Below are 119,224 nucleotides of genomic sequence, written 5' to 3'. Positions count from 1 at the left end.
TCAATTGATAAGATCACGTGGTTCTTTATTTTATTTATATGATGGATTACATTGATTGTATTTCTAATGTTAAACCACCCCTGCATAAAAAAAAACCTGGTATGAATCCCACTTGGTTATGGTGAATTATTTTTTTGATATGTTGTTGAATTCTATTGGCTAGAATTTTGCAGAGGATTTTTGTGTCTAAGTTCATGAGGGATATTGGTCTGTAATTTTTTTTTTTTTTGTGGTATCTTTACTTGGTTTTGGCATCAGGGTTACACTGGCTTCATAGAATGAGTTTGGACGTATTCCTCCCTTTTCTGTGCTCAGAAATACCTTTAGTAGTAGTAGTGTTAACTCTTCTCTGAATGTTTGGTAGAATTCTCCTGTGAAGCCATCAGGGCCGGGGCTTTTTTTGTTGGCAGTTTTTTAATTACCTTTTCAACCTCTTCTTTCGTTATAGGTTTATTTATTTGCTCTACTTTGTTTGTGTTAGTTTAGGTAGGTAGTGGGTTTCTAGAAATTTGTCCATTTCCTCAATGGTCTCAAATTTGTTAGAGTACAATTTTTCATAATATTCTCTTATTTCAGTTGGGTCTGTTGTGATATTGCCCATCTCATTTCTTATATGGGTTATTTGCTTCCTCTCCTGTTTTTCTTTTGTCAGTTTGGTCAATGATTTATCAATTTATTGATCTTTTCAAGGAGCCAGCTTTTGATCTTGTTAACTCTTTCAACTGTTTTTTTGTTCTCTATTTCATTTACTTCTGCTCTAATTTTTATTATTTGCTTTCTTCTGGTGCCTGAGGTCTTCTTTTGCTGCTTTCATTCTACTTGTTCTAGTTGTAGGGATAACTCTTTGATTTTGGCCCTTTCATCTTTTTGGAAGTGTGCATTTATTGCTGTAAATTGACCTCTGAGCACTGCTTTTGCTTTGTCCCAAAGGTTCTGGTAGGAAGTATTCTCATTCTCATTGGATTCTATGAATTTCTTTATTCCGTCCTTAATTTCTTCTATAACCCAATAGTTTTTGAGCAAGGTGTTGTTCAGTTTCCATGTGTTGGATTTTTTTTTTCCTTGCTTTTTCAGTTATTGATTTCTACTTTTATGGCTTTACAGTCAGAAAAGATGCTTTGTAATATTTCAAAGTTTTGGATTCTGTTAAGTCTTGCTTTATGGCCTAATATGTGGTCTATTCTGGAGAATGTTCCATGTGCACTGGAAAAGAAAGTGTACTTGGGGGCTGTTGAGTGGAGTGTTCTGTATATGTCTGTGAAGTCAAATTGGTTGACTGTGGCATTTAGATCTTCCGTGTCTTTACTGAGCTTCTTTTTCTGGATGTTCTTTCCTTCACCGAAAGTGGTGTGTTGAAGTCTAATTGTGGAGCTGTCTATGTCACTTTTAAATGCTGTTAGAATTTGTTTTATATATATTGGAGCCCTGTCGTTGGGTGGGTAAATATTTATTATGGTTATATCCTCCTGGTATATTGATCCTTTAATCATTATATAGTGTCCTTCCTTATCCTTTGTGGTGGATTTTACTTTAAAATCTATTTTGTCTGAAATTAATATTGCCACTCCTGCTCTTTTTTGATTGTTGTCTGCTTGATATAGATTTTTTTCCATCCTTTGAGTTTTAGTTTGTTTGTGTCTTTAAGTCTAAGGTGTGTCTCTTATAGGCAGCATATAGTTGGATGGTGTTTTTTTTATCCATTCTGCCACTCTGTCTCTTTATTGGTGCATTTAGTCTGTTTACATTCAGCATAATTATTGATAGGTATGAGTTTAACGCTGTCATTTTGATGTCTTTTTGTGTGTGTGTTGTTGACAGTTTCTTTTTTCCACTCAATTTTCTGTGCTGAGTAGTTTATATATTATCTTTTCCTTTTTTTCATTGTTGTTGCTTTTGTGTTTGCTGAGTCTTTATGCTTTTCTTGTTTTTTATTTTGATGGGTAGGATTGTTATTTTCCTTTGTGGTTACCTTAATTTTTACCCCTATTTTTCTAAGTTTAAACCAAATTATGGTACATACACACAATGGAATGGTATGCTATGATAAAGAGCAATGATGAATCCATGAAAAATCTCACACCATGTGTGAATCTGGAGGGTATTATGCTGAGTGATATAAGTCAGTCACAAAAGGACAAATACTGTATAAGATCACTATTATAAGAACTCAAGAAAAGGTTTAAACACAGAAAAAAAAATTCTTTGATGGATATGAGGGTGGGAGGAAGGGGAATGGGAAATTACTAACTAGATAGTAGACAAGTGTCAACTTTGGTAAAGGGAAGGCCAACACACAATATAGGGAAGGTCAGCACAAGTGAACCAAAGAAAAGCAAAGAAGTTTCCAAATGCTTTAAGGGACTGAGTAGCTGGGGCTGGGCCCTGTGGCCCATAATTTCAGGGAACATCTAGGTCAATTGGCATAACAGTTTATACAGAAAATGTTCTACATCCCACTTTGGTAAGTAGCCTCTGGGGTCTTAAAAGCCTGCAAGCAGCCGTCTAAGATACATCTATCTATTGGTCACATCCCACCTAGAGCAAAGAAGAATGAAGAAAACCAAGGACACAAGGAAAATACTAGCCCACAGGACTAAAGGACCAAATGAACTTGAGACTCCACCAGCCTGAGACCAGAAGAACTAGATAGTGCCTGGCTACCACCAGTGGCTAGCCCTGACAGGGAACACAACAGAGAGTCCCAGACAAAGAAAAATGTAGAACTGAACTCAAATTCACGTAAAAAGACCAGACTTAATGGTCTGACAGACTTAAGGAACTGCCGAAACTATGGACCCCTGACACTTGGCCAACCCAGATCTGAATCCATTCTCAAAGCCCACTTTTCATAAAAAGGATTAGACAGGCCTATAAAACCAAAAATAACACACGTGAGGAATGTGCTTCTTAGTTCAATCAAATATGTGAGACCAAATGGGCAGCTTCTGTCCAAAAGCAGGAAGAGAGGCAGGAAGGGACAGGAACTGGACAAATAAACACAGAGAACCTGGGGTAGAAAGGGGGAGCATGGTGTCACATTGTGGAGATTGCAACCAGTGTCTCAAAACAATATGTGTATACATTTTTGATTGAGGAAAAGGTTTTTATTTATTTTTACAAAAACAAGAAAGCCTACCATTCTTTAAAGCAAAAATAAATAAATAAAACCCACCCTATACTGATAATAGGGCCTATTAACAAAACAAAGAAAACCCTATGCCCAAATGGGATTGCTTTCATAGGTACAGGTGTTAGGATTTATAACATACATTAGGAGGGACACAGTTCAACGCATAACACCCCATGAAGGGGTCCTTTGAGCGCTGACCTTTCTCTGATCTTCAAAACTAGACTTACATATGATTCTAGAAATAACACCATCAGGCTTTGGGCTTTGGTCATTTTACCACACAATGTAGCCTACCTGTGTCTCTTGGATCTTAACTGTTTCTTTGAGTGTTTTGAAGCCTGGACCTCTATCAGTAGCTGCATTTCTGTGCCATAGGGCTTTTCCTGGAACCAAGGAAGACTACAGCCCAGAGCTCAGCAGGCTGGAAGTGCTGGGGAATTAACACCTTCCCAGGCTGAGTTAACAGACCTCAACCAATGACTCTTGGGAGTTGGTGTATAAGTGCCCCAGCTCCCTCATCATTCAAGTGGGATAATTCTGAGGGATGCACTCATACCACTTCCCAGAGTTTCCCCATGATATTAAGTTGCAGTTGTCCACTGGGGTACCTCACTTAATAACAGCCTGAATCACTTCCTTGCTCTCCTATTGATGTTCTCTGCACCTCTGCAAGCCTAATCCTTAATCCTGGTCCCAAGAACTTAACTCCTTGTCTCAAGATCTTTTTCTGGGGAAACTCACACAAAGACAGACACCAACATCCTTAGCTAAATTTACGCGCTTTGACAAACACATTTTACATCCTAATTTTAAGAAAGAAGCTTTAAAAAGGTGGTTTGGGAATGTTTTGGGTAAATAGAAAAGCTCTAAGTCTAGAAAATAGGTGAAATACCTAATAGCAAACTCTTGAGTCCCAAACAAACGAAAAAAGGCTGGACTAAGCATGCCACTCATCAGTAATTCCTTTCTTTATTCGTTCTGTCTTTGTCTCCCCCCTTCCAATATATTGATTGCGGTGTGGTGGATCACTTTTATATGGTCTTTCTTGCCATGGTCTTGTAACTCCCAAATGATTGGGCTGTTATCATTGTTTTTGTTAGGGGCCGTCGAGTCGATTTCAACTCATAGTGACCCTATGTATGATAGAATGAAACACTGCCCAGTCCTGCACCATCCTCACAATTGCTGCTGTTTGAGCCCATTGTTGCAGTCACTGTGTCAATCCATCTTCTTGAGGGTCTTCCTCTCTCGCTGATCCTCTAGTTTACCGAGCATGATGTCCTTTTCCAGGGACTGATCTCTCCTGATAATATGTCCAAAGTATGTGAGACGAAGTCTCATCATCCTTGCTTCTGAGGAGCATTCTGGCTGTATTTCTTCCAAGACAGATTTCTTCGTTCTTCTGACAGTCCATAGTATACTCAATATTCTTCGACAATGCTGTATTTCAAAGGCAAGAATTCTTCTGTCTTCCTTATTTGTTGTCCAGCTTTCGCTTGCATATGAAGTGATTGAAAACCCCACGGCTTGGGTCAGGTGTACCTTAGTCCTTAAACAGGCATCTTTGCTCTTGCCCAATGCAATGCATTGTTTGATTTCCTGACTTCTGCTTCCTTGGGCATTGATTGTAAATCCAAGCAAAAAGAAATCCTTGTCAAAGGAAGCCCAAACGTCTTCTCTGGCTTAGAAAGCTCTTCTTTTATTACCTGCCTCTGAAATGGCATCTCCTGTACACCATGCTCAGCCCCCTCTGGGCTTCCTTCTGTTTCTCGAGTACACTCAGTTCATTCCTAGGTTGTTGGCAGCACCTCCAGTTTTCCCTGTGGCCAAGAAGACTCTTTCCCTGATCGTTGCATGATAGCTCCTTCTGTTCATTCAGATCCCAACCTGAAAGTCATTACATCTGAGAAGTCTTCTATGAACACCTAATCTAAAATATGCATCCAGTTACTGTCTTTCACAGCAACCTAGTTCAGTTCTCTGCAGGGCAATTATGACTATCTGATATTTTTATTTTTAAAAAAAAAAAAATTTTTTTTTTTTTTTTTTTTAGACCTTCCTTTATTCTTTGTCTCCCCATAAGAACGTAAGCTCCACAAGAACAGGGAACTTGTCTGTCTGGTTCACTGCTAGATCCAGTGCTTAAAACAGTGCCTGGCACACATGGTTGTTAGGAGTTGATTTTCAACTCAGCAACCCAGTGTGACAGAGTAGAACTGCCCCATAGGGTTTCCTAGGCTGTAATCTTTAGGGGAGCAGATCACCAGGTCTTTTCTCCTGCAGAGCTGCTGGGTGGGTTCAAACCACCAACCTTTTAGTTAGCAGCCGAGCACTTAACTATTGTGCCACCAGGGGACCTTGCCTGGCGCATTAAAAAAACTAATCCCATTGCCGTTGATTCTATTCCAACCCCTGGAAACCCTTCAGGACAGAATAGAACTGTCTCACAGGGTTTTCAGGGCTGTAGCCTGGCACGAAGGAGGTACTTATATTGCCAGAATGAATGTATGACTTCACAGTGACAGTGATGGCACAAATGTAACTTCCTTCAATAGTTCTCAGAAAACTTATATGTAGAACTGGAGAAAGCAGATGGTTAGAAAAGTTCAAGTTATGGGTCTACCTGGTGGATGCAGACTTAGCTCAAGAACTGCGGACACTGGCGACATTGGCAAGAGAATGCCTGAAGTGACGCACTGTGCAATCAGGCTGGCTAGGGAAGAAAGGAAGGAAACTATGGGGGGAGAGTGTATGTTTGGTGACGGGGAGCTGAAGGTCTTGATATAGTAGAACAACGTTTAAAATGAAACTAAAAGTAGTGAGAATTCTGCCTTTCCAGAATATTATGTTGACAACTTGGAAAGTGAGGTGAAAATGGCTGAAGCAATATTTGAACTTTATAATTCCCCTGCCAAGGGCTCAAGAGCATGAGTTAGTCTTCCTGTATAAACTTATTTGATATGGCTCTGTGCTTGGCACTACTCAATGAATATTTGTTGAACGAATGATTGAATAAATTAGTTGAAGGATGAATAAAATACTAAAGAGGTAGGAATAATGAAATAAATGAGAGGATCCGAAATTTGTGTTCTACTGTGTTGTTTCTGAAACTTAAAGAAACGCTAACTTGATGTCAATTTTTAATCTATTTTCAGCAGGCCTCTGATGATGTGATCGTTAGTTTTATGTATCAACTTATCTAGGCTGTGGTTCCCAGTGGTTTATCCAAGTACTAATTGCTATTCCATAATGGAATGTAGTATAATGTAATGCAATATAATGTGACGACCATCAAAATGCAATCTAATGTAATGTAACCAATTAATCCAATGAAAAGAGAGTTTCCTGAGGATGTTTTCTGCTTCCAGACTATAAATAGCTATTTTGGCAGAACTCATTCTCCATTTTTTACTCTTTCCATCTCCTGACCTACAAATCTTGGGATGCAAGCCTATAGAAGTCTCTAGCCTGTTACCTGACCCACAGATTTTGGACTTGCCAGCCTCCACAACTGTGTGAGCCAATTCCTTGAAGTAAATCCACCCTCCCTCTATCCATATATACAGATAGATCCATACATAGATAGACATATATATATATATCATATATAGATAGACATATATATATATCATATATAGATAGACATATATATATATATACCTCACTGGTTCTGTTTATCTAGAGAACCCTGACTAAGACAGATAATATGAATACTTCATCTCAATCTGAGAAATAAGCCCAACTGTTTCTTAAAGTCTCACAATTAAGACTCTATCCATTTGTATATTCTTCAACTTCCTATTGTACCAAATTGAATAACACTTTGTATAAGCACAGTAAGTTTGCTACAAAAGAAAAACCATTATCACTCAATTCTTCTTTGCTGGCTCCATGAACTAATGCTATTTCCTAAGTCCAAGATACACAAAAACCTTTACTATGTACAAATATCACATTTATGATTAAATAGGTCATTTCCAAAAATTTATTTTAGCTCAGACCAGGGGTGAATATTACCAGGATTTATTTTCTCTCACAAGCATGCAGTATTATTTCTGGACAGTCAACGCTACCATTTTGAAATTGCCATATAAAAATAGACTTAAATGACTGCAATGTGAAATATTGCCAGTAGAAGACAGGTTGCATGTTGTGGCTTAAATCTCCAGAAGAATCCACCAGAGCCTTGATGATGTCTTCTCCCAGTACTCAAACAGGAAGCCAACATGTGGCAGCCTTGTCGGCAGCCTAGAGTAAGGCGCCACACCCGGGGCTTCATTGCCTGAGAAAGAGGGAGGAGTGTGGAGCTCTGTGAACCCACAGAATGATCAGGAGTAAGGGAAGGCTTAATGAAGGAAGCAAACAAGCAAGTGAGCCAAGGAATTTCCAGCACACGATGGAGCCAGATCGTGACAGAACTCTGGGAAAAAGCAAAGAGACTCCATTCATCTCTAATTTACAGTAGGCCTATCTTAGTCATCTAGTGCTGCTATAACAGAAATACCACAAGTGGGTGGCTTTAACAAAGAGAAATTTGTTTTCTCACAGTCAAGTAGGCTAGAAGTCCAAATTCAGGGCATCAGCAACAGAGAAATGCCTTCTCTTCTCTGTCGGGTCAGATGGAAGGTTCTTGTCATCAGTCTTCCCCTGGACTAGGAGCTTCTCCACACAGGAACCCTATGTCCAAAGAATGCACTATGCTCCTGGCACTGCTTTCTTGGTGGTATGAGGTCCCCCACTCTCTGCTTGCTTCCCTTCCCTTTTATCTCTTGTAAGATAAAAGGTGGTGCAGGCCACACCTCAAGGAGGACAATATTCCCATTCTACAGGTAAGGAAAACAAAACTTGGGAAATTTAAATAACTTGCCCAAGGTCACAAAGGTGTCACTGAACCCTAGAAGGTGGATCCTTGTCCTGAGTGCTCAGACTTGCCAATTATCTGGACGCCGGCCTTTGAGAAAGACAAAGGAAATTTATTGCAATGCACAGAGTTGGGAGGAAGTTCTTCAGACCCCGCTCATGAACTATGGGGAATCAGGGCTTATATATGGTTTGAGCAACACGACAGTGGCTGTAAGTGCGTACTGGGGAGGGAGAATTCTAGAAGTTGACCAGGAAACAGGAGGTGAGCTGGCTCTTGTCGGACCTCTCACTTTGGAATAGAGTCTGGGTGATGATTTCCCTTCTGATTCGTTCCTCCTTTTGCTGCGTCCTCTGTTAAGGTCAATTAGAGGTCACAGGTGGCCCTTCTGCACCTGCAAGTGGGCCAGATCTGGCCTGGGCTAGTTTAAGGGCTAAGAAAAATTTACTGGCATTCATAGGTTCAGGTCATAAAGGTAACACATTAGTTTCTTAGGACTCCAGTAACAAAGTACCGCAAACTGAGTGGCTTCAAAGAAGACAAGCCTCCTAGTTCTGGAGGCGAGCAGTCTGAAATCAAGTGTCAGCAAGGCCATGCTCCCTCTGCAGGCTCTGGGGAAGAATCCTTTCTTGCCTCTTCCAGCTTCTGGTGGCTGCCAGCTATCCTTGACAAACTCTGATCTCTGCCTCCATGGTCACACGGCCTTCTTCTCCTTCTGCGTCTGTGGATCTTCATAGGACCTTCTTATGAGGACACTAGTCATTGGATTTAGGGCCCACCCTAATCCAATGTAACTGCATCTTAACTAATCACATCTGCAAAGACCCTATTTCCAAGTAAGGTCCCATTCTGAAGTTCTGGGTGGACATGAATCTTGCGGGGACACTATTCAACCCAGGTAAGAAATGGCTAAATTAGGATCTGAATTCACATTTGACGCTAAAGCCCAAGTTGTCTTAAAACAGTTAAATTAGATGGAATAAAGCAATCAAAGATTGGAGGAAGACTCATTAACAACCTGCGTTACGCAGAGGACACAACCTCACTTGCTGGAATTAAAGAGGACTTGAAGCACTTACTCATGAAGATCAAAGACCACAGCCTTCAGTATGGATTACACCTCAACATAAAGAAAACAAAAATCCTCACAACTGGACCAATGAGCAACATTATGATAAATGGAGAAAAGATTGAAGTTGTCAAGGATTTCATTTTACTTGGATCCACAATCAACAGCCATGGAAGCAGCAGTCAAGAAATCAAAAGACATGGGACCTCAAAGAAATCAAAGGACCTCTTCAAAGTGTTGAAGAGCAAAGATGTCACCCTGAAGACTAAGGTGCTCCTGACCCAAGCCATGGTATTTTCAATTGCACCATATGCATGTGAAAAAAAAAAAATGAAAGCTGGACAATAAATAAGGAAGACCGAAGAAGAGTTGACGCCTTTGAATTGTGGTGTTGGCGCAGAATATTGAATATACCATGGGCTGCCAAAAGAATGAACAAATCTGTTTTAGAAGAAGTACAACCAGAATGCTCCTTAGAAGCAAGGATGGAGAGACTGCGTCTTACATACTTTGGATATGTTGTCAGGAGGGATCAGTTCCTGGAGAAGGACATCATGCTTGACAGAGTACAGGGTCAGAGGAAAAGAGGGAGACCCTCAATGAGGTGGACTGACACAGTGGCAGCAACAATGAGCTCAAGCATAACAACGATTGTAAGGATGGCACAGGACTGGGCAGTGTTTTTATTGTTGTGCATAGGGTCGCTATGGGTCGGAACCGACTCGACGGCACCTAACAACAACAACAAAGCAATCAGAATAGCAAATTTGTTGGGAGTGGGGATTAGATTAGGGAAAGAATACGCCAAATTTCAGAGCAAACTTGGAATCATCCAAGCCACTGCTGAAACCATCCATTGGTACAGAGAATCCACTGTTGTCAGGGAGGCAGGGTAAGTGACAGGCATCTTGGGTTTCAGGCCAGGCTCTTCCTCCTACCACTCCTGACTACAGCCAAGAGCCTTAATCTTCTGAATACAGCCAGGAGCATTAACCTGCAAAATGAGATGGTCTGTTAGGGCCCTTTCAGCTCCCAATAACTCCTTTAGGTTTCCCAGCTATCACTTATTTCTCTGTGGACTGAAGCATGTCACAGGCAGGTACAGATAAACCAGTAAGCACAGTTTGTACCTGCTTGCATTGAGCCAGGTATGCATGGGTTTAGTTGTACTTACTTGCTAATCTGTGATGAGCAATTTCACGTGGGTTTCACCACATCTTTGATATGGTGGGGGCAGGTAAAATTGTGTGCAGTGTGGTGGGAAGGTGTAATTGGGCCCTTGCATATTTTGCCAAGAGTCTTCACAACAGGTACCAGTGGTACACAACTGACGTCATGAGATGTTGCTCAGGATGAATTGCACAGCCACACATGAGAGGGCGGCTTCTCCACAGCCACGTTTGAAAATGTTTCCGTGTACATCACGTACTTGTCTGGGGTCTGAGTCCAACGGAAGCTACCAGGACATGGCCAGCTTTTGGGCCTCCATCCTATAGAAAGCAAAAACCTAGGGTAACACTTTGCAACCTTGACTACACATTAAAACCCTTGGAATTTTTTTTTTTTTTTAATAAATACTAATGCCTGTGCCTACCTTCAGATATTATAATTTAAGTGAAATGGGGAGGGGCCCAGGCAACAGCATTTTTTTTAAAAGCTCCAAGTAATATTCCAACGTACAACCAGGTTTTGAGAACAACTGATCTTGGGAAATGCATAGTTAGTGAGCAATTAACTAGTGACAGGCTTCACTACATGCAGTTTAATGGTAGCACTCACACAGGTTTCTTCCTCCCCACCACCACCCCCCCACCAAAGGCACTTAGTAAAGAGATTAAAAAGCAAGTGAAGAAAAGATGGGAATGTAAAAACAAGACCAAGTGATATAATAACGGAGAAAACAGGATGGAATTTAGTCTGACCAAAGAGGGTATGAAGGGACAAACAAAGGATCATCAGAGCTTGGAGTACTTTATAGAAAAAAGAAACAATTCTGTGGGTTGGCTGATTAGATAAGAGGCCCTGAAGCCAAGAGTTCAAGAGTTTATGACACACAGGCTTCTGATCCTTTAGAAGTCCTTCAGCAGTGTTCATTCATACTGAGATCCTGGACCAAAACTTGACACCCCAGTTCTACTGCTGCTTTGGAGTCAGTAACCGGCAACTGTGTGTTCTCCTGGGGGTTGGAACACCTATTCCTGAAGCTGAGGACCAGCATCTAGCATGGAACAGGAACGGTAAATTCGCTTGGCAGGGTGGTGGTTGCCGTCATGGACCAAGGCCTGTTGGTTAAGTCCCACTACAGTACAGACACATCTACTCAGAGTAGCTGGTGGTGGTTGCAGATGGCTCTCTCAGCAGCACTGTGGTGGTCAACAAGAACGAGCACTCAATGCAGGCAAAAGAAGGAACCAAGAAGAAAGTGGCTGATCAATTTTCTAAGAAAAATTGGTATGACCTGAAAGCACCAGCTATGTTCAATATAAAAAATATTGGGAAAACACTAGTCACAAGGACTCAAGCAACCAAAATTGTATCAAAATTCTCTCGCTAGGCCATGAGTCTTGCTGCAGAAAATTGACGTGGCATTTAGAATATTCAAGCTTAATTGCTGAGAATGTCCATGGAAAAAACTGCTTGACTAACTTCTTTGAATGGATCTTATCTATGACAAAATGTGCTCCATAATCAAAAGTTGGCTGACCATCATCGAAGCTTTTGTTGGCTTCAAGACTATCGATGATTATTTGTTTCATCTGTTCTGTGTAGGTGTATGGAAACCCTGGTGGCATAGTGGTTAAGTGCTACAGCTGCTAACCAAAAGGTCAGTAGTTTGAATCTGCCAGGTGCTCCTTGGAAACTCTACAGGGCAGTTCTACTCTGTCCTATAGGGTCGCTATGAGTTGGAATCGACTCGATGGCAGTAGGTTTGGTTTGTTTTTTGGTGTAGGTGTATATTTCCTATTGTTGCTGTAACAAATTACCACAAGCTTAGTGGTTTAAAACAACACAAATATATACTCTTACAGTTCTGGAGGCCAGAAGGCTGAGATGGGTCTTAACTGGCTAAAATCTAGGTGTCAGCAGGGCTGCAGTCCTTCTGGAGACTCTAGGGGAAAATCCGTTTCTTTGCTTTTTCCAGCTTCTAGAGGTTTCCTACATTCTTTGGCTCATGGCCCCTTCCTGCCATCACTTAGATCTCTGCTTCCATTGTTACATCTCCTTCTCTAAATCTGACTTGCCTGCTTCCCCCTACCCCATTTTTGTTTGTTTTGTTTTAATTTTGATTGTGCTTTAAGTGAAAGTTTACAAATCAAGTCAGTCTCTCATACAAAAATTTATACACACCTTGCTATATACTCCTAATTGCTCTCCCCCTAGTGAGACAGCACACTCCTTCCCTCCACTCTCTTTTCATGTCCATTCCACCAGCTTCTGACCCCCTCTGCCCTCTCATCTCTCTTCCAGATAGGAGTTGCAACATAGTCTCCTGTGTCTACTTGATCCAAGCAGCTCATTCTTCACCAGTTATCATTTTCTATCCCATTGTCCAGTCCAATCCCTATCTGAAGAGTTGGCTTTGGGAATGGTTCCTGTCCTGGGCTAACAGAAGGTCTGGGGACCATGACCACTGGGGTCCTTCTAATCTCAGTCAGACCATTAAGTCTGGTCTTTTTTATGAGAATTTGGGGTCTGCATCCCACTGCTCTCCTGCTCCCTCAGGGGTTCTGTTGTATTCCCTGTCAGGGCAGTCATCGGTTGTAGTCAGGCACCATCTAGTTCTGGTCTCAGGCTGATTTAGTGTCTGGTTTATGTGGCCCTTTCTGTCTCTTGAGTTCCTAATTACCTTGTGTCTTTGGTGTTCCCCATTTTTTTAACTGTGCTTTTGGTGAAGGTTTACAGAGCAAATTCGTTTCCCATTCAATAGTTTATACACAGATCCCTCTGTGACATTGGTTGCAATCCCCACAATGTGTCAGTACTCTCCCCATTACCACCCTGAATCCCCATTTCCATTTGTCTGGTTTTCCTGCCCCTTATTGCCTTCTCACCTTTGCTTTGGGGCAGCTGTGCCCTTTTGGGCTCATACAGATGATTGTTCTAATGGGCACTTTCCTTACAGGTGTTATTATTTTATAGGCTTCTTTATAATTTGCCTGCCTCCCTCTTAATAAGCACCCTTGTGATTACATTGGGTCAACCGGGATAATCCAGGATAATTTCCCCATCTCAAAACCCTTAATTACATTTACAAAATCCACTTTGTTGTGTAAAGTAACATATTCACAGGTCTGGTAATTACGACATGGACATCTTTGTGGGGGGAGGCATAATTCTACCTATAACAGTGGGTTTCACAGAAAAAAAAAAAAGGCACCGTCATTCAGAAGACTTCTCATGATCAGCATCTGCAGGTCTCCCAAAGCTGGAAGAAGATGGTAGAAACCATAACCAGAGAGAAGCAGGTAAGCGATTTGAAAGAAGTAGTCAATAGGTGATTCTAGGCAACATTGGGAAAAGCATTGAAGAAGCTCACCAGTCTATTTGAGACAGGCAGACTGAGCTCAGCCCTTCTAGGAGACACCTGCTCTGGTTTATCCTCCTCCACTGTGCAAAACAGGCCGCATATTCTTCCGAAATTGTCCTTGACAAGACAACCACAGAACAGGCCTCAACTGGTTTTAGCAGGTTTTCAACACCATCTTAGCACTTTGACCTATTAGCTCATAAAGTACAAAACACATATAAAAACCCTATACTGTGCAAAACAGGCCGCACATTCTTCCGAAATTGTCCTTGACAAGACAGCCACAGAACAGGCCTCAACTGGCTTTAGCGGGCTTTCAACACCATCTTAGCACTTTGAGCTATTAGCTCATAAAGTACAAAACACATATAAGCACCCTATACTGTGCAAAACAGGCCGCACATTCTTCCGAAATTGTCCTTGACAAGACAACCACAGAACAGGCCTCAACTGGCTTTAGCGGGCTTTCAACACCATCTTAGCACTTTAACCTATTAGCTCATAAAGTACAAAACACATATAAGCACCCTGCCTCTGGGTGGAGACTTAACATACTAATGAAGGAAAGTCAGCCTTTTCCTCCATTCCAGGGCATCAAATCCTTGTCTAAAGAAAATGCATAGTCATCCCCAAGCTCTGGATGCGTGCACAAAGGTCAGTCCTAAATATTCATGATAAATTTACATTTCCTTCTCTGTTCTCTGTAAAAGCCCACCTCCCCAAGTTGCCTGCGAGCAGTCTTGGAGGCAGCGGCCCCGACCGTTCGACCGTTCATTCCGTTGCATGATAAAATAAAGGTGCCTTTCTGATCTCCCACCTTGGCCTCTTGTTTATTGGCTGTGAAGAGTCGTGCCAAGCAAAACCTGGGGTTCCTACTCGGCAACATTTCTATCCTCTCCATGATGTGTTTGTTAGAAAAGTCAAAATGCTGAAGAAGCACAAGTTTGAACTAAGAAAACTAATGGAGCTTCTTGGTGAAAATCGTAGCTCTGGAAAACAGGAGCTAAAGTTGAAAGAGCTGATAGATATGACTCCCTCTCCACCTGGCCAGTCCAAGAGTTTATTTAAAGATCAGAATTTTAAGTGGTAACAAATAGTCTTATTGGGAAAAAAAAAATAGTTAAAATAAAAAGGATATCTGTCATCTGTTTAATCTTAAAATAGTCAAGACTCACTAATCTTGAAAGAAGGACTCTCTGAACCTTAATAATTTTGCTTCCTTGCTCATTAACACTTAGGCTGTTTTTGCAGTGAATCCAGGCAGCAGTGGGACATAAGGAGTCATCTTAGTTTGGGGAACTCAGAAGTAGACCCTAGGACAAGGATTCAAGTGTGAATAGATTACTTGGTAAGTAAAGAACAACTGGAGTCCCTGGTTGGCACAAAAGGTTAACATGCTTGGTTGCAAACCAAAAGGTTGGCTGCTTGAGTCTCCCCAGAGGTGCCTCGGAAGAAAGGCCTGGCAATGTACTTCAAAAAAAAAACAGCCATTGAAAACCTCCTGGAGCACAGTTTTACTCTGACACACATGGGGTTACCATGAGTCAGAACTGACACAAGGGCAACTGGTATTGGTTAAAGAGCCACTGGTAACTGTAGTGGGGGAAGTGATAGAGACAAAAGGGAGGCAATCAATAGAGTAAGTTATCAAGGCGGATATTACGGTGATGACTAAAGCTAATCCTACTGGTGAAACTCTGGGAATCAGTATAAAACACACACTTCAGATTTATTCCACTGGAGATGTGAGGTTACTGGGGTATTTATTACATATCTACTCCCCATCATCATTGGTTGAGGATTGCTTCCAGAGGGGCATTATTCCTTGATATTTCCAGTCTGCTGACAAGAGGCAAAGGACTCCAGGGGCAAGAGAAAGCCCTCAGGCCACAGAATGCAGACATGGAAGTTCAAAGTCATGCTCTTGTGAAGTGATAAAGATAAAGGATTTGGGGCAGGGGCACCATCAGCATCTGTTAGAAAAGAATACATAACTAGCTGGTCTATTTTGGGTTTCACATGGGGCTACTGTTTTCATGCATAATGGTTATTCTACCACAGTTGAAATGGCCAGGAAGAGCAGGTTCAAGAAGGGTACAACTTCAATGCTTCTGCAGCTGTATTTTAGAACAGGACAAGGTGATTAATAGATAGCAAGTTTCATGGCTGTTGTGTTTCAAAACATTAAACTGAAGACTACATGTTATTTTGTAAAGTGGCATTTACACGATGTAGAGTGAAATGAATTTTTAAAGTACAATTGACTAGTAATACAAGGAAGAGAGGCTAATAAGCATAAATTTTCACTTTGTGGACTTCCTTGTCTTCACATTCCCTCTGTTTGTTGTAGTAATAGAACGTATTGTCCCTTCTCTGTAGTTTCTTCACATATCCTGTCTCTGGCCAACGATCTACCTGTGCATCAAAAACCAGAAGACAAATATTGTAATGTCAGTCTTATTTTTATATAATATTTTACTAACAGTAAAAAACACAACTCACAACAAAAAAAAATTAAAGTGTAAAATTAAATTGTAGTAACATTTGAATTTTTAGAGAACGTATTACACACATACATAAAATACATTCTAAACTTGCAAACTTATACTGTAAAAGGACTAATTCAATGCTTTGCTCTAGATCCCTATTTCTAGATTTAAATTTCTGCTCAGTGGCCAAGATAGAGAAAACATTAAAAATAACCTAATGCTTTCAAATGTTTTAACCGCCTAACTTCTAAAACTAAGACCCCATTCTAAAACTAAGACCCACCTACTGCTGGCTGTTGATGCTTGGGCAGTGACTAAAAACCGAAGACATCACTATAGGTACAGATGTTTTTCCTCACGTCTAAATTTCAAGTTCACCTTGAAACCCAGTTTTAATAGAAATTTGAGATCATGAATATAGCCCTCAACAATCTTTTCTCATCTTCTCCCCACTGTTCTTTCTTGTATATCATATTGGTTTCCTTCCTTCCTTGTCTGGAGTGATCTAATTCGGACATTTTCCTCTCCTTCCCCTCAAAATTCAAGTTCCGCCTTCTTGACTAGGTCAATGCCTTTCTGCTGTTGAACATGTGTCTTCTGGATTTTGTGAGATCCATTCTATCACTGTCAAAAGCCTATCATTCAGGTAGCAGGCATGGTCTAGAAAATCAAATCCTATTCTTCAACACCATCTGTCTATACAGCTGTTACTTTTATATTCCCCACTTATAAATCACATCTTTCAGTTGGGAGAAAAGATGAATATACTATCTGTGTCCCTGTGTCTTTTATTACTTAATAACTCATTTTAATTTTCTTCTGTCGACTTGTTTATTTATGAATCAGCAAAAATAGGTAGCAGCATGCTTGATAAACTTTGGCAGACTCTCTGACAAATAAATTTTAAGAAAAAAGAAAAAACAACTGTTTCTGTCACTTAAATCAAGCCTACTTTTTGTTGCTTCCACTACCCCTGGTAGGGAAGGGAGGTGTCCTCAAGTCTCCATCATAGCTCTCTTCCTCCAAGTGACAGTAGCAGGTTCTTTTTCATTTACTAGGGTCCCGAAAACCATCTCCTTCAGTGAAGCAAGTACAACTGCTGCTTCTTCGGAACATTCAGCACCACGTTACAAGAAATGAGCCTCAACACAGCTAGGCTGGTCATCCACTTCTAGGCATTTTCCTTTTTTTTTTTTTTAAATTGTACTTTAGATGCAGGTTTACAGAACTAGTTTTCATTAAACAGTTAGTACACATTGGTTAACAACCCCAAAACATCTCAACACTCTCCCTTCTTGACCTTGGGTTCCCTATTACCAGCTTTCCTGTCCCCTCCTGCCTTCTAGTCCTTGCCCCTGGGCTGGTGTGCCCCTTTAGTCTCAATTTGTTTTATGGGCCTGTCTAATCTTTGGCTGAAGGGTAAACCTCAGGAGTGACTTCATAGGCATTTTCTTTTTATACCCCTTTGCCATCTCTGAATCTTTTTCTTGTTGGCTTTTTACTTGATCACTCCCATTCAATCTAGGATGCCTACATTCTTTAGAGAATCATGGAGTGGAATGTTATGTTCAAGTCCAATGATCTTCTCCTCAGACACTAATAGCATTCTTAACAGGCGTGTGCTTCAGTAAGGGAATAAAGCGTTGCTCAATCCCTTCAGACCACCGTGCAGCTGGTAAAGGCATCCCAATCAAGGCAAACCTTCACTTACCATGTTTTTCATACCCAGCCTTTAAGGCCCACTGTAAATGTCAAAAGTATTGGGTCATGAAGCTTTCCTGATGGTTGTCCCAAAAGAAAGTGATTTTTCTTCATTTAAGTATTCTTCTTTTAAGGTATATATACTTTGAGTTGCAGAAGGTTTTGTTCTCTTGTTATTTGACTTTTTAATACTAATATAAGCTGCCATTTCTTAAATACTTAATGTTCATCCATTTAACAAATTATTATTTTTTTTTACTACAATGCTAGGCATTTCAAACGCATGATTTCATTTAATTCCTGTGACAATCTTCTAAAACGGGCACTGCCATCATCATTTTGTGGTTGAGAAAATGGAGGTTCAGTGAAGTTAAGAACCTTGTTCAATATTACTCAGCGAACAAGAGATAGAGCCAGGATGCAGACCCTGGAGAGTCTGATTCCAAAGCCCGCATTCTTCCTATTGGTCCACTAAATTTCTTGAGGTCAGGAACTCTCATATTTTCATCTCCTAAAGCACTGAGCACAGAAATTTGCACACAGTAAATACTCAATACGTATACGCTGAATTGAAAAGCAAAACCTCTCCATATTTACCAAGGGATATAATGAATAGGACTGTTCTACCCTTCATAACACACACAGGCATATCTCATTCACCTCTTGGGATTTTCCCTTTAAAGAACGTGCTTTGCATTCTCTTAAATCTGATTTTACCTGAATAACAACATTACTGGATATGGGGGTGAGAAAAACACCAAGAACGTTTTGTTCCACATGGCCTATATGATCCTGTGTCTTGTACATCTTTTAGAGGCATCCCAATCTCAAGGTAGGAAGCCTATTTTTGAACACACCATTAAAATAATACTTGGGTTTTACCTACTTAAAAGCCATAGGCCTTACAGTAATTAAAACTACTTTAGGTAATGGGGACAGAGTAAACTGTTAGTATATATGAGAACAAGGATACATGAAAATCACAGTAGTCAAATCTCCATTTTGATCAATGTTATGGATTGAATTGTGTCCCCAGAAAATGTGTGTCAATTTGGCTAGGCCATAATTCCCAGGGTTCTGTGACTGTCTACCATTTTGTCATCTGATGTGATTATTCTCTGTGTTGAAAATCATACCTCTATGATTTTAGTGAGGCAGGATTAGAGGCAGTTATGTTAATGAGGCAGGACTCAATCTACAAGATTAGGTTGTATTTTAAGCCAATCTCTTTTGAGATATAAAAGACAGAAGTGAATGGAGAGACATGGGGACCTCCTACTACCAAGGAAGCAGAGCTGGGAGCAAAGCGTGTCCTTTGGACCACTCCTAGACAAGGGAAAGACTGAGACAAGGACCTTCCCCTGGAGCCAACAGAGAAAGAAAGTCTTCCCCTGGAGCTGACACCCTGAATTCTAATTCCAGCCTCCCAAATTGTGAGAGAAGAAAATTCTCTTTGTTAAGGCCATCCACATGTGGTATTTCTGTTATAGCAGTGCTAGATAACTACGACAATCAATAGTTTTAACTTCATTCCCACCAATTCTAACATACCTATCAAATCAATGCCTATTAAATTAAAGTCTATTAAAGTTTAGCTCTGTATTGCTTCTATTCCTTTTCTTATCTACTTTTGTAGGAAGTAGAGACCAAAGGCAGAAAGGAATGAAAGAAGAAAGAATATAAAAATCTGAAAAATCCATAAATGAATTAGTCTCCAAAAAACTGTTCATAATAAAACATAAAATTGTTAAAAATTTTTAAAAAGCTGTGAGTTAATTATAAATTCTTGGTTGCAACACCAAATCTAAAAATTAAAACACATTCATGAATAGTGGCATTTTCTATAATATTCTTAAAAATTCAATCTTAGTGTCCAGTAGAATACATAAATTAAAAAAAAATCACACTATAAACCAGTGCCATGTCTAGATTTAGAGCTAGTCTTTGTAAACCAAAACCATGTCTCTAACCTCTCAGGAAAGCCTGGGATGCATATCCCAAATCAGGGCTTGTTCTCCAATAATTTCCATGAAAAACACAGAATTTATCCTCTTTCTAATTCATGGTTAAAATAGAAAAGAACATTCACAGGATAGAAATAACAGTTACCCAAGAAACAAAGAAAACAGAGATTAAACATCACATAATAGAACCACCCAAGTGAGGGAAAAAGCACAGATGCATAATTAATAAAAGCTAGAAAATTTTTCATGATTTGAAATTGAGGGACCACCCCTACCCCCAAACTACCTGGCAAGTCACTCTTCTGGGCATCAGTCAACTCATCAATAAAACGAGACAGTTAGACTAAGACCCCCCTTCCAGTTAGTCTCTGGTTCTTTGTGTTTTAATATTTTTCATCATCTTACAAACTCATTTTGAATTCAAGTTTGTAGAGACATAAACCTTACCATAGAAACTTGTTTCACTTGTTTATATTCAATTTCATCCCGATATCCTGCTTGTTGAAATCGGTACAGATTTTCTATCTCTTCTGACCACTTTTTGGCACGACTTATTGATTTTGGTTTCACATCAGAACTAGCCATGGCTACAGAGTTCTTATTACCAGCTATTTCTGAAAGATGTTAAAACAATGTTAATATACGTGGTTTTGAAAGTCCCCTTAAGAATGAACAAAATCATAGAGTTCAAAATCCCACCAAATATATTAATTTTTAACATTAAATTCTAAGATTGAGAAGGATTCATGTTCTATTTGGGAGGGGGAACCCCTGAAAGATACCACAGAGAACTCTTTATTTCTCAGATAAAATAGCATTCAGATTTATGGAGTGATATTCTAAATGCTGTGTACCAATTCTGGTGTTCTAGGTAACAGTGTGCACATTACTGAAAAACTCTTATTTTTAACTGCTCAATAAATTATTGAAATATCCCACCACCATTCCATTTGATTATATTCAAAACTGCATCTCCTTTTTCTTAGGAAATGTAAGATCAGTCTTCTCACTCTCTTCCCTTTCCTGTTGCTGGGACACAATGATTTCTTCTTTTTCCATTTCTTAATTGCTTGGAGACATACAAATCACTGCAATCCATTTACTCAGGTCACTGTAGCACCCGATCCTAGGACAGACCAGTAAGAGAAGACAGACTAACACAATTCCATGAAAGCTATATGGCTGTTACGATGCTGACATCATTGATTTGAAAACACTGTGTTGTTGTTGTTAGGTGCCCTGGAGTCGGTTCCAGCTCACAGCGACTCTATAGGACAGAGTAGAACTGTTCCATAGGGTTTCCAAGGAGCAGCTGTGGATTTGAACTGCCGACCTTTTGGTTAGCAGCTGAGCTCTTAACCACTACGCCACCAGGGTCCAGAAAACACTGCTGGGGTCACTAATGGTCTTTAAAATTTAAATACTCAACGCCAGTTCATGTAATTGTCTATTCACCAAACTTCTATAGCCAGTTTTTCTAAGAATAACCTTGCATATGTTTTCTCAGCTACTTCTTATTTTATTACCAAAAATATCTCAGTCGTTTCACTAAAATAAAGTATCCAGAATTTTCATCACAATTCTCTGAATTCATTTTTCCATTAAAATATATTTGTATTGGCTGAAATAAAGTCAAACCTCATAGAGAAAAGAAAGCAAAATAACCATCACATCAATTAGAAATATCCATCCCTAACATCAGGCGAACACCCCACATACGAGTTAGAAGGATAGACTTAAAAGGTGTTTTACAATAAATGCCTTAAAAGTATAATAAATTTAGCTCTACCTGGATTTGACAGGGGAAAAACCAAAGAAAATGGAAGTGAAACTGATAGAATTGAACTTCAGACAAATGTTTCTCCAGTATGATAGGTGTAGCCTAAAAGTTCCCTCACTGATAATAAGAAAAAGATAATGAAGAACTTTAGGAGGCTGAGAGTGTTTCAAACACGAAAGGAACTGACAGACCTTTTTCTATGAAAAATAAGGAAGCTGGACTTATGCTCCCTTCCCACCTCCTCTAGAATTTTGTCACATTGTTTAACATTCTAAAGACTATGACATGTACATTCTATCCTGAAACCATAATTTCCACAGTTGTTTGGATTTAGTCCCAGATGTAAATGAAGTCGTTTGAGTCACACGGTTCTTATCCTGATGAAAGTGTAACTACTTAAGTGAATACATCATTAAAAAAAAAATATTGTTGTTTTCATTTTTCCAATGTGGATACCAACATTTATATTGTCCAGAACTAATATAATTAAGGACATTGTTAATATTTAACTTTCAAAAAACTTTTGATTCTTATTTATTAAATATTGCAAGTTTAAGGCAATTAATTGGTATTATATGACTTTATGTAAAATTTGGAATGCCTGACAAAATAATAAATAAGCTATGTTTCAGCAAAACACTTGTCTTTTATTTTCATTCATTTTAATGGGAGGTTAGCTGCTTCACTGCTACAGTATACTAGCTATGATCAAATAAATGATTCGGACATATGAGCTTGTGGTTGTTACTGTATGCCACACAGTCGATTCTGACTCATAGTGACCCTATAGGACAAAGTAAAACTGCCACCACAGGTTTTCCTAAACCTTTAATGGAGCAGATCACCAGGTCTTTTCTCTCTCAGAGTTGCTGGTGGGTTTGAACTGCCAACCTTTTGGTTGTCAGCTGAGCACTTAACCATTGTGCCACCAGGGCTCCTTTGTGGTACATTCTGATAATCCCTTAATATATGTATGTAGAAGAAATTTTTGTGTAGGAAAAAAAATGACTCTAAGTAACATAAAAGAAAAAAGACGTGCTAATTCAGTATTAAAAATACTTTCAAAATCAATCCTTTTTACATGAATTAAGTGGCTTATTAAATTGCTTTTACGGATAAAGTACCTTTTCTAAAAGCAGTGGTACAATCTTAATTTTTGTTTCACCCAAGCCCTTTTTGCTTTAGGCTTGGCTTTCTGAAACATAATTGTGGTAGGATGGACTGTTTTTGTGTGGCCTTTCTCGCCAAGGTCTTACAACTCCCACCCAAGTGATTGGGTGGGACTGTGCAAATAAGGTAATTGTGGCCCACCAAGGGGGATGGTCAGTTTTGCCATCCCTCTGGGCTTGAAATGAGCCATCCCAGAGGTGGGAGAGAAGAGGATCCCACCACCACCAAAGAAGACCAGCCAACAGCAGAACATGTCCTTTGATGTGGGAGCCCTGCGCTGAGAAGCTCCTAGAGCCGGGAGAGAGCGAGCTGTAAAAGAAGCAGTGGCAGAGAAACAGTGGCAGGAGAAACCAGCAGGAGATGATGTGTTGGGCTTCCTGCCTATGGAGTGAGAAAGCTGAGTGTCTTTGGGCAGGAAGCTTGCTGGTGGAGTGGGGTGCCTCCAGGCACTTATCGGCAGAGCTAAAAGAGCTTTGTAACACTTACCTGAGTGGGACAGAGGCCTAGGGCCAGAGAGACGGGCCACTGGGAACAGCTGGGAAGAGGCTGTCCTGATAGAACAACTGTATTGAGTGTTCCTGAACCTGAAATATAACCCGTTACTTCCCTAGTAAACCCCGCAAATGTGATTATTGTCTGTGAGTTCTGTGTGGCCATTGTAATGAATTACCGAACCCAGGAAAGAAGTAGAGAGTGCCATGGGAGGGATGGTTGGTGTCAAAATTGGTAAAGATGGCGGAGAGGGGAGGCATGTCTGATCCCCGCCTCATAGGAATCAGCCTGGTGTTGTTCTTGATTCTCCTTTCCCCTTGTGAAGTTAGAGGACGTCAAATGCTGCTCCCATGCCATTTTCACAATTATAAAATACTTTTATTTACTTGTATTCATTCAAAAAGTATTTTACTGAATGTCATTTATGCAACCTTTTGTCACTTTCATGTCAATTATATCAACTCTACATATTAAAATGCCGCATTTTACTAGAAAATATGCTGCATTTAGTGAAACTACTGGGAAATCGCCATCTTTCTTGGTAGAATAAAAATCTTCTTGATATATCTGACATTTCAAAACTATTTTTTCTTGAGAAAAGTTTTCTCAAAAAGCTAAAAAAAATATGAACACAATTTTCACCATAGTAGGAACCCTAGTGGCTATTATAGGAGTCCTGGTGGCACAGTGGTTAAAGCACTCGACTGCTAACCGAAAGGTCAGCAGGTTCGAAACCACCAGCAGCTCTGCTGGAGAAAGACTGGGTAGTTTGCTTCTGCAGAGATACACAGCCTTGGAAACTCCATGGGGTCGCTATGAGTCAGGGTCAACTAGGCAGCAGTGGATTTGGTTTGGTTTTAACGGCTATTATAACTATACTACCTAGTGGTGGTGCAAATTCCATATATATAGTCTCTCATATCTTTCAATTTATTAAAAACAAAATGAAACTAAAGTTAGGAAAGATCAATTTACAATTTCTTAATTATTTCAGCAGTTCTGGGAAATCAGTGGAAATACTAATTTGGCTAGGAACATTCAACACGTTGAAACTTAGTGCTGTTTTATTTATTGACTGTGTTGGCAAAAATAATTGCCACCACAGTCAATAAATACTTTTTATCTGCAGAAACAGGAAATGGCAGTGCCATTTTCTTCTGAAAGACCTGTGCTTCTAGCTTGTGAAAACTGAATTTTATTAAACAGCATTAGGGTTTGAACATAAAAACCCACCAATCCCAAATCTCTGACAATTTTAATAAAACACAAAAACGTTCTAAAGTAATCAGACATCTCTGAGGCAGCTAGCTACCCCAAACACCCTTCTACATAAAACCGCATTCTCTAGCAAAAGCCCTTTTCACCTCCTCTACCATGTGAAAGTGTTTACTGGTACAAAAACTCCAAAAGCATTAGTATCTCTAATCATTCGCGTCTTTCCCCATTTTATTATTTTCCCCAAAGGCAGCAAGACAGAGCAGCACGTAACCTTGGCCAAGTCAACTAAGAACTCTGGGCCTCAGTCTCCCGACCTGTAAAAGGGTGAAGCATTACCCAGTCTGTATAGTCTTCACATTCCCCTTCCCGACTTTCGGGGGTGTTCAGTTGAAAGTAAAAGCAAACCCCAAACATGCTTCTTGATCCACGGTTCGAATGTGCTAATTTACATTCGTGCGGCATAAATTCACTCTCCGAACCCCACAGCTGACTGCCATGCCTTTCCCGGTCCCACAAACTTTTTTTCTGCCACAAATTGCCAACTCTATCTGGGATAAAATCTGTCTAGACAGGGCGGGGATGAAAAAATTATTCTAAAAAGTGAATCACTGGCTCATAAGATGAATTCCAAAAAGAGGCCTGAGTCACAGGCCCTAAAGTCAAAGGAGGCGGAAGGCCACCCTGAAACTACGGCAAAAGAGATTCTGAAACTCAGAACTGGCCAGATAAAGGCACTCCTTGAAAAGAGGGTAAGGAGCCCCGGCTGCCCAATGGTTAAACTCTCCACTGCTAACCAGAAGGCTGGCGGTTCCAATCCACCAGCCGCTCAGCAGGACAAAGATGTGGTTAGTCTGGTTCCGTAAGGTTTAATCTTGGAAACCCTGTGGGGCAGTTCCCCTCTGTCCTATAGGGTTGCCGTCAGTCAGAATAGACTCCACCGCAAAGGGTTTTCTTTGAAAAAAAGAGAGACGAAACGTGAAAACAAAACACCAAGCAGGGCATAAGTCCGGAACCTAGAAGCGCCGGGCGGAAGAGGCGGGGCTTAAGTTTCCGGGGCGGGGCCCGGGTCAGGTGTAGGGGACGGGTGGGCGGTCTGGCCCTAAAGCGGTACATTTGCCCAAACCTGAGGTCCAGGTCTCGGTGGTTATCGTCGCTTGGCGGACCTGGAAAGACCGGGGGCGTCCCTCCTGGGAGCTCTCAGGTGCAGGCCGCGGTCCTCGTGTTCTCCACTCAAGATCCTTGACTGGGCCAGCGAAAAGTCAACTGTCACGGCCTTTTTGATCCTCGCGTCTCCGAGCAACGCGGTGGCGCCGCCGTGTCCCGCCCCAAGCGAATGGGGCTCTGTGCGCGTGCGCGAGGGCTGACAGGGTCGGGGATAGGTAGTCTGCCGAGTCAGCGTTCATCCCGGATGGGGGCTTGCAAAGGCTTAACACTGACCAGGGGTGGAGAGTGAAATGCATTATTAGCTGCTTGTTGAATCCCAGAAAGCATTCCCTAAGAAAGCGGATGACCATGGGCGTTTCTCGCCCCTGATAGTACATATCTCCTGTGTCCTCGTTTTTCATTCTGTGGGGATTAAATGAACCAATCTAAAGGGTCAAGCATAGTGCCCGGCAATTGCTAAAAGATAAATGATATCTAGGGCTTTTACGATTTTTTAAACATTATCTTCATTATTACCCTTAAAATACCATTTACTGGCAAGTCCCAAATTTATTTCCTCATTCCAGATCCCTCTCTAAACTGTACACTTCGGTACCCAACGTGTGTATTTCAACATTCATTTGGTTGTGCAAATGGAACCCCTGACCCCCACCCCAAAATCAATTAATCAATAAAACCTCCTTCCACAGTCTTCCCCATTTCAGCTGATGGCACCGAGGATCCTCTCTTTCACTTAACCTCTATATCCAAGCCATCAGCAAAACCCGTTGCTTTTCTTGCTCCTACACGAGTCCACACCACTATCATTTCATCCTCCGGTTACTACAGTAGCCTCCAACAGGTCTTCCTCCGCTCAAAATCCTGCAATCATCCCCCATGTCATGGAGCCCTGGTGTCACAGTGGTTAAGAACTTGGCTGCTAACCAAAAGGTCTGAAGTTTGACCTTTTGGTTCGCTCTTTGGAAACCCTACAGGGCAATTCTACTCTGTCCCATAGGGTTGCTATGAGTTGGTATTAAATCGCAGAGTAAAAACCAAAGTCTTTATAAGGCCAGCCAAGCCCTACGAAATTTGCACACAAGCCCCTCCTCCCTTACTCTGGATTGCGCTGCATCAGCCACAGTGGACTTCCTGCTAGTCCTGCACTTGTTCCCACCTTAGGGCTTTTGATGCAGCTGTTCCCTTTGTTTGGAATGGCCTTTTTCCAGGTTATCTGCTAACTTCCTCATCTCCTAGTTATTGTTAAAATCTCAGCCTGCCCCCCTCCCCTACCCCTGGTCACGCTCTCTATCCTGCTTACTATGTTCTAATATTTCCTTTTTGCCACAGGACTTGTTGAATTGTGTCCCCTAAAAAGATATGTTGAAATCCTAACTCCATGACCTTGTTTGGAAATAGGGTTTTTCTTTTGCTATCAGTTAAGTAAAATGAGCTATACTCTTGAGTAGGATGGGTCCTAATACTAATCCCTTCTGAGTGGTATTTTATAAAAGGAACAGAGACAAACAGGGGGAAGACACCATATGATGATGAAGGCAATGCATCCATAATCAAAAAGAACGCCAAAGATTGCAAGTAGCTCCCAGAAACTAGGAGAGAGCCATGGACCAGCTTCTCTCTCAAAGCCCTCAGAAAGAATCAACACAGCTAATGCCTTGAATTTGGATGTCTAGCTTCCAAAACTGTGAGAAAATAAGTTTCTGTTCTTGAAAACCATCCACTTTGAGATGTTTTGTTATGGCAGCTATAGGGAACTAACACAGCACTTATTCACCACACAGGGTCGCCATGAGTCAGAATGGACTTGACCACAACTAATGACAACAATATAGTATTTAAATAGTTTATTTATCAGTTTTATTGTCTCTCTCTTGCTAGAATGTAATTTCCACAAGCAGAGATCTGGTTGTACCATAAAGTCCTAGAACAGTGCCTAGCACGCAGTAGGTGTTAAAGTAATATATTTGAATAAATACATTTCAGCAGCAGCACCACCACCCCACCACTGCTGTGGGAGCAGTGAAGCACAGTGGTTAAGAGTATGGCCTCTAGGAGATGGTGCCCTTGGGTTTGCATCTGGGCTCTACTGCTTACCAGTAACAAGATCTGCAAGTTGCTTGTCTTAGTCATCTAGTGCTGCCGTCACAGAAATACCACAAATGGATGACTCTAATAAAGAGAAGTTTATTTTCTCACAGTAAAGTAAGTGAAAAGTCCAAATTCAGGGTGTCAGCTCCAGGGGAAGACTTTTTCTCTCTGTTGGCCTTCTCATCCATCTTCCCCCAGACTAGGAGTTTCTCTGCACAGGGATTCCAGGTCCAAAGCACACGCTCTGCTCCCAGCGCTGCTTTCTTGGTGGTATGAGGTCCCCAGCTCTCTGCTTGCTTCCCCTTCCTTTTTATCTCTTGAGAGATAAAAGGTGGTACAGGCCACACCCCAAGGAAACTCCCTTTACATTGGATCAGAGATGTGACCTGGGTAAGGGTGGTGTTAGAATCCCACCCTAATCCTTTTAAACATAAAATTACAATCACAGAATGGAGGACAACCACAGAATACTGGGAAGCGTGGCCTAACCAAAGTGATACACACATTTTGGGGGGGACATAATTCAATCCATGACATTGCTTAACCTCAGTTGCCTCTACTGTACAATAAGAACAAAACATGTACCTATCTGATGGGGTTGTTGTGAAGATGAAATAATAAATATAAAGCACTTAGGATAGCATTTGGACCTACATAAATGCTAGATATTATTTCCACTAGAATGTGCATTCCATTAGGGTAGGGATTTTTGTCTGGTTTGCTCACTGCTTTCTCTGCCTAGAACAGTGCCTGGCACATAGCAGATGGTCAGTGACTATTTGTTGAATGAATGAGTGAATGCTTGCCATCACCTTCCCTAGACTATTGTAGCAGCTTCCTACTCAGACTACCTGCGCCACATTGCCCTAGTGCCCTTTCTAAACTCTAAGTCAGCGATTCTCAAACTTTAGTATCTATCACAATGAAAAGTGCATTAAAACATAGATTGCTGGATCTAGCCCCAGAGTTTCTGATTCGAAAGGTCTGGGATGGGGCAGAGAATATTGTTGGTGATGTTATACCAGGGTCTACTCTTTGAGAAATACTGTTCTAATCTGACCTGTCACTCCCTTGCTTGAAAACCACGAGGCTTCCCACTACCATTCAAGTTAAACTTTTTAACTCCTTGGCTTAATGTATAAGGTCCCTCATGGTTTGATCTCACCTGGTTCAGTCTCTGCACCCCTGCTAAGTCCCCATCATTTCCTCCTTTTGAGCCCAGTAGTCTGGTTAAAAGGGAGTACTAGCAGTTCCCACAACTAGATAAAAACTCATTCCAGGGACTTCAACTGTTCTTGGGCCTGGAAGCTGAGCTCAAATTCACCTCTGCTACTAAGTTTCTCTTATAGCCCCTTTCTCCTTGCAGAATTGAGCTCTCTCCCAGGAGCTCATCCTGAGCACACATTAAAGTACCTGTAAAACTTCTTGCATTTATTTACCTGGATTTTTCCTTCTGCCATACTGTTTTTTTTTATACTGTAAGCTCTTAGCAGACGATTCCTTTAAGTGCTTCTAGGTTCAAGCACTGCCCCTAGCACTTAGCAAACGAAAACCAAACTTGTTGTCATCAAGTCATTTCTGACTCATGGCGACTCCATGGGTTACAGAGTAGAACTGCTCCACAGGGGTTTCTTGCTTACAGTCGTTAGGGAAGCAGAGTGCCAGGCCTTTCTTCTGTGGCACTGTTGAGTGGGTTTGAACCACCAACCTCTGAGTTAGTAGGTGACCCCAAACCATTTGTGCCACCCAGTGATCTTTGTCAATTAGTAAATGTCCAGTAAATAATTATAGGTAATATTTATTGAGCACTTGCCATTGTCCAGGGCTTTGGGTAGCCTTTATTATAATCTCCATTTTACAGTTGAGAAAACCTAGCTACAGATAGGTCCAGTGATGTAACCAAGATCACACAAATAGTAAGGGCTTAGGTGAGACTTTAACCAGGGCCTCCAAAATCTAACGATGAGAATCTCAGCCCCTGAACTTTATTTTGCGATGTTAACTTGCATGAATCCACACATTTCTCTCCTGATTTCTAAGCCAAACTTCCTCTCACCCTCTTCCAACAATGAAATTAGAATTTAAAAAATTACAAAAACTGAAGATAAGCTATCTGCGGCTAAATCTTGTGAATTAGGACATCTTGAAATTTAAAATTGTTAACCCTTAGTGGTAAGCACAGCACCTTGCTTTTATAAAAAAAATTTAATAAATTTTGTGTATGTTATTTTACATTGCTAACTAACATATCTAATTGTGTAATTCCTAATATAACATTCCTTCTAAAAGAATAGCATAAAACACGGTAAACCTATAACTCAAGTTATGCAATTAAGAAAAGTATATCCTGTAGTGATTTTCCAACAAAGATTCGTATCTACCTCAATAACTAATTTTCAGCTGTTCAATATAAACTTGCTAGCAGTTTTCAGTCCTGCTGAGACGGACTGAATCAAGGACTCAGAAGTTCAAAGAACTCTGGGATTGCTGAAAGGTGGAAATTCCCAGCCGGAATATGGGGAAACAGTAGAAGCTGGCATTGTCGACCACATATCACAGTTTTCTTTATAAGCACCCACAGGAGAAATTTTTCTTGGGACTTGGTATCCAGGAAATTGGGCTGCTTCTGAAAAGCTGTTTTATTTTCGTCTTAAGGGTGCCACAGAGCTTGTAAGTGATTGTGTCTCCCTCTTTACTTTGGCCTCCAGGAAAGCCAATGTATGGCCCACCTCTCACCAGAGTACATGTGTGCATGTCTGTGAGCTATTCTTACCCGTCTTCACTATTTTCTATCCTACCTTTCTGCTTTGTCCCGACTTTCTCAATATTTTCCTATATTCTTTTGTACTGTATTCATTGTGGAAAGAAGTGGGGATATGTGGGCAAGTAAATAAGAATATGAGTATTATCTTGACCTGTAGCCTTTAATGAGCTCCAAATTCTATCAGAGGTAGATACATTGGACTCCCCAGATGCCAGGCTCACTGCAGAATTTACCCTCAGGTACAGTCAACCTAGACAGCACTAAAAAAACAAAGAAACAAACAAACAAACAAAAAAAAAACTCCATTGTCCTTGAGTCAATTCCCATCCCATGTGTATCAGAGTAGAACTGTACTCCATAGAATTTTCAACGGATATAATCTTACAGAAGTAGATAGCCAGGCCTTTCATCCGTGGATTTGAACTGCCTACGTTTCGGTTTGTAGCCTAGGGTAACCCATTTGTGCCACCTAGGGACCTAGACACAATGATACAACCTAACCAAACTTATTGCCGTCGAGTTGATTCTGACTCATAACGAACTTGTGGGACAGAGCAGAATGGCTCCCACAGGGTTTCCAAGGCTGTAAATCTTTACTGAAAGAGATTGCCACATCTTTCTTCTGCAGATCGGCTGATGGGTTTGAACCATCAACTTTTCGGATAGCCACTGAGGGCTTAACTACTGTGCCACCAGGGCTCCTTCTAGACACAATGATAGCCATCTATACCTCTCCCACTCCTTCCACCTTTTTTTTTTTTTTTTTTTAAGATTTTATGAGTATCTGTATTTAAATAGGGACTCTGAGTAACTTGGCTGCAGAAACATACTGATATATAAACAGAAAAATAAATTCTCTGAGGGTGGCATTCTGATTCCCCTGGTCAGAACTCATTGTTCTTGGATTTATTTCTGTTTTCCTTTATATCTCTGTGGAAACATACACTTACCATGTTGTACAAATGTGTCCCCTCCCCACAGATTGAAAACAACTTGAAGGCACATTTTAGTCATCTATGTAAGCACCGCAAGGCTTGTCGCAGTTCTGTGCACAAAGCAGGACCTCAAAAGCGTTTGAGTTGTTTGTGGTTAATAATACAGAGGTACCTAAGAAAAATAGCTACGTTGGATACAATAAGTGTCATTGTGACTATTTGGTGAAACTTAATACCTCAACAAACGTTTTTATAAAGTGGTTTTGGTGGTTAAAAAATTCTAGACCTTTTCTCTCCCCCATCATCCTGCCATCTTTTACACATCTTTCTGACATGTTAAAAACATATCTCCAAAGGTGGAGGAGGAAGGCTAGCAGCTAAGATATCCTTGGGATTTTTACTAATTTACTCTAAGAACATGTATTTAAATTAAGATCATCAGGTCTTATTCACTCAATCTGTAGGTTACAAGTGGGAGAGGGAACTAATAATTATTGAACCTACCATGAGTCCCCTTGCTATCGAGCCAATTCCAACTCAGAGGAACCCTGGTGGCACAGTGGTTAAGAGCCTGGCTGCTAACCAAAAGGTTGGCAGTTTGAATCCACCATCCGCTCCTTGGAAACGCTATGGGGCAGTTCTGTTCTGTCCTATAGGATCACTGAGTGGGAACTGACTCCATGGCAATGTTTTTTGTTTACAATTTTCTCATATTGTCCCTGTAGAAGGTATCATGCTTGGAACGTAGAGCGCCAGCGAAAAAGAGGAAGACCCTCCACGAAATGGACTGACACGGTGGCTGCAACAATGGGCTCAAACACAGCAAGGATCGTGAGGATGGCGCAGGACCGGGCAGTGTTTCCTTCTGTTGCACATAGGGTTGCTATGAATTCTCGCTCACTCCACGGCACCTAACAGCAACAACAATCTTCATAATTTTGCCACGAGGCAGAAATTACGATTCCTATTTTAAAAACGAGAAAGTTGAACTCGGCTTTCTGGCTAATGGGTAGAAAAGCAGGAAGTGGAACTCAGTCTGATTCTGAACCGAAACGCTGCACCCCACCTCGCATCCTTGGGTGGAACCAGCTCGTTCAGCTGGGTGTTTCCGCTTCTGCTACAGACACGGACTGCTCTTCACCCGGCAACATCCGTACTGTTCGGTCGAGGCTTTCAGCAAGAATCAGACTCCCCGCTCTAAACCCTCCATTCCACCCAGCTTCTCCAGGTCCAGCCAAAGGAGCCACCTCACCTGTCTGTGTATGCAGCCCGGGTTTTTTAAATTCGAAGTTTGCTGGAGAAAGCAAAGTGAATATACCGTCCCTAGCACCGCCCCTCCCACCAAAGGGCTTCTGTGATTGGGTGAGGCTGCACCTTGGCTGGCCAATGGCGAGGCGGCGGGCTGGCTCCCGGAAGTGGTGGCGCGGTCAGGGATTACTTGGGCTTCAGCGGCGGCCGGCGCGGCGTCCTGCTCGCAGAGATTGGCTGACGCCATGAGTTCCTTCGGGGGACAGATGGTCGAGTATCCAACCATCTCCATAGACCGCTTCGACAGGGAGAACCTGCGGGCACGTGCTTACTTCCTGTCCCACTGCCACAAGGGTGAGTGAGCTCTACACGTAGCCCACTCCCTTGGGAAGCAAGGGGCTGGCTGCTAAGGCTTGGCCCTGGGGGGCAGTCGCCCAAGGGACTGGAGAGAGGAGGAGAGGCGGGCATCGGGGCGCTGGAGCAAGGAAGGTGCAGGCTTTGGGAGGCAGAGGGGGGATTATCAACTACACCTTGTCCCAGCTTGGCTCCTCAACCTCTCTAAGGCTTTATTTCCCTCTTCTGTAAAATGGGACGTTACACCACCATCTGCCTGTTTTGTACTGTCAGGCCTGTTGGTCAGGTGCAACTGTTAGATTCTTTGGTAGTCATCACAGTGGCCTATACTCAGAAGTTGGCTAGGATTAGTTCTTCCCCCATATCCTCACTACCATGTTATAAAGGAAAAAGTTTCAGATCAAATTCTGCCACACACCGAGACGTTTGTTAGCAAGCAGACACACTCTCACACAAACATGCAGACACTCATCAAACAACCTGTCTATGGGCTCCACGAAGTACAAGTTCCTCCTCATTGTAGATATTCTGAACACATCCAATATGAAAGGTTCATTCTAGTTTAGAGGCAAGATGGCAGCAGGCAGCCAGAATACTATGATCTCACACATGGAAACATGGCCGTTTAGGGATTAAGTCTAGAGTGTCATCCCTAATGGAATCCCTGCGTGTTGCAAGATGCTTGGCTGCTAACTGAAAGGTTGGAAGTTCGAGTCTACCCAGAAGTGTGTGGAAGAAAGGCCTGTTGATCTATTTCTGAAAAATCAGCCATTGAAAACCCTATAGAGCTCAGTTCTGCTTTGACACACATGGGATCACTATGACTTGGAATCCACTCATTGACAGCTGGTTTGTCGTTGCTAATGATATGGGCTCAAAAGCTTACTAGATCCTCCATGTGAGAATAGAGTGTCTCTAAAATACGTTGAGAGAAAAGATTGAAGTTGCCAAGGGTTTCATTTTACTTGGGTCCACAATCAATGCTGATGGAAGCAGCAGTCGAGAAGTCAAAAGATGCATTGCATTGGGCAAATCTGCTGCAAAAGATCTCTTTAAAGTGTCAAAAAGCAAAGATGTTACCTTGAAGACTAAGGTGTGCCTGACCCAAGCCATGGTGTTTTTGATAGCCTCGTGTGCATGTGAAAGCTGGACAGTGAATAAGGAAGACTAAAGAAGAATTGATGCCTTTGAATTGTGATTTTGGTGAAAAATGTTGAATGTACCATGGACCCAAAGAACGAACAAATCTGTCTTGGAAGAAGTACAACTGGAATGCTTCTTAGAAACAAGGATGTCTCATATACTTTGGACATGTTATCCAGAGGGATCACTGGAGAAGGACATCATGCTTGGTAAAGTAGAGAGTCCATGAAAAAGGAAGACCCTCAATGAGATGGATTGACACAGTGGCTACAACAGTGGGCTCAAGCATAACAACTGTGAGGATGGCACAGGACCAGGCAGTGTTTTGTTCTGTTGTACATAGGGCTGCTATGAGTTGGAACCGACTCATCAGCACCTAAAAACAACCTAAAATACTTTAGCCAATTCCCAGAGTTTGAATACCAGTAATCTCACAACCATTGCCTGTTTTTAACACCTATTATGCTGATGAATGAGTTACTAATTCTACCAATGAAAAACGTTTTAATATTCATTATGCTAATTAGCACAGCCTTTGGCATTGATTAGGAGCCCTCATGGCACGGTGGTTAAAGCAGTTGCCTGCTAACCGAAAGGTCTGCCTTCAAAACCAGAAGGTCCACAGGAGAAAGATGTGGCAGTCTGCTTCCGTGAAGATTGCAGCCTTGGAAACTCTGTGGGGCAGTTCTACTCTGTCTTGTAGGGTCGCTATGCGTCGGAATCAACTTAATCAGCGGTGGGTTTGGTTTGGGTTTGGTTTTGGCATTGACTGGAGATAAAAATAAACTGAAGCGCTTCACTGGCTGCCTCTTTAAGTGTGGACTTCCAGGGTAGCTTGAGAAGTAGTAACTACCCCTTTGGGATGTGAGTTCTTGATAGGGATTACCGATGGCACCTAGTATAACAAACTCATACGTACATACGTATTACAGGTGTTTTAAAACAAACTACAGTTATCAAAACATTTCCCTTCATCACAGGGTCGGTGTGAAGATCAGATGTCTTGTTGATGGAATCACTCGCTTTAACTCTACCACCAGTTGCCACAGAGTTGACTGTGACTCACGGTGACTCCATGTGTGTCAGAGTTGAGCTGCGCTCCATGGAGTTTTCAAAGGCTGGTTTTTTGGAAGTATATCCCCAGGACTTTCTTTAAAGGCACCTCTGGGTGAGCTAGAACTTCCATCCTTTTGATCAGTAGCCGATTGTGTTAACTGCATCACCCAGGAACAAATTGTTGAAGTTACTGCTTTTGGGAAGTTTCTCTGCTTCCTTGTTCAAAGTCACCAGTTACCTCTCTTTAATGAGGAAGATCTGGACCACCACTCTCTAGTTACCAAGCAGCACTGTGAGATCTTTCTGCTTGTTCTTGAGGAATACATTTTTCATTTTGTTTTTCACTGAGAATCTGTTTCTGAATGTTTAAAAGTACTAGAGATAAGGATGCTCCCATTTTTACCTTTCACATTGAGTCTCACTGGAATCTCTGAACTCAAAATTTGATAGACATTATTAAAGTACGGCTTTGGGGATTGTCCTTGATGTTTAGGAGTAGTGGGTTTGGAGAAATAGCTTGTCTAAAGGAATTTGTGAAGCTTATTAATTTGTACGTTAAGCAGGAAATTGAGTTCCTTCTATCCAGCAGTTCATAATAATTTTTCCTGTTTTCTAGTCTGTGCTCAACCAAGATGTAAACTCATCAAGGGCGAGAATTCAACTGCTGCTTTTGAAGATACCTCACGTTGCATTCTAGTGATTTTTAACCATTTTGGACACAGATTTCTTTGAATGTCTGACAAAATCTATGGACTCTTGCTAGAAAAAAATTCAAATATGCATCACATTTTGATATAATTTGGGGTGGGCTCTGAAGCACATTTATTGACCCTGTGGAGCCCAGTGCTGCACTCAGAACCTGTTGCCATTGAGTTGATTCCAACTCTTAGTGACACTGTAGGATAGAGTAGAATGGCCCCATAGGGCTTCCAAGGCTGTTAATCTTTACAGAAGCAGACTGCCACATCTTTCTCCCACGGAGCCGCTGGGTGGGTTCGAACCACCAGCCTTTTGATTAGCAGCTGAGCAGTTAACCACTTCACCCCCAGGGCTCCTTAGAGGTCACTCAGGGTAGGCTTTTTAAGTATCATTGAGGCCTGGAAGATGAGAGGGAGCCCATGGTCTGAAATAGTGACCCCGGGTTGGGGAAGATCCAGGAGAGGGCAACTTGGTGATTTGCTTTGGCCAAGGAAAAGAAAAAAAGGCCCTGGAAAATAGACTCTGGGTGCAGTCCTACCAGCACTGAGTAAACTTACACAGATTCCCTTGACCACCAGTCAGGAAGGGGGTGACTTGATAAAACGGCTCTAGGGTGCTGTCTACTGAGTCAGTTTGGGAGCGTGTAGCAGAGTCCTGATTCCAGCCTTCTTTTTGCCATGGCACAAACTCTTCAGAAACTCTGATCACTGAGAGCCCTGCTCTAGAACCTACCCATAGGACCTAAAAGACTGGACTAGGAGTGACCTGAGGAGAGTCACCCATTGAGCAGGAAGGTGGACTGTGCTGTGGAGGCATGTGTCCAGTCAGGGCCTGCCAAGTGAGGTGCGGTAACTGCTTGTGTTTACTGGATTTAAGAGTCTTCACATATAAATTGAGGGTGTATACTTTTTTTTTTTTTTTTAATACATGTCTGTGTTGAGGGGGATAGTTAGAATAATTAGAATTGGTTTGTTTGGACTAAAGTATTTAGAAATGTTTGGTCATTATCTAGGCCGTTATATGCTAAAGACTCAGGACATGTTAAAATGTACTATCTATATAAATGTTATCTTTCTTTGAATGTCCTCTTCCTGTGTATGTTTTTTTGGAAAGCTGCAGAACAAGCAGGTGGGAATGGTAATATCCCACTTGCAGCCAAGCAGTCAAAGTACGGTAGCGAGATAATGAAACTCCTCATTCTTGTTTGAGTCCGAACGATTTCCTACAAGCTTCCATGGAAGCAGGCTTGACCTTCTAGATGGAATAACAAGTGATGGGAATGAATGGGCCACATAGAGTGTGGCCTGAGGAGTGGTTTGATTGAAATGAGAGAAGAGATAACAGAAAGGGCTGGAAGTTGTTCTGAATGAGATCCTGGTCACTCATTCTTCTGTGGCTGCTCAGAGTGATGTAGATTCGGCCCTAAGATGCAGGGAGTCATGCTCTTTTGAACTTGCTTTTGATGGCTCAGAGATGGTCAGCTTCTTCTGGTTCCTGGCCTGTTCTCAGGCAGATTCCTCACCCACAGAAGAAAGAGCTACTAGCCAGTAGGAATCAGTCTCTTATAAAAGTGAACCTTTCATATATTTTTGCTCAAAAGGAAGCTTAACACACAGACAACTCAGTTTTCTTGTGCTAAGAAATCTTCTGAAAAAAAATAATGTGTGATTGTTGATTCTTTTGTTTTTAGATCACATGAAAGGATTAAGAGCCCCTACCTTGAAAAGAAGATTGGACTGCAGGTAATTTATTTTGCTATTTAGAGGCAGTCCCCAGTTTAAAAACTTCCAACTTAAACCCATAGTTACCAACCAACCTCTGTAAAGCCTATTTTATTAAAAATTAAAGGTATGTACGATGGTTCACAATAACAAATGGGTACCACTTTGTGCCATGCATGAAAACATTATTATTATTGTTATTACAGTTATCCTTTGGTATCCACAGGAGATTGGCTCCAGGACCTCTGCGGATACCAAAATCTGGGGATGCTCAAGTGACTTATATAAAATGGTGTAGTATTTCCATATAACCTACTCACCTCCTCCTGTACACTTTAAATAATCAAACAATTTGTGTCCTTTTCTGACTAGATATCATATCTCAGTTTGTATGTAAGTCAGAACACTTGGGTATAGCTTGTATCTAACGTCAGCCAAGTGTTTGTTTTAGTATACAGTATTTAACTTTCTATGCATAAAAATCATTAAAGAAACACTTCCAGGTACACTAAAACATCTTTAACATAATAATACAGTAACATAGTCCACCTTCCATATCTGAATATTTTCAGAAAAATAGAGTTCCAAAAAGCGAAACTTGAGTTTGCTGTGCACTGAGCCCTATGCTGAATCCATGTGGTGAAATGCTGTGTAGGCATACCCTGCTGTAGCCTCCTGCCATTTCACAGATCCCCAGTCTCTCTCCAACACTGGTTGTTTGACCTTGCAAAGACTGAGGAAGCATTAAGTGTTAAGTGTAAGCATTAACAACTATTTACATGGCATTTACATGGTATATATGACATCTAGTCAGAAAAGGACACAAATTGTTCGAGTATGGTTTGATGAATTTTTACAAAGTGAACACATCTGTGTGGCTTCCACCCAGATTAAGAAATAGAACAGATCCAATACCACCAAACTCCTTAGGCCTCCTCCCAGTCCTTGCCCTCTCTCCCAAAAGTAAGCTCTATTCTGATATTTATCATCATAGTTTACCTTTGGATGTTTTTTAAGTTTATATCAGTGGAATTGTACAGAAAGGCCTCTTTTGTATTTACCTTCTTTCACTTGACATTGCGTTTTTGTGATTTATCCATGCTGTTGGGTGCAGCAGTAGTTTGTTCATTGTTCATTTTGTTAATGCGGGTTGTGTATGTGTATGTGGCAATGGTCGTTCCATACTAAAGAATCACCCAATGTTGTTGGATCTTTTTTTAAGCTGAACTATTGCACTCTTTTCCTGAAGCCGTTGCCTAAATTTAAATTCTAAATTCTCAAGATATGTATTTGGAAAGGGCCTTAGTGACTTTTAAACTTTTGAACCAGTGGATGACAACTTCTCTAAGTCATATCATTTTCCTATGTTCTTGATAATAATAAAAAACCAAATAATAATAATAATATTTATTGAGTACTTACTATGTTCTGGCCACTGTGCTAAATGCTTTATATATATTTATTAGTTCAACAAGTTTTTGAGTACCTAAGATGAGTCAGGCACCAACTGAATGTTAAGGATACAATAGTGAGCAACACAGGCAAAAATCCCTGTCCTCTTGTAGCTGACATTTTCATTAGAGCCTCTTAATCATCTTTTGAATAGATATTATTATTATTTCTGTTTTACAGATGAGAAAACTGAGGAACGAGAGAGGTTAAATTAGTTGTCCAAGGTCATGCAGCCAGTAAAGGGCAGAACCAGGATTTCAACCAGGTCTGTCTGATTTTTGAGCCTGTGTATCAATTGCTGCATAACAGATGACCCCCAGACGTAGTCTCTTAAAATATTAAGAATGACTTATCTCTCTCAGTTTCTGTGGGTTAGGAATGCAGACAGGACATAGTGGGGATGGTTTGTTTCTGCTTGACTGGGTGTTACCTGGGGGCTGAAATGATCTCAAGGCTCACTCACATGTCTGACACCTGAGCTGGGAAGACTGAAGCAGATGGAGGATGCAACAGCTGGGACTCCTTGGGCATCTCTCTGTCTCTAAAAAGGCTCTTCAGCATGGTGGTTTAAGGATAGCTGGACTTCTTACATGGAGGCTCAGGGCTTTAAAAGTATATGTCCCAAGAGACAGCCAGAAGGAAGCCATATTGCCTGAAGGTCTAATCTCTGAAGTCATCCAATGTCACTTCCACCATATTTTGTTCCTTAAGACATTTACAGTAGTCTGCTGAGGCTCAAGGGAAAAGAACACAGTCCCCTCCTCTCAACGGAAGAATTTCGATGTCCTCTTAAGAAGAGTGTATGGCACAGGGTATATATTAGTGTACCCATGTTTGGAAAATACACATCTGCCACCGACTGTGTTCCTGTCCTCTGAACTAGGCCATTGATTTTTTTTTAAAGTTTATGATGAAATTAATATATGTTAATTTAAAAAATAGGCAGAATACATGTCAGTGAAGTATAAAGCAGAAACCTCCTGTTCCTCACACCTCCTTTCCATTTTCCAGAGAGGTCACTTGACATTTGGCTGCTATCTTTTCAGATAAACTTATCATGTACAAACACATCTTTATCATCAGAATGGTGAGGAACAACTTTTTGAGGCGGTCAGAGGACATAGTATTTTCTCTGACTTGCTTTTTCCCCGCCTCTGTTTAAGCCCTTGATGGGACTGAAAGAGGCAGCGGGGTGTAGGTATGCGGGAAACTACTCTGACGCTTCTTGTGGCAGCACAGTCCCTGAATTGGTAGAGATAACTGACATACGATGAAATGTGCTTCCTGGTCACCAAGTGAGATGCTTTGTCTTGGATTGTACTGAAACAGCTTTTTTTTTTCTTTCAGCTTGAAGGTGTTCTTATACTGTTCTCCTGTTACTAAGGAGTTATTGTTAACTAGCCCGAAATACAGATTTTGGGAGAAAAGAATTGTAAGTTGTATTTATTTATTTAGTTTTCTTTTTTTGATTAACACCAATTCTGTTTTTTAACTGGGAAGTGTTTTTTAGAGACGCATTGAAAGTAGTCAAAACCCAATTCCTCACACACGGTATTTTTTCACATTAATAAGAATATTGATATTTAGTCTTTCATAATTCAGCAGTTTGGAAAAGATCGATTTTTATTATTGTTGATTTGTCTGTTTTGTCCCTCAACAGTTTGATCCAAGTCCTGAGTCTTATTTTTCTAGTCTCACTGACTCTCTAGCTAAGATATATTTTAATATTTTATAATATAAAATGTTTGTTAATATAACTGATACCCATAGAAAAAACTCATTGTTGTCAAGTCAGTTCTGACTCACAGCAATCCTAGAGGACAGAGTAGAACTGCCCCATAGGGTTTCCAAGGAGCAGCTGGTAGATTCATACTGCCGACCTTTTGGTTGCCTGCGATAGCTCTTAACTAGTGCACCACCAGGGCTCCAGATAATGACTGTACATGGGAAAAAAGGCCAGTTCGTAATTGAACACATGCGAAAGTCCTGATTAAGGTAGTAGCTAACTGAATCTCACCCTATCTAAAAAATAAGGTGTGCCAGTTCCAGAAAATGCAAGGATATTTTAAGACCTGAACTTCAAATACTGTGTTTTATGTCAGTAGACAAAGAAGATGAAAAATTATATTCAGTCATTCATTCATCAAGCACTTAACCGAGTGCCTGTTACGTGCTTGTCATTGTTCTAGTGAAATATGCAAGCTCATTATGGAGCACTCTGTAGCAGCTGGAATCAGTGAACCAGCTGTTTCTATATATTATGGGTTGACCCAGACTGTGTTCCGTAGCCTAAAACCTAAACACGTTTCACTACGTGTTTTACAGAGACTCAAATTTAAGGGGAGAAGGGAATGAGAGTGATAGGGATAGGAAGATGAGGGAAGAAAATTGAATTTATGGAAATAGAATTGGTGGGTCAAAGGCTATGTAAATTTATAAGGCTTTCAATACATATTGCCACATCAGCTTCTAGAAAGGTCTTATATTAGCTTTATAATTTTTCTAAGCTGTAAAAATGTATATTATAGTGAAATCAGGAATTGTTATGCTGAGAGAGTCTGTAACTTTTCTCCTAGTCCCTTTCTGTGTTTGCGATGTAAAGGCTAATTAGCCATGAAAAATTGAACATATGCGATATGGTATATATGTGATCTCTTATTTTATTTTAATAGATAGCTATTGAAGTTGAAACTCCTACCCAAATATCTTTAATTGATGAAGCATCAGGAGAGGTAACTAAATTTTTTTAAATATTATGTGATTTCTTAAAAATTATTTAATATTAAAATGATTATCTGCCTCCTTGATTTTGAATGCTCATTTAACCATAAGTAAAAATTATAGCAATTAAGTTTTTAGAACAAAAAATGTTTGTGTTGTATTTATTTCCTGTATCCAAAGGATCAGACATGGCTTCCATTAACAGTGTTGCTTCTTAGTATTGCATGCTAATGACTAGAACTCCATGTCATTGCCATTTTTATTAAGTTTATCGGAGTGTTTAGGATATACAAAGGTGGTTAATATTTTTGTAGCACCTTAAGTATATTGTGATTTTTGTCTTCATCATTTTCTTATCAAAAAAAAAGTGTCTGCCAGAGTAGATATTTATTTTTCACCTTTAGACTTAGAAGCAGGTACTTTTGTGAATGTATTCTTTTAAAAGCGAGACTGTGGAATTACCTCTTCTACCTCAAACTATACCTAGGGCTCGTGGATATTTTCTTGTTTTTATGGCAAAACTAGTTACAGTAGTGCCTGTTCCATAGCCTGATGATGGCATGCTGCGTTGACGTGTTTAACCCTGAACGGAATCCCTTACGGTGTGAATGTGATCAGAGCAGGGTCCCGAGTTTTCAGATATTTCTTCTTTGGAGAAGACAAACATTTGAAGTATTCCTCTCATCACATTATTGTCCTAAGGAGGACAATACGAACAAGAAAAAAAAAAACCTCAGGATGGCCTAAACCTTTTTAAATGCCATCCTGGACCCAAGCTAGCTAGCCACGTTTTAGGGGAATAGCCTCATTGGAGGCTGTCTTGTCATATACCCCATATTGGCAAAAGGCTTTCTCAGAACAGAGTGGCAGGCAGGCTCTTGCTGCTCAGAGTCATGCTGTCCCACTGTGATTCTTTGTGTCTTGTCCTGTGTCCTGTGGCTTTTATGCATTGTTTATCCAGCTCCAGCCAATGGCAGGTCACTTTTTAAAGGGGCCTTTAGGATGAATGATATCAGAATTAAGTAAGGAGTAACCATTATCTAGTAGGGAGCTGCTCTGTGGAGAGCTCCGTCCCCACGTGCTGAGGGCTGGGGTGTAAGTGCACCCCTCAGGCTCTGCCCTGACAGTGCAGTACAACGTGCGGTAAGATGAACTGGGATAGTGAGGATTTTAGGAAGAGGCTACATCTGGTCTTTTTTTTTTAAGTTTTAGAGAGCTAATTTACATCCCATACAATCCACCCATTTAAACTGTACAATTCACTGGCTTTTAGTGTATTCACAGAGTTGTGTGTCCATGACTTAATTGGTCTTCGAACGTTTTCATGATCCCAAAAAGAAAACCTACACCCGTAGCTGTCACCCCCACGCCAATTCCCCTACTTCCCCCAGCCCTAGGCAACCACTCATCTACTTTCTTTCTCTGTGGATTTGCCTGTTCTAGGCATTTCATAGAATTGGAATCATATACCATATGGTCCTTGGTGACTGGCTTCTTTTACGGAGCATAATGTTTTCATCTGTGTTGTAGCATCTATCAGTACTTTATTCCCTTTTAGGACCAAATAATATTCCATTGTACAGACATACCACCTTTTATTTATCCATTCATTAACTTATGGACATTTGGGCAGCATTTACTTTTTGATTATTATGAATAACACTACCATGAACATTTGTGTACAAGTTTTTATGTGGACATGGTAACTAGTTCTGTGTTTAGCTGCTTGTTTCCAGAATTTGGAGAATGAGGAAATGGGGGAGAAAAGGCATACATCACATTCTTGAGAGGTACTTCAAGGTGTTCTATTAAGCAGGGCTTTATTTATTTAGGTCCTAATGACAACTTCCAGAGTCCCCAGGCAGTATAGACAGTTAATGTGCTTGGCTATTATCCAAAAGGTTAGAAATTCAAGTCTACCCAGAGGTGCCTGGGGAGAAAGACCTGGTGATCTACTTCCAAAAAATCAGCCACTGAAAACCCTGTGGAGCACAGTTCTACCCTGACACACACGGGGCCGCCATGAGGCAGAATCAACTTGATGGCAACTGATTTTAATGATAACTTTTCTTCTATTTTTTCTTTCCTTTATTTTCTTTTCAGAAGGAAGAGATTGTTGTGACTCTATTACCAGCTGGTCATTGCCCAGGATCAGTTATGTAAGGGGCTCATCTATTTTACCATTCTATTGTCTGTGGATATATTCATAGAAATTAATATTTCAAGTTGAGAAAATAATAAGCATGTATAGGGAAATACGGTTTGTTTGTTTGTTTTTTCTGGCAGTTTCCTTAATGTTTGTTTCCAAATTGAACTTGGAGGACTGAGGTGAAGATCAGATTTGAAACATGGCTTCCTTGTGATGGAAGCCATTTCTCCAGTAACTTTGCATTTTCCCGTTCCATGGAATTTTCTTTTCATGAACAGGAATGATCTCAATATATAGTTGAGAGTGCTAACATATTTCAGGGGATCTCTGTTACAAACTTGATATTATATCCGTTTTGTTATTCCTTCCTACCTCAGGGAACAAGAAGTAGCGGTTGAGTGCCTGGTGTGAGTTTAGAGTTATTGAAATCTCGTTAACACTGTGATCTGGTAGATATATTTGGCAGAAATGCATTTCCTGTGGATTTAGTGTGTATTTGATTTACTAGTGACTCAAACATCACTGAACTGTGTTTCCTTTTCAGGTTTTTATTTCAGGGCAATAATGGAACTGTCTTGTACACAGGAGATTTCAGACTGGCTAAAGGAGAAGCTGCTAGAATGGAGCTTCTACACTCTGGGGGCAGGTATTGGGCCTTACATAATTCTTGAATGTAAGACTGCATAGTTTTCAAAGTTTTACTTTTCTTTTCTCCCCAGACACAAACCTTTTTTTCTATTTGAAATCAAACTTGATTATAGGTAGTCCCCAACTTACAACGTATTTGAGTTAAAATGAACCACACTTACGACTATCAGCTATCTGGTACACTGCATTTTCCTGGAAGTTACAGGAAAATGCTTGTAGGGGATATGGAAAAAATTGCTGTGTTAATACGCTCCAAATATTTGACCAAGATAATGTGATGGAAGAGATCAGTGGGAAGATTGTCCATATGGCAAGAACGCTGAGTTTAGAATTTGATATGGCCGATGTGAACAGCTCATAGATGACAAAGAAGGGGAATTGACAGATCAGGATTGTTTGTGTCTCCCAAAAATGTGTGTTGCCTTGGCTAGGGCATGATTCCCAGTATTGTGTGTTGGTTCACCATTTTGTGATCTGTTGTGATTTTCCTGTGTGTTGTAAATCTTACTTCTATGATGTTAATGGGATTAGCGGCAGTTATGTTAATGAGGCAGGGTTCAATCTACAAGATTAGGTTGTGTCTTAAGTCTGTTTCTTTTGAGATATAAAAGGAGAGACTAGCAGAGAGACATGAGGACCTCATACCACCAAGAAACAAGAGCCAGGAGAATAGCGCCTCCTTGGGACCCAGAGTCTCTGCATTGAGAAGCTCCTCAACCAGGGGAAGATTGATGACAAAGACTTTCCCCAGAGCCGAAAGAGAGAGAAAGCCTTCCCCTGGAACTGGCACCTTGAATTCGCTCCTAGCCTCCTAGAGTGTGAAAGGATAAATTCCTCTTTGTTAAAGCCTTCTACTTGTGGTATTTCCCTTATAAGCAGCACAAGATGACTAAGACAAGGACTTAATGAATTTTGAAGAAGAAAGAAATAATGAGGAAGAGGAAGGAGAGAAGTTGTCAGAAATTTTATGTGAAAGGATTAGCTGGAGTTTTTTCTCAACTAAATCAGGGGCTTCAGTGGCTTGAAAACAGGGACCCAAACACTGGTCACTTTGCTAAAGTTGATTGGCAGATTCGGGAAGCAGTGAGATGTCACTGCAAAATATGTGAAGAAAAAAAGAAAAGGGCTATACTGACAGCTCTCAGTAATTTTCTGACAAGAAGTGCTATCACCATTCCCAGGGATAATCCATATGATCCAGAACCTTCCACAAGTGGAGGTCATACTTAACTGATAAAACGCCAATATTGTCCAACTCTTTGTAGTAAATTTTTATGATTTTTGTATTTTTCATGTATATATTAAAATATATCTGTAAGTTTATATGTAATGTTTCCAACCACCAAAGACAAAGGTCAGATTTATAAAGATACTGATAATAAAAGGCAATAATAATGAAAACTTAAAAAAAAAAAAAGTGAAGTATTTGATTTATGTCAGAACTGGCTTACAACAGAGTTGTTAGAATGAAACCTCATCGTAAGTCCAGAACTACCTGTAAAATTGTAATAGTAGAGCAAATTTTTCTCCTAGAGACGGGGTAATGAAAATGTTCTGTGTGTAAAATTTATATGTATATATTTAAATTATAAAAATATAGACAACAGAACATTTGCCAATTCAGCATTTTTAACGTGTACAATTCAGTGACAGCAATTACATCAAGTATGTTGTATAACCGTCACCACTATCTTGCCAAATTTTTCATCACCCTAAACAGAAACTCAGTGTTTCCTAAATGGTGATTCCCAATTTCTCCCTCCCTCCTGCCCCTGTAACCACTACTAAACTCTGATAGCTGTACATTTAAATTTATGTTTTATCATATGTAAACCATTTCAGCAAAGTTGATTTAACAAAAAACAAAACCCAAATGGAACACCCTGTAAAATAACTGGGAGTTTAAATTTTACACCCATTTTATGCTACTTTAGATGATTAAAACCAATTCAGTTTTTTTCTTTTTCTTTGTTTTCAGGGTAAAAGATATTCAAAGTGTATATTTAGATACTACTTTCTGTGATCCAAGGTTTTATCAAATTCCAAGTCGGGTAAGTCTCCCTGAAGAAATGAGGTAATAACCTGGGCATGACCCTATTCCTAACAGGACCTATTGTAGGCTAACAAATCAAATCATAAATGTCCCCGTTTGCACTGTTATCTGTGAATACTGGGAATGGAAAGGGTAGGTGATGCTCTTAAAAGTGTTAAATGCCTTTTAAAAACTCCTATCCAGGAGGAGTGTTTAAGTGGAATCTTAGAGCTGGTTGGAGGCTGGATCAATCGGAGTCCCTACCATGTTGTGTGGCTGAACTGCAAAGCAGCTTATGGATATGAATATTTATTCACCAACCTTAGTGAACAATTTGGAGTCCAGGTATGGTGACTCTTCTTTCTTTTCTGTTGCTCCCCTCTGCCCTCCCACTTCTGCCTCTCTGCTGCCCACCCCCATGAATAACTGGAAACGGGAACAGAGGGAAGCAACCTACCCAAAAGTGTCAGCAGCAGGGGTCGGCAGCCCCTCTGAAGTAACACATCATCTTGTTTATTCACTTCCTCATGGGCGGAAGTTGACTGAAACCCCAATGGCTTAGATAAGCCCTTCAGTGAAATGTCCTTTAGAGGAAATATTTTCAAACTGGGTCATGAAATACGTTTACTGATCGTGAACAGCATTGGAAAAAAAAAAAAAATTGAACTAGAAAACATCTGAGAGTATTGCTTGCTATAAGGGTTAACCAGTAAGCAAGGTATGCACAGGCTTACTTGTGTTTATTTACTAATCTGTAGTGAACGATTTTATATGGGTTTCACCACATCTTTGATGGTGAAAAACAGGTGAAATTGTGCACTACATGTTAGTAAGTAAGCACAAGTAAGCCCGTGCATATCTTGCTTATTGGGTAATCTGCCCTGAGGGTAACGGTCATTTTCTGAAAACCTTTTGGAATGAGACACATATATATACACACACATGTATGTGTGTATTGAGTTGCATTGGAAAACATCTCTTACTATGGGTCACGATCAAAAACTTGTGAAAAACATTGTGCTGGAGAACTGGTTCCTGAGCTAGTCGATGGATCAGTATCAGACTCTGAGGGAGTTTTTGCCTGTTCCTTCCAGATCGTTCTGGGCTTCTGGACCTTGAGCAGCAGAGCCCAGAGTGAGTGCAGTGACTGCAAGCAGAGGCCTTTGTCCCTACCATGCTCCTGTTTAGAGTGTAGCTTCCATTTTTGTCCCCTAAGAGAAGCAAAGTTTTTGATAACAATTGAACCAAATGAACTACTGGAACTAGTTTGACATTCAAGTTCTGCTTCATATTGTATCTTTTAATATAGCTCTCCCAGACGACAAACTTGTGTGCCAAGAATTTAACAATTATGTACGATATAATTTGGTAAAATAAAAAATCTGTTTTTCTGTGTTCAAAATTTCAAAAATTCCTTCCTTCATGCCTACCTACTTACTTACCTACCCATTTTCCTTCATAAGTCCTTAACTCCTCCTTTTCTTAATTTCTTCCTTAAGCCCTTCCTTGCAAATATATTGGTATAGAGTTCCAACTGTCCATTTCGGAAGGAATTTGCTTTTATTCTGGGATCACCAGTCCTTGTTTTTGGTGTTAAATGGCCTTTTAAATGAAAATCACGGTGGTAGTAAAAAGCCTGTGTGGGCACACACACAGATGCACTTGTATGCACTATCTGTTGGATTTTTTTTTTTTTCCTTCCTCATACCCTCCTTTGGCAAACTATAAAACTGATAACCATTTATCAGTCCCAAATTTGTGTTGTAAATATGACTGGTGTGTGAAATTTAAAACATTGGAAACTTTTGCTCTAGAGGCCTTCAGGAAGAAGCCAGGGGCTGAGGATGCGGTTGGGGGCTAGGGGAAAGCAGGCCTTCACTGATGTCCTCAGAGCTGTCTCTGCAGTTGCCACTGGAGTGAGCCCTACCTTAAGGCTGTTAAACCCTTTGCAGGGGATAAAAATCATTTTAGGTAAGGAATTTAAAAAGTGAGAACACTGAGGGTTTTTTTTTTTTTTAAATCATTTTATTTTGGTGCTGAGAGTATATAGGAGCCCTGGTGGCACAGCAGATAAAGCACTTGGCTGCTAATCAAAAGGTCAGCGGTTCTAACCCACTAGCTACTCCGTGGGAGAAAGATGTGGCCGTCTGCTTCTGTAAAGATTTACAGCCTTGGAAACTCTACGGGGCAGTTCTCCTCTGCCCTGTAGGGGCACTATGAGGTGGAATGGACTCGATGGCAATGGGGTTGGGTTAGTTTTGGTTTTGGTGGTGCAGTGGTTAAAGTGTTTGGCTGACAACTGAAAGGTTGGTAGTTCAAACCTACCAGCAGCTCCATGGGAGAAAGATGTGGCAGTCTGCTTCTGTAAAGATTTATAGCCTTCGAAATCCTATGGGGCAATTCTACTGTGTCCTATAGGGTCACTAGGAGTTAGAATAGACTTGAAGGCAGTGGGTTTTTTTGTTTTTGTTTTTTATTGAGATTATACACAGTGGATCATTCACCAATTCATCAATTTCTGCAGGTACAGTTCAGTAACTTTGATTACATGCTTTGAGGTGTACAACCATTCTTACCTCCTTTTCCGAGTTGTTCTTCCTCAATTAACATAAACTCACTGCCCCCAACTTCCCTATCTAATTTTTCGAGTGCTGTTGCCAATTTGATCCCACGTAGATAGTTCTTAAAAGAGCACCATGCCCAAGATAGGCATTCTTTACTAGTTAAGCTAAACTCTTTGGTTTTAACAAGACTTCAAGGGATACTTTCATTTACAGTTTTAAGATTATCTCAGGGCAGTAGTTTCAGGGATTCCTTCAACCTCCATGGCTCCCAAAAGCCTGGAGTCCATGAGAATTTGAAATTCTGTTCTGCATTTTTCCCCTTTTGATCAGAATTCTTTTATAGAATCTTTGATCAAAATGTTCAGTAATGGCAGCTGGGCACCATCCAGTTCTTCTGGTCTCACGGCAGAGGAGGCAGTTGTTCAACGGAGGCAGTTAGCCACACATTCCATTTCTTCCTCCTATTTCTGACTGTCCTTCTGTTGCTCCAGGTGAATGGAGACCAACTGTTGTACCTCAGATGGCCTCCTGCAATCTTTTAAGCTCCCAGGCACTATGCAGTGAACTATGAGATAGAACAGAAGCATTAAACATGACATTAGGCCAATTAACTGGAATGTTCCCTGAAATCATGACCCTAAACCTCCAAACCAAGACACCAAATCCCATGAGGTGTTTACTTGTACATAAGCAGCCTCAGCAACTGCTGTTTTTGTTGTTGTAAATGTATCTATCACACAACTTTTGCCAATTCAGCTTTTGCAGGTGTGTAGCTTATTGATAGCAGTTACAGTAATCGGCTGTGCAGCCCTACCCTTTACTTAATCAATACAATTTTTCCGTCACTGTAAACCAAAACTCAGTGCTTCATAAGTAGTAACTCCTCCTTTCTTCCTCCCTCCTTCCCCTGGTAACCACTAATAGACTTTGGTCTCTATGCATTTGCTTATTCTTGTCCAGTGAGGTCATATAATATTTGTCCTTTTGTGATTGTCTTATTTGACTCAGTGTAATATCTTCACGCTCCGTCCATATTATAGCGTATATCAGAACTTCACTTCTCTGTCTGGCTGACTAGTATTCCAGTGTATGTATGTACCACATTTTGTTTATCCATTCATCCGTTGATGGGCACTTAGATTGCTTCCATCTTTCGGCTGTTGTGAACACCCGTGTCTGGTCGCATCAGTGCTTTCAGGTCCCTTGGGTATTTTCTAGCAGTGGAATTGCAGGGTCATATGGTAGTTCTATTTTAGTTTTTGGGGGAACATTGAGGTTTTTGAATTAGGGACCTTGTAGTTGATCTACTGCAGCTTTTTCAGATGCCTTTATTTTTGTGAGAATGAAAGTTTCTTTACTTCCCTTCTATAAAAATCCAAAACCAAACCCATTGCCTTCGAGTCGATTCTGATTCATAGCATCCCTATAGAACAGAGTAGAACTGCCCCATAGGGTTTCCTACGCTGTCATCTTTGCAGAAGCAGACTGCCACATCTTTCTCCCATGGAGCAGCTGGTGAGTTCGAACCACTGACCTACAGTGAGCAGCCGCGCACTTTATCTGCTGCACCACGAGCGCTCCTCGTCTCTTCTATATGTCTTAGAATTTACCCCTTTTTCTGTTTTTTAGAGAGTCCGAAAAAGCAAATTATTTGTTTTCATTGCTCATTAGTCAACAAGTAGTGAGCAGACTAGGCCCCAAGAGGAGTAAGCAACGATGCTGGTATTCTTGTTAAACCTGTCTTGGTATTAATTACCATAGCGGTTTGACCTTGTCATTTCTTTTGTTATTCAGATTTTGAAATGAGAATGCATCTTTTTTGCTGTTTCATAATTCTAACTCAGTCTAGGTATTTGTCATTTGCTTTTTTTTTTTTAAACTGTTCAGAGACAAGCTTTAAGTACAACTTACACATTAATTTTAACACTTAAAATGTGTTAACCTCAAAATCCTAAACTTGTCTAAGGCTTCAATCCGTGTTTCTCTGTATCTGCCCATCCCTTGAATCCAGTAAAGTGGTATGTGATAAGGGAGGACCTGGGTCTCCTGCTTCCTAGTTCAGCTTTCTTCCCCCTGTACCAACTGCCCTTATGTGGCATGTTGTGTACAGGTCTTTAAGAATAGGTGATTTTTGTTAATTTTTCTGCTTTGTTTATATATATATATATATATATATATATATATATATATATACAAGGAGACCCTGGCGGTGTAGTGCTTAAGTGCGATGGCTGCTAACCAAGAGGTCGGCAGTTCGAATCCGCCAGGCACTCCTTGGAAACTCTATCAGGCAGTTCAACTCTGTCCTATAGAGTCACTATGAGTCGGAATCTACTCGACAGCAGTGGGTTTTTTGGGATATATATATATCCCAAAAAATATATGCAATATTTAGAATAAAACTTGACTTATGGTATGTGCACCCATTGAAAAAAAACCCTTATTGTTGACTCAAGTATGATGCATAGTTTTGCTACAGAACAGAGTAGAACTACCCCATAGGATTTCCTATACTGTAATTTTTACAGAAGCAGACTGCTATATCTTTCTCCCATGGAGCAACTTGTAGGTTCGAACCACCAACCTCTCGGCAGCGAAGCGCTTAGCCACTGTGCCACTAGGGCTCCTGGTAGGTGTACTGGAAATATTAATTGAATGGTTCTTGAAGCAATGAAGGACAGTAATAGCATGATCAAATAGAAATCGTGAACCAAGTCTCTTAATTTTTTATTACCACTAATAAAACCTGACTGGTTGGAATATGGTCTTTGGCCCTTTACTGCATTGACATCCTGACAAAATACGAATGTGTGTTGAAATAGCCAAAGCTAGGTTTCACATACAAATAGTGAGTTAGTTCATTAACTGGATGGTTTGTCCCTGAATAATTACCTTTGGACAATTAACTTATAGGACATTAATTTCAGATAATTTGCCTATCGATTTTATTTCTTTAGGTTCATGTAGATAAACTGGACATGTTTAGAAACATGCCTGACATTCTCCATCATCTCACGACAGATCGAGGTACTCAGATCCATGCCTGTCGCCATCCAAAGGTAAGTATGTAAATTAGTTTTCTCATATTATTTGTGTGATCAGAAAAAAAACAGAATTTTAAATCTAGAAAGAACCTCAGAAATCACATTTTCTGGGCTCTTCAGTTTACCAGTGCGGAACTCAGGCTGAGATCCAAAGTTTTTTGCCTAGGATCTTGCAGTGATATGTTACAGTGTTCTTTTGCCATAAACTTTGTAAACAGACCTAGATCCTTACAGCTTTTTAATGAAATATATTCATAGTCATTTGACAATACATATTTATTCGTAATGAAGTAAGAAATACAGTGTTATAATTATATTACAAGCAACTGGTATTTATTTTTCATACTCATGACATGTGTGCATGTTTATAAACTTTATCTTTCCTCTACTCATTTGGGATAAGTACCTAGATATAACTTTGCTTCATACCTTGAAATCGGTCCATGTACTTATGGCCCAGGGGGTCCTGGTGGCACAGTAGTTAAAGCACTTGACCGCTAACTGCAAGGACGGTTCAAACAAACCCACTAGCGGAGAAAAGTCCTGGCGATCTGCTCTGATGAAGACCATACCCTAGGAGAGAAACCTGTGGGGCAGGTCTGCCCTGTCACATGGGGTTGCTGTGAGTCAAAATGGACTCTACCGCACATAAGATGTTGAAGGCCAATTTTCAAATGAATGTTTCTTATGTCTTTGCAACTTACTTGCAATTTGTTTTCTAATGCCACCATAGAACTTTGTTTTGCTCTTAAATGCCAGATATAAGGCTTCCAGTTTGAATGTGCCTTGTAAATTTTTTTCATGTTAAAAATGAGTGATCTTCAAATGCTGTGGTATGAGTGTTCATAATTCTATTTTAAAATATCTTAGGATTCCAATGCTGAGTAAGTTTTTAGAAAACACTGCATTTATACATTTAGATCACTGTTGTATTAGTTATAGTGGTTCAGTGAGCCAAAAGCTTAAAGTAAAATTGCTCAGGTGCACTAAAGTAAAGCATAATTTTAAACAAACAAATCTTACCCATGGTATTGAATGTTCTACTTCAGAACTCTGTAAGAAAGGTATAGGGTAAAAGATTGCTTTGATGGTTGATAAGATGCATATTAGGACTCCCACTCATGAATGATTTCATCATTGTGTGTTTGTGTGTGTGCATGTATATACCCAGTGGCTGTTGGACTTGTTGTATTTGGCCCTGTGCCTGTAAGTATTTTATTTTTTGGCATTCTCAGCCCATGCTGCTTTATTGCTAAAAAAAAAAGAAAAGAAAAATTATATACAGGTGCAGAGTTTCTAACTCATATTAACTGTTCCCTTTTACATCAAAGAATAAAATGTCTTCTCTAAAATTCCTAAAGATGCATAGATTAAAAAGCAAGCTGCTTTTTGTAATATTTCAATGAAATACTTTTCATATTATACATGTATCAGCGGTACAGTGGAGAAGAAGCAGAACAGCAAGTAAACACAGTGATCAATTCCTGCACTTGAAACACAGTAAATAAAAGTAAACTATATGTGACTGTCACTCTAATATGAGTCTTTTTAATTATAGGAGCTGGATGGTGTTAAGGTACCACCCAGGCTATTGCTGTTGCTTCTTTAAGGACTGATTATAACATACTGCTGGAATCCCTTTCTTAACCCTGGAAGAAAAATATTTCAGTTGATGGCATGGCATACCATCATCAACCAGGGAAGAAAAATCTTTTGAAAATTATCAGTAGCCTTACTTATCTAACGTGACTTTAAAGAAGGTTTAGGAGTATGATTCCTGGCGAAATCTTCTGTGCTGTTTGGCTTTCCAGTGTTAAGGATTTCTTTTCATCTGCCTGAGTGGAATAGTAGGAACAGAGAGTTTAGAGAAACGCTGTCCTTAGTCTTTATGGGTTTCATTGGCTAGTAGACATTTTATCAATCCATGGCAAGGAGAGTTACATACGGATTATGACATCTCACCTTCTGTACGTAAGTGGAGACCAAACTTTGCCTTGATAAGTCCAATTCAATTCTCAACCACTGGAAAGTTACCATCCCCCTTAAACATTCCCAAAGATATGTGGAGCAAAGCCTCATAGCTAGGAAAATAAAGTAAAAATTTGGGGGAAAAAAGCTTTTTCAGTTATAGAACACGAGACCTGAAAGGGGCCTAATGATAACCACTGAGGCTGATCTGGAATTTGCTTCTCTTTAGGGATCTTGTAGATATAATGGATTTCACTTCTACATTATTAGTCATGATCGCTTGTCCTTATCAGGGTTATTTCACAGTCAAGAATTTTTCTTCTCAAGAAAATTTTTGAACTACCACAATGAATCAGAGACTTTTTTTCTCCACCACATAAGAAAATAAATGGCAAGGTTTTTTTTTGTTTGTTTTTTAAAAATAAATAAAACTCCCTGTTTACCTGGAAGCAGAAGTTTTAGGCAAAAACAAATTGTGCAGTCTCACCAAATCATCAAGAATCAATCTCTGCCTATAATAACAAAATTTAAGGCCCAATCTCTAGCTATAAAAAATAATAAATTTTTCGCAAAAGAAACTAAACCATAGATGTACCAATACTTTCCGGACTGTTTCCATAAAATGGAAGTCTCCTCTGCTGCCAAGGGTCCTTTATTGCATCTAGGATAGTTGCCTAGTTACCCAGAAATCCTGAAACATCTCAAGCATGTGCTTACTGACACTAATCACTTTGTAGACATTAGTTCTAAGAGGCCCAAATTTAGGCCATTTTTTTTTTTTTAAACTTGATCAGGAAAACTCCACACCTAGTTACTTTATGTACTATATACTGGTATTCCTTCCTTTTCTGCCTTGTCAGAGACTGTGCATCTTTTTGATTATTATAGCTATAGCAACTTATTTATTTATTCAACATGCTTAGTTTGTGCCTTTTGTTTTTAAACATGCTTGGGGACCCTTGGAACCTGGCAAGAGGTTGGAGGGAGGGCAGAGTTGTGCTCCATCCCTGGCAGTATGGATGTCTTGTGGTTGACCCTGTTTATCTTCTGCCTCCCATTTTCAGTGGAAGTAAGATAATCTTTAATTAGAAAACTGATAACACCAACAATAAATTGAAGCTATTGGTTTAAATTTCTATTGCTTCACTAATAAATGCATGTATAAAATTACTCATAACCACCTAACACTGGACATTTTCAGCCATGCATTAGTAGAATATTAGTACTGTAAAGTCAGAATTATGGGCCTGCCACTATTGCATGCACTTTCAAGCAGACCCAGCTTTAATAAATATGCAGAGCAAACCCCTTGATTCAGAGTAATTACGAGAAATAACCAGGATGAATGCAGTTTGGACAGAAAAGGGGTTAATAAAGTGATCACTAAGAAATGCAGGCAGGCTGTCCACATCTATCATAATGCCTCTTCGGAATAAAAGTTACATGTGAAAAGGCTAAATTTGGCACCACTGTTCAGGTGTAAAAGCCTTAGATGCAAATCCTCGTCCTTTTGGGTAGATAATGATGCAAAGGCTCTGAGAAAAGAAGAGAACTGTAAGACAATAGTCTGGGGACCAGTAAGCTGGCCATTTATTGACAGCTATATCAGTGGGTTTTTATATCATAGAAGAACATAGGTGGTAGAGGGATGGTGAAAACTCTCTTATGCAGGAAGTTTTCTTTTCTGAGTCACATTAATGAGTAGTTCCCTGGCGAAAAGGAGTTTATTAACAGCAGAGCTAAACCCAAACATCAGTGCCCTGAAATTTAGCATAGCCTCTAGCTTTTGGACACCATTGGCCGAGGGATCCTTCCACATGTGGTATAACTAACAGCCAAGAGATGTTCTGAATAAACTAGAAGCTGTTTGCTCACACCAGCAGCACCCTTAGAATGTAAACTCCTCAAGGCTGAGGGCCTCTTCATATTTTACATATCACAGGTATACAAAGAGTAAACATGAGACTACAATAACTTTGAAAAGTAATTAACCACATACTTTGAAATTACAGAAGCTTTCAGTACGTTTTAGCCTTTAAAACTATTAACATAGCCGGCTTTTCATCCTGCTTATGGTTTGGGAGGAAACCCTGGTGGCGTAGTGGTTAAGTGCTATGGCTGCTAACCGAGAGGTCAGCAGTTTGAATCCGCCAGGTGCTCCTTGAAACTCTATGGGGCAGTTCTGCTCTGTCCTGTAAGGTCGCTATGAGTCAGAACGAACTCGACAGCAACGGGTTTGGTTTTTTTGTTTGGTTGGTTAGGGAGGTTTGGATTTAAAATTGTAAAACAAAAAGACTGAAGGGAATAGCTGACGACTGTTGGGATTTTTTGGAGTTATTTTGTTAAACCTTGACTACCATAGGTGTGCTGAGGCCTGTGACTGCTTATTCTTGTAAAAAGGAGAAACTCAGCAAACTAGTTTCTTCCTTCATCTGAGGAGTCACAGCACACACACAGTGGAATTAGGGTGACTTAATCCTTTTACCTCCCGTCCATCTTGGCCATTTAGCACCTTGGAGATGGTTAAATCTCTGAAAAGAGTGGGTCTACATCCCCTTGTTTTCCCGGGGAGCAGGAGGACTCCAAGATAGGTATTGTAGATCTAAGAAAATAGTGCCTCTTGAATATTCTTTCATGGCAACACTAAAGAATAGGAAGGCTATATTAAATTGCTTCTAGCTCCTCTTTAAACATGCTGTGCCATCACTTGGCATTAGACACATTGGAATAACCAAGGCAATATTCAGACATCTTCATGATTCTGGGGACACCACTACACATTACAGCGGTGTCAACAATTCAGTTACTGAGAACAATTAAAGATTACTTTTAGTAGTTATCTTAATAGTTTTAAAGGCTAAAATGTACTGAAAGTTTCTGTATATGCTCTTTACCTAGAACATATCTTTTCCCTTTTGGACATAGAGCCCCACATACTCAAGTGATAACACTTAATCTACTGTACAGCCTTGCTAATGCTATTTACTATACATGCAAAACTGTTACTGCTACAAAAAGGCTACCTCTCAAAATTATTCATTTTATGGCTTTTTTTTTTGAACAGGAAATATCCTTGCCTATATACTGTACTATTTTGCATTATGTTTTCAGAGGTATTTAAACATTTTTTAAACTGCCTTTTAGAAATGGATTCTCTCAGGCACTAAACTGTTTGAGCCCAGAGGTCTAACCCTGATCCCTGGAGATGTGCCGATGAAGGGTGTACTAGTTCAAGCTTGCTTGATACACATTTAAATTGTTTTGTATTTTCTATCGTACTAACTGTAGTATCTGTGTCAGTAAATCCTAGAATTTCCTGATACTGAGATTTGAAAATCACCTCAGAAAAATGCAGTGTCCGAGTTCTCAAGGCAGATTTTAGAGATAATTCCTTTTCCACAGAAAGCTATATTATACTTGCAAAATAAAACAACTGCCTTATTTCCACAAGGAAAGTAGAAAAAAGTAAAAGCTGTCTGAGGCTTACTGTAACCCAGGAAGAGAGTTCACTTATTACATGGAAACCTGGGTACGTTCCATCTAACTGCATTTCCAATTCTCAAGGTCTGGAATCCCGCCAGTGTACACTTCAGCAGATTTGGAGATAGGAAAAGCCTGTGACAGATGCGTAAGCTAGGACACTCTGAACTACTAACAAAGTATTTTTCTCTTAACACATAGCATGCTACAGACGGGAAATGTAAATAGTCTACAGATTAGAAAAACATGCACTGAAGCAATTAATACTGCATCTTAGTAAGACATGCAAAATGTGAAATAATGTCTTGATGTAAAAGGAGTGGGAAAATAATGAACCTAAAAGACATACAATGTGGAGATAATGCAAGAACAGTCTCACCTCAAACTACGAGCAAAGCAATATGATGAAATTGGTCTACATTTTGATTTGAGGTTTTGTAAGTGTAAGAACAGCTTGGGGGCAGTGTCTGACCTGTTCCAACCCCACAAAGGGGAAGGAGAGCCAAGATCAATAGCCAAAGGGTAGATTCCCATGAGGTGGAAGCCAGACATGCCTCCTCTCTCTGCTATCTCTAAATTAATTCTGACACCAGCCATCCCTCCACAGCACTCTGTACTGAGTTCAGTAATTCATTGCAATGGCCACACAGAACTCACAGACCATACTTAAAATTATGGGGTTTATTAGGGAAATAACGTTTACAATTCAGGCTCAGGAGCACTCAGGATACAGTTCTTCCATCAGGACAGCCTCTTGCCAACTGTGCTCCCAGGCACCTTTCTCCCTGGCCCTCAGTCTCTGGCCAAAGGCATTCAGCTTTCCTTCTTTGTGAGTGGGGAAGCCCACCTCGCTGTCTCCTGCTGCTGGTTCTCTCTTTGTTTAATGGTAGGCTCCTCCCCTGCTCTGGAATTGGCCCTCTTTTAAGGCAAAACTGACTAATCCCCTTGGTGGGCCACAATTATCTTATTTGCACAGCCCCACCCAATCACCTGGGTGGGAGTCACAAGACCATGGCTAGAAAGGCCACACACAAAAGTAATTAATCGCACCACAGTAAGGCAAAAGGCAGTCGGTTTCTACCTACCTCGTGGAAAGTTTAAATATCCTCAAACACAAAATTTCAGATTATGACCCCCACATTTCTATTCATAAATGAGTCTTTTTGGCCTTAATCTCCAAATTCAGATATTTATGAAAAAAGAAAAGGCCTAGATTTTCCACTCTTTTTACACTATTAGTTATTATCAATAATTCATCCTAAAGTTTGTAATTACTCTTAGGCCCATGTACTAACTCCTAACATAGCACTGCAATTTGTTACCAAGCACTAATGCTTACAAAACGATACACATGTCAAAATGGAAAACATTGGTGATTTCTGTTGCTCTTAAACAACTTACAACATCTTGTCCACAACTATTATAATATACACACACATTTATATATTTCTATTTCACATATCCTGTTTTTGTTTAACTTTTCAGCTAACAAGATGAGTGAAAGAAAAGGAAGTAGGCACAGCTGTAGATCAAGGCATAATCCTGCCCAAAACTATAGCTTTTGCCATCAGGGAACCCAAAAACTCAAAACCCGTTGCCATCAAGTTGATTCTGACTCATAGCAACCCTATAGGACAGAGTAGAACTGCCCTGTAGGGCTTCCAAAGAGCAGCTGGTGGATTCAAACTGCTGACCTGGTTAGCAGCTGAGCACTTAACTACTGTGCCACCAGGGCTACTTGCCATCAGGAAGGGGCTAAAATAAGCCAGGATAAAAAATGTAGATGTGTAAAGTAAACACTGGGCGAGTACACCTGGAGTTTACTCATTTTGTGAAGTGCCATTTGGTGACAACCATGGAAGATGAAAGAAGAGTTTAAAAGAGAGCATTAATGGTGGTTCTCTTAGTTATGAACTGAAAAAATGTAAAGTACCTAGAGAAGCAGGGTCTAATACCTGCTCAAACAAGTGGGCTGGTTTCGCTGATATAGGTACGCTATCCCCTGCCAAATGATCTTCCCCAAAAAGCTGTCAGGACATGAGGAAGATGAGTAACAAGCAATTAATTGGGAGACACAAATTCTCCACAGTATATTCTCAACATACTAGCGGGACCCATGTATGTAGGTTCCCTTTTGTTCTTAATAATTTCAGATTACCAAAGGAAAACATCAGGAAGTGGCTGGGAGGTCACTTGGAGGAAAATTTAAGTTACCTTTATCCAAAGTTATTTGTATTATGCCACCCAGTAATTGCTCTCAATTAAAGCGAAGTATATTTTATCTACACAATGTAATTACTGGAAGCCCTGGTGGCGTAATGGTTAAGTGCTATGGCTGCTAACCAAAAGGTCAGAAGTTTTGCTTTACCAGGTGCTCCTTGGAAACCCTGTGGGGCAGTTCTACTCTTTCCTATAGGGTCGCTATGCGTCAGAATTGACTTGACATCAGTGGGTTTGGTTTTGGTTTTTTACGCAATTTTACTAAAAAGCTGCCTTTTTTTTTTTTAGTTTTCATTGTGCTTTAAGTGAAAGTTTACAAATCGTCAGTCTGGCATACAAAAATTTATATATAGCTTGCTATATACTCCTAATTGTTCTCTCCTTAATGAGACGGCACACCCCTTCCCTCCACTCTCTATTTTTGTGTCCATTCGGCCAGCTTCTGACCCCCTCTACCCTCTCGTCTCCCCTTCAGACAGGAGATGCCAACATAGTCTCACGTGTCTACTTGATCCAAGAAGCTCATTCTTAACCAGTATCATTGTCTGTCCCATAGTCTAGTCCAATCCCTGCCTGAAGAGTAGGCTTAAAAAGCTTTCTTTTTTAATCATTTAATCATTAGAGCACTCAATATTTCCCATGTTAGACTATTTCTGTCAATATCAAATTTTGGTAAATCACAGCATGCTTCACAGCGTGTGTGGCTCTGGGCAAACGTTCCCTGTAACATAGATGATCTTCTTAATTTCATCTAAGAAGTTTTAAATTCTTCCTCTCATCTCAAAGGATCATAAATGAATTTCTCTTCTCCTTATGTAAGAACCTAACATTTCATACAATGTTCCCGTTGGTTTGGAAGTGAGGATGGCTTTATTCTATAGTCTGTTCATGTGGCATAATTTTTAAGTGAAGGAAAAGAAGATTTGTATTTCTTGTTGAAATTCTCTCTCTTCTTTGAAGTCTTTTTTTCAGGTCCTGAGTTTTTTTTTAATCTACACTGACACAACCGCGAATTTGGGAACATTTCTTCTGAGGCCCATTCTCTAATGAGAAGCTTCAGTTTCGACTGGGCAGTTACTTGAATCCAGGCTTTTTCAGCCTAACTTTACACCTGTCACCTAGAAAAATAAATCAAACACCCACGTGCTCATCTTGAATGGAAGGGAAAGTTACTTATCGTTTTTTTTTTTAAAAAAGGAGCGTTTTTTTTTTTTTAAAGAATGTAAAACGTCATGAAGTCAGATGGAGCTGCATAAGGCACCTTTGCTTCTTTTTCTTAGGAGAAAGGAATTATGTGAAAACTTTTCTCATTTCCTCCCACACTTTTATGTCCACAGTTGAAGGCAGATCATACTATAGGGTCCATAACATCTTCTGAACTGAAAAACCACTCATACTAGTCTTCTTCCAGCCATGGCAGCACGGGAAACCAAGTCTCAAGTGCTATTATAAGACTCCACAGAGGTGACATAATTTCCAACACAGCAGCCTCACTTCCTGGGGAGGTAAAAAGGGTTCCATCACGGGATGCAGGGCTGTTTTCTTGTCATTTACCACTCTTTCACTAAACCCAAGTATGTATCAGATGCCTGGCTTCTTCACAATGTGGTCCTTCCTTAGATAAATGAAAAAACATTTTAGTATACCAGTGTCCAAGGACTTCTGAGGAGAAAAGTGAATGCAGCTGTCTTCTCTTGGAGAGAAATAGTTCTTCTCACTCAACAAATGTAGATTTACACATGCAAAAATGTGTATTTGTACAGAGACTGTGATGGTTTATTCACATACGAAAATCCCAAGATATCTTTATCCTGCTTTATCACCTCAATTGCAAAATTGGACCATTGTTTGTTTGGGAAATATATGTCATGAGATGAGCCAGGATTTAGATACATAAATATATGTAATTTTTTTACTGTCTCTTTCATTTCAAATGGGAAAGTATATTTGGAATTTACTGCTGCAGTCTGAACTGTACTTTTCCTGATACTGGCTGAAACCAGAAGACATTAAAAACAAAACAAACAAACAAAAAAGCCTGAAGTCATCCATGCTTTCTATTAGTCTTCTTGTTTAGAACAAAAGGTGAAGAATTCACAAATGCCACCATCAAAGCATGTATTTCAAATTAAACATCAGACTTCAGTTTTCAGAATAATTTCTTTACAATTAAGCAAATAGCAGCAGAAGACCCACGTCAGTTGATTCTTTCTTCAGAGAAGTTGTCAGGATGACTACATCCTAAAGGCTTCTCTGTGTTAAATTTGAAAGGTGGAACAAAAAGGAAAGTGGCCTTTTCCGTTCCAAACCCTGGAGGTGAACTGTAGAGAAGAGACACCCACATTTCAAGAATAGGGAAAGTGGATAAAAGAAGGAGGGCCACCTGCTCCAGGAGATAACACAGAAATGCTTGCCAAGTCCTGAGTTCAGAATTTTGTTTTCTTTCTGAGATGAAAATATAAAAGCACCTAAAGGTCAAAGAAAATGTTCTTGTGATAAGGAAACTCCGTGATCCATCAGCTGCATTCAGCCCAGCCCCCCACCCCACCGCAAGGCCGGCTCCCCAGGGTATCCCTCTGCCTTCCTCACTCCTCTGCCTCTAAGTGTTTTAACTGGCAAGTTTCTTTTCTCTCTGAATGCTTTCAGGGCCCACCAAAAAAAAAAAAAAAAAAAAAAAACCCATTGCTGTCCAGTCAATTCTGACTCATAGTGACCCTATAGGACAGAGTAGAACTGCCCCATAGGGTTTCCAAGGAGCACCTGGTAGGTTTGAACTGCCGACCTTTTGGTTAGCAGCCACAGCTCTTAACCATTATGCCACCAGGGTTTCCCTGAGGATTCACAGACTGGTCTAACTTATAACTGCTCCTGCTGTCATCTCATACTCATATCAGGTCGCTATGAGTTGGAATCAACTCAACAGCATGCAACAACACAACAGCAGTCCTTCCCCACATTTGGCTCCTCTCTTGAAATGCTCCTTCTGGGTGGCTTAAGCGGTTTCTTAACGCATATGGCCTTTAAAACTACTGATGAGTGGAGACCACTCAGGGCCTTGTAGCGATCTCATCCGAGCTGCATGAGAGAGCACCAGAGGGATCCCGATGAAATTTGGTTTGGGTAGAATGCTGTATTTACAAAGTTTAAATTTAAGAAATTATTTTTCAAAACTGTAATACATCCCCGCCTTGGACTAAGGCTAGACGGCATTTAAACAAAGTTAAATCAGACAATTGACCTCAAAGCAAGGTTTCTCTCAGAAGACCTAGACACATTGCTTTCGTACCTCACAATCACATTTGTTTTTCTTGTTCTTTCTCCAAACCACATAGTGGATGGCTTAATGCTGATTGTGTGCAGTGGAATTCTATTTTTGGAAGTCATTCCACAGGGTAATTTGTTTCCCTGAAACTATTCCTCTGCCTAAAAAAAAAGATTAAAAAGAATATATATATATATATATATATATATATATATATATATATATATAGGAAAATAGTTCTAGATTTTCAACAAATCTTGTAGGCAGGGTATTTTGAAAAGGAGGCCCATTATTTCTCAATCTTTTAAAAATTTTTTGTTCCTTTTTTTCCTCCAACTTTAATTTGAAAAATGTGACATCAACAGTAAAATAATAAGACTAGCAGCATCTTCATCTGGCTCTACCAGTTTGTTACCATTTGCCATATTTGCATTTTCTTTTTCCCTCTCTCTGTAATCACCCTCTGCCCCATCCTGAACCATTTGGGAGTAAGCTGCAGACTTCATGACACTTCATCCTAAATCCTGTCACATGGATCTCTTAAAGACATTCTCCTAAGTAGCCATAATACATTTACCACACTCAGGAAATTTAACATTGATACAATACTATTAGATATTATACGATCCAAATTGACATTTCCCTGGTTGTCCCAATAATGTTTTTTATATTTTGTGGGGTTGGGGGAGCAGGGGCCACCAGTATTAAATTAAGGATCATTTGTCCATTCAGTCATGTCTCTTTAATCTCTTTTAATGTAAATCAAATCTCTAAGCCTTTTGTCTTTCTGTCATGACATTGATATTTTTGAAAAGTCCAGGCTAGTTGTTCTGTAGCATGTTTCTCAACTTGGAATTATCTGATTATTTCCTCATATCTACATTTGTATGTGGGACCCTGCCTACAAGATTTGTTGAACAACTAGAACTATTTTCCTATTTATATATTTTTTATTTGTTTATTTTTTAATCTTTTTTAGGCAGAAGAATATTTTCAGGGGAACAAATTACCTTGTGGAATGACTTCCAGAAATAGAATTCCACTGCACACAATCAGCATTAAGCCATCCACTATGTGGTTTGGAGAAAGAACAAGAAAAACAAATGTGATTGTGAGGTAAGAAAGCAATGTGTCTAGGTGTTCTGAGAGAAACCTTGCTTTGAGGTCAATTGTCTGATTTAACTTTGTTTAAATGCCGTCTAGCCTTAGTCCAAGGCGGGGAAGTATTATAGTTTTGAAAAATAATTTCTTAAATTTAAACTGTGTAAATATAGACAATATGTTTTGGTTTTGGTATTAGTTGTTGTTGTTAGGTGCTATCGATTTGGTTCCAACTCATAGCGACCCTATGCACAACAGAACGAAACACTGCCCAGTCCTGAGCCATCCTTACAATCGTTGTTATGCTTGAGCTCATTGTTGCAGCCACTGTGTCAATCCACCTCATTGAGGGTCTTCCTCTTTTCCACTGACCCTGTGCTCTGCCAAGCATGATGCCCTTCTCCAGGGACTGATCCCTCCTGACAACATGTCCAAAGTATGTAAGACGCGGTCTCGCCATCCTTGCCTCTAGGGAGCATCCTGGCTGTACTTCTTCTATTTGTTCATTCTTTTGGCAGTCTATGGTATATTCAATATTCTTCACCAACACCACAATTCAAAGGTGTCAATTCTTCTTCAGTCTTCCTTATTCATTGGTTTTAATAGAAGTATATAATTTAAAAATATGTATTTTATTGTGTTTTTGGTGAAGGTTTACACAGCAGTTTAGATTCCCGCTCAAAAATTTCTACACAAATTGTTCAGTGACATTGGTTACATTCTTAACTAAAAAAAAAAACCAAACCCACTGCCATCAAGTCAATTCTGACTCAGCGACCCTATAGGACAGAGTAGAACTGCCCCATGGAGTTTCCAAGGAGCACCTGGCAGATTTGAACTCCCAGCCCTTTAGTTAGCAGCCGTAGCACTTAACCACTGCGCCACCAGGGTTTCCACATTCTTCACAGTACATGAATATTCTTGTTTCCATTCTGGTTGTTCCATTTTCGTTAATCTAGTTTCCCTGTCCCCTTATAGTCTCATCTTTGGGTCTTTTTTTTTTTAATATATATATATTTTATTGCATTTTAGGTGAAAGTTTACATAGCAAATTAGGTTCAGCAAGTCATGCACAAATTGTTGTGTGCCATTAGTCACAATCCCCATAAAGCGTTAGCACTCTCCTCACTTCCGCCCCACCTGCCCCGTGTCCATCCAGTGTCCTTGCCCCTCCTTGCCTTCTTATCTTTGCTTTTGTGTAAATGTTGACCATTTGGTTGATTGTTTAACTGTTTAACCGTATAGTTGATTGTCTAAAGGAGCACATTCCTCAGGGTTGTTATTGTTTGTTTTATAGGCCAGTCTGTTATTTGGCTGAAAGGAGACCTCTGGGAGTGGCTTCAGTTCCAGGTTAAAAGGGTATCTTAGGGCAATAGTCCTAGAGGTCTCTATCAGTCCAGTCAATCTGGCCTTTTTTATGAATCTGGGTTTTGTTTTACATTTTTCTCCCATCCTATCTGGGAACTTATAACCCCATTCAGAACTGTTGGTAGTAGTAGCCAGGCACCATCCAATTCTTCTGGTCTCAGGCCAGAAGAGGCTGTGGTTCACATTGGCCATTAGTCCTATGGACGAATTTCTTCCTTGAGTCTTTGATTTCCTTCACTCTCCTTTGCTCCAGATGATAATAGACCAATAGTGTATCTTAGATGGTTGCTCACAAGCTTTTAACACCCCAGATGCTCCTCACCAAACTAGGATGTAGAACGTCATCTTTAGGAACTAAGTTATGCCATTTGACCTAATTGTCACATGAAACTCTGGTCCTGAGCCTTAAACCCAGTCAGTTAGTCCCACGAGGTGTTTGAGTATGTCTAAGAAGTATCCATAACTATGTCCCCGTGTGCTTTATTGTATATATGAGTATATATGCAGCTCATACAAACACATATAGACATATGCCTACAAATATGCCTGTATATGCACAAGCATGTACTCCCGTATGACTTCCCTCACTTGTATCGCATACATAGCTACTCATGTAAACACTCATACAGGTTTTGCTGGTTATTACTATTATTGCAAAATTGTATATGTTATAGCATTTACCATAGTTGTCCTTTATTCTCTTCAATGACCGTGGTCAAGTTGTGCTTACTTCCACCATACTGTGTATTGCCTTTCCTGTCACCAGAATTAACACTTGTCTGCTATCCTAGGGAAAGTTGTGGAAGTCTGCTTCTGTAAAGATTTACATCCTTGGAAACCATGCGGGGCAGTTCTACTCTGACCTACAGGGTTGCTTTGAGTCAGAATTGACTCGACAGCAGTGGGTTTTTCGTTTTGGTTTACTGTCTAGTAAGTGATTCACCCTCCCTTCCTCTCTCTTCCCTGGTAACCATCAAAGAACCTTGCTTTCTGTGTGTGTACCTATTCTTAACTTTTTGTAAAAGTGGTGTCATGCAATATTTGTCCTTTTGTGTTTGACTTATTTCACTCAGCATAATGTCCTTTAGATTCATCCATGTTATGTTTCACAGACTCATCGTTATTCTGTCGTTGTGTAGTATTCCATTGTACCTATGTACCACAATTTGTTTATTCATTCATCCGTTGATGGGCACTTAGGTTGTTTCCATCTTTTTGCTATTGTGAATAATGCTGCAATGAACATAGGTGTGCAAATGTCTATTCATGTCACTAGTCTTATATCTCTAGGATATGTACTTAGGAGTGAGAATACTGGATCATAAGGTATTTCTATTTCTAGCTTTTGAGGAAGTGCCATACCATTTTCCATAGTGGTTGTACCATTTACAATCCCACAGCAGTGTATAAGAGTCCCAGTATCCCCACAACCTTGCCAACATTTGTTTTCTGTTTTTTTGATCAGTGCCGTTTTTGCAGGGGCGAGATAGTATCTCATTGTAGTTTTGATTTGCATCTGTCTAATGGCTTTTTTTTTTTAATGGCTGATTGTCATGAGCGTTTCTTCAAGTGTTTGTTAGCCGCCCGAATGTCCTCTTTGGTGAAGTTTCTGTTAATGTCCTTTGTACATTTTTTGATTGGATTGTTTGTCTTTTCATTGTTGAGGTGTTGAAATTTTCTATTTTAAAGATTGGGCCCTTGTCAGACATGTTGCCAAATTTTTTTTCCTAGTCTGTAGGTTCTCTTTTTACTCTTTTGGTAAGGGCTTTTGATGAGCATAAGTATTTAATTTTTAGGAGGTCCCAGTTACCTAGTTTATCTTCTATTGTTCATATGTTTGATAGTGTATTTATGCCAGAAAGTAGAACCCTAGCTTTGTCCTTATGTTATCTTGCAGGAACTTTATAGTTTTAGTTTTAACATTTAGGTCTTTGATCCATTTTGAGTTAGTTTTTGTGTATGGTATGAGGTATGGATCGTGTTTTATTTATCTGCAAATGATACCCAGTTTTGCCAGAGAAGTACATAATTTATAAATAAAGGTAAAAATATATATAAGGAGTATGTAAAAAAAATTTTTTATGGGTAGGACAGATTGAAGTTTTATCCCAAAGTCCTCCTTTCTGCCAAAAATCAGGCCTATAAAACAAACAACACACGTGAGGAACACACTTCTCAGTTCAATCAAGTATACAATACCAAATGGGCAACACCTGCCCAAAAGCAAAGACAAGAAGGCAGAAAGGGACAGGAAAACTGGACAAATGGACACAGGGAACCCCGGGTGGAAAGGGAAAGGGGGAGAGTGCTGACACAATGCAGGGATTACAACCAGTGTCAAAAAACAATTCATGTATAAATTTTCTTTCACCTAAAGAACAAAAAAAAAAAAATTGAAGTCCATGACTGCTAACCAAAAGGTCTGGAGTTCAAATCCACCAGCTGCCCCTTGGAAACTCTATGAGGCCATTGTATTCTGTCCTATAGGGTCGATATGAGTTGGAACCAGCCAGAAGTCACCTAACAACAACAGCAACAATTTAAAAAGAGGTTTGAATGCAGTAATCTATTAAAGGAAACAAGATAAGTAAATTGTTTCTAGGGAATGTGGCAAGTGCTGTAATCTTACGCAGGAAAGTTCCTGATTGTTCTGGTCCAGAAAACTTTACAGAGTAGAAATGGAATTTGCCAACTGACAAGGAAGTGAAGTACCGGGGATATTCCAGTATTGGGGATATTTTGAAGAGCCCTGGTTGCGCAAAGGTGCCCTGGTGGTACAGTGATTAAAGCTCTCGGCTGCTAACCAAAACATCGGTGGTTCGAACCTCCAGCTGCCCTTTAGGAGAAAGATGTGGCAGCCTGCTTCCATAAAGACTGCAGCCTTAGAAAGCCTTTGAGGCAGTTCTGCTCTGTCCTTTAGGGTTGCTATGAGTTGGAATCGACGCGACAGCAGTGGGTTTGGTCATGCAGTGGTTAAAGCACTCAGCTGCTAACCGAAAGGTCGATGGTTCAAACCCACTAGTTGCTCCTTGAGAAGAAGATGTGGCAATCTGCTTCCATAAAGATTATAGCCTTGGAAACTCTATGGGGCCATTCTACTCTGTCTTATCTGTCCTGTAAGGTCACTGTGAATCAGAATCGACTTGACGGCAACAGGTTTGGTTTCTTTTGGGGGATGGAGGTTATGGGGGGAGAGATTTTTGAATCTTTAATGATCTTATACCAAATAGAACTTCCTGACTTTTAGGATGGAAGACCAGAGTGACTGTGCATGCTTTTTTCTGAGAGGCAGATTTGAGAGTTGATCCAACAAATGAACTTGATTCTAACACAGACGAGGGTTTGTGGTATACCAGTATGCCCAGAGCCCAGAGCTGACAGCATCCTGAGAAGTAGATGGGATCATGAAATGTTGGGGCTGGGTGGACCCAGATGGTGAAGTCAGGGTGCATGCTGAGCACAGGGCATCCGTAAGAGCTCAGCACAATCAATTCCAAGCACTTTGTTTTCTTGACAATACAGTATAGAGGAAAAGTTCATAGGAGGTAATTTTTTTTTTTTTTCATTTTAATAAGCAATTTTTAAGATGTTAAATAAGCCTGGCCACTGTGGGGGAGGGATTTCGGATTGGAAGAGGTAAAGTGCCTCAGAAGCTTTCACATGACTTGGTATTGGAGAAGGTGTAGGTAAAAAATATACATGTTTATCACGAGCCAACTTTCTTTTACTGGATCTTCATAAGTATTCCATGAAACACTGGATTCCACCAAACACTGGGAACCATGAGTCAGGACCTTAATGCCTTTTGGTATTGGCTTAGTTTGACAGTGATTATCAATGCCTGATAGCTCTGTGGAGATAGGACTTGGTGTCCTTTGAAGGTTTATATTGAGAAACACTCAGGAGCTCTCTTCTGGGTAAGATTATAGCACTTACTACATTCTCTAGAAACAGTTTACTCATCTTGTTCCCCTTATAGGTGAGTGCACTCAAACTTTTTTTTTAGCAATCATATCTGTGTCCGTGATGTAACTGAGCAATGCTTCTTATGTTTCGGGAGGAGCTAATGTCTGGGAAGCAGAGATATAATTTAAAAGGACAAGCTGGCCTCTTCCAAACAAGGTTTATTTTAACTAGGTTGGCTCCTATTAGAACAGGAGTCAGGATCTCTTACTTCTCTAATAATTAGTTCATAGTCTTGGACAAATAATGTGACTTTTCTACCCTTCAGTTTTAAGTAGGACTAATGATCTTTAACATTTCTTCCACTGCATCCTAAAGGAACTGGTCATTTAGGTGAGGAAGAAATATATAAAGATGAAAAAAGTTAAGTACGAAGAAGTATTTTTAAAAGCTTAGACAGCAGTAGGCTGTGAATAGAAGAGAGAGTGCTCAGTCATAAATTCGTAATTGAAAAATAAATTATGAAATCATAATTGTTACAAGAGCTTAGAGGAGCCCACAGTTGGACTCTAACACTAAACCGCAACTACTTATACTTCCAACACACACCCCATTATTCTTTGTGCTCTGTTAACATCTCATCTTTTTTGATCAATTTAGATATCACTTCTTCCAGAATAGCCTTCGCTGACTCCCAGAGGAAGGCGTAGATAGAGAACCGAAGAACGCAGAGGCCCCCACTGAGAGAATAGCTGTGTTCAGATGAGGAAGAAGTTAATATGTTAGTCTTAGCAATGCTGCCTTCTTGGAAATCTAATCGTCAGCTTTGGCCTTCACTTTTTAAGCAAGATAAAAAAAGAAAAGCCAACTCAAACCCATTGCGATTGAGTTGATTCCAACTCTTAATGACTTTATAGGACAGGGTAGAACTGCCCCCTAGGGTTTTCAAGACTGTAATCTTTATGGAGCAAATTGCCACATCTTTCTCCCGAGGAACAGCTGATGGGTTTGAAATGCCAACCTTTCAGTTAGCAGCCAAGCACTTAACTTTGCCACCAAGGCTCAGGGAGGGAAAATCACAGCGAGTAGAAGTAATATTTTAGATGAAAGCATGGTGAAGATAATATAATTGCTTAATGCAAATGTTCTCTTTATTTTTATTTATACAAGGAAATCAATCAGATTGATTTTCAGCTCCATAGAGGAGAGACTAAACCAACAATAACAACAGTAATAATCAGCAAAACAAAAACCTCTGCATGGTGTTTAAGTTTTAGGAAAAATGTTCAGAAATCTCTGTCAGTGGCAAGGGTCAGAGAAACTGCATCTTAATTATTATGAGCTTGTATTTTCTTATAGTTTTGGGGGAAAAAATGCCCCTAAAGAAAGAAATTTAATTTGTGTCACTGATTTTATGGCAAATGATACTATTTTGAATAATCTTTCATTTGCACAGTAGCCATTGTTTTATATTCTTTGTAACTACTGAGCATGGTTCATAAACCTTGACTATTGATACCAGGGAAAAACCAACAAGTTCCGTTAGTACTAAGCAGGTTACCTTTCTCCTTGTGTGTGTCACGATTTAGGGAATAGTTTTTTTAGCGGACATTGGTGATTCAGTGGTAGAATTCTTGCCTTCCACAAGGGAGACCCAGGTTTGCTTCCAGCCAGTGCCCCTCATGCACAGCCGCCACCCTTCCTCAGTGGAGGCTAGCCACGCATAGGTGGACTAGGAAGAAAGGCCTGGTGATCTACAAAAAGTGGAGCGAAGCTAAAATGTATTTCTTTTGAGTCTTTTCTCGTAGCCTGACAAATCCGTGCAGCAAAGCATTGTACTGCGAAATACTGATGTACTTTTTTTTTTTAAAAAAGGGGAAACACATATTTCTGAATTTTATATTTTCTGGAATAAGGGGCTTATCTGTTTTTTATTCTCAACAGAGTTAGATATCTGGGAAGAGCTCACACTAGTCCCAGGGAGAAATCCTTGATTGTGAGATGGTTTCAGACTGAAATGGCCCAAATGGGAAGCCTCAGAATGAAGAACTTAGTCTAATTGGGAGTGAGTGGGTGGTGCACATGGCGAATGTGCTCAGCTGCTAACTCCTTCCAGAAATGTAACTGAGTCTAACTTAGTTTTGATACCTGACCTGTGTGTGTTGTGTTTTCATTTCCCTTTAGGACCGGAGAGAGTTCCTACAGAGCCTGTTTTTCTTTCCATTCTTCCTACAGTGAGGTAAGAGGACCCCATACACTCACACCCTTCCCGCTGACTGCTCTGCAGCTTTCAGGGTTGAGAACCACAGTGATCTGACTTCTGGACCCATCTCTCTGCTGCTCAAGATCTAGTGCAGCTTTTCCTTTAGAAATGCAGGGAAAAAAATCTCAGCGGGTGGGATACGCTTACCAACTATAAAGGAAATTGCTATTATCTCGTTTTCACCCTAAATAGAGAATATGTGTGATTAAGGTTTTCTTCCCATCTTGCTTCCTAAATATATCTGAACGTTCCCTTTTCAGTTGTTCTGTTCACCTACCATAAAAGAATCATAAATCCTATTTGAAGGAGTGCTATAGAAAAAAGTCTCCCCGTAGCTAACCTTAAGGTACCATCCAGATTCCTGGCCTCTTCCGAAATTTGATTGTACTGAAAAACCATTTAAAAAATAGTACTGAATATTTAGCAATGGGGGATAACGAGGATGATCAGGTTACAGGCCTTGTCCTTAAAAAAGATAGTATAATAGAATTACTCAACTTAAAAGGGCTTAGAAATGTTAGTTTTTTGTTTTTTTGGCGGGGGGGGCGGAGGGAGGGTATGATACTTTTTGTATAGAAAATTGGCCTATACTAGAATGGGAACCTGATATATGTAATTTATTTGTAAACTTTTTATGCATTTTCAAAGTGCAGAGATTCAGTGATTTCACATATTGGAGAAAAAGCAGTATGAAAGCAGGCTGTTTTTGGAGCCTATATGTCATAAATTTTGTTTTGCCATTTCTGCACTTAAAAGTCCGTTTCCCTGACAACCATTATCTTTGTATTCGGGGTCCATGGATTCGGCACTTCAGCCATGAGCCGTAAATATGTTAATGATTTGAACAGGTGAGTTCTTCCAGAAGCTCCAGGTAGTGGCATTCTTATCAAGTCAGCCATCATATTATAAATGATTCTTTATCATGTTATCAAAATACCACACTAACATCTCTACTAAATAACTGAACTGAACTTTCATGAACAAATAGGTTATCTGAGAACAGTTTTTGAAGAAATTAGTTTTGATGCTATACTTGAGTGAATGTTTTCTTTATCAGTATATCCAGAATCTTAAAGTTGTTATCAAAGCCCCTTCCTGGTGATGTGTCCTTGATTTGGCAGCTGACTTCCATCAGTGCCCCTTGCTGCTGATCTCTTAGAGGCTGAGTATCTTTTCTGTCTCAGCCACAGAGAGGGCATCCAGTCCAGACCAAGGGTAGACTTGACTTTTTCAATCGATACTAACAACAGTTGCCGTCAAGTCGACTCTAACTCATGGCAGCCCCGTGTGTGTCAGAGTAGAACTGTCCTCTCTAGGGTTTTCAGTGTTTGATTTTTGGGAAGTAGATCGCCAGAGGTTTCTTGCGAGGCACCTTGGGGTGGGTTCAAACTTCCAACCTTTCAGTTAGCAGCCGAGCACATTCCCCATTTGCACCAGCCATGGACTCCCAATCAATACTACTCCCGTCTTATTTCTCTTAGTGCATTAGCAGCTAAGTTGAGGGAGCATGATCCTTCCTGGGATTTTATAAAATCACCTGCCAGTAAGGAGGCATTTCCTACTTACCTGAGCAGAGAGATGAAGCAGCTGTCTGCCTCCTTTCTTCCCACTTTCCTTAGGTCAGAGCTAGTTACCACCACAGGGTCAGGTGACGCCTGATCTCTGGTCGACCGTCTTCTTCCACAGTGTTTGGTGAGAGGGAGAGAGGCTTTCCTGAAAACTGCTGAAATTAGCAGGCAGGTATCCTACATATGGAAACCCTGGTGGTATAGTGGTTAAGTGCTACGGCTGCTAACCAAAAGACTGGCAGTTGGAATCCACCAGGTGCTCCTTGGAAACTCTATGGGGCAGTTCTACTCTGTCCTATAGGGTTGCTATGAGTCTGAATTGACTCGGTGGCAATGAGGTTTTTTTAATAGTTAATAAAGACTCAGCTAAATTCTAACTCACTTGAAAGGGGATTTGTTAAATATCAGTGTGTGACCTTCTTGAACAAGAAACTAATGTTATGGAAAAAGCATACAGAAATTTTGAATCCCATTTGACGGTGATTCCTGGCCCTCATTGTGAAACAGAATCACCTAGGGGATGCTTAAATATACTGAGTCCCAGGCCCTGGTGTCGATCCGGGGTGAAAGGATCGCTGGAGGTGGGGCCTTGGCGTTGGACACTGCTCCCAGGTGACCCCACGTGCAGCCAGCACTGAGGACACTGCGTTACAAGATTTCTGCTGCTCGTTCTATGCGTTTATGTTGTCTTCCTTTACATGCTTCTCTAACGCCCACATTTTTCACCATAGAGATAATTGATCTATTTTATTTCCCTTCTTCTAGATTAAAGATTTCTTGAGCTACATCTGTCCTGTGAACGCATATGCAAATGTCATTCCAGTAGGCACAACTGTGGATAAAGTTACAGAGATGTGAGTAGCTACTGTTCGTGGATCTCTGCCCTCCCTTCGTGGCTCTCGGCTGGGAATCAAAGGGTCATCCTGCCTGAGTGTTTCCAGATCTAGAACCTGTTTCTGTTTTGATATTTTGAACTTAAATTCATTTCTGTTTTTGCCTTTCAGTGTTTCATTTAGTTCACAGTGTAGCAGAATGTACAGGTAGTATTGTCATTTTGTCCTGGCTTGAATCCTAGCTCCACCATTTACTGGCAGTGTTGGGCAGATCGTATCTCTGAGCTCGTAATTTTTAATCAGCAAAATAGGAATATTCATACCTACTTGTTGGGTTTTTCAGAGATTTGGAGGCAATATGTGGAAAGCATCTAGCACAGTGCCTAGTAGGTGATCAGTTAAAGGCATCTACTGAATGAATAAATGAACACAAAGGAGAGGCGAAATAAATCACAGGTCCCTTTTGCTATTATCATTTTTTCACCTCTTTTTTGAGTTTCACTGATCCATTCATTAAATATTTCTTTAGCTCCGGCTATAACGTTAGGCGCTGTGCCTGAAATCCAGGTTGACTGAGATATGCTCTCTGTCCTTAACAGAGCTGAGAGCCTGGTGGGGAGGGTGAATGTACGCTGCAGCATACTGTGTACAAGCTGCTGGGGGCGTGTGATGGGAGGGAGGGGCCAGTCAGCCCTGGTAGTCAGGGGGTCCATGTCAGAGGCTGCAGTGAGGACATACAGGGCTAGATTTTCAAATGCCTGTGGAAGATGCAGCTCAGGAGCTTGGGAGAGAGGTCTGGGTTGGAGACACAGATTGAGGAATTGGTGGTACAGGTGACACCTGAAAGCATGAGGGTAGAGGTATAACAGGTGTAATCACTAAGGACGGCATGAGCGTGAAGAGAGCAGGGGCCAGAACTCTGGTCAGCACAGTTAGGGCAGGAGTGAGGAAAGGGGAGCCGGAACAAGATGGAGACAGAATGGTCCAAACAGTAGAACCAGACAAGGAGAGTAGTGTGGTGGAAGCAAAACCCATCAAAACCCATTGCTGGAGAGTTGATTCTGACACGTAGTGACCCTACAGGACAGAGTAGAGCTGCCCCATACGATTCCCAAGGCCATAAATTTTTTACGGAAGCAGACTGCGACATCTTTCTCCCATGGAGCAGCTGGTGGGTTCAAACCGCTGGCCTTTTCAGTTGGCCGCCAAGTACTTTAACCACTGCATCACCAGGGCTCTTAGGGTGGAAGCAAAGGGAAAGGAAAATAGAGATCATCGGTGTCAAATACATGAGAAGCCAAATAATATAGGGATTACAAAGTGTCCCAAACTTAGTAATGAGACCGTTTGTGTGCTCTCAGTGAGGACAATTTCAGTGGATGTGTGAGCCAGAAGCCAGTTTCAGCTGTCTGAAGAAGGAGTAGAAAGTGAGGAAACAGGACACTGAGTATAGCGTATTCTTTCAGAAGGGAAAAGTTACAGACCAGAAAGACAGTCACTGGAGGGAACAGAGTTTAAAGGCGTGGTTTTAAAATAGCCGAGGTTAAAATCTGTGTGATGGAACTAAACTTGAATGTACATTAAATATGTATTCCAGTTTAGGTGCTTGTTAAAATGCAAATTCCCCCATCTTGCACTTTTATCAGGCAATTGTGTTATAGGTCAGTGGGGGAGGAGGAGAGAGGTTGAAGTGACTGAAGAGAGAAGTGGTAGTTGAGCAGAGCAGGTTCTGGAGGAGGGCGAAAGGGATGGGTCCAGAGAACGAACACAAGATGTAAACTGGGTGAGGCTATAAATAAGTTCCAGCATGGGACCTCGGTGGCGTCTTCAAGTGGGTATGTTATACAGAACCCTAAAAGCTTCTGAGAGGAGTCTCTGGGTGGTGCAGACAGTTAAGTGCTTGACTATTAACCAAAAGGTTGGTGGTTTAAACCCACCCAGATGCCCCTCGGAAGACAGGCCTGACAATCTGCTTCTGAAAGGTCAGAGCCTTGAAAACACTATGGAGCAGTTTTACTCTACACACATGATTTGCCATGAGTTGGAATCTACTCAACAGCAGTTGATTGGGTCTTTTTGTATTTAAGGGCTTCTAGGAGTGGTACGAGGAAACAGTTGTCGGTGAGGCCCTTGGTAGGGGGTAGGACATGCTCAAGTCTTGTTTCTGTGCCCTTTTATATATTATCTCCACTGTGTCTTAGCTTTCAACCTATGGGCCTCTAGAAAGAGATCAAATTTGTGAGATTTTTACAAGATATAAGGAAACCCCATTAAACAGGGAAGGGGAAGCAGCTGGCTGCACTGTAGTCCCTGAAATCCAAAAGATGTCATGTAAGAGTTTTTTAGAATGGGGACCTGATTTTCTCCATTGCAAAAGCAAAGATCCAATTTTTGCTGCAGTCTACTGAAGATATTCACCAGGCTGTATTTAAGTGCTTATATTTACCACTTCAGTATACTGAAGTGATTTTTAATTTTTTAAACATTGCTTTTTAGTTCTTAAAAGTAATTGTGTGATTTCCTCTATGGTCAAGTGTTTGTTATTTTCATAAATAATACTTCCATTCCAGCAGCTTTCTGAAAAGAAAAAACAAGATACTCTGATTTATTTCAGCTTAAAGCCTTTATGCCGATCTTCTCAAAGCACTGAGCCAAAATATAAACCACTTGGAAAATTGAAGAGAGCTAGGACAGCCCACCTAGACTCAGGTAAGAGAGATGGTTCTGGGTTCAGAGCTGTGGGCTTCCCCCCAAAAGACCGCTTTTAAGGGTGCTGTGGTCTGGTGAAGCTGCACTGGGCAGAGGTGGATCTAAGACCCACGGTAACCTGGACACATCACATAGCTTCAGGAAGTGCTTTGCATTTCTGTCTTCAGTCTATATAACCAGAAGTCAAATTTAATCTCCTTCATAGGTTAAAACAAGTGGCAAAGTGAATTGTATCTGTATTGTATGGTATTCTTGAGCTTTCTGGAAATATGCCCTATGATTTGTACTGGCCATCAGGAGCAGCTGTTACCCATGGACATATCTTTCAAGATAGTCATAAATGCTGATAATGGAAACTATTCTTGTCATCATTTCTGATTAGATTGATCAGTAGTGCTTATACAAATGGATTTGCTTATACAAATGTCTTCTTTCATTGTTGTCTTAGGCTGGATTCTCTAGAGAAGCAAAACCAGTAAAGTATATAAATATATAGGGAAAGAGAGATTTATATCGTGGTTGTAGAAGCTGGAACATCCCAAAAATGTGGGTCAAGATAGAGTCTTATCCTGATTCCTGTAGGCGTAGGGGCTGGCAACCCCAAGATCAGCAGTCAGAGAGTAGGGCTCTTGTTCACAGGCTGCGAAGATTGACAGATCTCAAGATTGGCAGGCAAGACCGCAGGTAAGCTGCTAGCCCAAGTCCCAAGACCCAGAGGTCAGATGAACAGGAGCCAGCTGCAGGATCCAGAGTGAGCAAAAGCCCACAAACCTTGCCAGAATGTCAACTTATTTTCCGTGCTGGCCACACACCCAAGGAAACTCCCTTTCAACTGATTGGCTACTCACAGCAGATCCCATTGTGAAGGTGATCACATTATATCACATCTCATCACATCATACACGTGCCAAACCACTGAGAATCATGGCCCAGCCAAGTTGACACACAATCTTAGCCATCACAATTGTTATATTCATTTTCCATTGAAGGGTTTCTTATAGACACCATATTGTTGGGTCCTGCTTTTTAACCAATCTGACAATTTTCTGCCTTTTAATTGGAGTATATCGGCCATTTATGTTTAATGTGATTATTGATATGATTAGGCTTATATTTATCATCTTGCTGTTTGTTCCATCTGTTCTTTTTTCTTCTTTTTCTTTTGGATTGAATATTGTTTATGATTCCATTTAATCTCTTGTTGGTTTATTAGCTGTAACTGTGTTTTAGTGGTTTCTAGTATACCTCTTTAACTTAGAGTAAAAGATAAATCATTTTGTACTGCAAGTATGGTATAAGAACCTTCACAGCAGTAACCTTTTCTTCTCATCCTAGTCTTTATACTATTATTGTCATACCTTTTACTTCTACCCATGTTATAAACTTCACAGTACATCTTTTTTTGCTTTAAACAATTATTTTTTAAGCTTTCAATGTGTAATTTACGTAAGTTTCACCCTTTTTATGTGTACAGTTCATAGATTGTATAACAGAGTTGTGCAACCATTACCACTAACTTCAGAACATTTCCATTATCCAAAAAAGAAACTTCATGCCCATTTACAGTCACTTCCCACTAGTACCCCCAATCCTAGCCAACCACTCATCTGTCTCTATAGATTTGCCTTTTCTGTACGTATCTTATAAATAGAATCATTGCATCTGTCTATCTATATGTTGTTTGGTTCCGACTAATAGTGACCCTGTGTACAACAGAATGAAACACTGCCCCATCCTGTGCCATGTTCACAGTCATTGCTGTACTTGAGCTCATCATTGCAGCAACAGTGTTAGTCCATCTCGTTGAGGGTCTTCCTCTCTTTCGCTGACTCTCTGCTTTACCAACCATAATGTCCTTCTCCAGGGGCTGGTCCCTCCTGATAATATGTCCAAAGTACCTGAGGTGAAGTCTCACCATCCTCACTTCTAAGGAGCATTCTGGCTGTACTTCTTCCAAAACATATTTGTTCATTCCTCTGGCAGTCCGTGGCATAGTCAGTATTCTTCACCAACACCGTAATTCAAAGGCATCAATTCTTTGGTCTTCCTTATTTATTGTCCGGGTTTCACATATATATGAGGTGACTAAAAATACCATGGGTCCAGGGTCAGGCACACCTTAGTCCTTAAAGTGACATCTTTGCTTTTTAACACTTTAAAGAGGTCTTTTGCAGCAGATTTGCCCAGTGCAATATGTTGATTTCTTGACTGATGCTTCCATAGGCATTGACAAAAACCATATATATACATGTTTTTTTTGTGTGACTGGCTTCTTAAACTTAGTAAGATGCATTCAAGATTCATCCAAATTGTAGCATGTATCAGTACTTCATTTTTTTTTTTTTTGCCAAATAACATTCCGTTGTATGGATTTACCACATTATGTTTGTATTTCACCAGTTGATGAGCATTTGGGTGGTTTCTACTTTTTAGTTACAAATACTACTACTATGAACGTTTGTGTACAAGTCTTTTTGTGGACATACGTTTTTGTTTCTGTTGGGTACAGAAATAGGAATTCTTAGGAATGGAATTCAGGATCATATAGGAAGTCTGTATTTTCACATTTTAAGAAACTGCCAAAAATGTTTTCCAAACTGACTACACCATTTGACATCCCCACCAGCAATGTATAAGGATTCTAATTTCTCCACATCCCAGTCAATACTTTTTCTTACATTTTTATAGCCATTCTAGTGAGTATAAAGTTGTATCTCATTGTAGTTTTGATTTGTATCTCTCTAATGACTAATGATGTTGAACTTTTTTTCATATGCTTATTGGACATGGTGGGGCAGTAGTTAAGAGCTTGGGCTGCTAACCAAAAAGTCAACAGTTTGAATCCACCAGCCACTCCTCGGAAACCCTATGGGGCATTTCTACTCTGCCCTATAAGGTCGCTATGAGTTGAAATCGACTTGACGGTAACAGGGGATTGATTATTTGTACATCTTCATTGGTAAAATGTCTATTATGGTGGTTAAGGTTATGTGTTAACTTTGCCAGGCCATGGTTCTCAGGGGTTTGGTAGATATTATGTAATCATGCTCCACTTTGTGACCTGATGTGAGCAGCCAATCATTCGAAAGCTGATCAGTTTCCTCGGGGCTGTGGCCTGTATCCAGTATATATGGATGGTCTGACAAGGCTCTCTTGGGGATCCTGCATCCTACTCATCATCCTCTGACCTCTGGTTCTTGGAACATGGGTCAGCAGCCTGCTGCTTGATCTGCAGATCTTAGGATTCACCAGCTCCTGAAACCCTGTGAGCCAGCACTCTTCTGCCTGACTTGCCGATTTTGGGTTCGTCAGCCCCTGCAACCATGTGAGTCAGGAGAAGCCTTCAGCCTTCAGCCTGACCATGGATTTGGGATTTGCCAGCCTTCACAACTACATGAGCCATTTCCTTGAGATAAATCTCTCTCTGTATATTTATATATATACACTTCACTAGTTTGTTCCTCGAGAGAACCTAGCCTAAGAATTTTGGTACCGAGAGTGGTTCTGAAGGAAGAAAATCATGAGTTTTCTGAATTGGTTCTCAAGTCTGGCTAGTCTTAAAGGTGTTGATGACTTTGCCTCCAGTAGTAAAGAGGGCATTGCTAATCCATGGCGTGAGGTGGCAGCAGAAATAACCCAAAATATCAACACCAGTGGATCAAATATTAGTGAGAAACAAGACTCTGGGTGATTGTATATTTGATACTTTTCTATAGTTTTGTCAGAATGAGACATACAGGGAGGCTTGGTTCTTGGTCCTGCTTTCGATAGACAAAGTGGTGAAAGAAAGAGATGAGCTCAGGACTTCAGAGTCACAGCTCAAGCACAGCACAAAAGGTTTGAAAGTTACCACTTGTGCCCCAAAAGAAAGCCTTATTTCTTGAGTGACAGAGCTGATATTGCCAAAAACCAAACCCAGAATCTTATAGTAAAAATGGCTGAATTACAAGGCCAGGTGAATTCCCAACCTCGAATGGTGTCCCAACCTCGAATGGCGAGGGCATTAATTGGGAACAAAGGGAATCCTGAAACTTGGGATAGGGACATACGGGCAGAAGTTCAGGAAGCTGGGGACACTGAGCCCCTAAATTCCATTGAATCACTCCTGCCAACGGAACCAGCCCTCTTACTCCCTTTTGGAGATTACTCCATCTTTCTCTGCTAAGCCACCCTCCCCAGTAAAACTATTATTCCCTCTACCCCCATCTGATGAGATTAACTCAGCTGTATCTGAAGAGCCTTTGTTTGAGATATTGCCCGGGGTGGCATCTGGGGTATTGCCTGAGGCATATGCCTTACAAGACATTGCTTAATGTCCCCAGGACCCAGCCCCACTACCCATTTTTGCTTGTAAGACCTATAACTAGACTGAAGTCTCAGCGAGCCCCAAGAGATAAGGTACAAAGTGTGACCCATGAGGAGCTATGGTACACTCCAAAAGAACTACTTGATTTTTCTAATATATACAAACAGAAACCTGGGGAATATGTGTGCAAATGGCTATTAAGGGAGTGGGATAATGGTGCAAGGCACATAAAATTGGATCAGGCTGAGTTTATTGATACGGGCCCACTAAGCACAGATCCTTCATTCAGTGTTTTGGCTTGAGAGGTTAGAAAAGGATCTAATAGTTTATTTGGTTGGTTCACTGAAGCATGGATTAAGCGGTGGCCTACAGTGAATCAAGTTAAAATGTCAGACCTGCCGTGGTATACTGTAGGTGTCCAAAGGCTTAGGGAAATTGCCATGTTAGAGTGGATTTATCAAGTTGGACTCACAGACCAATTAATAGAGTACCCGGAGGACACACTTTTCACCACAACGGTGAGAACAAATTTGTGAAGGGAGCCCCAGTATCTTCGAAGTCTGCTGTGATTGCTATTTTATGAAAGTCAGATTTGACAGTGGGAACTCCCCTAACTGAATTAAGATACCTAATTACAATGGGACTGGTTGGACCCCATGTGTTAGGGACCAAGTGGTGGCACTCCATTGACAAAGACAAGGGGGGCATGGTTACTGTAATGGACAGCAGAATCAAAGCAGTCATCAGAATAGTCTGACTTGTATGGACTTGTGGCATTGTCTACTTAGTCACGGTATACGTCGGAGTGAAACATGGGAAATCTACTAAACATCTATCTGTACAAATGGAAGAATTCTAGGTCAAGTGAACGGCAGTACAACTCAAATCGCCAGGTTAGAGTCATGGCCCCTCAATTCCCAGTCCTGAGTCACTTTACAGACTCACAAAGTTTTAGGTTTACAACCCCTTGAACGTAGGGGAGGCCAGGTCTCCTTGAGGAAGAACCCCACTACACTGCCAAAAATTTATGTTAATCTTTCTCCCTGTCTCATCCAAGGTGATCTGCAGCCTTTTACCAGAGTGACTATTCATTGGGGAAAAGGAAATAATCCTTTTATGTGGACACTGGTTTTGAACTAACTGTAATTCCAGGAGACCCAAAATGACACTGGCCCACCAGAGTCGGAGCGTATGGAAACCAGGTTATCGATGGAATTTTAGCTCAAGTTCATCTCACAGTGGATCCAGTGGGTCCCCAAACCCATCTTGAAATGATTTTCCCAGTTCCAGGATGCATAACTGGAATAGACATAGTCAGCAACTGGCACAACTTCCACACTGGATCCCAGACATTTGAATTAAGGGCTATTATTTTTTTTATGGTAGGAAAGGCCAAGTGGAAGCCATTAGAACAGCTTCTACCCAGGAAACTAGTAAACCACAAGCAATACCACATTCCTGGAGGGACTGCAGAGATTACTGCCACCATCAAGGACTTGAAGGATGCAGGGGTGGTGATTCCCACCACATCCTTATTCAACTAGCCTATCTGGCCTGTGTAAAAAAAAAAAAAAAAAAAAGGATCTTGGAGAATGACAGTGCATTATCGTAAATGTAACCGGGTGGTGACTCCTATTGCAGCTGCTGTTCCCGATGTGGTTTCACTGCTTAAGCAAATTAACCCATTTTTTTTTACAGTAGGCAGCTAATGGTCCAGCTAATGGCTTTTTCTCCATAGCTGTGTTGAAGGACCACTGGAATAAGTCCCCCTTCAGCTGGCAAGGCCAGCAATACACCAGCCCTGTGACATAACTTAGTCCACAGCTTGGACCATTATATATGCGTGTGTATATATGCATATATGTATTTTTTCACTTATTCTACTGGAAAATTTTTGTTATTCTTCAATAACACCATTTTAATGACTGTATATTTTGCATTTTGATCATAAATCTGTATTTAATTTTTGTCATTATACATTTAGGTTGTTTTTTACTTTTTACTCTTATATTGTGGTGAACATGTGGGAAACCCTGGTGGCGTAGTAGTTAAGTGCTACAGCTGCTACCCAAAAGGTCGGCAGTTTGAATCCGTCAGGCACTCCTTGGAAACTCTATGGGGCAGTTCTACTCTGTCCTATAGGGTCGCTATGAATCAGAATCGACTTGATGGCAGTGGGTTTAGTGAACATGTACCTAATTCTGTTTCGTATTTCTCATTACTGAGTTAAAGTATAGATATTAAGGTGCTTAATACATATTGCCAATTTGCTATCATACCAATTTATAGCAAACATGAACAGTGTATGACAGTGGAAAATATCTATGAATGATTTATGACATTTGTCCCTTTTTTCCATTGGATTTAGGTGTTTTTATTATCAGTTTGTATAAACTCTTAGGAATTTCAACATTGTTGTACTTGTGACTTTTTCTCAGTGTTATATGCCTTTCCATTTTTATATTAAGATGTTTTAAATTTTTATATGGTTATTACAGAAAAAAAAATATAATTATATAATATCAGAGTAAACTTCTAATAGTATAGAAGCATCACTTGTTTTTCATATACTACAGATGAGATAAAGTGAAAATGTTTCCACAGATTAAAGTATTGTACAATGGAAACATACCATGATACCGGTATAGTCACAGACCCTGAAGAACATAAAACTTAGAGATAATACAAAAACATTTCATAAAAAGATAACTCTGGTACACCAGTGGAACAGCTAAAGCAGATATATAATCCATGGCTTAAAGTAAAGGCCTATCTTATAGACTAGGGTGATTCCAAATACAGTAGCTAGGTATCTTAGTCACTGTAAGCCCCTGCAGTAAAGAAGGATAAACACTTCCTTGTTTGGATAATTATAAATCAGAATAGAATACTGGACCTAAGAATTAGGTGTGAGTCCTGGCTGTGCCACAAACTAGTTTTATGGCCTGTGCGTTACCATGCACGTTCTCTGGGCCAGCTTCCTTACAGGTAACATGGGAGCTTCATGATAGTCTCGATAGTCCATTATTTTAGTGGCTTTTAAAAATGCAGCGGTTAGCCACATCCTTTATCACTGGGAAAATAATGATCTTTTTAAGGTTGTAAGTTAACATCAGATTCAGCAGAATAATAAGTTGCCATACAGATTGTTGTTAGCTGCTATGAAGTCAGCTTTGAGTCATGATGACCCCATGTGTTGCAGAATAGAACTGTTCCATAGGGTTTTCTTAGCTGTAATCTTTATGGAAGCAGTTTGCCAGGCCTTTCATACATATATGATAATTTCATTTGCTAAGCCTCCTCATTTTAAGAATTTCAGTGGGTTAATATACTCTAATGTAGAATGCTTAAAAATCAGTAAAATGTACTCTTATGTAGCCTATTCAGTATTTTGGTTAAGGCTGATCTAACCCATATGTGTTCCCCAACATGTCTCACAGTTTTGTGCCCAAAGTAGGTATCAATAAAACATTCAGAAGAGGAAAACTTAAGGAAAAAAGAAGAAGAAGAAAACAAAAACCTATTCTTTTTCTTAAATCACCCAGCACGGTTGAGCATCTACTCTTTGCATAGCACACAGAGTTTCCAGACTTCTTTTTCTGGGTAGTTCACAAACCTAGCTGATGAACAGAACCAGCTGTAGAACTTCAAACACAAAACAAAATCAAACTATTGGGTCCCATCTTCGGAGACTGAGTTGGTAGATCTGGAATGAGACACAGAGAGTTATTTTTAAAAAAGCTGTCCAGGTGATGCTAATGTTCAGTCAGGTTTGGGAACCACAGATACAAGGTGGCGTGGCTTTATTTGGTGAACACAGATTTTACAGTCTCAACTTACCACCTGGCGTTACAGAAACATGAACAGTGGTAATCACATTGCGCAGAATTTCTCAAGAATAAGGGCCTTTTAATTTCTCTCCGAAGAAGAGTGAACTCCATGTTCTTTGCAGTTGCAAGAATTAAATGCTATAAATTGGATTTTTATTAAAAGCACAGACTGGCTGCTTTTGCATTTTGTTGCTTCTAAACCTATTTTGTTTTTCTTACAGAGGAGGAGGATGATGACCTCTTTGATGACCCTCCACCAGTACCTTTAAGGCACAAGGTTCCAAGCCAGCAAGCTCTTCACCCTGAGGTCTTTTCAATGACCGCGGTATCACAAAATCATGAGGTCTTTTCAATGACTGCAATATCACAAAATCAGCCTGAAAACCCGAGACAAAGTACAGGATGCTACAAAGAAGAGAATATGCAAACCCCTATTTTGGCAAACTTTGTAGATTGTCAAGAATCCAACAGTGAAAGTGAAGATGAATTAGGCATCTCAGCTCCATTGCAAGGACACACGGATCCTGTAACACTTCGCCAGCAGAAGACTGATGTGGATGTACCACAGTGGGAAGTATTCTTTAAAAGAAATGATGAAATCACAGATGATGGTTTGGAAAACTTCCATTCTTCCACAGAGGCAGGGGCTTCTCAGTCACCAAAGCTTTTCAGTGACTCTGATGGGGAATCAACCCACATCTCTTCCCAAAATTCTTCTCAGTCAACACACATATCAGAACAAGGCAGTCAAGGCTGGGACAGCCAAGCTGACACAGTGTTGTTAACTTCCCAAGAGAGAAACTGTAATGATACTACTTCCTTAAACAAAGGAGGCTTCAGACCAAGAATCAAAGGGAATATTGCTGCCTCTCAGCTGGAACAAAATGTACTTTGCCCAAAGGATACTTACTCTGATTCTAAAAGCAGGGCTCAAGATGTAAATATAGTTCCTGGTATTGGAGAACCAACTACTCTAAGTAGTGGGAAAAACACACCTGAGGAAAAATGGTTGCAAAATCCTAGCACAAAGGCAGATTCTCAGAGCTCCTCTGATTTTGAAATTCCCTCAACTCCAGATGCTGAGCTACCTAAACAAGAACACTTACAGTTTTTATATGAGAAGCTGGCTACAGGTGAGAATGTCATAGCTGGAAGGAAAAAAAAAGCCCACTCTTAGATATTTAAGAATCAAAGTTACTTCATTCTAGAGGAACTACTAAAAAACCTATTCTGAGAAATAATAGTCAAGATCACAGTAAATAGAATAGTAAAAAGCATTCAGGTAACTAAAAGAAGGCAGAAAAGGGGAAACAGGAACAAAAAACAGAGGAAACAAAAATGGTAGAACTGAATCCAAACCTATCAATTACATTAAATGAAAATGGTCTCTAAACACACCAATGAGAAGATGTTGTCAATGAAGAAAACCAAAGACACAGGGAAAATATTAGTCCAAAGGACAAATGGACCACATGAACCATAGCCTCTACCAGCCTGAGCCCAGAACTACACGGTGCCCAGCTACCACCACTGATTGCTCTGACAGAGATCACAATATAGGGTCCCAGACAGAGCAGGAGAAAAATGTAGAACAAAACTCAAATTCACACACAAAAAAAAAAGACCAGGCTTAACTGGTCTGACAGAGACTGAAGGAACCCCAAAGACTACAGCCCCAGATACCCTGCTAACTCAGAACTGAGGCCACTCCCAGTCCAAATCATTTCAGCCAAGGATTACAGACAGCCCTATAAAACAACACACATGAGGAACATGCTTCTTAGTTCAATCAAGTATATGAGACCAAATGGACAACAACACCTAACCAAAAACACAGATGAGAAGGCAGGAAGGGACAGGAAAACTGAAAGAATGGACACAGCCAACCCGGGGTAGAAAGGGAAGAGTGCTGACACATTGCGGGGGTCACAATCAATGTTACAAAAAAATCTATATATATGTTTTTGAATGAGAAACTAATTTATTCCATAAACTTTCACCTAAAGCACAATAAAATTAAAAAAAAGATCATCAGAATGAAATAAAAAAAAAAATACCCCAACTATATGCTGTCTGTAAGAAACTTAGATATAGGTAGGTTTAAAGGGTTGAAAAAGATATACCATGCAAACACGAATTAAAGTCAGAGGGTTGTATTAACATCAGATAAATTTCCTAGTGGTAAAAGGTCAGTTCACCAAGAAAACATAACAACCTTAAGTGTGTATACATCTAACAAGAGCTTCAAAATACATGAGGCAAAAACTGGCAGCTGAAAGGAGAATGAGATAAATGCACAATTATAGTTGGAGACTTTAGCATTTCTTTCTCAGTAGACAACATCAGCAAGGATACAGAAGTGAACATCAACCAACTGGCTCTGACATCTATATAACATTCCACCTATTAAAGGGGCCCTAGAGGCACAAACGATTAAGTGCTCGGCTGCTGAAAGGCTGGCAGTTTGAACCCAGCCAGTGGCTCCGAGGGAGAAAGACCTGGTGCTCTGCTCTCAGAGATTACAGCCAAGAAAACCCCACGGGACGGCTCTGCTCTGTCACGTGGGGTCGCTAGGGGTTGGGATCGACTGATGGCACCTAACGAGAACTACCACCACTCGGTAACGGTACATTCTCTTCAAGTACACATGGGACATTCGCCAAAGGAGGCCATATCCTGAGTCATAAAAACACATCACTCAAAGTGAATGAATAAACTTGGATTATTTCAATAAACTGACAAGTATAGGGAAAAATCAGCACCTTATGTATCTCAGAAGACATCACATCACTTAAGAACCTTGCTGTGAGCACAGTGGTAAAATTAGAAACATGAGTACCTAAAAGACAATCCTTCAGAATTAAATGGCTCAAGTATGTGTTGTCATTTCAACTTCCTTAAAGCCCATCAGTGGTGAGTTAATGCTTTTGTATTGTTTTATATGAGGATTTAATAAACTTTTATTAATATTCGTAAACACACTGGTGTGCTGATATTTCATGGATTAAGGAAACAAAAGCGGATATTTCACTTAAAACATTTAAATGGAATCACTAAAGCATACTTTGTAGATCAGTTAAACACACACATAATGACATGCATTATTATCATGTAAAAGTTAAGTATCACACCTACAAGACTAGGGTTCTAAGACTTACGAGTCAGTGGGAAAGGAAAACAAGTCAGGCATTCAGAAGAACCAGTGCCGAGAGCACCCAGGAAGCCAGCCCTCATTTCTCCCAGTGGGAGTGTTCCATTCACAAATGTTAGAAGCAGGACAAATGAGGCCTGATGACAGCCCTTGTCCATTTACATCTGGGGATGCCTCTTTCGGGGGGGTGGGGGTGGGAAAAATTAGACAGTGAGACTTAGGCTTCAAGGTTTGGCTACAAAATTGACTTACACTAGAGGAAGAATGAGGGGGAGTAACTGACGTGTTTAATACGGCATGGGGGAGGTCGAGGAGCCTGGTTCATCTCATTTCTGACCGATCTTAGAGGAATAAATTACTCAGTAGTTTTATTAACACATACAACAGCAGAGACTGGTGCGAAAATAAGGAACCTGGGGGCAAAGGAATTTAAGAAAAAATACAAGGAGGGTTTTTTTTTTCTCCTCACTGTCCTAACCTCATCATTAAAGGAACGCTGACTCCTCTTTTCTAGGCAGCTGCTGATGTGAGCTTACTGTGTAATGAAATACTTTCTTTTTTTAATATGTGGCAATACAGACTCAGTATGATTGGGGCAGGACTATAGTTATTTCCACTCCATTTTACCCATTTCCCCTTAGAGTTATTACATAAATTCAAAGTGAATAAAAAAATCACTGCAACAAGTAGGGATTGGAGGTAACTGGTTTAGTATCTAGCCATTACAGAGTCCCAGAGACTTTTCATTTTTTATTTATGGCTCTACAAATTAGTTATACTTCATTATCATAAATCATTTAATCAAATATAACTATCTATTTGCATACATTTACTGACACTTAAGATTTAGTCTCAGTATAGCTTATGATTCAAAGTGTTTTTTCACTTTGCTGTTCAAAAAATACCTGTAATCATTCTTTTGAATATATTCTTAGTATTTTATAATCACACTACTAATTTTACATACTGCCACATTTTCACTGTTTTATATGAGTCTGGCATATGATAATAGGCATATAATGAATGCTGGCTGAAATTAAGGGCTAACACCAGAATAGACTTTGACCAACAAACATGTATTGATCACCAGAGATTTTAAAGTAATGTTTCATATTACAGAGTAATAATAGATGTGCTTTTTTTGTGACTGTTCTTTTGTACATCAACTGTACATCAACTCACTTCATCCTCACAACAATCCTTTGAGGTAATTACATTTGTTATGCCCATTTTATAGATGAGGAGATTAAGGCACAGAGAGATACACAGCTAGTAAGGAGTAAAACCAGGATTCAAACAGGCAATTTGGCTCCATACTCTATGCTCTTACCTGGTGCCGTCGAGTCGATTCCGACTCATAGTGACCCTATAGGACAGAGCAGAACTGCCCCATGGAGATTCCAAGGATCCGCCTGGCGGATTCAAACTGCCAACCCTTTGGTTGGCAGCCGTAGCACTTAACCACTACGCCACCAGGGTTTCCCCATGCTCTTAACCACTATGCAATAATGCCTCTCAATACAAGCATAAAAACGGACAAGATATAAATTATAGTAGCTACTCAATTTTTCAAGAACTGTAAAGTATAAAAGGAAAAGTGAAGAAACCCAATGACTAGCACATTTGCCTCAGAGAGGAGTCGCAGGACTTAAGATGTTTAATAGTAGAAATTGACTTTTAAAAATCTTGGCTGAAGTTGAAGATTAAATATTTTAAAAATAGTCACCCTGTTATTAGCTTCTGTCAAGTAACCCAGCAAACCTCCAATGACGGTCAAGTGGTAGCTGCACATGAAGTGCATTCACTGGGAATCGAACCCAGGTCTCCTGCACGGAAGGCGAGAATTGTACCACTGAACCACCACTGCCTACTAGCTGGATCATCTTGGGCATAGTAATGCCACTTAACTGGCCTAAGTCTGTTTCTTTAGGTATAATATAGGGACGATCGCACCAACCTATAAAGGGCCTAAGGCTTGTTCAGTGAATGTTAGCTCTGAATTCTAGAATTCCTTTGCATATGCAAGGCAGTACTTAGTAACTATACATTTAAGTACCTGGTGACTAATGACACTGTAAAAAATTCAGAAATATTCATCCACATTATACTAACGAAATGTAAAATTCTGTACTTTAATATTCAAATGCACAAACCATGACAACAATAAGCTTTCTTGAAAGTAACATTTACAGGACTTGCATACAAGCCTTTGGTTAATCTCATCAGCAGGTAGTCCGGAATACATCAGTATTTTTCTGTCCTTTTTTGTAGCCTTACTAGAAAACAACAGTAAAATATTCAGAAACAAATCTAACACATAAATAGAACATCAGATGCGAAACTGAATTTATTTTGCTAAGGAGAAACTGTTCAGCTATAAGAAAAATAAGTGCAGTCTATATTTTGCCATGTATGGGAAAAAACCCTGAGATTACCAACTGTGTTTCACAATCCCTTTATATAGATACTGAAAACAGTATTGATACAACTTGTACAACGGATTAATTTACATTTTAAACTTGATCTAAATATCACCCTTGAATATTTGCTTTATATTTGAGAGAACAAATTCTAACAACTTCAGGAAACTAAAGAAGATAAATGTTGACTTAAAAAGTTAAAGCTTAGTTTGTTACTTTACTGTGTAAATTCAGCTCTTTAATAACATAAGGGTAACAAAGGTACTTAGAATCTCAAAGGCCCATTAAATTTCTATTAACAAGGACAAGACAAAACTACAGGTTTACTGCAAACAGCCTTTTTTCCTTTGCCTTCCAGTTTCACATTTTTTAACACAGAAAAATTAGACACGATCAAATAACTTGACAGTAGAACACTGACTTTTTAAAAAGGATGTTAAGATTACATCTCTCAATCTGTGAGAATCATAATTTGAAGCGTGGCAACTGGCAGCAACCTGTAAATCTGCGACCCTTTCTCAGCACCGACACGACATCACTAATTTTTCATGAAGAAAACATAATGGCATTAAAAAATCCATTTGCCTTAAGACATTCTGTACATTTTGGTTAGTGGGTATACTGAGGTACCAAATATGTCAATTCAGTCTGTATTATGAGAACAAAATCGTGATGGAATATAATGAATAAAAGTATGGTTTCTCCCAAAAAAGGATTAAGGATTGAGAAGATATCTGAAGTGCTACATTCTTGAGGTCAGTTCAATTTTACCCAAGCTTATTTAAGCCACTAAAGCTTAGGGGAATGAGCTTAGGTAAAACTTAATTAGCAATACTGAAAGCTAAATTTACTTGTTGCATTTATCTTCTTACTGGATACCACAATTAGGAATCCCAGAGTCAGAAAGAGATGAAAACATAATTCTTCCTGATTGAGGCTTTATGAGGCAGAAAAAATAAAATAAAAACCTAATATATTGCATTTCAATTTTTATAGTTCAACTAATAAATGGTCTCATAATTCAGGCCCACAAAAAGCTACTTTTGGCCAACTCACGTTAGCTCTGTTACATCTAAAAAATTCATGTATAAAACAAGTTACCAGTTCAAAATATAGATTACTTTTCAAGAAGAGTCTGTAGGAAATAAAAAAATTAAATTTTGTGGAAAGGAAATATTAAAACTGCCTGAAATACAGGAGACGTAATGTTAACGTATTTCGTGAAACACTATCGCTAGGTATGGCTGTTCCCATGGGTATCTTGTTTTACTGTTTAGACCAGGCGTACTCAATACTCAACATGGATATCCTAATTCACGTTTTAAGAGGTGTCCTCAAAATGCTCCATTCCTCTAACTAGCGCTCCACAACACCCACCTGGTCCCACTGCTTCATCCTTTCGAAAAGGCATAATGGCTAGGTATTCGGGACTTTTAGAGAAGGCTTTCTGGAGATTTTTCATCTACAGGGTAAAAAAATCTTTAAGCACTACTGGATCAGACACATAACCCTCCATAAAGGCAAAGATTGCTTCAAAATAGGAAATCAAGCTATACATTTTTTTACATTTAATTTTATGCCTTTACTTTTTTATATCATTCAGATGCCAATGTTTTAGTGAAAAAAGTAGAAAATAGAGTATAAAATTTGGTACCACCTAGTTATCTCAAATACAAGCACGGTAGGCATTAAGTAGGTAAATAGGAATGACAATTTAACAACAAAAGTAGAACTTGTATATTTGTCTAAATTGAATTAGCCATTTTTCCAAGGTATATGGCAAACTGAGTATTTGATTTTAGCAACTGCTACATTATCAGTTTAATACTTTTCATACACTGAAGGAGGCATTTCTCTATTCACAGACTTAAGTATGTGTATCTTGAGCTGTAAACAGCTTTCCTTCCATGCTTGGCACCCAACCACTAAATATGTACACTTTAGTCTATGTGGCCCTGTGTCCCTCTCTTCAGAAGCCTCAGCAATGCCTTTGGCTATGTTTTGAAATATGAGTTATAAATTAACATAGGCATAATCGTGATAATATGAAAAAATATTCCCAAATACTTGGTCTTTAAAATGTTAACATTTAGAAAAAACAAAACTATCATCAGTTCTATTTTCTGAATATTCAGTTGAGGTAACCCCGGCAAGTCACAGCTCCACATTTGCACACAGTTCTGATCCTCTTTTTGGCTGGGCTATGGTCCACAGAATCTGAAGATATATCTCCGGAACCTGAATACACAGAAAAAGAAATACAGGCAAAAGAGAGTCAAGATAACTTAGAATGAATTTCAAATTTTCAATTAGTTTTAAAGTAGCTAGAACGGGTGCTTATGTATTCAAGATCACTAGGGTTAAGTTAACTCCTAAAGAAATGTAATTTTCCTTTGTATATATAATAAGGAGCCCTGGTGGCTCGGCTGCGAACCAAAAGATTGGCGGTTTGAACCCACCCAGCGGCTCAGAGGGAGAAAGGCCTGCTGATCTGCTCCTATAAAGATTACAGCCTAGAAAACCCAATGGGGCAGTTCTACTCTGTCATATGGGGTCGCTATGAGTCAAAAAATGGACTCCACAACACCTAACAACAATATATGAATAAATGTGAATGTACAGAAACAAATTATGAAATTTTCCTGAGGAGATAATAAACCAAAAAAAAAAAAAAAATCCATTGTCATCGAGTCTATTCTGACTCATAGCACACTAGAGGACAGAGCAGAACTGCCCCATAGGGTTTCCAAGGAGCAGCTGGTGGATTCGAACTGCTGACCTTCTGGTTAGCAGCTGAGCTTTTAACCACTATGCCACCAGGACTCTGAAGGGAAAATAATGTGAACTAATAAAAGGTAAAGTGTATCCTTTGGGCCCATGTTTGTAAGAATGGATTTCTGAATGATGAAACTTACTGGGAAAATCCAGTATGCAATTATTCATTTTATATATTACTTAAAGAGTACATAATGTGAAGTCAAAAAGTAGTATGTAAAGGGGGATCATTCTTAGAAAAACAAAGGGAGGAAACATTCATACTGTCACAATAAAGGAAACAGAATTAAATGTTCTATTTAAAAGCCAGGGTCAGTAGGAAGGAATTATATTCATGTGATTTAAATCACATTTTTGATCTTTTGAATACGTATCTCTTAGTTAATATTCAGAAATGCAGGCTTCTCATTTTTTAAATATAAATAGCATGGTATTGAGTAATGATGTTATAATAAATAAGCTTCCAAAGGGAAGTTCTGAAAAAAGTCAAGAAGCACCATGATGAGGAAGAGAGAACATTACTCAGTCCAAGGCCGGGCAGACCTGGATCCTAGCTTTAGCCTGCCACGTTAGCTTTGTGTCCTTGAGTAACAAAACAAACTTTTAGCCTTAATTTTTTTCAACTTTAGGACTAGTTTAGTCCAGGTGATCTAAAGTCTCTTCCTTTTCTACAAATTAGATTCTTCATACTGAAATTATACTTGAAAAGCCATACCTTTCATTTGATAATCAAAAGTCAGCTCTTCTCCAGCATTTATGGTTCTTGTGGAAAATAATGCAATTCGAGGAAAACGAGTATCGAGGTTATCAATGAAAACATTGAACACTTGAAGATTTGGGTCACACTAAAAAGGAACATTATAAACCATTTAAGGAAAAATAATGCAAACGAGTTCTACAAGCCACAGAAAATCTTTAATTTCCCAGAATAATAGTTTTTTAAGTTCTGCTGGAAACTAAGTTGCTTACTGTTTAGAGGTCTTTGAGGTATTCACATTTAAAAATACCGTTTTTACTCAGGGAAAATCTCAGGCTTACTTAAAAGTAGAGAAAATATAATAAATCTCCATGTATCCACGATGTAGCTTTAACAATGATTAACATTTAGCCAATCCTGTTTCATCTAGGCCCAACTTTTTATTCTGGAGAATGTTAATGCAAATTCCAGGTAACACATCATTTTACCTGTAAATATTTCAGTAAGGCATATGCTAGAACTAGAATAATTGGATTTAAAACACCAAATGAACCAAAGAGCTCAAATTTCAGATTAAGCATGAAGTTTCAGTGCTTAAACTTTTATCTGGCATTGTCTGATATCTTTATTACTCTACACTAAATTATGGAATATGCAAGAAGAAAGATCCAGTAAATCAAACTAAGAAATCAAAACAACTAGTTCAAGTGATTTTGACTAGAGTACATCGATTTTTGGAGAATCTTGAATTTATCATTAGGAAAAAAATTTCTGAAAATTTTAAGTAAATGAGAAAACTAATAAGGGATTGAGAAAATCTCCGACACTTAAATACTAATCATAAACAAGCTTCTTGGTATGAAATCCATCAAAAGTTCAACAGGATCTACTTCCTTACTACAGTCGCTATATAGCTTACTCCCAGACACATTTTCCTTATTATCTGTAAAATAAAGACTGTGTGAACCTCACAAGTCTAATGTTATGCTATATACCTAGTACTTAGTAGGTACCCAATAACTATTAACTTCCTTTATTTTTGGAAATAGTTTTTATAGGGTATAAGATTTGAGTGTTAAGATTCTGGAGTTAAGATTCCAACTGTATTCTAAGTTTTTTTCAAACATGAATTAAAAATTAAGGAAGAATACCAATTTATAAGTTAGAAAAATACCACTGAATACTTTAATACAAATTCTTAAATATAAAAATGTTAACATGTTTACATTTTAAGAGTTGAACATCCTAAAATGTAGCTCTGTTACCTTGTTTAAGATAGTTGTGATTCTTAAATTTTTTACCTTTAAACACTTCTGCTCATTAATTTCCTCCTCTGATATGAGAATACCTACCTTATAAAGTTGATGGAAGGTTTAAATGAAGTCACATATGTAAAGAGTCTTGCAAAATGCATGGTATTTGGAAGGCATCTCAGTATTTATTTTTCTAATACAGCGATAATACCATGACTTAAAAGAAGAGCCCCTCATGTTACTTTGGAAATGTGAAGCACTTTTAAAGGGTACAGTTTAATGATGATTATTCTTGATACTATAGAAAAATAATTCAAAACAATATTAAAATGGATTTTAGTTTTGTTTATACTTTTAAGTATTTCTTACACTGTGATTCACAAAATGAGATATATTTCCATATCGAGCCGCATCCACTGTGAACTCATCAGATTCATAGTCTAGATCAAAGAGATACGTGATTCCTTTGTTGTCATATAACTGGCCCCGTCTTTCAGCTTCTTCACTTGTGATTACCTAAAAGAAAAAAACTACAGATATTATGTACTATGGCTAAACTGAAGAAATACTCATCTGTAAATCTGCAAAGCAATGGAAAACCAAGGAACTTGAAAAACAATTTGCCAAGGCTTATTAATGTATTAATGCCTATGAATGTTTAAAAAGTAAAAAATTCAAGTGTCATCAACATTCATACAAACTATTCTTGATGAGCTAGATGGAAAGAGGTGGGGACAATGAATGGAGGAGAAATGACGGTGCAAAAATGTTATGACTTTTTAAACAGGATTTGAGACAACCCAACATTAAACAAGCTAAGACACTGCACTACTTTCACTGTAGTTTATTAGGATGTTCAAAAAGCTACACAACTATAGCTCTCTACAGGATGTAACTAAATGCAAATGACTAAATTTATACGTGTATGTTCTAAATATGCTCTAAAAGTATATATTTTTCTATAACAACTTTGTGTGTAGTTACAAATGGAAATGTGTTACAAACACAAGAAAGAAGGTATGTTAATTTGCAGTCAACTGTATGGAAAGTTCAATTTTGCAGGATAGGTTGTTTTCATGCAATTCTATAGCTCAAAACCATCATCTGTAGTTCTGCTCTTAAGAACACAGCTTTGCTACATGCTCAGCTTAAGAAACCAAAAATGTCTACAGTGATTCATAGTGTCAACCAAATTTGGCTGCTGTATTAATTAAGCCAAAAAGGAACAATTTGACTGTACAAGATACAGTATCCTGAATAGCAATTAACTATAATCTGCCACTTTCTAAAAATATTAGTATCAAAGATCTAATTTCAGAATTCTAAGATGAATACTGATTATAATTAGAGGCAAACCAATTCCAAATAACTAAAAGCCAATCAGATTTAACAAATCCAGATATGCACTCACACTTTTATTTTTCTAGTCACAGCTTAATCCACCTTACAGTTTGAGGCAGAATGTGTGGGAGTAAACAACACTGATTTTGGACCCTTGGTTTTGAATCCTGACTCTTCTTTATTACTGTGTGAGATTGGGCAAGTTGCCCAACTTCTCTGTGCCTCAGTTTCCTTATCTATAATAATGGAGATAATAGTACTACCTCACAGAGTTGTTGAGAAGATTAATGAGTTAATATATAAAGTGCTTGAACTAGTAACACATAGGAAATACTATCATATACATATATTTATACAAGCATATTCATATATAAGTTTTACCCATATAAAAATAAATTTGCTAGTATTTGGAAGGCAATTTAGAGACCACCCTTCATGGTTCAAAGTATCTGAGCTATTGGACAGAGTTTGGGTTTTCTTACGAATGGCAATAAACGCTTTTATGTCTATTATACAATACTTGCTTATGAACCATTGGTCTACAGTATCTTTCATGTTGATACAAAATAGAGTTTTGCCAACTACAATTAACTGTATTTGGTGAAATGGATGGAGTAAATCACAACCTAAAAATTTCAAAGTGAGCATGTGTTTAGATCTGATTGTCTTAAGACTTCTTGTAAAAACAGTGGTTCCATTTTAAAATATACAAATGTAAGTTTCAATGACTATGAATGGGCATTTGTTAAAAGGTGACTATATCCATTTCATTTGTCATTCTGTATTTTTCGTTCATATACAAGTTTATATTTTTAACTGTCCCAGTGAAACTCTTCTCCCAAACCTGAACATGAATTTCCACATATCTGCAAATACTATCAGTATGTACCAAACATTTATGTTGCTGAGGTAAAAAGGTAACTTCTCAAAAATGTAAATCATATGCACACAATTTGAACATACCTCTCCAACATATTCCATGACAAAACTCATTCTTTTAATCTTCACAAGTGTTTTTACACCCCAGCCACAGCCATTGCTAGTTCGAAAGATGCAAAGAGAATATTGTGTGCCTTTTTGTACAACCCTATTGGGACAATCAGGTCCACATTGACACCTTGAGTTGCATTCATAGATGGGGGTGCCAGGTGGGATTCTGATTTGCTGGTTTTTATTATAAGCCAAAAGAACTCCAGCTTCCGCAGGACAACACTTCTCAAAGAAGCAATCTGTGCATGAACAGCCAAAGGTAACTTCATTTACTAAACTGATTCCAGGAGCTGGTTTGTATTCGTTAATGTAGTAAAAGTCCAAAGGCGGGCCCTCTAAGTCAACAGTATTTTCAACGAATATCATTCCTTTATAATTCTTTCTTCTGTTGAGTTCATCTTGCCATCTTTGCAGAGCTATCCTTTGTTTAGCCTTCTTTACAATGTATTCAGCAATGGCAGGTTTCAAAGCTTTATTATTGTCTTTAAGAGTTATTGCTTTGCTTTTCTTTACCTGAGATAAAAAATTATGCTTGTCATTAGAGAATTGCTGAAGTAGTAATGGGCACTTGAGATTTTGCAAAGGTTCCCAAGTATTTGTAGAATCTGGCCATCCTTTCCATTTTACAAGATAATATTCCATGTCCTTAAAATATAAAAGAAAACGCAAATCAGATTATGATAGTCCCAATTATTTAAGAGACTTAAATATTTTAAGAACTAAGGTCATTTATTATCATTTTTCTTAATACAGTTCAAAATATGTAAAGAGTCACAGCTTTCTAATAGATTAAGTACAAATCATAAAAATAAAACTATTTTCCTTATATTAAATATGTACAGAATTTAGATGTGACATAACAGGATTGACAAGAGGCTAGAGAGTCTTATCTGGGGAAATAAAGACACTGTAATTTATGACTATTTTACTAAACAGTGATTACGTTAAACAGAAAAGTATTTATTTTGATCATGGAAATCGGTGGTCCCAAGGCTAACAATTCATGACCGAGGTTAGTGGCTTACTTAGCCAGGTAGAGATGTAGGTATTCTCTAAGGTCTATAAGGTAATATTATATACTGGATATGAGGGAAGCTGTATTTCTTAACATCATGGGTGCACATTCCCTAGGTGCTCTAGAGGTGTCCTGTCCAATACAGCTGTTGCTAGCCACACGTGGCTACTGAGCACCTGAAATATGGGTGACTAAAATGTGCTTTAAGTATAACACCAAATTTCAAAGACTCAGTACAAAACAAAAGCCTGTACAGTATCTCTAATGTTTTAAAAATGTTTGACATGAAAACGTTAAGAATGAGTTTGGTCATGGAATAGGTTAGAGAGGTATGTTCAACTTAACACATAACACACATAGCACTGAAATGATAATATTTCGGATATACTAGATTAAATATATTATTCCAAGTAATTTCACTTGTTTCTTTTCACTTTAAGGTAGTTATTAGAAAATTTAAAATTACGTATGTAGCTCACATTATAATTCCATTGGACTGTCCTAGAGAATGTATACTACCTAAGTTGTACTCACCCAAGATTGGGTTAGGCAGCAGGCACTCAATCTACCAAAGATCAAATCTTTTGGTTTATCCCTCAGGCTGCTGTTGGCCACCATGGTACCTGGAATCTTGTCTTTCCACCCAGTGACTTGACTACTTTTCTCTTGATGAAGGTAATTAAAGTAGGTGTAATAGAAAATTCTGAGGCAAAGTCTCTCAATTTAATAAACTTTTTGTCCTCTGGACTAGTAACTAAGATATATCTATATAACTATATACCCTGGGGTAAAATAAGGCCACAAAATGCCTTCTGATGTCTCAAAGTGATTAAACTACATTCTATAGTTTTTAGTTATTTTAACTCAAAAACTTAACAAAAATAATGATAAAAACTTATTAATTGGGATACATTTGCTTTTCTCTGAAAATTTAATAAAGTTGTTATTATAGAGTAGCGATGCTTGTGGCAACATTTTAACATTTATAAAAGCATCTCAAATGATCTGGAAGGTCTAGGACACATGGTATTTGAAACACTGCTGAGGAGCACTGTGAGGCAGCTATGCTAAAGCAAGGTCACTTCTAGTGAGTGGCCTTATTTTATCCTCCACTATCTGCATCTTCATGTTTTACTACATTACTCAGCAAGCAGAAGCTCTTGTGAATTAAAAGAACTCTGCTCCTCTGTGAAAATAGGTTTTCTCTGTTAAAAAAATTTTAATTTAACTATTTTTAAAAATTACTTAAATCATGGTATGAGAATATACACAAAAACTTTACTTTCGTGGAAATATATATTGTGATTACAAAAAAACCCCAAAAACCTAGACATACATTTAAGTATTTTTCAAATTGAGGGGTCACTAAGGTCTAAGGATTTATCCCTTCTGAATGTCAGGTAATTACTACAATTAGGGGGGTGTTGTTAGTAGACAGCTGCACACCAATAACGAGAGCCAATTAGCAATATCTAACTTACGTTTCTAAAAGTTTAAATCTTCTGATGCCTGAATAAAGCAATGCAACCCTGGTCCTCTGTGTTTTTCTGTTACAGTTTTCCCTACTGTAGTCCTGGGTTATGCCAAAAGTTGCCGGCAAACAATGAAACAAACAGAAATATTGCGTGTAATGACCATCCAGCAAAACTACAAATCATCCCACCATTGAAGTTTACCATATTAATTTAGTAAGATTTTTCTTCCAAAAATAATTTATTGTATTCTTTAACCTTGGATGAGTCACTTGCATTTTTAGTGACTATGTTTTGTATGTTAATCACATTAATACAAACTTAATTTATGGAAGACACTGTAAAGATGCTTACAAAACATGAATGCTTTTGGCAAAAAATATATGGAAATACTAGTAGCATTTTACTTCTACTCTAGACTTCTGTATTTTATTTTATAAGTAACTTTTACTTTTAACATCTAAAAACAGTATTTTCATTTTGAAAAATAAGCTAACTTTACATGGAAAAATAACTTTGACTCAGGAAATAAGTTCAATTAATTTGACATCCAAATCCCAAATAAAGGCCAGGAAGTTCTTAAGTCTCATGCACTGTATCACTAGCTTATTTTGATAAATAATCAACTCTTGATTACCTATAGCAATGGAGTACAGTGGTAAAAATGATCCTAAATCACTGCTATCTATGTAATTTGGAATGTGTCATACGAATTTTTTTTTAAAGACATTTTCTCACACTATGTTTGACTTAGGTTAAATTCATTCAAATGTTTTAGCACCTACAATAAGTATATGAAAGTTCCACCACTAGGGGGTGTGATGAATTACAATTAGCCTTTAGGAGTTAAAATCTCATTGGAAAAAGAAGGCAATAATGTGTCAAGTAAGAAGAAATGCAAGGCAATACAATTTAAAATGCCAAAACAAATAAGACAACAAATACCACTAGAGTATAAAGAAAGAGAAAAATCAATATAGGCCTGACAATTAGAAAAGGACAAAGGAAGTATAACAAACTACACAGGGAAAGACTGATACAATTTGTTGGGTAGGATATATGGCAGGCAGGATGAAAAACATACGCAGAACCTTGAACCTAAGATTTCATGAAGTACTGCAGAGCCCTGGTGGCGCAGTGGTCAAGAGCTTGGCTGATAACCAAAAGGTCGGCAGTTCAAATCCACCAGCCGCTCCTTGGAAACCCTAGGGGTGGTTCTACTTTGTCCTACAGGGTCACTGTGAGTAGGAATCGACTTGACAGCAAGGAGTTTGAGGGTTTTTTAGGTGTATCCAGAAAACAAAGGAGTCCTGCTGATGCATTGGTTAAGGGTTCCACTGCTAACTGAAAGGCCACTGGAATTCACCAGCTGCTCCATGGGAGAAGATGTAGCAATCTGCCTTCCTAAAGATCACAGCCTTGAAACCTAGAGGGCAGTTCTAGCCTGTCCTATAGGGTCACTATGAGTCTGACCTAATGGCAACGGGTTTTTGCTTTTATCCAGAAACAGTGAGGAGATGGATTTGACTAGCTGTGAAGTTCAGAATGTTGAAATGAGAATACAACAAATGGAAAGGCAAGAGCAAATTTTAGACAGTCTTGGGGTATTCTGAACTTTATTCTAAGCCAGCAGTTCTTACAAGTCCTAGAAACCATAGTGTTTCTGTGGGAAGCTTCATTAAATACAAATACATTTAACTACAACTTGTTAATCAGGGACAATTTTATAAATCTTCTAATGGTCCTACCAATGAATTCTTCAGTTCTCATCTCACTTGACTTCCTGTAGCAACAGGCACTGCTGCCCCTACTTAGCTTCAGTATCATGATTCTCTCTTCATTCTTGTTCCTTTTCTACCTCCTTTTTTGAGATTGCTTTCCTGGCTTATCATTTAAATAATCCAGATAATTGGGGCTCTGTCCTTGGCCTTTTTCACACTAAACAGTGTTTATCTCTTTTGAGAACCTGATGAGAGCTATGAACTTCCTAAAAAAAGTCACATATATAATATTTTGGTAATTTCAGGATATTCTGGATTCCAGGTTAGGAATTTCAGGTCTAAATGCCCTCTCTGGGCAACCTCATTACTGATGACTCCAAGAATGTTATCTGTAGCCCCATATATCCAATAGCAACTGGATGTCCACATGGATGCCCAACAGGTTCTCAAAGCATTCTACCACACAATTTACCACTGTCTTCCCAAACTGATGCTTTCTATAATGTCATCATGGTGAACAGTACCCCTGTCTACCTAGACATACAAGCCAAAAACCGGGAAGTCAATTTTGATCGCTTCTTCTCCTCAATTCAATCCATCATTACGTTTCTTTAGATACTTCTTCCTGTCCATCACTATTATTACAGTTTTAATTACTTCAGGCCCTCAATTCTTGCCTAAATTATTACATTAATTTCCCAACTGGTCTTCCTGCCTCGAGACTGACAACATTCAAATTTATCCTTTAAAGTGTAGAGTTTTCTTACAGAAATAAAAAACCCACAGAATCATTCATTGTTAGTCTCTTGCTTATAAGCTGTTAATGCCTCCCGACTGCCTGCAGAATAAAGTTCAAACTTATTACAACAAAAAAGGCCATTCCTGATTCGGTCTCTGCTATTTCTCTGGCTCAGTCTCCCATTTCACCCCTATTCATGCTACCATCTAACCATACTTCACTGCTGCTAATACTTGAACACACCAAGCCTTCTTCTCATACCTTTCTGTTGCTTTGTTCACAAAGTTTTCTCCACTTAGAAAGGCCTCCTCCACTTGCCTCATGAACACTTTATTTCAGTTTCATCTTTTTATGTGTAGAAAACCTACTCATTAAAAAAAAAAAAAACTCAGTTGAAATGTCATCTCTTCTATGAAGTCTTTCCTGTCTCTCTTGCCCAAGAAGTGATCACTGCCAACCGCCCGTGTGCCCACATCTACTCTAAACTATAAGCCACCTGTGGGGAAGAATGAAACTTTATTCTTTGTATTCCTAGAACCCAGCACATTTGCCTAACATATCTTAGGTCTTGACTAAATGTTTCCGAATACATAACAAAAAAACATGGCTACTACATGTATGCAATGTAAAAATCACAACAGTAACTTAAATACAAGCTGTTTAAACTTAACCTGGAGACAGCAGTTCATGTCTTCTCATTAATATTTGTTTTGTCATCTACTAAATGCACACTGCCAACTAAACAGTAGCAAGCACCAAAACTTTATAACCAGGACCAAAAAAAAAAAAAAATTCTATCTTTCCATTAGCTTTTTTTTCCTGCGAATTTTGAAATAATTTTCATTACTCAATATTAGCAAAATAGCCTGAATCTGGTTATGAGAATATAGTGTTCCATGGATGGATAGTTTGAGAACTACTACGGTCAATGAAAAGTCACTGGATTTTCATGCCAGCAAATGACAGAGTAAAAATTGTATGACCTAGGTTAGAGACCCAGCACTGACGCAAATTAATCCCACAACATTGGAAGTGTCACTTCCTCAACGCTGTTTTCCTGATCTCTAAAATTTGGGTTTTAGTCTAATGATTACCATGTTATTTTAGTTCTTAAAAAACCACTCTAGGAATATCAATTTATTGTTAGTATGTGGAACATTCTTTTAGTTTCTGCCACGCAGTATAGTGGTGTTCTAGAGACACAAAATTACCTGGACACTAAAAAGTCAAAGCTCTGAGTAATATTTACTACGTTGCTTGGCTTACTAAGGGAGAAGCCCCACCAATGTACATAGGTGTTCCTGTTCTTTACTGCTGAGCTAAGTATGTTAATAAAGAGTACCCACACCTTTTGTTAGCGATGACATGGTAAGAACACAGCTGCCGAAAAAAAATCACATAGCACTGTGACTAGGAACTATTACAATTTTTATGTCCTTGAAGTTCACCTGGACCCCTGATACTAACAATCCTTTGTTCCACCAGTTCCATTCCCAAGTTGGCTATTTCAGATCTCCTCCACTTTCCTCAAGGCCCATATCCACTATCTCCCTATTATTTTCAAGTAGTATATGACTTTTGCTCCTAATGAAAAGAGCAAATAGAAACTACCAGGCATAACTTCCCGTGATTACACTGACATGTAACTAAGAGAAGGAAGATACAGAGACAACAGAAGAGAGGTACTGCCTCCACCCTTCCGCTCCCTGTATCTTCAGTGTCTCCCTCTCTATTGCTTTTCACAAGCATTAACCATCCTCCTTTTTTTAAAAGCAAAATTATACTAAGCCTTTTTTGAAATATTAAATGCTGGGGTATATGCAAAGAATCTCTAGAAGATGATAAATCGCCAAGAGTGAGAAAATCAGGAAACTGGGCCACAGTGGTAGGAGACTTCTTACACATTACATGTCTTTTTATATTTAATTTTTAAAAATCACATACATTTATTACCTACTCAAATTTTAACATAAAAAATTTAAAATTATTAACACCCTTATCCCCTACATAGCCTTCCTCTTTCCTTCTCTTCAAAGTTGGAATTCCTGGAAGAGTTGTTCATACTACTCAACTCTTTCTCACCTCTAATTTATTCAATCCATTCTGCTTGGCTTATTCTATGCATACCAGAAAAACTGCCCTAAGGGCATCAAGCACTCGTCCATTAACAAACCCAATAGATTCCTTACAGCTCTTCTTTGATCCACTGTTCACTACTCTCTGTTGTTGTTGACATTATCTCTTCCTCAGGCTCCCATGATTTTACTTTTGTGGTTTTCTTCCTACCTTTCTTACTACTTTGTCTCAGTCTGTTCGACAGTTCTTCCTGAGTACCCCTTACTACCCTACCCCTCAAAGCTCATCCCCAGTCATTGTTCTTCTCTTCTCATTTTCTTCCTTGTACTACTGCAACAGCCTCCCAACTGCTGTGTCCACTCTTTCACCATCAATCCATTCACATACAACAACCAGACTAATGTTTTCAATACATACATCTTATCATATTACTCCTCTGCTTAAAACTACTAAGTGTTCCCTGTTAACGCCTAAGATACAGTCCAAAATCCTTTTTCCTGGTCTATAAGGAGTTGTACTTTCTGGATCCTGCTCATTCTTCCAGCCTCATCTCATACCAGCTTGCCCACTGTCGTGAATTGAATTGTGTCCCCCAAAAATGTTTCAACTTGGCTAGTGCATGATTCCCAGTAGGGTGTGACTGTCCACTACTTTGTCCTATGATGTGATTTTCCTATGCGTCGTAAATCCTACCTCTATGATGTTAATAAGGTGGGATTAGAGGCAGTTAAGTTAATAAGGCAGGACTCAATCTACAAGATTAGGTTGTGTCTTAAGTTGATCTCTTTTGAGACATAAAAGAGAGCAGAGAGCAGAGAGACATGGGGACGTTATACCACTAAGAATGAAGAACAGGAGTGCACGTCCTTTGGACCCAGGGTCCCTGCACTGACAAGCTCTTAGATCAGGGGAAGACTGATGACAAAGGCCTTCCCCCAGAGCTGACAGAAAAAGCCTTCCCCTGAAGCTGGCAGCCTGAATTTGGATTTCTAGCCTCCTAGGCTGTGAGAGAATAAATTTTTCTTTGTTAAAGCTATCCACTTGTGGTATTTCTGTTACAGCACTACTAGATAACCAAGACACTCGCTATGTTCCACATACTAATCTCCTTTCTGTACCCTGAAGAAGTCAGCCTCTCTTCTGCTTCAAGGTCCCCCCCTCCACCTTTATTTTTTCCTTTAGTGCTAACTATAAACATGAGCTCCTCAGGAATAGCTGCCCAGTTACCCCAGGATAAGGTAGATCCTTCTGTTATACCAGCACTTACTTCAAATATACTTAAATACTTAGTATAATTATATTTAAGGTACTTCTATGCTCCCTAAAAGATAAACTCCATATCAACACCATACTCTTGTGCCATTCACTGCTGAGATCCCTAGTGCCTGGTGTTTTTAGGTGCCGTCAAGTTGGTTCTCACTCACAGCGACCCTCTGTACAACAGAAGAACACTGTCCAGTTCTTCGCCATCCTCACGATCTTATGCTTGAGCCCATTGTTGCAGCCACTGTGTCAATCCATCGCATTGAGGGTCTTCCTCTTTTTCACTGACCAGTCTACTTTACCAAGCAAGACGTCCTTTTCCAGAGATTGATTGGTTTCTCCTGATAACATGTCCAAAGTATGTGAGACAATGTCTCATCATCTAAGGAACATTCTGGCTGAACTTCTTCCAAGATAGATTTGTTTGTTCTTCCAGCGGTCCACAGTATATTCAATATTCTTTGCCAACACCATAATTCAAAGGCATCAATTCTTCGTTCTTCCTTATTCATTGTCCAGTTTTCACATGCATATGATGCAACTGAAAATACAATGGCTTAGGTCAGGCGCACCTGAGTCTTCAAGGTGACAGCTTTGCTTTTCAACACTTTAAAGAGTCCTTTGCAGCAGATTTGCCCAATGCCATGAGTCTTTTGATTTCTTGACTGCTGCTTCCATGGGTGTTGATTGTGGATCCAAGTAAAATGAAATCCTTGACAAATTCAATCTTTTCCCCGTTTATCATGATGTTGTTTATCAGTCCAGTTGTGAGGATTTTTGTTTTCCTTATGTTGAGGTGTAATCCATACTGAAGGCTGTGGTCTTTCATCTTCATCAGTAAGGGCTTCAAGTCCTCTTCATTTTCAGCAAGCAAGGTTGCGTCATCTGCATAACGAAGGTTGTTAAAGAGTCTTCCCTCCAATCCTGATGCCCCGTTCTTCTTCATATAGTCCAGCTTCTTGGTTTATTTGCTCACCATACAGATTGAATAGGTATGGTGAAAGGATACAACCCTGACACACACCTTTCCTGACTTTAAACCAATCAGTATCCCCTTGTTCTTTCCGAACAACTGCCTCTTGATCTATGTACAGGTTTCTTATGAGCATAATTGAGTGTTCTGGAATTCCCATTCTCAGCAAAGCTTTATTCCATCCATGTCATTAAGGCTGACTCTACTTTGAGGATGCCTTCCAACCTGGGGCGGGGGGGGGGGCGCTCATCTTCTGGCACTATATCAGACAATGTTCCGCTGCTATTCATAAGGTTTTCACTGGCTAATTCTTTTCAGAAGTAGACTGCCAGGTCCTGATTTAGTCTGGAAGCTCAGCTGAAACTTGTCCTCCATGGGTAACCCTGCCATTATCTGAATACTGCTGACATAGCTTCCAGCATCACACCAACACGCAAGCCCCATAGTACAACAAACTGACAGACACGTGGGCATGGCAAAATTTTACCTGTGTGTAATATTAATGATGTTGTTTGATTATTTCCACATTTGGTTGGGTTATTTTTGGAATGGACACACATATGGATCTCTCCCAGCTGGCTGGCCAGGTAGCTGTCTTCCAAATTCCTTGGCATAGACAAGTGAGCAGCTCCAATGCAGTATCTCTTTATTGAAGCAACTCAACTGGTATTTGCCAATGCCTTCAGTGCAGCTTGGACTTCTTCCTTTAGTACCACTGGTTCTTGATCATATGATACCTCCTGAAATGACTGAATATTGACCAATTATTTTTGGTACAGTGACTGTGTATTCCTTCCATTTTCTTTTGATGCTTCTTGTGTCATTCAGATTCTCCCTGTACAATCCTTCAATACTGCAACTCAAGGCTTGAATTTTTTCTTCAGTTCTTTCACCTTGAGAAATGCTGAGTGCGTTCTTCCCTTTTGGTTTTCTATCTCCAGGTCTCTGCACATTTCATTATAATACTTCTCTCTGTCTTCTTGGGCTATCCTTTGAAATCTTCTCTTCAGCTCTTTCCATGTCTTCCTTTAAGTAGCTTTAGCTACTCAACGTTCAGAGTCTCTTCTGACATCCACTTTGGTCTTTTCTTTCTTTCCTGTCTTTTTAACGACATCGTGCTTTGTTCATGTATGTTCTTGATGTCATTCCGCAACTTGTCTGGTCTTTGGTCATTAATGTTCAATGTGTCAAATCTATTCTTGAGATGGTCTCTAAATTCAGGTGGGATATACTCAAGCTTGTATTTTGGCTCTCGTGGACTTGTCCTAATTTTCTTCAGCTTCAACTTGACTTGCACACGAGCAATTGATGGTCTGTTCCACAATCAGCCCCTGGCCTTGTTCTGACTGATGATATTGAGCATCTCTATAGTCTCTTCCACAGCTGTAGTTAATTTGATTCCTGCATATTCCAGCTGGCAAGGTCCATGTGCATAGTGGCCATTTATGTTGCTGAAAAAAGGCATTTGCAATGAAGAAGTCATTGGTCCTGCAAAATTCTATCATGTAATCTCTGGTGTTGTTTCTATCATCAAGGCCTTATTTTCCAAAAAATGATCCTTCTTTGTTTCCAACTTTCTCGTTCCAATCACCAGTAATTATCAATGCATCTTGACTGCATGTTTGATCAATTTCAAACTGCATAAATTGGTAAAAATCTCCAATATCGTCACCTTTGGCATTAGTGGTTACGTAAATTTGAGTAACAGTCATTTTAACTGTTCTTCCTTGCAGGTTTATGGATATTATCCTATCACTGACAGCACTGTACTTCAGGGTAGATCTTGAAATATTCTTTTTGACAATGAATGTGACACCATTCCTCTTCAATTTGTCATTCCTGGCACTGCAGACCATATTCAAAATGGCCAATACCAGTCCACTTCAGCTCACTAATGCCTAGGATACCGATCTTTATGCATTCCATTTCAGTTCTGACGACTTCCAATTTTCCTAGATTCTTATTTCATATATTCCATATTCTGATTAAAGGATGTTTGCAGCTGTTTCTTCTCATCTTGAATTGTGCCACATCAGCAAATGAAGGTCCTGAAAGCTTTACTCCATCCACGTCATTAAGGTTGACTCTGAGAAGGCATCTCTTTTGACTCATATTTTGAGTGCCTTAGAATCTGAGGTCTCATCTTCTGGCACTCTATTAGACAGTGTTCCACTGATATTCATAAGGTTTTTACTGGCCAATTTCTTCAGAAGTAGACTGCCAGGTCCTTCTTCCTAGCCTTCTTGGTCCGCAAGCTCTGCTGAAACCTGTCCATCACAGGTGACCCGGCTGGTATCTTAAATATTGATGGCATAGCTTCCAGCATCACAGCAATATGCAAGCCACCACAGTATGACAAACTGTCAGACGAGTGGTGGCCCCAGGCCTAGCACAGGGCAACTGTAGATGTCCAGTAAGTATCTGTTGACTTAATCATGAATAACTATATCCGCTGCCAGTGATTTAACCGCTGTCTTTTGCCAAGTATCTACGTTTCCAGTTAGATCTCATTCTTGATTTAGAGCCACATTTCCAACTATCTGGTGGTCACCTCACACTTAAAATGTACTCAACCTTCCTCTCCAAACTCAACCTAGGTCCTCTTCCTATATTCTTGGAACTTGGTGAACAGTATTGTCTATACCACTGCCCAAGTCACTACCTAACTGTTCCTAGCAGTGGCTCCCTCACTGCCTAATCCCTGTCACATCCCCTGACCATTAAACCACAAACCTGTAAATTTTACATCCTTAATTAAGAAACGTATCTACTTCCCTTCATCTCCTTGTTTCTACGTTAGGTCAGGCACCACAATTTCCTGCTCAGATTTAACTACAACGGCCTTTCAAAATGTGTGGTCAGGCACACATTAGTCCCCTGTGTGCCACCCCACTTTCCTCACTGTAGAAAGAACATTCTCTGAATTACAAGTTGGATTGTATCCCTCTTTAGAACCTTTCAAGTGACTTCCCATTGTACAAAAGCTAAAAGATCCTTCACTCACGTCTCATTCTTTCCCTACCACCCCGTTTTCTACGCTCATGTCGTACTGAATTACAATACTGGTCTTCTGAGACTCCAATTGGCTATCACCCCTTCTGGGAAGCCTCTTGTGACCTGGCCACAGATCTTTTAAGAATGTGTGTCACAGCACTTATTATACTATATTATACTTGTCAATCTTTCTCACTAGGCTGTGAGTTCCCTAAGGTGAGGGATAATTTTTACTAATCTGTGTATTTCCAGTGCCTAATGTAAAACTGGCACATAGAAGAAACTCAAATGTTTGCAAAATGAGTCCATAGGAAGAAGAAACAGAAGATATTAGTCTATAGTTTGCTGCTATAATCTAAGCATGAAGCAGTTAAGGTCTGGTCTAATAGTAATGGTGGAGACTGAAGAAATAACTGAAGCAAAAGACAATTCAATTCACTAACCACTAACTAAATACTTAACTATGTACTAGGGAGTGTAGTAAAACATAGTCCTGGCCTTCATGGTTGAAAATTTGGCAGAGAAGGTATGACACAAAAAGAACTATAAAATGTGACAAGTTCTAGAATGATGACAAGAATCACGCTATTACATAAGTCCTAAACATGAAGCGATAAATTTTGTTGGAGGCAGAGAAGGAAAAAAGGCTCTACAAGAGGTGGTAACCTTTGTGCTGAACCTGACAGACCAAGTAGAATTTTGCCAAACAGAAAAGGGAAGAAATAGTATTCCAAAGAGGGACTTGGTAAGAGAAGCAAAAGGACACAAAGGTGCAAGATGTGTGTTCAAGGAATTATAAGTTACGTTTATTTTTAAGTTATGCTCCTAATACTTAGAAGAGTGACTGGCTCATAGTAGGTACTCAGTAAATCTTACCTAAATCTACAAGTATTTCAACGTAGATATGAAGTAAGGTATGTGACAAGAGATGAGACTGGAAAGGTGGTTGCTGGCCAAATGATAAAGAACCTCATGCTAATGTGTTTCAGCTTAGACTGGTAAACAACAGGGACCCATCAAAGGTCTAAAGTAAAGCCCTACTGCAATCACACCTCTGTTTCAGAAACAATTCTAATGGCATTGTGGAATATGGTATTGAGACAGTGTCCTTTTAAGAGCAAATTGGAGGGGAGCCACACATGCAAAGGACAGGGTCATAAGATCTTGAAACATAAAAGAAAAAGGTTGAGAAAGAAAAAAGGAAAGCAAAAAAAAATTTTTTTAAAGGTGTAAGGGTGTCGAAGTAGTACTGGTTTATAAACAGTCTGTGTTAGGTAGGAGAAATGGGGGATATAAGTGAGTGAGCAAAGGAAGGTTATTTAATCCAAACCAAGAAACCAGTTGGCTTGATGGGAAAGATTAAAGCGAAACTAAACAGCAAAAATTATCCAAAACCAAACCACAACACTCAGAATTTCGTATGTGAAAGAATCATGGTACCTCCTTCACTGTAAACCCAGACCCCTAGGCAACTCTATGATACTGAGATAGGTATACACATATCATGTGGATGCTATGCATATTTTATTTCAAGAGTGACTAAGGGAGGGATTGGAGGTTTATAAAATCCTGAGCCGTCAGAGGGCTGAGTAGCCTGCATTACAAAGCACTCCCTCAGCTACATGAAACCAAGCTATGAATGAATCTGACTTGTTACACCTCTTAATATCTAAACCTGTTATTTCGATGATTAGAAAAAAAAAAAACCACTGCTGTCGAGTTGATTTTGACTCACAGCGACCTCATAGGATTTCCAAGGCTGTAAATCTCTACAGAAGCAAACTGCCACATCTTTTTCCCACGGAGCTGCCGGTGGTTTCAAACCACCGATCTTTCAGTTAGCCGTCCAGCACTTTAACCACTGCATCACTAAAAAAGGGGTAGATGATATCAACAACTAAAAATGGGAAGGTAAGGAAACTAGGAGACAACTGTAACACAGACAAGAGCCTACCACAAGAACGAACAGGAAAAGATTAACAGAAAGGTAGTAATAACACAATCTGAAAACCTATTACATTTAGAAGGTAGGAAGAAGGAGAGATCTTTAGATGTATGCAGTATTTAGCTTTGGTAACTGAGAATATTATGAGTCTGTTAACCAGGATAGAGAACACTACAGCAGAATGCAGATTTGGGAAGAAAATGGTGTAGTTTCTGGCACAATCTGGATACCTGTAGGACATTCAATTCGAAATGATGCCAAGGCCTCAGAAAGATTTGGGAGTCACGGGCCTTATAGATATAGGCAGAAACCATTGGGAAAGAAGTCATCTAAGAGCAACTACAAGGTGAGAAGAAGGCCAAGGATGGAGACTTGGAGAATATCTACATTTCAAAGGAAGGAGGAACAGGAAACAGTAAAGGAGATTCAGAATGAACAGTAAAAAAAGGAATAGAGAGGGGTAACAATAATGATGGTGAACACAGAGACAACCCAATTAAAAAAAGGGCAAAGGATCTGAATAGTCAGTTCTCCAAAGTCAATATACAAATGACCAATGAGCTCATGAAAAGATGCTCAAAATCATTAGCCATCAAGAAAATGCATATCAAAACCACAGTGAGATATCACCACACATCCACTAGAATGGCTGTATAGTATTTTTTCATAAATAACACACCCACACATATAATACACACAGTGCGCCTAGGAAAACAACGCGTGAGGGGGTCACATGGTGGGCCCCCCAAAAAACTGTAACTGGTTATTTATGTAAAAATATGGTAATCAAAGAGAGATAACATTAAGAGTCGTGGGCAAGTGGAGAAACCGAAATCCTCATACACTGCTGGTGGGGATATAAAATGGTGCAGCTCCTTTGGAAAACAATCTTTCAGTTCCTCAAATAATTAAACTTAGTTACTGTATGACCCAGCAATTCCTCTCCTAGGATCTACCAAAGATAAATGAAAACACACATTCACATATTTGTACATAAATATTCACAGCAGCATTATTTATAATAGCCCAAAACTGGAAACAACCCAAATTTCCATTAACTGATTACCGGATAAATTAATGTGGTATATCCATACAATGGAATATTATTTGGTAGTAATAAGGAATGAAGTACTGATACATGCTACAACACGGATGGGTCTTGAAAATATTATGCTAAATGAGAGAAGCTAGTCACAAAGGAATGTCCAGAACAGGCAAATCTATAGACAAAAAACAAATTAGTGGTTGCCTAGAGCTGCAGGGTAGCCGCAGGGTAGGGGGTGAGGGGGAGGAAGCTTGGTGGCTAAGGGGTGTGACGTTTCTTTTTGGGGTAATGAAAATGTTCTAAAATTGACTGTGGTATCTTTAATAGCTGCACAACTCTATGAGTACACTAAAACCTTTGAATTGTACACTTTAAATAGGTGAATTATATTTCAAAAAAAGCTGTTAAATAGCTTATAAAGAAAACGTTCTACATCTGACTGTGGTGAGTAACGTCTGGGGTCTTAAAAGCCGGTGAGCAGCCATCTAAGATACGTGTACTGGTCCAATCCTGTCCAGAGCAAAAAAGAATGAAGAAAACCGAAGACACAAGGGAAAGGTTAGTCCAAGGGACTAATGGACCACAAGTACCACAGCCTGCACCAGCCTGGGCCCAGAACAACTAGATGGTGCCCAGCTACAAGCACTGACTGCTCTTACAGGGATAACAGAGCGCGAGAAAAATATAGAACAAAATTCAAATTCACAAAAAAAGACCAGACTCACTGCTCTGACAGAGACCGGAGAAACCCAGACACCCCTTAACTCAGAACTGATGTCACTCCTGAAGTTCACCCTTTAGGCAAAGATTATACAGGCCTATAAAACAATAACACATGTGAGGAAGATGCTTCATAGTTCAATCATGTCTACGAGACTAAATGGGCACATCTGCTCGAAAGCAAAGACGAGAAGGCAAAGGGGACTGGAAAACTGGATGAACGGGAACGGGAAGCCCAGTGTGGATAAGGGGAGAATACTGACACATCGCAAACAGCATCACAAAACACTCTGTGTATTGTTGAATGAGAAACTAATTTGCTCTGTAAACTTTCACCTAAAGCACACACACACAAAAAAAAACAGTAAAATTAAAAAAAAAAAAAAAACTGTTAAAAAAGTTGGATGGGAAGTGAAGTAAAGGGAAATAGTTGCTTGAGCAGGAAGGCAGGGTCAAAGGAAGATTTTTTGAAGATTAAAAACCCAAACTCACTGCCATCGAGTAGATTCCGACTCACGGCAACCCTATGAAGGCTAGGGAGGATCTAAATATGTTTACCAATTTAGGTAAAACAGGGAAGATCTGAATATATTTATTGATGAGATAAACCAGTGAAAAAAAGGAGAGCGTGACAGAAAAAAGGACAACGATTAAGCAATTTTTTAGAGATGAATAGAACCCAGTGATGTAGTGGCTAAGAGCTCGTCTGCTAACCAAAGAGTTGGCAGTTTGAATCCACCAGCTGCTCCTTGGAAACCCTAGTGGGCATTTCTAATCTGTCCTACAGGGTTGCGATGAATCAGAATCGACTGGACCACAACGAGTTAGAGGAGATGAACAGGAGAGAAATAAAGGAAAAATGATAACACCTTTGAAAGTAAGAATGAGTGAAGATACAGATAACTGAAAGTGAAGGAAAGTTGAGAGATAAAACTTGAAGGATCCTATTGTTCCCTGAGGTGTAAGAAGTCTTCAGTTGAATCTGAGAGGCTCCAAACCAAACTAAATCCATTGCTATTGATTCGAGTCTGACTCCTAGAGATCTTACAGGATGGAGCAGAACTGCCCCATATGGTTTCCAAGGCTGTAAATCTTTATGGAAGCAGACTGCCACATCTTTCTCCAGTGGAGCAGCTGGTGGGTTCGAACCGTTGATCTTTTGGATAGCAGCTGAGCTCTTAACCACTGCACTACCAGGGCTCTCATAAGAGTCAGGGGTAGAATTAAGAGTAAATAAAAGTTGGGAAAAATCTTCCAAGAATGGAAAAGAAAACAATGGATAAATATAAAGCTTGTTAAGTAGAACTGAGCAGCCTGAGAATAGAAATCACCAGTTTTACTAGAGCCAGTATGTATGACTTTATGATCCTCTCAGCTAAGCTAGCCAGTCCAGAGCTTGTAAACTGAGATGGCAGATGACAGGGCTGTTCTGGGGTTTGAAGGTTGCTGAGAGTTCAGGTAAAATGCTTGATCCTAAGATCCCACTGAGTGGGAAAGGCAGGGATGCCAAAGGCAGATGGGCATTTCAAAGGAAGAATTGAAATCAGTGACTGATTCAATATGGAAGATGAAAGAGAAGAAAAATAAAGAAGTAAACAGGATTCCTGAGTTCATTTATCTGAAAGAACTGACGGATTAACGACCAAAAAGGGAGTTAGGCTACAGACAGATGAATTCCTCAAAAACGTTAACTGTAAGTTTTAGATCAAAAAAGGGTCCTAAAGAACAACCCTGTCCTTTTTAAGGGAATGAAGTGAGGCCTAGAGAAGTTAAATAATTTGCTAAAGTCACTAGGTATTAAACCAAGGCTAGAAATTACTTTGAACTCCAGACTATTCTATTACACCACAGAACTTCACTAATACCTGGAGTTTGACATGATGTCAGGAAATACAAATGGTGATGATTCTTGAGACTCCCCACACTAAAATTGGTTTGAAGTTCCAGGTTCACTTCAGGTGATAGTGGGGAATATGATCTAGGAACAAAATGAATGACAGGAGAAGCCAATCTAAGATAAAACATTTGCTCTGGTAATCCACATAGAGATAATCAAGAGTTGGATGTAGAATGATAAAAGCACCTTAAAATATTCTAATGCAAGAATATGTTATGCTTCAAAATCTTCTCAATGTTATCTGGCCATATAAAACCAAAAAAAAAAAAAAAAGAAAGAAAAAAGCCAAACCTGTTGCCATCAAGTCGATTCTGATTCAAAGGGACCCTACAGGACAGGGTAGAACTGCCCCAGAGTTTCTAAGGAGCAGCTGGTGGATTTGAACTGCTGAACTTTTGGTTACCAGCCGAGCTCTTAACCACTGCGCCACCATCATGGCTTATAATTTTAAACATTAAGAGCGTTGCTCATTTTAAGGTTCTTTTTATGTTACAGAAATATGAAATACGGAATTGAAGTCTGAGTAGGTCTCTTTTAAGGGGCTAGATATTTGCCTTACCTTTACTACCTTGTAGTCACACAAGTATTCCACCTCATAATTGTTTAGATTCCTTTTGGTGATTCCAATCGATTTACATGTGAGCTTTTCTTTTCTACATAATTCCTGAAGAGTATCAAGTGAAACTAGGCAAGGCACACACCAAGCTACAATAAGAAAATAGAATTCTTTACTAATGAAGTAGCTACTCAATTAAAACAAGAAAGAAAAGAAAAACTTAAAACCTCTACATCCCCACCCTTCAAGTGGCAATTTCACAGGACTAAAAATTCATACCACAAACCAATCATGTGTCTTCAAGAAAAAGTTTGGCATTGAAGAACTAGTGTGGTAAATTGGTCTTCTCAATTTTCTCATGGGGCTCTATCCTGCTATATTTAACTGAGGTCAATACATTTTTACTAAGCCACATCAACAAAATGTTTCATACCTGTAAGCTTTCTTAAGATTACATACAGAAGCAAAGATCCCCAGAGGTAATGTTTTTGACTTTTCAATTATATTCTGTGTAGACTATAACTGCTGTTTTAATGAGACTCAGATCTCTAGAACATCATACTTGTCCATTATAGTCTACATAGAATATAACTGCCATCTTAATAAAAACTAGGGCAATACTTATTATTCTTAGAAATACATCCAAGAAATATTTTAAAACACAATCTTACAATTCATTAAAAAGTAACTTTTTTCCTTTCTCTTAATTGGACAATAAGAACTGAAATCTAATTCAAATATAGCTTTACAGTTAGAAAATACATACACCACATGCCCTACTTTTCCCACTTTGGAATGCTGCATGAAATTTTAACTCCATTTCTTGTTTTGCTCATGCTATAATGTATTATCATCAAGGTGAATAAACCCAAGAGCTATAGTAAAACTGAAACTATATTGATTTTTGCAATACTCATTTTGATATTGTTTGGTATGTTCATGTATTGTTTTTAAAGCAAAAGAGTCAGAAAAAACAGAGTATTCAATTCACATAAGCCATATACCAAACTTGAAGAAAATCAAACATACTTATAATCAACCTTATGGAAGCCAAAACTGTGTTGCACAAGATTTTACTGTCTGTAAACAGTATGTTTCTCTACTTCATTTAAAAGTTACACAAAACTGGTGTTTAGAAATATGCAATAAACCTGGTTTTTTGTCTAGTGTTATGATAAGCACTACAGAGGATGAGGAGTTCTCTGCCCTGGTTCTCGCTCTGCTACCTACCTAACGTGACTTCAGTGAGGGTCACCGTTTCTCTGGGTTTCAGATTCACAGAAAAATGTGAGGGCTGGAGTAAATTGGCGTTACCAAACAAAATCAGTAAGCCAAAGCTTTACTTGGTAGCTCTCCAAGGTAGTTGTGATAACCTTTTGTGTTTTGAGGTAATTTGGAGGGAAGAGGGAACACAGCTGCTCTGACTTTACTTCTTCCTTTCCTCATCCTCTCCAACTCACACAGGGACTTCATTGTCAAAAATCCTTAAGTACCATTTTCACCAAATTCCTGCAAACAACTCCTAACTCTAAATCAAGAAAGTGAAAGATATTATCCCCCCCCAAATTTTGGGTGGGGGTTGTTTGCTTTGGATTGGTTGTCTGGGGGTTTCAGAAGACTCTTAAAACAGAAACGACGGTTTAAATCCCTTCCATCTAAAAAACTTCAGGATCTTTTGTGTAAAGTTAACCTCATTATGCTGATCACATAGGCAGGAGGTACTCCTTTGGAATCTACCCAAGGTGTGTTTGCCTGCCATCCCTACAATTTTTATCTAGTTGAGATAACATGAGGCTTCAAGACACAAACCTCGATGGAAATGCTATTTTTGCGAATTAAAAAAAAAAAAAATCAGAATATAAAAATAGCAAATATTTGTTAAAAATTCCCATACTGTAATAACAATGTAGAAAAAGACTTCATTTACAGGATTAAATGTTTCCTTACCACTACAAAAACCTTAAACTAGTTCACACTTACGCCTGCCGTTCAAAACAGAAGAAAAATCCAGGGATAATGCGCTCATAATCTATGTGGAGAGGAGGGAGCAGTGCCTGAAACCACCTTTAAATTCTAGAATGTGTTTAAAGTTCCAGTCTTTCAAAGCGCGCGCTCGAACGAACACACACACACACACAACGCGCACGTTCACGGTGGACATAAAAATTACTGTAAAGCTGAAGCTATATTCCCAAACGCCCACTTCCTGGATATTTTTCAACGAGGAGTTTAACCGCCTAGTGTGTCCGAACTGGGGTATATCCTCATTTTATTTCCTTTCTTATCGTTCATACTTTAGCCCCAATTACTTTCTCTCCCTGATATCAAGACCAAATTTACACCAGTGGGTATTTCCCGCTTCTCAGCTTAAAAACCAAACAGAACACAAAATGTCCCGCCCAAACCACCACAAAGAAGCCAAACCACAACCCGCACACAAGGACCTCAAAGCTCCCAGGGGATTAATCCTGGACACACCACCTCCGGGGAAACCCCCGCCTCCGCAGCCCGGCAAATGCCTTTACAACGCCAGAAAACGGAAAGGGGACTCCGGGCCAAACGGCAGCCCTGCGGAGTCCTCGGGACCCCAGCGGGCGAGGAAGGCGTTACTCAGGAACCCCGAAGTCCCCGGGGCTCGCGCGGAGGCGCCGACCTTCGACGCCACGCAGCAGCCTGTGCGGTGGGCGACCCTCTCCCGGGGTCCTGCCGGTGCGGAGCGCAGAAAGGCAGAGTCGGGAAGCGTGTGCAGAAAAAGACTGAGGAGGAGGAAGCGGGCTCAACAGGGAGAAGGGTCAGCGGCCACCGGGAAAAGGTAAGAACCCGCTTCGCTCATTTTGGGGGTCAGTGTGTCAGCAGAGTGGGAGGAGGCGTCTCTCCTTCATCTCGCCCCCCAGGCTGGCTCGCGCGTCTCGGCCCCGCTTCCCTGGCCTCGGGGAGTTTGGAGACTAAGGAATAGCGAGGGGGTGTCGCTCTGCTGCCCTCACCTCCTCGCGACTCGGCCCCGGCCGCCGCCATCTTGTAGAGCTTTCATTCAAACTGGCGCGGTCCGACAGGATAGCTCAGCTGGGGCCGACGCCCCGCCCCTCCTCGGGTCCGCGCGGGATTAGGGAGCCAGAGCTGGGGGTCTGGAACCCGCGAAGCGTCCTGACGTCACCAGAGGCCGAATCCCGGCTGCCGCGGCGAGCG

General features: G+C 39.7%; 3 protein-coding genes across 11 annotated transcripts; 1 reads left to right on the top strand and 2 right to left on the bottom strand.

Moving 5' to 3' along the window:
- Positions 1-11,440: 11,440 nt before the first annotated feature.
- MEIG1 (meiosis/spermiogenesis associated 1) lies at positions 11,441-29,104 on the bottom strand. 2 transcript variants are annotated; one of them, XM_003410570.4, is made up of 3 exons: positions 20,682-29,104; positions 20,190-20,356; positions 11,441-16,003 (listed from the first exon to the last, which is right to left on the bottom strand). In XM_003410570.4, exons 2-3 carry the CDS (start codon positions 20,325-20,327, stop codon positions 15,875-15,877), a joined length of 267 nt encoding a protein of 88 aa, XP_003410618.1. In that variant the 5' UTR covers positions 20,328-20,356; positions 20,682-29,104; the 3' UTR covers positions 11,441-15,874. The 2 variants fall into 2 exon arrangements, with proteins under 2 accessions (XP_003410618.1, XP_010589012.2); XM_010590710.3 differs by having other exon boundaries at positions 20,753-29,104.
- A 3,286-nt stretch (positions 29,105-32,390) lies between these two features.
- Positions 32,391-87,078, top strand: DCLRE1C (DNA cross-link repair 1C). Of its 8 annotated transcripts, XM_064284874.1 has the most exons (16): positions 32,843-32,955; positions 35,771-36,696; positions 37,544-37,595; positions 37,801-37,866; positions 40,374-40,458; positions 41,699-41,758; positions 43,851-43,906; positions 44,441-44,542; positions 46,523-46,595; positions 46,781-46,921; positions 52,098-52,199; positions 64,094-64,230; positions 71,671-71,725; positions 74,083-74,171; positions 76,765-76,859; positions 85,217-87,078. In XM_064284874.1, the coding sequence occupies exons 3-16, from the start codon at positions 37,549-37,551 to the stop codon at positions 86,170-86,172; spliced, it is 2,064 nt and encodes a 687-aa protein (XP_064140944.1). In that variant the 5' UTR covers positions 32,843-32,955; positions 35,771-36,696; positions 37,544-37,548; the 3' UTR covers positions 86,173-87,078. The 8 variants fall into 8 exon arrangements, with proteins under 8 accessions (XP_010589014.2, XP_010589013.1, XP_064140944.1 ...); XM_010590712.3 differs by lacking the exon at positions 35,771-36,696 and having other exon boundaries at positions 32,391-32,955; XM_064284876.1 differs by lacking the exon at positions 37,801-37,866.
- A 1,168-nt stretch (positions 87,079-88,246) lies between these two features.
- Positions 88,247-116,108, bottom strand: SUV39H2 (SUV39H2 histone lysine methyltransferase). The gene is made up of 5 exons (XM_023548899.2): positions 116,042-116,108; positions 97,596-98,267; positions 95,661-95,807; positions 94,057-94,186; positions 88,247-92,804 (listed from the first exon to the last, which is right to left on the bottom strand). Exons 2-5 carry the CDS (start codon positions 98,262-98,264, stop codon positions 92,698-92,700), a joined length of 1,053 nt encoding a protein of 350 aa, XP_023404667.1. The 5' UTR covers positions 98,265-98,267; positions 116,042-116,108; the 3' UTR covers positions 88,247-92,697.
- Between the last annotated feature and the right edge of the window lie 3,116 nt (positions 116,109-119,224).

Source organism: Loxodonta africana, chromosome 4, assembly GCF_030014295.1.
Source record: "Loxodonta africana isolate mLoxAfr1 chromosome 4, mLoxAfr1.hap2, whole genome shotgun sequence".
NCBI classification, from domain to species: domain Eukaryota; kingdom Metazoa; phylum Chordata; class Mammalia; order Proboscidea; family Elephantidae; genus Loxodonta; species Loxodonta africana.
This window is presented reverse-complemented; position numbering and strand designations above follow the sequence as displayed.

Coding starts and splice junctions, on each gene's coding strand:
- MEIG1 (XM_010590710.3), bottom strand. CDS start 20,801: ATGGAAAAAGAAGAAATCATTGTGTCCCAGCAACAGGAAAGGGAAGAG. Junction 20,357..20,752: donor GCAACAGGAAAGGGAAGAGA/GTGAGAAGACTG, acceptor AACATCTTTCAG/AAATAGCTGGTAATAAGAAC. Junction 16,004..20,189: donor AAGTGAAACAAGTTTCTATG/GTAAGGTTTATG, acceptor TTTGATGCACAG/GTAGATCGTTGGCCAGAGAC.
- DCLRE1C (XM_010590712.3), top strand. CDS start 32,847: ATGAGTTCCTTCGGGGGACAGATGGTCGAGTATCCAACCATCTCCATA. Junction 40,459..41,698: donor GATTTTGGGAGAAAAGAATT/GTAAGTTGTATT, acceptor TTATTTTAATAG/ATAGCTATTGAAGTTGAAAC. Junction 52,200..64,093: donor ATGCCTGTCGCCATCCAAAG/GTAAGTATGTAA, acceptor AATCTTTTTTAG/GCAGAAGAATATTTTCAGGG.
- SUV39H2 (XM_023548899.2), bottom strand. CDS start 98,264: ATGGAATATTATCTTGTAAAATGGAAAGGATGGCCAGATTCTACAAAT. Junction 95,808..97,595: donor TCATGGAATATGTTGGAGAG/GTATGTTCAAAT, acceptor TTTTTCTTTTAG/GTAATCACAAGTGAAGAAGC. Junction 92,805..94,056: donor TTTTGATTATCAAATGAAAG/GTATGGCTTTTC, acceptor CTGTGTATTCAG/GTTCCGGAGATATATCTTCA.